The sequence below is a fragment of the Nelumbo nucifera genome, chromosome 6 (genome assembly GCF_055504915.1).
Source record: "Nelumbo nucifera cultivar China Antique chromosome 6, China Antique-T2T, whole genome shotgun sequence".
NCBI classification, from domain to species: Eukaryota; Viridiplantae; Streptophyta; class Magnoliopsida; order Proteales; family Nelumbonaceae; genus Nelumbo; species Nelumbo nucifera.
In genome coordinates, this window is record NC_142654.1 from 20,450,700 (window position 1) to 20,573,486 (window position 122,787).

General features: G+C 38.3%; 6 protein-coding genes across 26 annotated transcripts; 3 read left to right on the forward strand and 3 right to left on the reverse strand.

The window, feature by feature from the left end:
- Nucleotides 1-8,255: 8,255 nt before the first annotated feature.
- Nucleotides 8,256-11,148, forward strand: LOC104608420 (inositol polyphosphate multikinase alpha-like). Of its 9 annotated transcripts, none has more exons than XM_088889380.1 (4): nucleotides 8,256-8,772; nucleotides 8,874-8,926; nucleotides 9,147-9,219; nucleotides 10,103-11,148. In XM_088889380.1, exon 4 carries the CDS (start codon nucleotides 10,135-10,137, stop codon nucleotides 11,032-11,034), a length of 900 nt encoding a protein of 299 aa, XP_088745506.1. In that variant the 5' UTR covers nucleotides 8,256-8,772; nucleotides 8,874-8,926; nucleotides 9,147-9,219; nucleotides 10,103-10,134; the 3' UTR covers nucleotides 11,035-11,148. The 9 variants fall into 9 exon arrangements, with proteins under 9 accessions (XP_088745506.1, XP_010272715.1, XP_019055142.1 ...); XM_010274412.3 differs by having other exon boundaries at nucleotides 8,258-8,772; nucleotides 10,056-11,148; XM_010274413.3 differs by having other exon boundaries at nucleotides 8,256-8,926.
- Nucleotides 11,149-17,929: 6,781 nt separating this feature from the next.
- On the forward strand, nucleotides 17,930-19,351 carry LOC104608419 (oil body-associated protein 2B-like). Its single transcript, XM_010274409.3, has 4 exons — nucleotides 17,930-18,476; nucleotides 18,567-18,649; nucleotides 18,746-18,860; nucleotides 18,958-19,351. Exons 1-4 carry the CDS (start codon nucleotides 17,945-17,947, stop codon nucleotides 19,212-19,214), a joined length of 987 nt encoding a protein of 328 aa, XP_010272711.1. The 5' UTR covers nucleotides 17,930-17,944; the 3' UTR covers nucleotides 19,215-19,351.
- Nucleotides 19,352-26,902: 7,551 nt separating this feature from the next.
- On the reverse strand, nucleotides 26,903-31,989 carry LZF1 (light-regulated zinc finger protein 1). 2 transcript variants are annotated; one of them, XM_088889318.1, is made up of 4 exons: nucleotides 31,518-31,989; nucleotides 28,697-29,254; nucleotides 27,247-27,464; nucleotides 26,903-27,159 (listed from the first exon to the last, which is right to left on the reverse strand). In XM_088889318.1, the coding sequence occupies exons 1-4, from the start codon at nucleotides 31,698-31,700 to the stop codon at nucleotides 27,120-27,122; spliced, it is 999 nt and encodes a 332-aa protein (XP_088745444.1). In that variant the 5' UTR covers nucleotides 31,701-31,989; the 3' UTR covers nucleotides 26,903-27,119. The 2 variants fall into 2 exon arrangements, with proteins under 2 accessions (XP_088745444.1, XP_010272710.1); XM_010274408.3 differs by having other exon boundaries at nucleotides 26,903-27,464.
- Nucleotides 31,990-61,088: 29,099 nt separating this feature from the next.
- Nucleotides 61,089-63,884, reverse strand: LOC104608417 (uncharacterized). Its single transcript, XM_010274407.2, has 2 exons — nucleotides 63,510-63,884; nucleotides 61,089-61,497 (listed from the first exon to the last, which is right to left on the reverse strand). The coding sequence occupies exons 1-2, from the start codon at nucleotides 63,850-63,852 to the stop codon at nucleotides 61,268-61,270; spliced, it is 573 nt and encodes a 190-aa protein (XP_010272709.1). The 5' UTR covers nucleotides 63,853-63,884; the 3' UTR covers nucleotides 61,089-61,267.
- Nucleotides 63,885-84,255: 20,371 nt separating this feature from the next.
- On the forward strand, nucleotides 84,256-88,488 carry HEI10 (RING/U-box superfamily protein). 9 transcript variants are annotated; one of them, XM_088889397.1, is made up of 10 exons: nucleotides 84,256-84,507; nucleotides 84,811-84,969; nucleotides 85,465-85,574; nucleotides 85,694-85,766; nucleotides 86,271-86,316; nucleotides 86,410-86,440; nucleotides 86,664-86,919; nucleotides 87,042-87,205; nucleotides 87,419-87,707; nucleotides 87,840-88,488. In XM_088889397.1, the coding sequence occupies exons 3-10, from the start codon at nucleotides 85,505-85,507 to the stop codon at nucleotides 87,844-87,846; spliced, it is 936 nt and encodes a 311-aa protein (XP_088745523.1). In that variant the 5' UTR covers nucleotides 84,256-84,507; nucleotides 84,811-84,969; nucleotides 85,465-85,504; the 3' UTR covers nucleotides 87,847-88,488. The 9 variants fall into 9 exon arrangements, with proteins under 9 accessions (XP_088745523.1, XP_088745524.1, XP_088745525.1 ...); XM_088889398.1 differs by having other exon boundaries at nucleotides 84,820-84,969; XM_088889399.1 differs by lacking the exon at nucleotides 84,811-84,969 and having other exon boundaries at nucleotides 87,419-87,712.
- Nucleotides 88,489-90,931: 2,443 nt separating this feature from the next.
- NADK3 (NAD(H) kinase 3) lies at nucleotides 90,932-112,537 on the reverse strand. 4 transcript variants are annotated; one of them, XR_016077860.1, is made up of 7 exons: nucleotides 112,309-112,537; nucleotides 109,672-109,917; nucleotides 109,449-109,529; nucleotides 109,039-109,190; nucleotides 108,792-108,939; nucleotides 91,357-91,608; nucleotides 90,932-91,245 (listed from the first exon to the last, which is right to left on the reverse strand). XR_016077860.1 is itself a non-coding variant. In XM_088890730.1 (6 exons), the coding sequence occupies exons 1-6, from the start codon at nucleotides 112,399-112,401 to the stop codon at nucleotides 91,553-91,555; spliced, it is 774 nt and encodes a 257-aa protein (XP_088746856.1). In that variant the 5' UTR covers nucleotides 112,402-112,536; the 3' UTR covers nucleotides 91,479-91,552. The 4 variants fall into 4 exon arrangements, 2 of the variants coding, with proteins under 2 accessions (XP_088746856.1, XP_010272705.1); XR_737093.3 differs by having other exon boundaries at nucleotides 91,357-91,521; nucleotides 112,309-112,536; XM_088890730.1 differs by lacking the exon at nucleotides 90,932-91,245 and having other exon boundaries at nucleotides 91,479-91,606; nucleotides 112,309-112,536.
- Nucleotides 112,538-122,787: the final 10,250 nt, after the last annotated feature.

A 122,787-nucleotide genomic window follows, 5' to 3' on the forward strand; every position in this document is an offset into this window, starting at 1 on the left:
CTTACTGAATACTCTCACTTGACTGGAAACCAACTTATCCCAAATATAACAAGAAGGCAGGTGTGAGAAGAGTAGTTCTTATTGTTATTCAGTCTTTTCAGTGACTTGTGGCATGTATAAGTACATTAAACATCATGAACAGTTAATGTAAATAACAGTGGGCAAAGAAATCATATATTCACACTTCCAGAAAAACAGAAATTGGTGAATTATATATCAATTATTCTAGCAACTTTGTTGACTCAAGATTGCCAATTCTGGAGTATGATTCATTTTGGTCAAGATTTCCAAAATGCTGCTCAGTGATGTGTTAATGACACCAACAGTGACACCATCATTGTTGAACTGCAAAAAGTGGGGGAGAAGTGACAGGTAAAAGACCTTGGTGGTGTCTATGAACAAGGTTCTTCATAGGATGCCTAAACAAATGATTGTCAATTTTCAAATAAAATGGGAAGGTGAAAGGGAGAATAAGTAAGGAAAAGGAAAACAAGGGAAAGAGAGCAGTTTTGCAATGGAACAATTTCTCACCCATTGAAATCACTTGTCTTGGAGCAAAGCACCTTGCAATCTGAGAAGCCACCATCCATATTACATTTTGGGATGCATCTATCTGTGTCATCATGAAAACTTGGTTTGCTTTGTAAAGAAAGCATTTTAATCTTCATAAAATATACTACCACAACTGTCTATGAGATGACATCATTCATGGTATCTAGATGCCATTTTTCTAATGTTATCAGAGTTAGCATTCCAGGTGCATCCATGCTCTCTCTCTGTCTCTGTCTCTCTCTCTCTCTGTCATACATAGATACACATAAACAAATACTATTTGGATGTCCTAATTAGCAACTTTCATTGTTTGAAAATTTTGTTGTGACCTCATAGGCAAATGTTTGTCAAATTAGAGTACAAGAACAAGAGAAGAAAACGTAAGTATAGCAGTAACTATACTGATAAGTCATATAACCAATAAAATCTGAAAGATACACTTATGGGCATAAAGACAATAATAGCTTTTCATGTATAAATAATAGTACTTAAATACTACCTCTCAAACTAAGCAAATACTTTTCAGTTCAGCTTGACTCAAGTATTCATAAGTTTTGGTTTGACTACACCTTTTGTGGACACATCAACTGGTTGGTATCTTATAATCCTAATCTAACAAAAGGAAGGCAAATTTTCCTAGAACTGACCTCTCTAATGTAGCATTGATACATTTCAATGTATTTTGTAATATCATGATGAATAGGGTTATGTAAAATGTTGATTGCATCTTCATTGTCATCATAATGCTTTATTGACCCACAAACGTTCACTCTGGATCCTCCTAAAAGAATCGTCAACCACAATTCCTCTAAGGCCCTGTTCACTTTTCGGGTAGTTACTTACCCAGGTAAATGTATTTACCTAGGTAAGTGTTTTCTAGGAATTACTTGCTCGAGTAAATGCACTTACCCATTTTCTTTTATTTCCCAGGTGAACAAGACAATGACATTTTTAGCCATAAAAGGCTATTATTGAAAGGAGCAATTTTGTCACATCCAAGTGTTGGCAACTTTCCCCCCATGTGAAAAAGTTACTTACCCACTTATAGGGATGACAATTTTTCTCATTTCCTCAATCCCCATAGGGATAGGGATGGGGAGAACACTCCCCGCCCCATAGGGCCCCCGATCCCTACCCCATGGGGATCCCCACTAATATATATGTAACTATGTATGCATGCATCTATATATGTATGCATATTTGTATATTAATATTTTCAAAAATGGTTAACTATGTTTAAATATATTTTTATCTTTTTTTAATAGGACTGTAAGTTTTTTTAACTATTTTGTTTTTAATTTTTTAAATGAAATGAAAAACAAAAATAAAACAACTGACATTATAAAAAAATCACGGGGAGTGGGGATCCTTGAAAGGATGGGGATGGAGAAAATAAATTTTTCATGAACCCTACATAAATCTGAAAAAAGAACATGGATATCTTAGTCAATGGGAACCAATATCCCATTTACCCACCTTTCCCCCTCTTAAAATCCAAATAATGAACGGGCCATAAAATTCTTGTTCCATATCCTTGATTTTTCTACCACATATTATTACCATGTTTTTACTACACTTCTCTATTACCAGCCTTTTATTACTAGGAAATTAATGTTGCAAACCTCCAATGCCAATTGATATTTTCTCGTTTGGTCTTTTGATTATCGAAACATGTTTCTTGTGTTTCATATAAGTAAATTCCTTATTCAATAACCATTTTGTATTTTGTAAAAATAGCTGTTAATATGGATCCTAATAAGTATGAATGAAAATATGCAATTAGAACTTTTAACAAGAAAAACATTGCTTTCATTACTATGAAGCTCATTATGAATGATAAAGATTCTTCATAAGAAATTAATTCTTTTATCAAATATAAGACGGATATTTCAACCAATGTACTTTACTTTATTAAATATTCTTGATGAGAATAGCCACATGATTGTTGTTGTAATTTGGGGTGAGCATTATTTGGTTAAAATTGAACCGATAATTTTGTTTTTTTTTTCAGTTTGGTTATTTCGTTCTTTGACATGTTTTGGTTTCATTTCATTTTTCATATTTAAAACTTTGGTTAACCAAAAAAGTTGAATTAACCAAGTTTCATGTATATATAAAAATAAAACTTGGTTTTACCTTAAATTTGTTTCAATTCAATTTTTCTAATTATACGTATGGTTTCCAAATTTTTAATTTATTTAGCTAGGTTTTAATTAACCAAATAAACCGAATGTTCACCCTTAATTGTAATTGTCAAAGATGAATCACTACAAATGCTTGTACAAGCTCATTTGAAAATTTTCCTAAGGCCATTTCCATCATACACCGAAAGCTTTTGGATTTTTTTTTTAACTTATTAACTTCCTCACAAAGATGAACATCTTGAACTGGAGCCTTCGAGTCTTACAGTAATTTTGAGTTTGGCCATTTAACAATTTACTTTAAAGGCTGTGTTTGGTTTGAAGGAAAAAGTAGGGAGAGAAAGGAAAAGGTAGGGAAAGTTTTACAAATCTTATATAACTTTTGCTACCTTTTCATTCACAACTACTCATAGGGAATCTAACCCAAAACTTCGATGTTGTATCCATGGAAAAAGTGACTAAAAAATACCAAAAGTAATTAAGCTGTTCAAGTTTCACATTACAGAGATTCCCTTGTTTCTTTTCTTTCCCATTTACCAACAAACTACAAAGGGGGAAGATTTCCTTGTTTCTTTTCTTCCCCACCTTTTCCATTTCAGGGATTCTCTTGTTCCTTTTCTTCCCCACGTACCAACAAACTACAAATGGACAAGATTTCGCCATATGGCCCATATCTTAACCTTTTCTCAAAGCCTGAATATAGACAAGGGAAGGGAGGTTCTAGGGATGGCGATGGCCCCATCTATATCAAAATTAATAGACCAACAAATGGGACCGGATTTTGAAAGAATTAATGAGAGAAAATGCAGGCACTATGGATTATGAAATACTGATTCCTCCTGAACATCCCATAGAAAGTGTTTGTTATCTTCTCCTCTATAATTATCAATCAGACAATTTGGAACTTCATTTTTGATAATTTAACCAAAATAACAATTCCAGTAAATTGTTGGTATGTTGAGCAAGTGTTTTTGTTTTAAGTAAAATTATCTTATATATTGCATGAAAGTTGAGCAGTTAGACATAAATATAACAAAAATCACCAAGAAAACTATGAGACATTCAGATAGGGTAATAGGGTTGTACTCGGGGGCGGTAACACTTAGCCCTCTGAGCTAGGGATGACAAATTTTCTCCTTGATTTTAAATGGGGATAGGGAAAATATTTAGGAAAATGACCAATTAGCTCAAGGTCAGAATTTGTAAGTTCAAAGTACTGTTGGGGTAGGTGCCAGCTCGGAATTAATGTCAATTCACGGGCAGGCATTGATGTATAGAGTGTGTGTTGTGATCCTTTTGAATGTTTATAATTCTGCAGCGTAAATCAGAAATCTGCATTGGGAAATCCATACTTCTCCGAAAATACTTTTGCCCCAAAGCAACCACAGGTTTTGCATATAATTCTTTGAACCCACTCTAAACCTAGTGGGAAATTATTAAAATACCCTTAATTTTAATATTGATTTCAAAAATACCCTTGAATTTACTCCCAATTCCTAAAATCCCAGGATCTCATAATCTCATTTCTAAAATATTCCTAAATTTTTATAATCCTATTTCTAAAATATTCCTAAATTTTCATAATCCTATTTCTAAAATACTCCCGAGATGTATTTTTAGGTGATTGCCTAGTTGTCTTAGGATAAAAAAAAATTTAGAGATTCTTGTGCCCAACGGAAAAGGGTGGCCCACTCCGCCACTGGGGATGGGGTAGGAATAGGGTAGTGCATTTTGGCTACGGTACGGGGTGGGGATGGGGAGGGAGTGCCCTGCCCCGGACGTATCCCATTGCCATTCCTACTTTCAACTATGTTTTTTTGACAATGACCACTCCCCCATACATTATCTTCTAGGTTCTAACACTTTGCCCCCCAACATATTAATAGCATTGAGAGTGAAAGTAAATTGCCTATTTTGCCTATTCAGGATTATATGGGCTAACAAGTAACAACAACAAATATCAAATTAATGAAAATATCCATTCTAAATCACAAAGTCACAAACAATTCTCAAGGCATTGAGGTTCCTATCATTCCCAAAGAATTCTTGAAAATTATTGAAAAGAGAGTTCAAATAAACATGTGAGAGTTAAGGTTCAGAGAGAAAAAAAAAGAAGCTAGGGTTAACTACTTAAAATACTCCTGAACCAACAATTAGTTAAACTACCTCTTAAGTTTTAAAACCTTGGAGTATGACATGACACACACACACTACCCTGTCGTTAGTTGGCCATCTTATTCTGCTTACATCCACATCACGTGGCGATTTTAAATTTTCAAAAACCCAACTTTGCCCTCACTTATTACCTGAGAACTTACCGTTTATTGAGAAGAGACCAAACTACCCCTAAGCTTTAGGAATGGACTAAAACTTACCCTATTGTTTGAAAATCCCCTTAAAGTAATTTTTATTTTTTATTTTTACAATTGTCGTCATATTATATATTAACAGAATGTTGAAATGTCAAATTTACCCTTCTGTTAAGTGAATAATAAAGCAAATACCTCTAATTTATCTTCTTCCGCTACTTTGATCCTCCATTTACCACAGAACATAAGCTCTTCTCCTCTCCCTCCGCTTCTTCTCTTCTCTTCCTCCCCACTTTTCATCAAGGTTTTTAAAAACGAACCAGAAATAAAACCGGTCAGGGGATTGATTTCCAGTTAAATGGTTTAGCCGTCTAAGTCGAACGGTTCGACTCGTGACATCATAAATAGATTAAAAATAAAAAATATTTATAAATAATAAAAAATAGTATAAATTAAATAAAATAAGAAAAAAATACAGAAAATAAAATTATCTAAATGAAAAAATAATATAGTACAAAACACATAGAAAATATAAAAATAAAATACAGAAAAATTCTAAAAATACAGAAAAAACACAAAAAAAAAATAAAAAACATAGAAAAAGCAGAAAAATAAAACAGGAAATTACAAATAAATACAGAAAATACTGAAAATTACAGAAAAAATAGAAAAATGCAAATAAATAGAGGCAAATACAGAAAAATAAAATAGAAAAGTGCAAATAAATAGAGAAAAATATAGAAAAAAAAAACAGAAAACTGCAAATAAATACAGAAACAAAAACAGAAAAAATAAAACAAAAAAGTGCAAATAAATACAGAAAAAAAGAAAAATAAAACAGAAAAGTGAAAATAAATATAGAAAAAATAAAACAGAAAAGTGCAAATAAAAATAGAAAAAATAAAAGAGAAAATTGCAAATAAATACAAAAAAATAGAAAAATAAAACAAAAAATTGCAAATAAATACAGAAAAAATCAGGCTCGCCGTCGGTGGGCTTGGGCTTGGTCACAGGTGATTGCCGTTGCAGGTGTTGCTGCAAGCTTGCAATTGTTATTGCCGCTAGAAACATGGTTTTCAAAACCAGACTGAACCAGACGGTCGGACCGAAAAACTGAGAACCGATCACCTAACTGGTTCCGTTTTTCCCCAAAACCGTTGATTTTGGTCAGCAAACCACTGATCCGGCTGATTAACTGTTCGAACTGGTAACTGGACCCCTGACTGGTTTGGTCGCTGGTTTGGTTTTAAAAACCATGGCTAGAAACCCCCGCCCGCCACTGCAAGTCGATCACCGGACCTGTTATTGCCACAACTATTACTGTTGGACGACTAGACCTGTTGCAAAATCAACGCTAGCCATTGTAGATGAAGCTCACCATCGTCCCTAGTCACCGTAAATTGCCATTAGTCGTTGTGTGTTTCCATTGGATGCCATAGGTAGTGGCCATCACAAGTGGTTGGTTGGGTGTGAAGACTGAGAGGAGGGAAGGGTTAGAATGAAAATGGGGGTCATTCTAACCCTAACCATTAGTAAGATTTGGGGTGGGGATATGATTGGGTGTAAAGACTAAGATGAGGGAAGAGTTAGAACGAAAATGGGGGTCATTCTAATCCTAACCATTAGTAAGATTTGGGGCGGGGATATGAAAGTCATTTCATTTTTTGTTTTCTCTATTTTATTTAAATTTATAAAAATAAAAAATATAACTTATGAACCATTGCCTGGGTCAAACGGTTTAGCGGTTCGACCGCCTGAATTAACGGTTTTTTGACTTTTTCAACGCTTTTAAGGAATTTCCGATTTATAGTATAACCGAACCCGAGGGGGCTGATCGGTTACCGGTTTTTCCAATCTGGCCGTCTGGTCCGGTCCAGTTTTGAAAACCATGCTTTTCATCATCACCATCTTATGTGCTCCGGACCCCCAATCATGAGAGATCTCTTACAATTTTATCCAATTTTACAATAAGGTTTCATTGTCTCAATCTTCAGTTTGTTTTTGGTTTGGGTAGTCGTGACAATATACATATATACATGATGGAATTTGGGTCCAATCCAACTGAGAAGAATATACTTCTCTCAACTCGGTTCCTCCGTAAGGAGCTTCTATAAGAATTCCCTGGAGAGCAATTGAGCTTGAAAACTTGCCTAGTTGCCTTATGAGCGATTTAATAAACCAAGGAAACTACTGTCTAATGATGCCAAATACCATTGCCCTTAACCATTCTTCAAAATTTCAAAATATTATTTCATTAAACAAGGACATGGTGGTTAGATTGTACTTTTTTTGGTAAAGAAAATGCCATTTAAAGGAGAGGAAGAATAAGAGGAAAGAATAAGAAGGGAGGAGGAAGAGAATAATTAAGGGTAAAAAAGTCTTTCGGTCAAATTTAATGATAATACAAAAGGGAAATCGAATTTCGAAACTTCAGGATACCTTAAGTAGGTCTTTAAGTAATTGTAAGAGAGTTCAAGGACGCTGTAATTAATCCAAAAAAGCCTAACCCAAAAGGACAGAAGGGTCACATAGAATAATATAAGGATAACTTTGTGTTTTAGAAATAGCTAGGGTACTCTTTCAATAATGGTGGAGACAAATTGATAGAATCAACAGTCCAAGAACAAACTTTTTTGTTCTTTTTTTTGAACGAGACCGGATCACCCCCCACAGCACATTTTCGCCGTGTATTAAGAACATCTCTCGTGTATTGGGAACATCTCTCGGGAGATATTTCCAATACACGGCGAAGGTGTGCTGTAAGACGTTGTGGGGACAGTCTTGTGGGGGCTGATTTGAACTCTTACGGAATAAACTTGGGGATCCGGATTTCCTCCCAGGAAATTAGTCCTCACACTTGCAATTATGCATCCGAAAACGTTTCCATCAAACATAAGTACGGAGATGTTCTCAATCCACGGATGTCAGTGTGAAAATCAATTTTGTGAACTAGAAAATCCAAACTACAGTGAAAGGGGCTAGGTGTCACTGTCCGGGTTGTTGTCTATACTCTATAATTAGCGTTTGACCATGATATCAGAAAATAATCGATTCGGAATATCATGAGTCGGTGCCAACCGAATATTATATCATCGGGATTCGGGAATCGGAGAAACAAAACTCAGAACCAGAACCGGTATAATCGGTTCGGTTCGGGTACACCCGACCAATTGAGAGATGCAAGCCTGCAACTGTAAACTCACTCCATTTCTTCTGCTCCTCTAGCCCTACACTCCATACGGCCATACCCACTTACCTCTTCCTTCTGTTGGCCATCTGCACTCTGCAAAGGCTAGTGTATATAGTCTCCCATCAGCCTACAAGCTACAACCTTCAATACAACGAGACATTTGGCGTTTCTGGTTAATTTACCAGCGACTGCGAGAGACCCATTTTGGTACAAATCATGGCACATGCCGTGTTCCGCAGGATCAGCCACTCTGCAAATGCCATAACCGACTTCTTTCTGTCCCCGCTATTCTTCACCATTATTAGGATTCTCAGTGACCCACTTCGCCAATCTCATCAGACAATGATAATGATTCACCCCCTTCTTCAATATCCCTTTGCTGCAATCAGATCACCCACCCAGACCCAGCCACCTTTCTCCTCTGTAGCTGAATCGCTCAAAGAAGGCATGCCCACTTCAGCTCGTTCACTTTTAAATTTTCAACATTCAAATCGGCAAGTTTGTAGGGTCGATCGTTCTTTTTCCTTTTCTGGGTTGCAGTCAAACTTGGATTATAGATCGTTGACGTAGTCAATTCGCGGTGGGTGTTGACACTTGTCAGTATTTATGGGCGCCTTAACTGTTACATTTGTGAGTAACCAGGTGAGTTATATTCCCAATTAAATCTGTTGTTTATTCCAGCTTCCAGGTTCGACAAGGTTGGAATTTGGGCCCGATTCAATGACATTTTGAAGGTACTGGATCAGAGCCATTACTTATTATCTTTTTCTAACTCTGAGGAAACAAATTCTTCTCTATTAAATAATGGGGATATGATTCTTCTCTATTAAATAATTATTCTTTTAATCTTTATTTTAATCGAAAAGATTCTTTCTCGGATCACTACTATCCGTTTTCATATCCTTCTCTTTCGATCTGAGTTTTCTTCGTATTCCTTTTTCTCCTTTCTTCCAGGGATTCGATTGTGTTGCTTTTCTTTTCCCAGAAAATTTGAGAAGCTTTGGAGGATTTAATTGGATAAACTAAGGTTTGGTTTCTCCAAGTTTCTCTCTCTCTCTCTCTCTCTCTCTCGGTGGGAACAATTGGTGGCTTATACTTCTGTTTCGTGATTTAGAATCATTCGTTGCTGCTAATTTTGGAGAAAATGGTTTAACTGAGCCTAACTATCTAAGCTCTTGTACTACATTGGAATCTCTGAAATCTTGTAGCAGCTGTGAGGTTTTATTGATCTGAAGCTATCTGAATTTCTCTTTTATGAGTTCCTTTTGGGCATTTAAGATGGTTTCGTATGAGGTTCTGCTGCTTGTAAATAACTTTCTATGAATGTCTTCATGATATGGCAAATTGCATTTCTCTGTTCTTTCAAGCAGATTAGGATTTTCTGGCGTTTTAGTTGTTTGATCTCACAAAGTATGCGAGTTACCAAAAAATAAAAACTCACTATGTAAATGGAATGTGAGGAAATTCTCACTACTTTTCAAATTCTTGGGTGCAGAATGTTGATTTACAGCTTGCAAGTGAGAAACATGCATGGGTCATTTTAGTTCATTTGATTTCAATTTTTTTTGCTTAAAACAGCCGTTCCTTTGATTTTACTGTTGCATGGTGTTCTGGAATCCTTCCAATTTGGACTTTGTTTTTCCGTAATTCTTCTTTTGACTGAATTCAGAAGTTGGATTAGCAATGTACCTTATTTGTGAAGAATTATAGTTAATATATCTCAGTTTCTCTTTAAAATTTGAAAAGAAAAAAAGAAAGAGAAATCCCATGGCTTACCATTTCAATGGAGTGCAGTTTATTCAAAATTTTTCTCTTTCTTAACTTATGCAAATTCTAAAATCAAAATGGAATCTTTGACTCCAGGTTATTGCACTCTTCTCCAATTCTCAAGTTTGAGGTTTGAACCACAGGTGCGAATTTCACATCCTCAAGAGTAAAGACTATGTTCAAGGCCCCAGAGCATCAAGTTGCTGGCCACCAGGCTCGTGATGGAAAGCTTGGCCCACTCATTGATGGTTCAGGTCGCTTCTACAAGCCTCTTCAGAATGATGAACGTGGGTCCAAGGAAGTAGCCTTCTATACCTCTTTCTCTTCCAACACCAGAATACCAGACCACATTCGCAGATTCTTCCCTGTTTTCCATGGAACCCAGCTTTTAGAAGGTGCAGATGGGTGTCTGCACCCCCACATGGTTTTAGAGGATCTTGTCTCAAATCGCCTCCATCCTTCTATTATTGACATCAAGATTGGATCCAGGACCTGGTATCCCCAAGCATCTGAGGATTATTTCCAGAAATGTATTAAGAAAGACAGAGAAACCACAAGCTTGTCATTGGGTTTTAGGATATCTGGTCTGCAGGTCTATGAGAGTGAGAAATCAGGGTTCTGGAAGCCTGATAAAAAGTGTACCCAGAGTTTTACTCTGAAGGATGTTAGGTCAGTTCTGAGGAAGTTTGTTTCTTCTAATCCATCTTCAGACGCAATCCCTGATTGTTCATTTGCGTCAGTTGTATATGGTGGTTCCACTGGGATTCTGGCACAACTACTGGAGCTGAAAGCATGGTTTGAGGATCAAACTATTTTTCATTTCTACTCTTGTTCAGTTCTTATGGTTTATGAGAAGGAGGAAGCAATGAAAGGGAAGCCAGGTGCAGAAGTCAAGCTTGTTGATTTTGCTCATGTATTGGAGGGTAAAGGTATTATTGATCACAACTTCTTGGGGGGCCTCTGCTCTTTGATAAAGCTTGTTTCTGAGATTCTCACCTGCCCAGATGAGCAGACAAGCAATGGTTGTTTGCATGAACTTGAGAAGAGTAGATTCTGTTTGGAAAATGGTGTCTAGGAATAGCCAGAGTACTATTATTTGGTTATGTTGTGTTTTACTTGCACATTTATGTTGCTTGTTCCTTTTGGTATGGAGTTCTTCGTGTCAGATTTATATATTAATGAGCAAAAATTTTGATTATAAACTGAGATTAATGAGATGGATTCAATGGGTTCAGATAAGTGACAGAAGAATTTTAAACAATGGATTCAATCTTACCAAAACCTCTAGTTAATTGAAGTGATTGTAAGCAGTGGGTTTCAGGTAACTGTCGGATTTATATATTGAGGAGCAAAAATTTTGATAATACTGACATTAATGAGATGGATTCAATGGGTTTCAGATAAGTGACAGAAGAAACCTTAAACTATGGACTCTATCTTACCAAAACCTGATCATTATTAATTCCAGTGATTGTAAACCATGGCAGCTATGCTAGTAATCCTTCTAGAACTTGATAAGCAGCATAGTTTAATGTATTTGCGATCTTTGTGAAATTTCCTTTGACTGTTAGCTGCTTTATTAAATTTATTAACTTCTAAAAGACTATTCCTTTGGCACATTCAGTTTAAGTTTAGCTGTTGATAATACAGGGTTATCTAGTAGTTGAATTCTAGCAGACACTAATGAGAAGGAGCAGCATATATCAAATGGGCTAATCAAGGTTAGGAACTCCACAGTTTATTGAACATTTCTTTGATCCCATGATTTTGGCAAAAGATAAATCTTTGGTTATTTAGATGTTCAAAGCTTAGAATTTCTTTATGAACACCCATTCTTTCCCTCTTTTTTCTCTTTCTTGATGGGCCTGTTTGAATGTGCTTGTGTGTTCGGTTCTCTCGTCAAAGAAATCAAAACATGTTAGCAAGAAAATGAAGAGGAAAAAAGAAAAAGATTGACTTGGGGACTCCAGATTCTGGCATCCAAATGCAGCATGGTAGGCCTAGTACATGACAAATCCATTAATCAAATTGAAATCTGTAACTACAAAAACAGATTAGCAGATAAGTTAGATAATTTCTTATTGGAACCTTAGTTGGTAAGATGATCTCATTTGAATTGAATGATCCAACTAATAAAAACCCCAAATTCCATTTTATAGATTTATTTATTTTTTTCTGTTACACCATTTTTTTTGGCACTTTTACAATCATTTATTTAGTCCACTGGAGCTTCTTGATGTACACAACATGGTGATCCTTTTTACTGCATCCTATAAAACTATAAAAGCTGAGGGAAGGGTGAGGTTGCTTTGACATGGTTAACTCTGACTGGTAGATTAATTAAAATATGGACACGTTGCCCAGCCCAGGGATCAAGTAGCTTTGATTAAGCAATTAAGCAGGATGGACAAATGTAAGATCAAAGATACAAACTTGCCAAAAAGAAAAAACTTGATTCTTGTTCCTCCACCAAGATTTTCTAAAAAAATATATATTAGAGTATCCCACCCGTCTCTTCACCTGAATCATTCTTTCCTGAACAAAACAAGGAACAAGAAAGAAAAGAAGTAATAAAGAAGCATTTGCAGATTCTGAGTTGACATCACTCTCAAACATGGGTAGCTGGGTCACAGTGGTGACTAGTGACCCCTGCAAATCAAGTGACAAACGAGTGATTCCTTTTTTGATTCGGATCAGATCCAATTCAAATCCGAATATGGTCCGATAAGATTTTGATCGAATACCTTTTTTGATTGGATCAAATTGAACAAAAAAATTGATGCTAAATGGATCGAGTTCAAATATACTCCAATACAATCCACCATGACCTGATCCGTTCTGTTAATTATATATATATTATATCATCAACTTTTTTATTACAATCGAATTGGATATCTGATAAAATATTCGAATTCAGATTTCTTATCAGGTTTGATCAGATATATCCTTTACCGATTTTAATCCAATCCGATCCATTTGCAGCTCTGGAGGACTAGCCCATCCTACAATGAATCAGAAATCTTACAATTGAGCATGCATTTGATTCTTATGACTTAGTGTGCTTACATACACTTCCATGGCCAAACTTGCCGTGCTGAGTAACAAACCAGCTAACTGATTGGACGTGTTACAGGCTTATGGCAAAATTCCAATTTTCCCTTGGTCTCCATTTGGAAGGAGTACAAATATAAATGTGCAAAGCGAAAAATCTTGTATTTTGTATGCATTTGTACTGTATTATTTTGTATGTACTTGTACTGTATGTATTTTTATTTATATTCCTTCCAAACTGAGCCTTGGCAATTAATGTTGAGTAAAAAACCACGGCATAACAACAACAAACAAGCTCGTTGTCATTACAACCACACCTGTAACCACCAACTACTGCATTTAGGGCTGTAATCTTTAGGATTGAAAAATATGAACCTGATGATGCGTAATCCGGTCGGTCTTAACTGTCAATGACCTTGTCTTTGAATCGAGTAGCGGGGACCTGAAACGGAGGAGATGAAGAAGCTCTGGGGAGAACCCGGTATAAAGGCTCCGAAGCTTAAGTTAGAATCTTTCAAAGGCAAGAGAAACCAGATAGCGCAAGGTTTGCATACCTCCTCTTTGGGGGTGGAGCGCCTTTTATAACCACCTCGCGCACTCACTCCTAGACTCCTATCAAGTCGGGAATGAGTATTTCCGTGCTTCTGCCAGTCCGGGTGTCATCGCCCCTGCTGGGGCAGAACCGTCGCTGCTCCTTTTGTCGAAGCCGTCTCTGTAACTGGAGGCAGTGGTGACAGGTGACGGTGGTGGGTGGCCGTTGGAAATGTGGCCGTCAAGCGTCAGATCCCAAGTCAGTCAGGTGCGCCGCCCCTGGATACGGACTCCTTCGGTGTTAGGTACGGCGTGGTTCGTCCAGTTCAATGCTCCGGAAGCGAAGTAACTGGAGTGGTGCGTAAGGCAAAGTCTCGAGTTTGGAGAAGGGGAGGCCCCGAATTGTCATAAGACGGGCCCGTTCGGGTCTCTGCTTTGTGTGGCGGGGTCAAAAGGGAGAGTTCGAGGCTCCTCGCAGGGAGTCCGATCACTAAGTAGGGAGCTCGGGCCTCTTGCCAGGGGGTTCGAGCTCTAAGTAGGGAGCTTGGGCCACTTGGTAGGGAGTTCGAGCTCTAAGTAGGGAGCTCAGGCTTCTTGCTAGGGAGTCTGAGCTCTAAGTAGGGAGCATGGGCCTCTTGCTAGGGAGTTCGAGCTCTAAGTAGGGAGCTTGGGCCTGCTGGTCCCTTCCCTTTGGCGTTTGTACCCTCGGTATGCTGTCTTGAGTTCCGAGTTGCTTGCCTTTTTTGCCACGTGCCGTGATTTGCGAGGTCGAGCCAAATCTTCCTTCATCAATCGATTCAGGTTGGGTTAAAGTCAAGGCTTGGAAAACCAATTCAACCTTATAAATAAATATTATATAATTTTATATATAGATATATGCGTGTATACATGCATGCAATTATGCATTCATAATTACATGACTTTATATAGACTAGCACATACAAGAGCACGTGTATATAGGTGCCTAATTAAATATTAATCATATATAATATTGTAGGGATGAGATATCCATCATATGGATGGACATGTATATAGGTGTATAATTAAATATTAATCATATATAATATTGTAGGGACGAGATATCCATCATATGGATGAGCAAACCCTACAGGAAAGTCGGGCGAAATTTCAAAAATTTATCTCTCTCCCATCTGGGAATCGCATTCCATATTTTAAAAAACTACATTTTCAATGATCAATATTGAACTAAAATCGGACTAAATCTGAAACCAAAAGAGAGGAAAATGATACACCAGATATGAAGTAGCAGTAACTCCCAAGGAGAAAACCAAAACCCGCTTCCGCTGAAGATGACACAGTGTGTACTGAAGTAAGAACAGTAGGACGGCTCTTCAGCAAAAATGGAGTAAAGGGCTAGTGAGCATGACATCAGATTGTTTCTTCAACCAAAAAGCTATCAAGAACCTTTCTTGATCAATTCTTCAAGAGGAGATTGAATTGGGTAGGGATGGCAAGAATATGAGAGAATTCTACAAGTTGCTGTGTTATCTAACTGAGGAATTCACCCCTTATTTATAGTCTTCTCAGGATCAACCTCGTAATCTAATTAGGAGAGAGAGTTCCTTAATCCAAATCTGATATTTGGATCTGAACTCTCGAATGGATAAGACTTATCTTATCCTTTAGCTAATCCTAATCAGATTATAAATCCTATCTTGCCTCCTTTTAATTAACTAACTTAAGCCCAGTTCGAATTAGTCTTTAGGCCCATTAAGCTTATGTGCTCAGTTACCCCTTAACCTACTACCCAGTTGGCTCTCTTTGTATGGTGTGGGACCTTTACATCGATCTACACATTAGCCACATGGGTTCAGCCCAACCTTTGTTACAAGGCTTGGCCGAATTCACTATAAGAGATAATAAACCCTTGAGTACATCACCATGGGCTCTTAATTGGCCCAACATTTACACTAAATGGTCATTGCATCCAGCCACCTTATGAAAACCCAAGGACTATGGGCAGATGCAAGATTAGCCCATCAGGTATTACCCTCAATGGTCGTACACTTGACCTCTCAGCCCATAATGATCACACATTGCCCGACAAGAGAAGACATCTCCCTCGGCTGCAAGGAACAGTGTTGCATTCTCTACTCACATGAATCCCAGGAATTAAAACCTTTTGCAAACATTTTGAAACAATAATATATATATGTATGTATATAATATATATATATATATATATATATATTGCAAAATATATCTCAATGTTTGAAATCAACTGCCGGCAGTTTAGGTTTTCATCAGAGAGAGTGCATTCCTCAATCATTCACTTTATTCGACAAAGGGGTTGATCCTGTCACTATGATCATTCACTTAGATGAATTCTCGGACTGTCCCAACATACATAGGTTTTGACCCCCTCTAAGGATCTCACTGATTGGCATATCAAAGACAGTCCAATCCGATACCTAGTGCAGTACCATAATTGAGTCTAGGGGTCAGGTGTAACATTCTAGTTTTATCCATCTATCTCCAAGGTCCAGGGCAATACTGGAATTTGGTCCGGTTCAGGTTTCAAGAGAACCCACACTGCATGTACCTCATGTCTCACCCTGGCCACTGAGACAAGCCACCCCAACCAACTTGTCGGCACATCAGTGTCAGCCTTGGTAGGATAAATCTCCCCAGATCTATTTGACGGCTGTGAAAATTCTAAACTAACACGAGTCTCATAAGTATCTAGTTTAAGAGTATTACATAGAAACACACCAGGACACATGAATCAATTATGCACTTGTATTCATTTACAATAAATGTTATCAAGTACATTAATATGATTGGAGCTAAGGGCATACACTATCTAACAAATATATGATATTTGAATTTAGGCAGGAGTGGCAGAGAGGAGCCATCCTCCCCTTGCCTTCAAAATTCCCATAAAATCTATTTAAGTTCCATTTATATTTTAGCCCCCTTATCCAAGTTTCCTATCTTTTGGCCCCCATATCCATGTTTTTTAGGTTTTGGCTCCCCTCAATAAAAAACCCTAGCTCCGCCCCTAAATTTAGGCTAAGTTTAAGAGTGCTTAAAAATAAGTATTTACTCCAAAGCACTTATTTTGGGTCAAAACCACACCAATATGCACTTATTTGCATTTGTAAAATAAACCCAAAATAAAGGATTATTTAGAGAAACCCACTTATTTGAGAAGCCCAAATTTTGGTTTCACTTTTAAGTGTTTATTCCATAAGTACTTTTTTCCTTTTTGGCTAATTTTGGTTTGCCATGTCAAAAATACCTATACTACCCGTGTTTATACCAAGTGCTTATTTATTTTCTGGCTTATCTTTGTCTGCCATGTCATTTTGAAAATTTCTATGCTATCCTTGTTTAAAATAAATGTTTTTTCACCAATATTTTTAAACACTCCCAAATTTAACATTAATTTAATTGACCTCCGTATGGAACCCAAGAAAAGTATCTGCTTTGTACAGATGTATCAACTATTACAAGTTTGAACATTGAAGGCAAGATTCTCTAGTGTTATGAAAGTATGACACTCTCATAGCACCATAACTTTGTGCGTGTACATAGAATAACGTCTTGTTTGTTTTGGGGTAAATAAGGGTAGGTAAGTTGATCAACGGGAGAGTGGATCGATTTAATTGTGTTCGTTTTTTGTGCTATTGATGGCTCATGTAAATAATTTACTTGAGAGTATCAATTTTCCGAGAAACTAATACCCTTGAGCGACTTGCATTCGTAGTAAGTAATTTGATTGTTTAGGCACGAAGCATACTTACCTAGTGCGGATCATATGTTAATACGAGGAATGCAGTTATTCGAGCAAATTTTACTTATAAAATATTTACTTAGATAAATGCAATTATTCAGGTATTAACGATGCCTAAATGCTAAAATCAGTTACTACTAATATATTTAAGTTCCAACTTGAATCCAATCAGAAAAAGGTCATGTATACGCTAGGATTAGGGTGGAGGGTTAAAGTGTTAAACAACTCGGGTTGAATTAGGAGTTAGAATTGATTTTAACCCATCCAAACCCGGCCCAACTTGCACCCCAACCGCAATCAGCCAAAACTGACACTATGTCGTAGTTATTTGCGCTGAAAGAATATCGTCCTTAGTTAATCATGAAGGCTCTTATATGATTCTTCTCGTTTTCTCAACGAAATTACATTTGATTCATATAGGAATCTAGATCGGAATTAGTTCAGACGGAAATCAGGTGGAATGGAAATAGGATTCGTCCAACCAAACGGTTGGTTGGAATCGGAATGTCCAATTCCAAACATTTATTCTCACCAAGGCAAACGGGCCCTTAGTAAGAATTAGAATAGAGAAAAGAGGTTCAATTCAAATTTATTCTCACGAGCCTCCACAGTTGCTTGTGCTCAGGAAGCCCAAACTTCTTGAAATATGACGACCGAGTCCTCAGTCCTCACTCTCCAAGTGTCCCCAAGCTTCACCACGTTGCAGCAAGAGTTAGCCGCGCCAAGAACACGAAGTTTTCCGTGTCGCAGCTTGGCAGCGCCACCGCCACCACCACGCCACCTCTTTCAAATTTTTATCTCCTTCTTTCATCTGCCTGTATATAATCTCCGCCCTCTCTTTTTCCCTTTTACAACAGACGAGAAAGAAAAGAGGAAGAAGGGTTCAAGGCTTCAAGCTATCATGGCATCGAGTGATCAACCTTCTGGTACTATCGCCTGCGACGCTCCGACGCCGGGGCAGCCGCTGACGATGGGGACGCAGGTGCTGGACGCGTGGGCCAAGATGATGCAAGGGATGAAGCCCATAAAGCACATACAGCAGCACGTTTGCACCTTCGCTATGTACAGCCACGACATGACTCGACAGATCGAGACTCACCACTTCGTCACTCGCCTCAACCAGGACTTCCTCCAGTGCGCCGTTTACAACTCCGATTGCTCCAGCGCTCGCCTCATCGGTAATCGATCCCTTTCTTCTCTTTTCTCCAGTTCTCTTCTCTTCTCTTCTCTTTATATTCTTTTCTTCATCTGGGAAAAATGTCGAGCAGGTGTGGAGTATATCGTATCGGATCGGATTTTCGAGGCTCTGCCACCGGAAGAGCAGCAGCTGTGGCACTCTCACGCTTATGAGGTCGATCGAACTTTTCAGTTTTCAGTTTTCCGTTTTTTGATCTGGTGTATACAAGTTCATGATTCATTGATACTGATTAGCTGTTGGACGGCCCAGATCAAGGCGGGTCTGTGGGTGAATCCCCGGGTCCCAGAGATGATGCAGAAGGTGGAGCTCCAGAACCTGGCCAAAACCTACGGCAAGTTTTGGTGCACGTGGCAAGTTGACAGGGGTAAGTACTAAGTAGTAACTGAGAACAATCAATAAAGTACTGATTACGAGACACGTTGCAAATATCTGGTGGTGGGGTTTTTGATTGGGTGAAACAGGAGACAGGCTTCCATTGGGTGCACCATCGCTGATGATGTCACCGCAGGCGGTGAAGCTGGCGATGGTGAAGCCGGAGCTGGTGCAGAAGAGAGATGAGAAATACAGTGTTTCGAGCGAAGGTCTGAAGAAGTCGAGGGTGGAGATCGAAGAGCCGGAGTGGATAAATCCGAATGCGGATTACTGGAGGAAGGTCCACAAGGGTTTCGCAATCGACATCGAAGAGACGGAGATGAAAAGAATGGCTCCATTTCCATGAAAAGGGAGAAAGGATCAATGAACAGAAAGCTCTGGAAGGAAACTCTGTTTTCTCCTGGTTGTTGTGTTGTTATTGTCTTTATCGTTCACCAGCTTTCATTTTAATAAAACTTTCCCAAGGATTAGATTTGCTGAGGATTTCCCTGCGTTTGCATGAGGATTTCTCTCTGCGTACTGCGTGGGTTAAATTTGGGGTGTCAATGGACCGGTCTTGTAGATTTGTTGGACCAGTCTAGACATTTGGATTAGATTTGGACCTGGTCCCTCCATGGATATCAGGACGGTTTGGGTTCGTCCTATCTGTAATATATCTGTAATGGACTCATATTAGAACCCCAGTTGACACCCCAAGGTAAGGTTAAATGAGTTTATTCTCTTTAATGTCAAACCCTAATTAATGCTCTTTCTCAAAGCTCTATGGCCTCTATCGAAAGAGCTTCTTCCACAAGGGAAAATCTCGAATCCCCATTATCAAAGAGATTTGTATTGAAATACATCAAAAAGCTACAAATACCTATATCACCCACCCAGAAATACCCAGAATTCGGGTTGGCAGATTTCTAATTCATATGCCAATTTCCAATTCATACAGGAAGGGGGTGTTTGGTACAGGCATCATTCTGGGCCGATCAATATAGAAATATGTATTTCTATTCTGGGCCGATCAATACAGAAATATATGTATTGATACATCGATGTTTTAAATAGAAATAGCGATCTGTATTGTCAATACGAATTTCACAATTTGTATTGATCAACACGCAGGACGCAGGACGCAGCACTATTGTAACAAACACCCCCGAATTTTCCCCCCCACATACACACCTTTGCCGAATCTAGAATGCTTGTGCAGTTGCACTAAGTGGGTGTTTGGTACAGCAGAGAAATGTGTTTCCAAAAATGGATCAATTTAATTCAAAAAAAATGTTTTCAGAACATTTTAAATAGAAAAATCTCTCATAAATTTCTATTCATCAACAACCCAGATGGCTACATGCCACTGTATCAAACACCTAGATATTCAGGGTTCATAACTTTCCATGCATCATATCGATCCGTAAGACTTGATTTGATTTTCTACTGCACAGAGCATATGGATATTATGTTGTTTGATTAAAAATTTTGTTTCTGGACAAGATTTGATCAACTGATTTCATGGAATCAGGATGAGAACATTCAAGTAAATTTTCTAATTTCTTCAAAGTTTTATGTTTTAAATTTGTTTTAATTTTCTGAAATCAAAGATCAAATATATGGTACAAGGAGGTTGACAGGACCCATGAAAGGAACTTCTTTCTTTCTTTGTTTCTTAAGAAACCCATGAAATGAATTGGGAACTTCAAACTTGAGTTGACAGATAACACAAAATCCGGGAGGTTGCTGTTTCCATAGCTTCAAACCTACCTTGCAATGCGAAAAGCCCAAGCCAATTTCACCAAACATAACTTTTAAGCTGTCTATGGATCCCATCTCATAAAGCCAGAAGCCGCTGTGTGGAATCACTCCCAAACAGGCAAAAAAAAAAAAAAAATCCACATTTGCAATTGATATTAATGAAAATCTTGCGAAAAGAGGGGGTGGTGAGGGGTGATGGTTGGGTGGCAATTTTCAATCCAACCCACACATTTATTAGTGGGTTGGAAGTCAAATTCCAAGTGGTTAGTGGATTGGTTAACCCAAAGAGTGATCATTAATTTAATAGATCATGATTAACCACTGGATATCCATTAGCAAGCTAGAGTAATGTTGTTAGTGTATAATGTACATTAGCAACTGCTAGCTAGCTAGTGTTCAACAAAGATAACGTATGCAGAATACAATTCGGAGGTTCCTACAACCTGCAGGTTTGTTTTGATTTTTGAGGCAGATCTAGAATCTACCTTGGAGAGAGTATGAACAGTCGAATTTAGACCTCTTTGATGAAAATATTACTGTAGATAAAACAAAGGAAGTTCCAACCATCCATGAGGAGTGTATTGATGAAAGTTAAGGATGGTCTCTGTGTTACTTACTACCTCTGCATTGCCACATCCATGAGATGATGAGAAGCGCTGCCATCAAAATTCATTGAGGTATGGCCCATTGCATTAGGCAAGGTTCAAAGTATGGATACGTACGTATTGGTCTGTATTATGTCAATGACTTATCTATATTTATCGGCCCATATCAGCCAGTATCGGTCAATACGTATTGTGCTGATGGCTTACCGCTTTCGAAAAATAATAAAACTTAAAAAAAGTACAGGCCGATATGCCCTTATTGATATTTAGAACCTTGGCATTAGGAGGTAAAGTTAAAGTAAATACTTTATATTGGACTGGGCCCATCTATAATGGATTTATATTGGACTGACTTATCAATATCTAGTCTATTAACAGGAGAGAAGAGTATGGTGTCAATGGACCAAGTTTAGGTTGGATTTGATCTAAATTAAAACTAATTTGAACAGATTGGACAGTCCAATAAGACGTATTGAATTGGACTGGACCTGTCTAGACTTAATGGTCTAAAGCATTTATCAGATTGGATGACCCAATCCATCTATAATTGACCCATATTGGACCAAGTCAGGTTGGACCAATATCCAGTCCATTGACAGCCCTACAGGTAAGCATAGGCTCTACAGATAGTAACAACATAGTCAAAAGCTTTGTTCTCAAAAATTAGGTCATTCCTAGACTTCCAGGTGTGCCATACGACACATGCAATTTTAGCAAAACATGAGTGATTACCAATGCTTAGAGCTGCTCATTTTTAGCCAATTGATAATCTAGTCCTTCAAGCTTATAAGTGAATCAGAGATTTTAGAGAGAACTTCGAGTCCAGTGCATGAGGCTCTCACCAATGCAAGGTCTGGGGTTCGAGTGAAGTACACATCTTTACCCCTACACATATGGAGAGGCTATTTTCAAGATTTAAACTTTGATCACCCAGGTTACAATGGAGTAATTGAACTGTTGTACTTGCTCCTCACAAACACACCTCACATTGACCTTACAGCACATTCCACTATGTATTGGGAACATCTTCCTATGAATAACAAGATACAAGTTCATATTCTGAAACACCTACAAATTAAAATTTATATTCTGGGTGGGATGGATTTAACATTCCATACATTTCCAAAATCCACATTCTACTCCATTACAGGGGGCCCATGCATGGGAACTAGCTTATGGTAGGCTGATTTTGAGAACATCCCATTGGGTTTCAGTACCAAGCATAATTTGTCAGCAACTAGCGGCAGATGTCGTTGAGTGGGAATATGGTTGATTGATTATGTCAACCATAGCATCACCAAAATACCGGAATAGGAGAGGAGAATTCCATTGCAAACGTGCAGTGCCATTTTGGTAGCGCTTTCAATGGGTTGGGTCTAGGTAAAATCAATATTAAACCGATTATTAATTAAGACAAAATCATAAATCTAAAACCATCCTACTTAATAGTTGGGTGTATTGGGTCCACCTGATTATACTGAAAACTATATTTATTTATTTAAATAATAACAACTTAAAATTTAAATTTTGAAAACATAACCTCAATAAAAATGATAGAAAATACTAAGGCCATATTCAAGAGTGTTTGTGTCAAAAATAAGTGCTTATTTGCATTTAGCACCGAGCACTTGAAAAAATGAACACTTATTTCATACTGGGCATTTGGTGGTCTTTTCTCCAATAAACACTTAAATGAGCACTTGTGACTCTTGTGTCTTTCATTTTCTTTCAAATTTCAAAATATCGAATTCAAAGTGAATGAAAAAAAGTATTTTTATAAAAGTTCTTTCGTGAAAGTGCTTTCATAAAAATGCTTTCGTAAAAGTAGTTTTTATAAAATTACTTTTATAAAAGTGCTTTGTAAATTGCTTTCATAAAAGGGTATAATTGGTATTCTAAAAATTTATAGGAGACAATTCTGAAAGAAAATTTTGAATAAGTGCTTATTGTATGAGCACTTAAAAAATACTAGAAATTTGGGCTTAAAAAATAAGCACGTGTTTCGGGCTTATTTATTGTCTAACAAATTTACTATTTCAAACATAAAACATGATAAACATTATAAGAAAATTGAGAAAATATTATATATATTTAATAAAGTAATTGGTTCCAAGTCTGAATTAGCTTGGAATAGACAAGAAATGGACCCAATTATTAATCGAGACAAATCATGGAACCAGAACCATTATAGTCGGTTTGGTCGATTCGGGTCCACCCAAGCCATGACAGCTCTAGATTTTCATTCAAGATCTACTCTTGACACTCTGGTTTGGACCTAGCACCAATGGAATCCAAGGGTCTTTGAAGGGGCTTGAATTGAATCACCATCTTCTAAGAGACAAGGGGTTCCTCCCTTCAGCAATTCTATGCTTTCAAGAATTGCCCTCCAACATTTAGAAGAGACGTAACATAACTATTTGCAGAGAGTTGAGACCAAAGAGAAGTAACATTCATAGCAGCCTCCAACTTATTTTGGCCAGGAAAGCTTTATTAACAAAATGGAAGTTTTTAATGCTAGGCTTTGAGTACCTTGGGTTTTTGAAATTCCAACCATGCTCGTAGAAAGATTTGGGAGCCAAAGTTATCAACTCCGCACCAGAAACTCCAAATAAGTGAATGGACCTCTTGGCAAGATAGATGAAAGGATATAACCATGGTTCACATGTAATAAGTAGGGATCGAAGAAAGAGTGGCTTTGATTATCATGATTCACCCAACGGGTGATAGACATTATCTTTCCATCTCTAGTTTATATTTTGACCTTTAGGCTCAGTTTGGAGGGAGTATAAATACAAATATATACAGTGCAAATATATTCAAAATACAAGGTTTTATACTCTACAAATTTGCATTTATTATACTCCTTTCAAACTGAGCCTTATGTTATCAAATTTGGCAATGAGGGTAAATCGGAAACATTGGAACTGTACAAAAAGATGTCAAAGGCCTTGGGGTGTGATTCTTGTTAAGTTAGGTGAGATGAAAGCAAATAGCAAGAGTAATAGAGTGTGTAAGAGAGATACCTACTATTTCCTACCTTATTTATAATTGATACGCCATTAAAGGGCTTTGAAACAGGTCCTCACATCAGCTCGCAATGACTAATGGCTCCATTTAGAATAGGGACCATATGGCTGAGCATTACTTTGATATTTAATGACCCAATAGGCCCAGATTGGAATGGTCAGAGGGAGGTTGTCATAAAGCCTAAGGGTGACATCTCGCAATTGCCCTCTAAGGCCTGTGAAAGGACGAGGCCACCCTCCAATGTTGCCACATGTCACAAGGCAATTGGGTCAAAGTGTTTGGCTATATCAGACCGTATTGCCAATAAAGGAGCAAACGCTAGATGATCTTCTAGAGGAGAACAAAGGATTTCCCCTTCATTGTGTGCAACAACTCCAGGAAATCGAGTAGTTATCTACTATTTGTCCAGCAATGAAAAGCGGTTTGATTTTGTGAGATGATCTTGTGCATTAGTGGCCGCAACTGATTTTCTGATGAATTTGTAGTTGACTTACAAAAGCCAATGGGACGCAATAAGTCAGTAGGCAACTCTAGAGGTGTGTTCTTTAGTATCAGAGCTAGGAATCTATGGTTCAAAGAGTGGTGAAACTGTTTCTCTTGAATCACCTCCCACCCAGATTGAAAGAAAATTGTTGGGAGTCCATTAGGCCTCTTGAATCTCCTCAAGTTATCTTTTAAGTCTTAAGAGTTGGCTAGACAATAGCAAAGAGAAAAGTGAAGAAAATGATCACCCTTTAGTCTTTGGGTTGAGATCTCTCTTCTGTATTTTAAGTATAGTAGTATATGTACCATGGTTTTCAAAACCGGCCTGGACAGTTGGACTGGAAAACCAGGAATCGGTCAGGTGATGGGTTCCGTTTCCCCCCCAAAACCGGATTTTTTCAAAAAACACGTTGATTTTGGTCAGTAAATTGTTGAACCGGGCAATTAACCGTTCAAACGATTTTGACCATTTTTTATTTTTTTTTGTCAGAACGGGCTGTTCGTTCGATTCGAACGATCGGACCGTTCGACCCGATAACCAGACCCCTGACCAGTTCGGTCTCCAGATCAGTTTTAAAAACCATGATGTTTACAATTGTAGGATAAAAGATATACAATGTCATGGTCATCTCTAACTCCAAAAGAAACCTGAAGTAGTAGGATGAAAACAATATGCATGGGTCGGTTCATGGGCTCTCTGACGCTAATGCTATCAGCACCCCTCGATCGAGCTGAACGGGGTGCAAACCTTTAGTGAATAGGTTCTCAAGTTCTGTACTGGAAATAAATCGAACAACTTCAATATATTTGGTTCTTGCATGAAAAAAACTGGGCAAACGACAGAAATATTATCACACCAAATGACCAGATTAGATAATATAGGAATATTTAATCCCACATAACAAAATGGTTTCATGTCTATACTAGCAGAACAATGGTTAGATGAGCAGACTAGGACTGGTTGTTTTTTAGCAGACCAAGAGATTGAATTAGAGCCGAATAACACACATGCACAACAAAAAAAGGCATTGATGGAGAACTGATCAAGTGGACAACCGGCCCAATCAACATCATAACAAGCAGTGAGGTGAAGTGACCCGGATGAAGGTCAACCCCAAAAGAGATGGCATTAGCGTTAGAGAGCCCATGATGACCCGGATAAAGGTCAGCGTTCTGATACGGTGGGCAGGTGGGAAGATTATGATTTTGCTGATGCCCATGATTCGGCTTACTACCAAGTGTTGATTGATGATGGATCAACAAAGAGGTCCTCTGATAAGGAAATTTCTTCACAAATCAACAAAGTCATGCAGTTCTTCACAAATCTGCATCTGCTGATTACCATTTTAGCAGGATCCAACCCAATAGGAATGCACCGTTGAGCATGTAAATACAGACCATCTGTACTGTATTTATGCGGCAATTTATACTTGCATGCTTGGAGGTGAATTCCTATTGGGGATAGATCTGTTAATAGGTGACCAGCAGATCCATGTAAAGACTGAAAATAACAGATCAAATCAGATATGCCTAGATCGAAATTTGATTAATTAGTATTTAGATTTTTATCAAATATTATCCCCCAATTAGATCACATTCAATAGTGAAAACCATCAATAAATTAAGTTAAAAAAAAAAGTAAAAAATGATTCTAACCCAGTTCTTGTTTTTTTGGTTCATTGGGCTATACAACGGGGTATCCCAACCTCCATATCCATAAACCCCCCAAACCCTAACGGCAGCAGGATTCTATCCAGTCTCTGTTAAAACAAACCAGCAATCCTACCAACTGACCCACCCATCAGTTGGTTAAAAAATGCCCAAAGGTCCAGTTGTCAGGTCCATATCCAGGCTACTCCTTAGCAGGGAGTGATATTGGGTAATGGCTTTTTTTTTCATATATATAATGGAACATTTACAAGATTAAAACCTATAGTTTCAACAAAAAGAAAGGCACCTATGACTCTTTTCAAACGAGATTGTTCATAGAAAAATAATTTTATACTTGAATTTTATGGGAGCAGATTGAAATGGAACCATTCAATCCAAATAGAAACTGATCCAATTTGGATCACCTTTATCAGATCAAATTCGAATTTTGGACAAATGAATACCATTTTTAGCCCCAAACTGTAGGCAAATCAATTGGTCAGTAAAAAAGTTCAGAATAAGAAGTAAATAATGAAAAAAAAAACATTCAATTATTAGAAACCAAATATAACCAGATAACTTGTGGTCAGATACGTATAATAATTACACAAAAAGAACCATAATAACCTAGGAAAGATTTAAAAAAAAAAAAGTACCTACTGATCTAGAAACATAGCCTTGATAAGGTGATCCTAATGCCCTAAAAAGTAAAAACATCAGGAAGAAGTAAAAAATAGATACAAAATTTATACAGCACTTGACTTTCCAAGTACCTCTCCAGCTCTCCTGCAAGAACAGTTCTGCAATTAGTACAGCCTTCTACGTTTCAAGATGGCAGCATTTGGTTGATATTGATACAAGTTTTGAACAGACAAGGAGCATATATCTGGAACAGAAGCTGCACAATCAGATGGTGGATTCCGCAAGTTCTTTGGCCAGTTAAGCCCTGAGGCTGTGGGTGGTGATGGCATCTGTGGCACCATCCATGACATCTCTGGCACCTGACCCAAGCACTCGTCAACATCCAACTCTTCATCTGCCGCTCGTAAAATTGGGGACCAATCAGAATCTTCCTGCCTTCCGCTATCAGCCTAGAAATAATTGTCATAGGACAAAAAAATAAGAACAGAGATGGAAATAGATGAATTACCAGCCAGATGACTAGGTGAAGACTATTATAGGATAAAAGGAATTTCTATCATCCACCTGGAAGACTATTGAACCAGGATACATAATACCATAGAAGTAAATATAAACCTAGGTTATACAAATTTACCAGATCCATAGCTAGAAAACAAAAGAAAGATAAGATGCCACAATAGGACTACAATTTTCCCAAGAAATACATTTCTTAATGTTTTGTCAGCAAATACAAGGGAGGGGTGCTCATAAAAAACTGAGCTGAACCAAATAATCCAGTTAACTGAACCAATTGGTTGGGCTTTTGTTCGGTATTTTTGAAAAATTGAAGGACCAGTTCAGTTTTCTGTTAACCAAACCTAAAATACTACTGAAAGTGCACCACTTTTAAGAAGGAAAGGGTACATGCAGCTCTCATACTCTTTAACGGTCTTTAATACTTGGCTTAGAATAGATCCTTGAAATGAGGCTTCTTGGTGGAGATCCTCAAAAATGACAACAATATGATATGCTAAAGAGTATTGAAAACTACAAATTTCAAAAAACATAGACAGAAGCAGGGCAGCCAACCATGATTGCAGAGGTGAATATCCTTCTATCCAGGGCGGTTCCTTTGGTCATTCACCTCTAAGCTTCTACTCCGAATTAACATAGTGAAGCAGCTAAAGAAATTGGCAAGGTCAAAAGAATCACCAACTTTCTTCAACTATAAAGTATATGTTTAGGAAAGGTAGTCATTTAAAGGAATAATCCCATGTTGAACTGTGTTTTTTATTACCAACCACCAGATAACAACAGCCAAAAGAAACAGTGAAGATAGTATAGGAATTACAGGCAACATAGTTTCAAAAAGAGTGGGATTCTCCTAGTTCAGATTTTTTGGATGATTATTCTCCTACTTTTTGTTTACGTCATGTCCACAAATGAATGCACAATAATAGAATATAGGAGCATGCAATGGCGTTCTACCACAAAAGTCTTATTTATTTCAAATTGTTGGTTTATATGTTTGCATTGCAATAGAAGAAAAAGAGAGATTGTCGGAAGACATTGCCAAAAAAAACAAATCATGTTTGTATGTGTAGGCTAAGGTGCAAAGCACACATTAAAAAATAACGTTTTTTTTTTTTTCATCACATCAATGTGAAAGGAGAAAAGTTCATTTTGGTGGAGTACAAAATACCTTGGAAGATGTGTGGTCCATGAACCCATAATTTTGACTTAGTTCTGTGAACCCAAAAAACTCATCCAAAGGCCATTGTGGGGAACTTCCACTCATAGGTCCCCCAGAAAATGACATTGTACTTGTTGGTAGACTCCCAACTCCACAAACCAGGCTTGACAATGATCCACTATTTTCACCAGCCATTTGTGGTGAGATATGCCTTCTAGGCTCTGGTCTAGATATTGTTCCTATATTTCTAGACACCATTCCAGCACTTGAAGGCTCAAGTCTAGATATTATTCTTTCATTTCTAGGCACCACTCCAGCACTCATAGGCTCAGGTCTACATTCTGTTCCTGGATTTCTAGATACCACCCCAACATCTCTACCAGCAGGGTTCAATTTCTCTTTGGTAGAAGATGCAACTGGTTCTTCAGATTCAAGCCCTACTTTTACTCCTGTCAAGAGGAACCTCTGATGCCCTGACACATAGTTGTTTGCAGTGTGTATGGCAACATCACATTTCCTACAGAGTAAAGCTCGATCTTCTAGACAAAAGAAATAGCCAACAGTTTCCTGCAAAAGTGGATAAATTTTGGGTTAGCTATTTGATAGTAAAAACACAGACAAGTATATAAAAACTTACGAAATGGTGGACATACATCATGAGTCTCAAAAAAAAAAAAAAATGTAGATTGAGATGAGCTAACCAAACCATTACCTAATGTTGGTCATGGCTATCAGACATCAGTGTCAAGGGAGGGGTAGAGTAGACTAGATATGGGCATAATTTTTGGATTTTTTTTGGCACAAAATGGCTGCTCTCAGACTTGAATCTGCAATGACTCCTAGTTAAGCAAAGCATAACTATGGTCAGCTAAGTAATTGTCCTTTAAACATAAAATGGGTGGCAGGTGTTCCAAAGAATCATTAACCAACATCTTGCCCTTGGTCAGATGGACAATGGCCAGGCTTGATTTAGGCCTAGGGAAAGGTTCCTCTTTTTGCCCTTGTCAATTTGGTATCACCTCAGTGAAATGCGGTCAATAGAAAGGTGCTTCTTTTTCCTCTAGAATTTCCTGTAGTAGAGTAAGATTAGCCAGATAAAGCTTCAAATCATTACATATAGTTCTCAGGTTCTCATAAGTGGGTATATGCTAATTCTCCAAGAAACTGGAAATTTTGGCATATCTCCTCATTGACTGATGGTAAACGGCAAGATTATTATCAGTATTGGAATTTGACATTGCAATGGAAAAAAAAATTGGTAAAAACAGAAAGTGTTGTAAAAATTGCACTTGGAAAAGCATATTTTATGCAGAACCAAAGAAAATGGCAGTTTAAAGGGCGGATTCCACTTCCTATTTTTTCATCCATGGGTAAATTCTGCCACCTAATTGGATCCAAAGTCCAAATCCTGATTTTTGGGGGGTTCTCATCCTAGAACGAGGGATTTCAAGGTCCATTTACAGACTTCATTAAAAACACATCCTAAGGATGTAAAGACTTGTTAGAAACTAAATGTAAAGCAAAAATGCTGATTTTACCATCTTCTCAGGTTATATTGAGATATATTCTACATCTTATCTCCTACTGCAATTTCAGTACGAATATCATAATTTACACAAGAAAAAAAAATCACAACAAAATATATCCTATCTTGTGACGATGTCAACTTCCCAGGCTATTAAGGTCATACTAAACTGTTCCACTTCCTCTATACTTCTAAAAGGGCAGCCAAGTGCACAAGGCACCCGCCAATGCAGGGCGCCAGGGCCTGGGGAGGGACAGATGTACACAGCCTTACCCCTGCGCATACAGAGAGGCTGTTTCCAAGATTTGAACCCTGGCCACCCAGGTCACAATGGAGCAACCAACCATTGTTCCAGGGATCACCCTCTGCTTCCTCTATAACTTCTGCTATCTAATAATCAAGTGTGAAGATCACATAGGGTTTCCAATTTATCAGAGATCCCCAACTACCTTCTGAAATTCAACCTAGCAAAGTACAACATGTGTTATATAGATTCTCAGTTTAGTAGCAGCCACTAGTAACCTTGAAGAAATGAAAAATACACAGGTTATAAAACACTGGAAAAATGCTGGAAAGTCCCCTTCAATTCTTTTGGTGAACATCCTTTTCTGACTGGTAAAGAAAAAGAGAATAAGCTATTTAGTAAAGTGTGAAGTGTGTCCATATGTGTGGGGTGGGGGTGGGGGGACTTCTACCCCCCGTCATTGGATCAAATCTCATCTCCAATTCTTCACCTTGTGAAAATTTGATATTGCAAGAGCTCCTGTCCTCTTGTTTAGAGGTTTATTAGCATTTGAATTTATTTTATCAAGCATAAAAAATATCATATTTAATATTAAAAAACAATAAGTACTCAAATCTAAGTAGTTATTCCACAACTCACTAATACAAAACTCACAATAAAACCTGAAAATCCTAACGAAACCAAAGAAAAAAGAGAAACCTAAACAGAAATCATAATAACAACATCCAAATAGATTATTTTGAGCAAATCCCCTCCCAACATAAAGTCTGAAACTGAGAGTTAAACAAAACCAAAATTACATCTCATCCAATAAACCTCACCATAGCAAGTCTCCTTTTTTTTTGGAAAAGAAAAAACGGAGAGATCACCAAATCAATCTGCTACAAGAACGCTTCAGATGTAATCATACAAATCAAAATTAAAGAAGAAAGAAAAAAAAAAACAGAATTAAAATCAATTCAAGCACCCAGAAAACACTGAGAACCAACCATAGAAAAAAGGTTCCAATCAAAACCCATTTCACAAACCAATAAACTGATGCCTTAGACCACCCATCTCACCTGGCATATATCGCATTTCGGCATTTGCGACGACGAATTCGACAGAGGAACCCTCTGATGCTTGCTAGCAAGCTTGTTCGCCGCATGAACCTTCTCGTCACACGCCCAACACAAAGCAGCGTCGTCTGCGCAGCAGAGCACACTGGCCTCCGCCGCCTCACAAGCATTACACTGGATCTTCATCCTTCCTCTCCTCCCCAACAAACCCAAGTCAATTCGAAAGCCGATTGTTCTTCCTCCGGTCAGAAGACTTTTAGATTAGAACCCAACAACCCCTCTCAAATCCCTCACCGCTGCTCCAGCAATCAGTACTACACCTTCTCCTCTAACCTTCTGTGCAAGAAGCAGGAGCTCGAGCTCGTGCTCGTCCCATGAGGCGTTCCCAACTCCGCAGAAACGTGACAGCCTTCTTTATTTGTAAGCGTTGGCAGTTCGCAGTTCGTACAGCACGGGAACCACTTCGGCACTTCTGTCGCCGCTGGTACGACGGTCCAAACAACACCTAAAACAAACCACGACAGCCGAAGTCGCGAGTCGCCCTCACTCGCGCTAAACGACGCCATCTTCCGGTGGGCCCCACCAAGCTCCCCTCCTACAACCGCGCGTGGCGCGTGCCAGTCAATTAAAGTACTCTCTCTCCGGAAGGAAGCGGTTTTATTGTTTTTCGGGAATATTTTAATGGACGATATTTTTCATTTCTTGTCCTGGACCTGGAGTTGATTGCAGAGGTGGGCCACCGACCCATCACCGTCCGATCGGGTGAGAGCCCATGGGAACCACAACTTTGGGCCGGCTGAGCTGGGCCGGTACGGGCAAATATTATTTTATCCGCTTTTCCTGCGGAAAATATCTTCTTCGTAGAAGAGGGCGGAGATGTCAGCATTCCACCACGTGACCGCTTTATCGGCCATACGTTTTATCCGATGATCACGCCCATCCGTGTGGGTCCCGCCACCACAGATTATCATCCGGAGATTCTCGTTTTGATTATTATTTTAATCCTTTTCCTTGGTAGTGGTGGGTCCCGCAAGTGCGGACGGAGCATCCGAGCGTGTTAGGATCATTACCGGATTATGTGAGAAATCGCGAAACGAAGGAGATTCCAATTTCCGGACCGCCCGAGAAGAGGAAACTGCTGACGGCCGGGTGAGATTCGTCGGTTTCGGGCAATATCACTTCCACGTTCTTTCTCTTTCTGTGTTGCCTCGGAATTCTGCTCGAGCGAGGATTTGGATTTCCTTAAAGAGGGGAAAAACACGTGTGATAATGTTACAGGTGGACCGGGGTTGGCCGTGTATTGAGCCCTTAGATGCAGGCCGGGCCCAAGTTATAGCTTTTATTTTCCCTAAATAACTCCCTCTTCTAACAGAACGGGATTTTTGGATTGCTTCGGCCCTCGGAATTTGAGTCTGGATCTCCGGCCGGCGAAAATCCTGCTCACGTTTATCACAACCACATATGGAGAACATCTCATTCTCTGTATGCAGGGGGAGATGTTTCCAATTTACAGAGATAGTGTGTTGTGGGTAGACGTGGGCAGGAGATTCAGTCGGAATTCTGCTATAGCGAGGATTTGCTTAAAGGAGGGAAAACACGTGTAATAATTTTATGAGTGGACCGGAGTTGATTGTGTATTAAGCCCATAGATGCAGATCGGGCACAATATCTCGCTTTTATTTTGTGTAAATTAGGATTGTTCATCAAATCGATGAAACCGATTAACCATTAATTAAAGTTGATCGATTTTCAAGTATTTTCAGTTGGGTTCAGTTTAGTCGTTATACTAAATCAGTTGGGTCGGCTTCAATTTGGTTGTGTATAAATTGACCAAAACTGACCCAATTATATATGAAAGAGTGAACATTTTTCCATATTTTATATTATAAATTTAATGTTTTAATAATATTACTATAATTTTTAAAATTTAAATTTATTGTTTGAACCAATCGATAAAATTAAAACTGACCCAAAGTGATACAACCTAAGTTGGTCAGTTTTCACAAGTGGTCAGACTGATGATGCACGATCTGGCAGCTGTTGGAAGACAGCTCGGACGCCGAGCATGAGTTCCCTGTTGGGGGTGGCTCGGATGTCGAACTGACAAATCAAACCGACCCATGAACACCCTTATCATAAATAACTCCAACTTCTTACGAATGATGAGATCTATTACAAGTAGAAACTCTACACAACTCTAAAAGCAAGCGCATCCAGCAACACATTGGGAATATCAGCCCATAATTCCCAATATGCGGTTGGATTTCAATGCTTTGAGAATGTTTATAGAGTTCTTGCTTACGGAGAATTTTGTCATGAATTTAACACATATACGCAAGAGATATTCTTAATATATGGTTAGATTCTACGTGAATAGAGTTTTTACTTGCACAAGATATGGGTTCTTATAACCGGTTACAGGGGCCTTGACTGTTTTTCTACGTTCAATACGAATGCAAACACTCACTGAAATTTACACTCAAATTCAATTTTATAGGGATTTAGAAAAGGATAAATTTCTTAAATTACCCTTGTAAATTGATCAAATATATCCCTATTATTTGACTATTGTCTAATACTATTCCTATTATTTCTAACAATTGACTAACTCTACCCATATCGTTAGCATACATTAATATTTTGTCAAAACCCGAAAACACATAACACAACATGACGTTTAAATTGTTTTAAAACCCAATATTACTCTCGTCTCATTCCTCTTGACCCGGCACCCCCTTCTTCCTTCAACCTCTCTCTCTTCCCTCTATCTTCCTCCAACCATCACTGTCAGCACCATATCAGCAGTAGCAACTGCATCTCTGCCAACGTAGATGTGATCTGCAACATTGGAGCATTGTTGTCAAAACCCGCCTTTGGGATTGGGGGGTGAGGGCCGTGAAGCCACTCTCCGACATCATCAAAATCTGCCTTTGGCCACTTATCCAAGCTGCAACGACCAATCGGCAATGGCTGCAAGGGGAACAAACAAGCCCGAGCCTTACTATCCTGTTGAAGTGTTGAACTCGCGGAATAAGAGGAACAGGAAATTGCCGCACCTGTCCATTGTTGTCAATGTGGTGTGGTTCTACACAATCTTTTCCACCATCTAAATGTCCAACCACCTGCCAAGAAGACTAGGACGCACACGTCCACAATGTTTTGTGGCCACCAAAAAATCCGGTACTGCCCCCAATAACTGGCAGCATCTTCCTCCCCTACCATGCCCATTGCAAATTATCAATTTAGAAGCCCCACCAAATTCGAACCTAAAATCCTAATTTTGTCTATCATGAACCATTTCCCGACATTGCAATTTGAACCTGATGGTGTACGATTTGGATGCTCCTAGTTATAAGGTAGTTTGGACACAAGTTGCCAAGTAGATCGCTCGAACTGCAAAAAAGGAGGACCAAAGAACTCGGGGTGGCTAACCCAGCGAAATCACTCCGATACTTAAGTTAGTAACTGTAATATGCGAGCTGAGAGCTTAAGAAATAGGAGAGCTAGAATGCACTTAATCGCACATACCCCTTGTGCCATTGGGGTTGGTGCTTTATATAGGCATTGTTTGGTGCAGGCCTCACGCACCGCATCCGAGATTTCTGGGAAGTTGTGCCTAACCGGTCTGAGATCCCTAGAGGTAACCATCACACACGTTGACCACCCTCTGGAACACTCGATACATGGGCCAACTTCCGAGGAACTTGGGAGTGTTTGGATATGCATACCGAATTTGTCGGCAAGCACAACTCGCAGGTCACCTTCTGGACCTCAGCCAGGTCAGCAAGCCCTTGAGGGAGGTTGCTCCTCGCGCCGAGGTCACATCAACCAGTAACGAGGTGCTAAAGGTCAGCCCTATACGAGGTGCACCTAGCCGGCCTAAGCATCTTAGGTGGTGTCCATGTGTCATCTAGCTATTCCAAGATGCCATGTGTCACGATGTGACTGGAGGGCCAAATCCACTCTCATCAATTGCCCCCCACTCCCGAGCTGAGAGCAACTCAGCGAAGGGAGTAGATCGTTCCTTTTGGCCCAGAATGACTGTTTGATGAGCTCGTAGTCGTAAGCGTTGGTCCAATTCGCTTCTCAAGTCGGAAGAGTTCAAGTGTTTGCAAGCTTACACAAGACCTGGCCGTCTTGATTTTTGGGGCATGAGAGTGAATTCATCTGCTCGAGGAGAGGTGGAGCAGGTACCCAAGGGACATCTACCTTATTAGGGATGTGACCATCAAGGGGTTCTGCAATCCGGCTAAGTACCTCAAAGGCGAAGCTCATCATGCCATCCTTAAGAAGGGGTTCTAACTGCGTGATTGTTTTATTACGTCGCTCCACCTAGGTAGACTTTGACGCAGTGTCACTCGAACTAGTTCTCAAAAGAGTAGCCAATGAGTTCGATGTGGAGTCTGAAACCGAAGTGAAGAGATCGGCCAAGTTTGCATCTGTTATGGTGCTGAGAGCGAACTAGTCTTTCCTTTGTTCTCTTAATCGTGCTGAATGCAAACTGTTTTTTACTTTGCCCATTCAAAAGAGGCGGCTGGGTCTTATGTGGTGCCGAGGTCTTTTATTAGCTCGGCACCCTAGCCCTTAGGCTCTGGGAGTGACTCGCGATCTACTCTCTTTATCCTCGATTTTTCCCATGCCGAAGAGGCGACTGGGTCTCATGTGGTGCCGAGGTCTTTTATTAGCACGACACCTTAGAACTTAGGCTTTGGGAGCGTCTCGCGATCCACTCTCATTATCCTTGATTTTGCCCATGCCGAAGAGGCGATTGGGTCTTAAGTTGTCCATGTCGAAGAGGCGATTGGGTCTTAAGTTGTCCATGTCGAAGAGGCGATTGGGTCTTAAGTTGTCCATGCCAAAGAGGCGATTAGGTCTTACTCATGTTTAGCATCGATGTCACTATTTGTTCGGCGCCGTGGCCCTTGGGCTCTGGGCGCGACTCATAGTCCACTCCCCATAATACTATTTAGCTGACATGCGGCCTGACCTCTCCGCCTAAGCGGGTGGTCATTCTGTAGTAACTTCTCATATAGCTGCTTCTACATCATCCCGTGGGATTATCTTCTTGGGTGAGTGCTTGCAAGACCACAACGTACATGTTCTGCCCCCCCCCCCCCCCTGTGAGGGTTGTTGATACATAAAGTAGTTATTGGCATGAGTCGACAGTTCAAGGCCACGGTTGCACTACACAACCTCGTAGTGATGCCAGTCATCCACTCCTACAAGAAGTCACTGGGAGGTCGTCCAGAGAGGGCAGCACTACTGACTTTAGGTCGCCAGCTCGCATGGAAGCCTTGGAAGGCTCAACCTGCAAGGGTGTCCCTGCAGTCCATTGGCTACCGACCCCTACAGGAGCCACGAAGAGCTCGACTTGTAGAGGCGACCTCAAGAAACGGGGCGGATGAGGCCTTATCCTAGCTGACTGATGTTGAGGATGAGTTGAGGTCATTCTGTTGCTGCCTACATCGGGCTTCTCCCATGCTTAGATCTGGAAACTCATGCTTCATCTCATAGAACTGCCACGCTTCAATCCCGGCGGGAACCACTGATGGCTCTCCCGTGGGGAGAGGGGTGTTCATGCACGGTAGCGGTGTATTTATCTGGGGCACTAGAAATGCTGGGTTTGGCATGAACTTGTTTGATTGTCATAGGGGAGTTCTCAAGGTTCATCACAGATGTTCTTGCCCCCTAGTAATTGATATTCATTCTGGATGTTGGTGCTGCTCAAAAATGCTTTTTAGTTAATAAAAAAAAAGAAATTAAAGAGTGAGAACTTAAATTTTTAAAAGGTGAGATCTTAGCTTTTTGGAAGATGAGGACTTAGGTTTTTAGAATGTGAGAACTTAGCTTCTTGTAGCGTTTTCCACATACAACGCCAATTGATGGTGCACGATCTGGATGCTCCTACCTGTAAGGCAACTCGGACGCCTGTTGCCAAGTAGATCGCTCGAACTACAAAAAAAGGAGGATAAGAGAACCCGGGGTGACTAACCCGACGAGGTCGCTTTAATGCTTAAGTCAGTAACTGTAATATGTGAGCTGAGAGCTTAAGAAATAGGAGAGCTAGATTGCACTTAATCGTACATACCCCCTGTGTCATTAGGGTCGGTGCCTTTATATAGGCATTGTTTGGTGTGGACCTCACGCACCGCATCCAAGATTTTCAGGAGGTCGTGCCTAACCGGTCCGAGATCCCCGGAGGTAACCATCATGCACCTTGACCATCCTCCGGAACACTCGGTACGTGGGCCAACTTCCGAGGAACTTGGGACTGTTTGGATATGCATACCGAATTTGTCGGCAAGCACAACTTGCAGATCGCCTCCTGGACTTCAACCAGGTCAGCAAGCCCTTAAGGGAGGTTGCTCCTCGCGTCGAGGTCACATCGACTAGTGACGAGGTGCTAAAGGTCAACCCAAGACGAGGTGCTCCTATCTAACCTAAGTTGTGGTTAAAGTCGGTACGTCGGAGTGAAGATGAACCGCGATCTGGGACTCCAAATCATTGCTTAGGTGGTGTCCATGTTTCATGCAACTGTTCCAAGATGCCATGTGTCACGATGTGACTAGAGGACCAAATCCGCCATTTCTGAAACATAAGGGTAGTTTAAGAAATTTACCCTTTAGTAAAAATACATTTTTTATAGATAATGATAACAATATACATACATACATACATACATATATATATATATATATATATATATATATATATATATATATATATATATATTTAAAAAAGTAAGTCTAGGAATTTTCTCTTTTTTTTTTGAAATTTATTTATTCCATGTCGTTTCAGAAACAACCAATCAGATGCTCTCCTTCCCCATAGAAAAATTACCTAAAATCTCTCTCTCTCTCTCTCTCTCTCTCTCTCTCTCGTTCCCAAAAACCTAAATAATCTCCTCTCTTAAACTACCTCCCCCACTTTTTCCTAAATTATCTATAATTCCTACTCATGTCCTAAATTTTATCGAATTCATATTTATCTCCCAAATTATCTGTAATTTAGTAGAGAGTTTATCTACTAAATTATCCCTAATTCCTATTTATCCTCATTCTACTTTTTATCTATATCTATCTAAAGAAATTTTGAATTAAAAAATTTAAGATCGATTTAAATATTCTAACAAAATTGTATAACTTTAAAATATTTATTAAAAACACAAAATATATTTATTGTAGATTTAATACTATTCATATTATAAGCAATTTTATATTTTTTACAAAATTCATCACGAAATTATAAATAAAATTCAAATAACAAAAAACATAAATATTTCAAATATTATTTAAATATTTAACATAACTAGATTTTAAATAGTTAAAATAACAAAATTATGTAATAAATTTAATTTTTTAAAAGTAGAACATAATTATAATATAACATATTAATTATTAAATAATTAATATTTTAAAATTAAATAAATATTTTCTTTAAATAACTAAATAACATTGTAAATAACTAATTTCACTTATGTCAATTAATAATTCTAGAAAATAACTTTCAAAATATTAATATTTATTAGTAATAATTTTAAAATATTAATCTATATTTATTATATATTTATATACTAAATTAATATTTGTTGTATTTTTAGTAATTATTTATTATTTTTGTGATAAATATATTTTAAATAATTATTGGAGATTAGACAATTGTTATTTAGAAGAGATTAGAATATTAATTTAGGTGAAATTAGGAGTGTTCACAGGTTGTTCAGTTCGGATGTAGGTTGTTTGGCCAACCAAATCTACTTAGTATGGTTGAGGAGTTGACCACTTAAAACTGACTGACCATTAGGGAAAACTAGCCAACTCAGGTTGTGTCAGTTTGGTTCAATTTTTAGTTTGGTCAGTCAGTTCAAAAGATATTTAAACTTGAAAAACTAAATTTAAATTTAAAAAAATTATTGTGGCATTAGTAAAAATAAATTTAAAAATTAAATTTATGATATAAAAGATTTTAGACTAAGAAATATGGGAATTTTCCTACTTTCGCATATTAAAAAATTATATTTAAAATATAAAATATTAATATATATCTATAATCGAGTCATCCAATTTTGGTTAATTTACAAATGGCCAAAGTGAAACTGATCCAGCGTGGTCGAGTTAGGAAATTGTTGAACCAAAGCCAATCAGAAATACTAGAAAACTAACCAACTTAGGTCGGGTTGGTCAGGTTGGTCGACTTCATCAGTTTGATAAGCAATCCTGGCTGAAATTAATATACTCTTATGTGTTTCTATTGTTGACAAATCCCATGCATTATATGGGTCCCCGCTAGTATTTTCATTTAAAATGAAGCAAAATTTGTTTCTAAATAAAAAAAAATCTGAATGTATATATACTCATCACAACTATATACATTTACTAGGAAGAGAAATTAGCAATGCAAAACCAAACTAAAGCATGTCCCAACACATGATTAGTTTTGTTTCTGAATTTTTGCTGATGATGTGATATGTCCATTTGTTTTCAAAAACAAAACCAACTATCTTGTCCAACACCCCCCAAGTTTACGTTACTTATATGCATTCCCACTCTTATTAATGCAGATCATTCCTACAAACAAAAGGAAGTTATCACATTATCGATACATACATAGAAATACATGACTATCGGTAAAAGAAAGCGGAAATATATAAATGGAAGAGAATGGGTTGATCGTGTACGCATGGACGGGTCTGACCGGTTAATCATAGCTTAAGGGCATTGAGCCACTCCCATACCAATAGCTAATCCAAATCCAAAAATCACTTCAGTTCTGCCACCAGCAAATTGTTCCCACATTTTTATTCACGGAACACCACCGCCCTACATTGAAAATATCTCCCCATGAATGATAAGGGAGATATTCTCAATGCGCAGCTATAATGTTCCATGGGTGGGGATGTGGGAAGAACTTGTGGGCATCTATTTGATCCAATTCCTCCAAAAACCGAGTGGGGATCACCCACCAATAAAGCAAGTTTCAATACCCTACCAAGTTGATCTAACATTATAAATCATGGTTTTCGAATCGTTGTTGATTCAGATAGTTAGACCATTCTGCCTGGGAATCATCTAAGCAATTGGTTCTGCTTTACCCCAAACCTGATTCCTGGCAAAAAATTGTTGAATCGATCAACGACTGATTGACCCGAATGATCGAACTGTCAACCCATTCAACCCGTTCAATGGTTTTTTGTCATTTTTAAATTTTAATTATTTTTTAATTTATTTTGTCAAAATGAGCTATCCATTCAACCGAATGATCGAACAGTCCACCCAGAAACAGGTGACCAGAACAATTCTGATTCTGAATCATTTTTTAAAACATTGTTGCATATCCTACTAAAAATCTGGGGTCCACACCATAAAAATGAGACTTGTCATGTATGATATGTGCAGTATGTGGTACCAAACTCCCAAAAACCGCCCTCATAGGCAAGTGTTGTTAATTTGTGAGCTGCGAGCCTTTTATTATTTTTTTTTCTAAAGACAAAATATTGCTTGTTCATGAATGGGATTTGAGAGCAACAGCCTCGAATGCTGACGCACACGCTTACGCTGGTGAAGTATATATAATAAAAAAGTGGTATAACTAGAAGTCAAAGTCGGTAGAAAAACCCTTATGATTTTCACTTAAGTAATGATATGGGAAAAGCCTAATTCTCTTCCTAGGTTAACTATTTGCTTTCTAAGGTTGTGCGGTAAACCAATGTAGGTTTGAGATAAGTCCTTATGATTTTCACTTAAGTTATGATATGGGAAAAGCTTAATTCTCTTCCTAGGTTAACCATTTGGTTTCTAAGATTGTGTGGTATATACCAATGTAGGTTTGAGATAAGCCCTTATGATTTTTACTTAAAGTTATAATATGGGAAAAACCTAATTCTCTTCCTAGGTTAACTATTTGGTTTCTAAGGTTGTGTGGTAAACCTAAGGTTCAAAGTATCGATACGTATCGACTCATATAAGTCGATACGTATTGTGTCGATGGCTTCCCGATGTGCCTTCCAGGGGTTGTATCGGGTCAGCCACTGGTTCAGATGGTAGTCGGTCCTTAAATCAATCCCTTTGAACCAGTTTTTGAAAAAGTAAGTAAACTTAAAAGAAGTATCGATACAGGCCGATACGCCCTACTATATTGGCCTGTGTTGATACTTTGAACCTTGGGTAAACCAATGTATGGCATATCGTAAAGGTAACCTATAAATATTTTGCACTACTTCAAGCTTGGACATTAGGTCAAGTCCATTCAAATTTTAGCAAAAGCTCAAGCTAAGCCTGACCAATGAATAGGTAACCTATCAAGTGGTATTCATCAAAACTTATGGGAGGTTTTGATTGGTCACAGCTCTTTTAGGCATCATAGATTTACCATTATTGCATGTTTAAAAGAATAAAGTTATAAAATAGACTTCTAAAAGGTCATAGTATCCGGTTTACTAAGGAGGCATTTGTTAAGTCTTTTTGTGTGGTCTTTTGGGCTTTTGAAAGCTTGGAAGACTAAAATTTGTTTTTTTTTTTTATGTTTGTTAATGAAAGATAAGAATCCAAAAAGATTTATGCTCTAAAAAGCTCATTGAAGCCTAAAATGACCAAAAATCTAGAAGCTTCATGTTTTTTTGCATCTAAAATCTTTCATTTAACAGATCTATAGATCATGATAGGGGTGAGCAAAAAAAACTGAAAAAGTGAATCGACCGAAACCGAACCTAAAAAATCAGTTAATTGAACCGGTAGGTTCAGCGTTTTTAAAAACCTAAGGTACCGGTTCGATTTCAATTACCCAATACAGAAACTAGTGGTTAACCGAACCGACCGGTATACATATATTTCTCTCTCTATATATTATATATATATATGTTATATATACTATATTTTTTATATATTATAAATTAATAAATATACATTATATATAAATATATATATATATATTTATAATATGTGATATATTATTTATTATTTAAAATACAATATTTTATATATATTTATAATTTTTTATTATATATATTTTTATAATATATATTGTAAAATTTGAAAAACCGACGAATCAAATCGATGATTAATCGAACTAGTCAACTGGTTAACTAATTGGCTTCGATTCTATTTCAGTTACCGGTTTTCCAAAAACTGATAGAACCGGTTTGGTTACAAAAAAGGCATAACCGAACCGTGAACACCCCTAGATCATGATAAATTAGGATACTTACCAAAGAGTCTAGACCTTTAAAGACAGTAGCCGAAAAGCTCATTACATATTTTGGCCATCTAGATTGTCAAAAGATCTTCCTAAAAACATTAGCCAAACAACACCTAAAAATAAACTATTCCAAGTCAAGTATATTCTTCAGCCGCAATGTCCCTAGACATCACTGAAGGATCCTCTGTCACATGCTCCACATCTCCCGCTCCATGATTGGTACTAAGTATCTTGGTACCCAAATTGATTTCAATAACTGCACATCCCATAAAGATGTCATCAAGAAGGTCTCATCAAGAGCCACCTCTTAGAGCTCAAAACTCCTTTCTCAAGCGGGAAGAACCACCCTAGTATAGTCAGTATTGCAAGCCATACCAGTTTACACTATGGCCATAGAAATTATCCCTCAAACATCATCTGCTAAGATAGAGAAAATCATAAGAACATTTTGGTGGGGGAACTCAACCAAAGTCACCAGACATTCAATCTCTTGAGACAAAATTTGTCGGCCAAAGAATCAAGGGGGATTGGGTTTCAGAACAATAAACACCATGAATAAAGCAATGTTCAATAAACAAATATGGAGACTGCTAACAGCCACCTCAAGTATTTGGAGTTGTCAAGACGGTAATTTTATAAGGGCAGTCTCCGATCCCTGGATCCCCACACTTTCAGGACACTTACCCCAGTTGAAAGAATCAGTGACTCAGTCAGATATCAATAACCTATTGGTAGCCGACCTCCTCAGTTCTGATGGTTCTTGGGACATTCCCAAGTTACAGCACCTTTTCCAAGAATCAACCACAACTCACATTCTAAATATTACAATAGAGCCAAATGCGATGCATGACACTCTGATATGGAAAGGCAATTCCTCGGGATCCTACTCCGTTAAATCAGGCCACGGACTCCTTGTCTCTCATGGGTGCTCCTCATCTGCCACATTTTTTAAATGGAAACTCAAGGATTCCAATATAGGTTCCAACTATTTCTCTAGAAGTTAGTATGGGAAGGAATATTAAGTAAGAGTAAATGCATTGCTTGGCTAAGTGAATTGGATAGACTCTATCTCCTTTGCAAAGCTCAGGAAGAGTTCGTCCATCACTTCTTCTTTCAGTGCTCCTTTGCTAGAGCAGTTTGGTGTGAAGTTCAAATTGGGCTAAACCCATCTACCATGCCTATACAGCCCATGCATAAGAATTTAACAGAGTGGTTCCTCATCTTAACTACTCACCACGTCAAGCAGCAAGCTTTGAATAGCTTAAGCCGCTTCAGCATTTTGAGTTATCATATCTGGAAAGCCAGAAATAAAAAGATATTTAAAAATGTGGAGACGGACCCAAGACAGGTGGCAAACTCAGTCTCTCATTTCCAATATGGGGAATCTCCAACACAGCTACATTCTAGTTCAAGCCGAACTCCTCTCTCACCTGACATGCACACTCTTTTTATAGATGGCTCTTACAATCCACTTCATGATAATGCAGGACGAGGGATCTTCATCAGCCACCCCAATCATCAGCTCGCCATCGCGGAAGGATCGCCTTGCTTGGCCATCAACAGTTATGATGCCAAAATCCAAGCACTTCTAAGAGGACTGCAAGAGGCCCTAGCCCACAACATCTCTCATCTTTTGGTTTACTCTGATAATAAAGTTTTGGTAAATTTGGCGAAGACTGGCAAAACTATTCAATGGATCGATCAGCTGCATAAGAACAATCTCAAAAGACTAATATCCTCCTTTTGTTTTATATCTTTTGAGCATATACATACACAATATAACCGAATGGCCCATACTTTTGCTTATTTATCATGTAAGGGCCAATTTAATTTACACTATAACTCACTCATATCTCCTCGTGTAACTTTAGTATATAATATAAGCTCCTTTAAAAAAAAAAATCAGAGATCTGAAAAAATAGAAAACAAAATTCCATAGCTAATGGACCTACAGTCCGGGCATATGGAAAGGAAAAGGCAAACATTTCATTGCTGACGTGACTAAATCCTGTGGTTGAGAAATAAAGAGACGTTCGTTAGGTAAGGATGTCAGTTCATGAACCTGCTGCTAGAATAAAAAATAATAATAATATATATGAGACGAAACTTTGTTCACGTGACTTCACGTGCACGGACCCACTGACCCAAAGAATCAAGAACAAAATGATTGGGTTGAAGATGGTGTACCGAAGACGAAACAAATAAACAAATAAATATTTTCTTCAATCTCTTATTCTATGTTGCTTTTTGTCAATTTCCCACCAGCAACAACGGTGCTAATGGGCCAAGGTGGGTCACATTGGAACAAATTGTTTAGTCCGAATATAAACTATCGTTTTTTTAATGGGCCATGGCCTTAAAAAATGAGATAACAGCTCAAAGCAATGTGGGCCCATGCGTACGTGGTACAATCTCCTCTTTGGAAATGATACGCCAGAATCTAAAGTGGGCCGAGCTGTCTGCACTCTATAGTGGGCCTGCAATTAGCGACAGCAGTTTTGCTTCTCTATCCATTCCATTCTATATCAGCCCATTGTTTTGGTTATCCGCGTGTTGGTCCGGTTTGGTGAGTCAAATGGACATTCAAATGATGACTTGACTGTACATCTTAACTAATCTTAACTAATATGACTAGGCACGAGGAGTTTCGGTGCGGTTTCCATTTAGCCAACTCAGCAGCCAGTACCACTGTGCCCAGTTGGAATCCTCTACGGAAACTGGAGCCTGGAGGGAAAATTGGGCCAATCATATTACATAACGTAATGTCAAATGGCGATTGGCTCCGTATTACGATTAGAACTGTAGTGGATTCAAATTCCTGTACACCTCACTTGTAAAAAATCGTTGACTTGACCAGCGTTTTTAACCATGCCGTTTTCTTAAAAAACGGCACTACATCAGGCGGCTGTTTGGCACCGTTGCCGTTTCCTGGAGCAACGGCGCTACATCAGCACCACATCGGAAAAAATGGTGCTCCAAGAAACAGGCATTTAATTAGAACCATTTTCATAAAAAACGGTGCTCCAAGCCATGTTTCAGAAATCAGTAAGCCATAGCTTGGAGCAATGTCAAATTTGGCGGTTCTTGGAGATGCAGTTCATTACTTCCAACAGGGTAACGATGTGGCACTAGATAATGGGTATCAGTGCTGAAAACGTTTACTGGAGCAATGGTACCAAAAAGAAAAAGTTGATGTTGCTCTAGGAAACGTCGTACCTGGCAGCAACGATTCCAAACAAAAATAAAGGCATCGTTTCCAACCACACATTAGTAGCCCTCCATCTGCAACATCGATGCCAAACATATACTAGATGTTTGGTTATACGTTTTCTTAAAAAATATTTTCAGACCATGTTTTGAAAATCGAGAAATATATGATCTGAAAAGAAATGATTTTTTTTTATGTTTTCAGCAATTGTCTTAATAAAAATATTTTATAAAAAAATGGCATATCAAATTATTAATGTAACACCGTTTTCTCAAAAAACATCTCTAGAAAAACAACTTTGGTTCCATACATGGCCTGGTTGACTATCCATAGATTCCTGTTAGTAGGTCACATGTGAGATATTTATTTTGTGCAAGGTTTTTAAAATTGACCCGCACAACAAACCGGTCAGGGGTCTGGTACCCAGGTTGAAAGGTCCGATCATTCGAATCGAATGGATGACCCATTCTGACAAAAAAAATAAAAAACGGTCAAAACCATTGAACAGTAAGGTTCAAACAGTTCAACTGCCCGGGTCAGCTGTTTACTGACCAAGTTAATGTTTTTTGGAAAAAATACGGTTTTGGGGAAAACCGAAACCAGTCATCTGATCGGTTCCTAGTTTTTCCGGTCCGACCATCTGGTCTGGTCCAGTTTTGAAAACCATGATTCTGTGTGTGTGTGTGTATGTAATTTTAGCTATTTGCAGAACTATTAATAATAGTTCTCATTTATAATAGGGAAAATCCCCAATCAGTACCTTGTACTTTGGCTCGAGTGGCAATTTGGTCCTTGAACTTTAAAATGCGACAATTCAATACCCGGACTTTCAAAACGTGACAATCTAGTACCTACCGTTAACCTACCATTAAGTAGCATGTCAAAAGACATAAATACCCTTTAAATATCATCTAATTTTCTTTATCAACCATCTACTAAAATGAAAACCAACTGTCAATTTTTTCATCCCTACGACAACACTTCAAATGCACATATATATAATTTTTATTTTTCTCTATTGTATTTTTTGTTTTTATTTTAATTTATGATGTCATGATTGATCGTTTGGTTGAACCATTGACCTCCTGTTACGTTAGATGAAAAAGCGATTTCATTTTTAGATTGATTGATTTTAAAAGGATAGCTGATGATCGTCCACGTTCACCTTATCAGAATTATGGTAATAGCCCCATCAGTCAATTATCACTACTCACAATGTCATTTAAATTTCTTACGAGTTACGACTTACGAGGACGACGGCAATCCACAGAATTGCCATGCCCACGTGATAGAGATGACATAGCAAATTGTGATTTGTCCCGGTTTAATGAGTATTGAGTAGAACTGTAGATGACCGGTACTTAATTACTCGCATGTAAATTCCCACGTGGATTAACATTGACAGGTCTCACAGTCCTCCCACTATTAAGGTCTAGATCTATATCAATAGGGTCCAATAAAAACGATATTAAATTATATGATTGTCAACGCACGATTATGGTTGTGGGCTGATTTATAAGTCTAAACAATCAAAGAAATCTTCTACATGTTAGTTTGATTTATGTCCACTCTTTAGTAATGGTATAAATTTTAGATAAAATTCTTGCCACGTGTTCTCTTTTGATAGGCAAATGTGTTACATGTATGGATAAAATAGCCCTTCACCAAACCCCTAAACCCTCGAAGCTAGGGTGAAGGTTGGAATTGATCCCAAATCTCCATTATAACCAGTCAGAAGCCTTATCAGATTGCAGAATTAGAGGGCTTTCTTATCTGATTGTCTATATTATCCATGGGATTCCTCGGTAACACTATTGGTTATGGCACATGGGTTAAGTCTTTAAATCCTATTTTCCTATTTATTGTGATTTATGCATGGTTTTCAAACCACTATTGGCCCGGATGGTCGGATCGTTCGGCCCAGGAATCATCTAAGCAATCGATTCTATTTTACTCCAAACGTAATCCTTAGCCAAAAACCATTAAATCAGTTAACTATTCATTGACCTAGACGGTCAAACCATCGATCAATTTATCGGTTTTTTACTATTTTTTAATTTTTGTTATCAAAACGAACCGTCCATTCAAACCGAATGATCAAACGAACAACCCGAAAATTGGTAACCAGAACGGTTCCATTTCCAGGTCATTTTTTAAAACCATAGATTTATGCATATTTGGATTTACACTCCTTTAAATGATATGTAAATCAGTGGGAATAAATGTAAGTAGACATAATAAAATATGATCAAATAATCAAAACATGAAGAGAGTAATAATAGGAATACCAAGATTTAGATGGAAAATCTCTTGTAAAATGAGAGTTAGCATTGTTACATAGATACACATTTGATAACCCTAAATAATGAGGAAAGGCGCTTAACAAATGAAATATAGTTTCATAAACATTGTGACATGCTTTTAAAAACTAAAGTAAATGGTTGAATTTCTATCATGAATTTCAGTTCTGTTGCATGGTACAAATCCATCACACATTAGCTTGATTTGAAATAAAATCTCATTTACTATGTAAAATCCAATGATGACATAAGTCTTTTGATTTATAAATAGGCCTAGCAAAAAAGAAAGAAAAACGTGCTTCATTTAAGAGTTGAAGAGGTGTTATTCCATATGCATTTGTGGAATAAGAAGATTTGGATTTAAGAGGTGTAGGTTTTTTGGTGTGTCATCACCTCAATCTAATGTCAACAGATGGGCCCTTAACTGATCATAACTATACAACTTCCCATTTCCATGGGAAAAATTGATGTTAAAATAAGTAAAATAATGCAATGGAAACATAGAACAATTTAACCTTTTTTGAAAGATTTTGGGTAGGTTGATACTTGATAGACATGACACGGCGTTCTAATGATTCAAAGGCATTGTGAGAGGAACACGAACTCATGATCCATCATGCACTTTTATGAATTATTTAAATTTCTTGAATGAGAGAGATATAAATAAGAGTCTGTTTGATTCGTGGGAATAGGCGCTTAAAATAAATGGCTCATTCTGATTCTAACCGTTTGGTTGTTGGGAATGAGATTCCTCTTTCCATTCTAGGTAAAATGGCATTCCCCCATATGGGAGAATGGCCATTCCTCCCCACTTAGGATTGCAATTCCCATTCCACCTCCCTACTTTTTTATTTTTTTTTTGTCAAAAACCCCATTTCAACCCACATCATCGTCTCACAGCCTTACACGGCGGAGATGTGCTGTGAGGGGAAATTTTGTGGGGGGCTGATTTGATCTCTCCTAACATTCAGATACAAAGCGCACAACTTCACCAACTCAAACCCACCTAAAGCAAAATTCATAAGATAATACATAAAAAACAAGCATACAAAAGGATTATTTACCCGGCACGAAAAACAGGTCCCAAAGCATGGCACACCATGCTTTATAAGAATGTTTAGTTGGTGCATTCAAGAATCAATTGAAAAATGAGAAAACACAGTAATTTATACCACCTAGGTCCATAGATTTTTCAAATTTCATATACCTAATTTTTGACATTTTCTTATATGATATGGCCGCACATAACCCCACATTCCCATACTTGTCAACCCAAGATTTTACCATTACACCAAACAATGGCCACTGAGTATAAATGCTGCAATGTACTAGCCATGTGTCTGCAATGCTGATGGTATAACGCTGTACCCAAGTCGGGGTGCAAAACTATGACACTTTTGTAGCCACCATGAATGCCTTCAAACATTGTTAAAATTTTCTGTAATTTTTCTCTCTATTTTGTACATTATTTTCATACACCCCGGGCTCAGGAGGTCACCAGACCATGTTCTTCTGTTCTCTATTAATTGGCCAATGTTATCTGTAGGCATGCTATAATTTAATGGTTATAGTTGCTTTTCGGGTTTCAACTTAGTCAGTTGCATGAAGCTGAACCACATTGAAGCAGTGCATGAATCTAGGCCCCACTATTAAGCTTAGTAGTCTTTTGGCTGAGTCAAAATCAAGGGGGTTGCCTGGTTAACAGGCTATAAGAAAGTCATGTCGAATGACCTACTGTATTAACAAGTCCTTCATTAAATGAATTTCCTTGTTAGGGTTCCTAATAATAGTGAAGCCATCAATCAAAAATGTAGAAACTTTTGAATCCTACCACCACTCTACATCTTATGCACATGGTCCAATGTTTCAAGTATCAACGTGCGTAATACACAAAAACTGCCGTTCCTGTGATTCGAAGGGGAAAGGGAAAATTCGTAAATAGTATGGGTTGTGTTAACTCAGTCCTCAAACTTTAAAATGTATCTTTGCAATATCTTGAATTTTTAAATTGCATTTAATAGGTCCTTACTATTAGTTGACCATCAATTAACGCCATCGCATAACATCAGATACGCATTAAATAATTTCAAAATGACAAAATTACTTTTTACGAAAATTTTCTGATCATTTTACTCAGAAGAAGTGCTACGAAACCGGACAGATGATTTTCTGGTTACAGTTCATCGTTAAACGGTGGAGCGGGAGTTTCAACAGTTAATCGGTGTCTAGTTTCATAACCTTTTTTCTCCTTTTCTTCTAACACTCAAACGAAATAGGTAAAATGGTCAGAAAAAATATCATAAAGGGTAATTTTGCCATTTTAAAATTATTTAATACATACCTGATGTCACATGATGGTGTTGACTAATGGTCAACTAAGGAAAGAGATCTATTGGACATAATTTGGAAGTTTAAGGTACTGAGTAGACATGTTTTGAAGCTTGGGAACTGATTTGATACAACCCCCAAAGTTCATAATACGTTCAGGAATTCCCCTTCCCCCTGCCCCCCACCCCCCAAAAAAATAAAATAAAATAAATAAATAAAAAGGTTTCAAAAATTGATGCAAAACATCTCTCAGGAGGGTATCAAGCTTTAAAAGTAGCTTGGTGTCCCAACTCTTAGTTTTTAGTGTGTCTATGGGTTCGAAAAACTTATAAGTATTTATATGATATGCACTAATATGTGTTGATACTTTGAATATCTGACTTATAAAGTTCAAACTGAAACGAGGGGCGGGGACAAGTATATTGGTGGCGGGTCCTAAAGTGATCCTCCAACTCCTCAAATTAAAAACTTTTGTTTATTTTTTCTTTAAAAAAATCTATAATAAACCCAAACCTTTCCAGCCGATTTCATTATACAGCCTACCTCTTTCACTCCCACTCATTTTCTTATTTAACTTGACACCCAAAGAGAAAATTCCTAGCTCTACCACTGACTGAAACTATTCGAGGTCAGCTTGACACAAAAAATCTAAGGCTTGCACTCAGGCTTAAGCTCAAATCTAGCTTGATTCAAAAGTTTATGTGTTCAAGTTTAACATTGAGTCAAGTTTCATATAAAAAATCAAAAATTATATATATAAAAATTATTTCTTATTATACATCTAAAAAATTAAAAATATTATATACATATTCAATTAGGCTTATGAATTTCAGGAGCTAGCCAAGCTTCATATTATTTGAACTCAATTCCATTAAGTGTTAAGTCTTATTGTGCATTAAGGAAAATCACCAAATTTAAGGAACTCATACACACATATACAATTTATCCACAAGAATTGAAAACAAAAATAATTATAATTTTTTAAAACAAAAATAACTGTCACATCATACAATAAAAAACAAAACCACCCATTTTGTTAAACACCCCCTACACATTCCGGTTCAATGGTTAGGTCTAGGCTATACAAACAAAATTTCTGAGGTGGCTAAAGCAAAATGATGAGACCGAAGGCCGTTAATCAGATAAGTGTGTCAGTTCATGAATGTAGATGAGATGGCAGAGGATGGTTCAGGTGACTTCACGTGGCCTTCACGTGAAGTTTTCATGCAATGATCCATGCGGTACTTAAAGGGAACAAATAATTTGAGTGAAGAGACTGTCTACCATCCTCTCTATCCGATATATACCATCCAAATTGACAACATACTGAGTGGTTCTTTTCGCAACCAAGTTGTGTAGAGGCAGCCAAACTGTACTTCCCAACCCCTCAAATCTTTATTAATTTTTGAATGGGCCATAGCTTTGAAGGTGACAACATAAGAATCATAAGATTTTATGTGGAGGAAACAATGTGTAATGCCCACACATGCTACTTCAATCTCATTCTTCATAAGTCAATGATATGTGATTTACCAAATAGAAATATGAATCAGGTCATTAGGACCATGGCCTGATGATCAGGTCTAAAATATCGGTACATGTGATACGATACATATTGATATTTGAATTCTAAGTCTTATCATACCTGAAGCTCCAATATGCAACATTTGTGTGTCATATGTCTCGATACTTTGAATCTTGATATATAGTACATCTCATCTGCCCATACCTGCTTGGCCCATTGTTTTGGATACATATATTTTATATTCTTATGGTTGCATGAGCCAATTGGATATGTTTCCATCTGTCAATTAATGAACATGGCTGTGATGACAATTCTAAGATATGCATGTATGGCTTATATTTACTTTTCTAGGTGATTTGGTTGAGTCCAAGAATGAATATTACCTCATTCGTTGCATGAGTTATGTCATATATATATATATATATTTTTTTTTTCTTTTCCTTTTTTAAGGGTGCAAATGGATCGGATTATGATTCAATCCTATTTTGTCAAAACTCTCTAGTTCAGATCTTTGGATTGGATTTGGATCACCTCTATATGATCTGAGATATATAATATTTATTTATTTATTTATTTATTTATTTATTTATTTATTTATATATATATATGTGAGTGTGTGTGTGTGATTCAAAATATAAGTATCAGTTTTCAAAATAAGAAAAATTCTAATGGAGTTATTTGTGAATTATCAAACCAAAAAAATAATAATGTCACTTGTTGAAAACTCTGAATACATGATTTTTGCATATCTAGAATACCAATACTTGGAACCATTCTTTATCTATTTACACATATACACACATGCACCCTGTTCTGTCACACCCCCCCCCTCCCCCCCAAGTCCCATCTAATGTAGATAATACCTAGGAAAAGGCTGTTTGGTTTGATAGAAAACAACAGAGAAACGGAAAGTTGAGTCAAAAAAAACATAGGCTCAGTTTGAGAAGAGTGAAAGTACAAATATTTTAATTGACTACAAACATTTACAGGGGAGGGGATGATCATTTTCAATCTGGCCCGGCCTGCAAAATTTTGCGCTTGGGCTGCATCCAAAAATTTAGCCCAGCCCACACATGTATATACATAAAACTTATAATGTATTAAGTATATATATATATAAGTAATAAGCCATGAAAGGCCCAGAATCAAGCCTTGCTTGGCCCAGGCCTGGGCCCAAACTATATCCCCTATAACATGTGCAAAGCTGGCCCCCCAGTCCATGATCACCCCTATCAGCATCCAGATCATAAGTAGCCGATGGCCCAGTCATTGAGTAGGTACCTTATCATCACCCCAAAAGTGGAAGCATGGGATCAAAGTTATCAAACCCTTTTGCACTGCAAGCTCTCCGTGGTATGACTAATAGGCCCCTTCAGGTGCATCCTCCTCTATCCCCACACCTCAGGTCCCCACGAATATTGGTGTGTCTGCCGCTTTGAGCAACGAGCACACTGTATACTTTATCAATATTTTAAAATCTGACCCGGATTGGAATTACTTTGGCCATCAGTTTTTGGGTCAGCAGTTCAACCATTTGATTCAAATGGATAGCTTGTTTTAATTTTAAAAAATAAAATAAGGTAAAGAATTATTTTCCGGATTGACAGTTCGACCACTCAGATCAACGAATCGCTGATCAAGTCAATAATTTTTTGCCAAAAAACAAGTTAAGGGTGAAACAGAACCGATTGCCTGAACATTTTTCGGACCAAATGATCTGACCATCTGAATCAACGAAGGCTCAAAAACCATGTTCTTTAAGGTGTATTTGGTTGCAATGAAAATAAATTTGCACTGATATAAAATCATAGCAGTGCAAATGATTTGAGTGTAAATTCTGATTTATTTTTATTACAAATTTTAGCTAATTTTATTTAATTACAGTACAAATGAAATAAATTAAGACATAAAAGCAGAATAAAGTAAAATCCAAAACAAAATTAAAGAAGAATTTGCATATTTTACATTTGCACACTCATAAACCAAAGACAGCCTTAGTATATTTTTTAATAGTGCTAGCTCTGTGATCACCACGCTGCTAGGCCAATTCCCACATCCCACTAACGTGTGCTATGTAATACGACTAGTGGGAAATCTTTGCTACCCCCTTTTATGTCTTTTGTTTCTCTCTTGCCAAATGATAACTACAGTGGGCGACATGGTCATGTCTCCTTCAGTCCAAATTACATATCGGCCACATTGCTCCAAGAATGACTTAACAAGCCAAAAGGGCCAGTGTCAATATGGTGCTCTCTTTCTCTTTGGAAATGATTCCAGATGGATTCTTGTGTGATACAGCAAATACATTCTATTTTTCTTCTTTTTCCCTTCTTTCTTACTCTTCTCCACTCAAACCAAATTCAATTGAATGCTAGGCATTTTGACCCAAATCATCCCTGAAGTGCCCTATGTTTTGTCACTCTAGTGAGATACCAATGCATTGGATTGCCCTTTATTCACATTCAATGATAACGGTATCATTGTCATTTTCTTACATAACAGCCACGCCTTGAAATTCGATAAAGTAACTTTTGAGTTTTGTTCATATTTTCTATTGTTATTCAATACCAACTATATGCAAAAAAGCAAAAAAGCTGTTTGATTGTTTCCATAGTAAGAAACATCAAAATTATGTTTTCTTCAAAAATGACTCTCGCAGGAATGTATTCAATGTTGATTGAAACAACTTAAAAGTACTTAACCAAATAATAAAAAGTGAGGAAGAGAACAAAATGCATCCGGTGCCAAACACCATTATAGTTGTTTTGAAATGGGCCTGGATCTGTTGGTCAATTGTATTCATATTGCAGGTGACCATTAAATGATGTGGGCTCTCATTGAGGCATGAGTTCCTACCCAAATACAATAGCGAGAACCATCCTCATCCTCACAAAGTGGAACAATGTTTTAAAAAAAGCAATCCACAAATAGCATCACTTTTTCTTTCAGGTAGTGAGTTAATGATTCAATCGTTGATGTCAAATGGGTTAACGTATGATGTTATAAATCAAATAATATAAATATAAAAAAAAATAGATAGAAATAAGTGTGAAATGATAAATTTTACTAGCCATGAAGCCCCGGCCAATTTGGGCTGCAAATTTCTGGGCTTTGATCTAGATATTTTGGCCAGATGAGGCCCAGCCTAGCAAGCCCACATATAAGGCAAGAGGGATCTGTAGAGCTAGGACTGCAACTTGAGCTGGGTTTTACCAAACACAATCTGAAAAAGAAGGGTTGGGTTGAAGTTCAGGTTACGGTAGGGTTAAAATGTATGAACCGGACTTAACTTTGGGTTAAGTTAGGGTTGAAACCTTCACTAACCTGAACCCAATCTAACTTCATATTTTCATGTATAAATGTTATATAAATATATATTTATGTATGCAAGTGCTTATGTATATGTTTTCACAACAATGCAGCCTCAAATGTATTTATATATTTTTTCATTATAAGTATTTATATATTCGGAGAAGTACAGATACACCCGATGCAGAACTCTGAATTCCAGCCCCCTACTACTAGCCCTCCCCCCCTCCCCTATAAATCACATCCTGCCCGTGAATTTGGCATCAATTCACGGTCAGGATGCATTCCCCCTGTACTATGGGACTATAAAATTCTGATCTAGGCTGATTGGTCATTCTCCTTTATATATTTATGTATGTATATATTTATCTATTTATACATGTATGCATGTATATTGTATGTCAAAAAAATTAAGTTTAAATACAATTTTTTTCTAAAACATTAAAACCATATTCTTTCACACATAATGTTAATATATACTGAGTTAACATGAACCCTTAGGCTATGTTTGTTTTAAAGGAAAAAATAGGGAAAGATTCAACCAAATACACCCTTAGAGTCTAAGTAATAAGTTCATTTGGCAAAAGGATGTGGAGAAGTTGGGCCAACCCAAACCTAAAGGGTTAGGGTTGGGGGTTCAACAACTCAAGTTTGGATAGGATTGTCCTCAACCCAACCTAACCTGGCCAGACTTGCACCCCTATCTAGAGCTGTCAATGATCTGGTCTGGTTCGAGACAGGATGCGAAGGATCTGAAACTGAACCAATTCTTAATCAAGACGATCAGGTCTGACCCATTAGACCTGATTTGAAACCTAAAATTATCAATGATAATAACAATTTAGAACTTCATTTTTATAATATAGTCTTCATAAAACTGAAACTAAAACACTACATTGTTGATAAAATGTATTTTTAACCATAATTATCTATGTATGAAATTTTCTCTTTTAGTCATAAAATAGAACAAAAATGATAAAAGAAAAGAAATCTTTATATATTATTAACTATATAATCAATTCAGAACAGTAAGAACCAATTGACTCAATTATTAATCAGAAACAAAAACCACAGAACCAGAATTGACATAATAACCAGTTCAGTCAGTTTGGGTCTATCGGGTAGACGACCCATGACAGACCCGGACTGGACTTGCACTATAATGTGGATGCAATTTACTCATTCCATCTTTTTCAGGTTGCTAATCTTTATTTTAACCCCCAAACTTTATTCCAGGTGGAGGGGTGGCGACCTAAATTTTGATTAAAACACCGCTAAGATCAAAGAAAACAAAGGGGAGGACATAGCCCACCTTTCCCCAAACCCAAGGATACAAAATTTCATGTTAAAACCATTCATCCCGCCCAAATATATAACAAAATTAACAAAACCTTAGAACAGGAAGATCAGGCCTATCATTGTTAACAATCACTTTTATGTGGTTAGGCAAATGTGAGAAAGCTAAAAGAATCTCACTTGTACCTAAATCAATGCCCGATTGGCAAAGGGAATCAGCTTATTTGTTCGCTTCCCTAAAACTTAGTTGAAAAAAAAAATTCCCTCAATTGAATCTTTAGTAGAATCACCTCATGAAAATTATAATAAATATTCCCCAAACTCATCTGAGAATGAATTGGGCCCCTGAGTTGATGATGTGATTCACCCCATTTAACTAGTGCCGAAATCGGTAACGGGGAGGACCATCACTATTTAAGAGGTGAATCAGAAATTAATTTTCACATTCCAACATTATGTCATGGTAATTCATAGAGAAGCACAGTTGCCAATAGACCTGTTCATGGGCTGGGTAGCCCAATGGCCCGTCCCGCATTCCGATCGGGTTTGGTCATGTAATTAGGCCTGCGGGCCTGACCTCGGGCCTAAATTTCTCTCTCTATTCAGCCGCTTCAGCAGTAGTAACAGCATGAGCTAAATTTTGGGCTCGGGCCTAAATCCGGGCTTCAGACTTTTTATGAAAATCAGGATTGGGCTCGGGCCTTAGAAAAATCTGTTAATACAGAGTGAAAGTCCAGCCCAGCCCATGAACAGGTCTAACTGCCAACCATCTCTTAATGCATTTACCTCAGCTTAATTGCAAACAAGTGTTGTGAATGTAGGAAGCAAAGAAACTAACACCCTACCCTCATAGTTTCTAATGATTCCTCCACCTCCACCTAAAACATGGTTATCTCAACTAGCACATTCATTATTCCGTTTGACTTCTCCTTGAAGAGGGAGAATCCATTTAACCCATATTACCTATTTAGGAGGAATTGGTTTAAATGTAACTTGACGGGAAAGAGCCCACTCATAAAACTTGATTAGTAGTAATAGACTTATCACCTTAAAGTCTATTTGATTCGCAGTTGGAATCGGAATGGAAATCGGAATAGTCTATTCTCATAATTTATTTGGTTTTGATAAAAATGAGAATGAAAATTGAAATCAGTACCTATTTCATTCCCAGGGGAGAGGCAGGGAATGACCATTCGCTTAGATGGGTCATTCCAGTTCCGATTCCAAACCCCTATTCCAGTGAGTGAACTAAACGAGGCCTTGGCTTCTTTAACCATTTTGATCACATAAAGCCCACCAACTCTTAACCCTGTCACAAGCATGCTATGATCTATGAATGTGAATGTTAAAAATATTAACTGGAAAATAAATGATCAATAGATTCTTGGTCAGTCTTGCCATAACATTTGCATTTGGAAGCAAGCATAACACCTTTCTTTTTAAGGCTGCATTTGGAAACAATGCAAATGGAGTGTAAATCCTGGTTTAGGGTAAATTTGCACTCTGGTTCACTTTTGCCTGTATTTGACAACATTACATTTATGCATTGACAAATGACAAGACCAATGCATATTTACATTGAAAATAAGATGTAAAAGTACATCAATAAAAAAGAAGTAAATTTGCATTCAAGTGGGCTTTTGATTAAAAAAAAAAAGCATATGCTTTATTGGAATTCATGTTTGCATCCATTACAGTTAAAAGTCTGTTTGGTAAGAAGATAAATTTATCAGTGCAAAACTAACCCAATTTTACAATTTATATGAACCGTTTTACACTCTACACATTTGCATTCACACTTATTTACATATTTTTCCAAATACAGCCTAATATTCTCATCGATGCAATCAAGCCATTCATGAAATCTCCCCATAAAGACAGCAATTTCTGTGGGTAAATTAACCTGCCTTTCAAATGTGTTTCGCTCAAATGATTTCATCGTTAGGATTATGCATCATATAGTGCGACCAAAAGAGAGGTATTCTCAATCAATTCAAAACTAGATTTAATTCTAAAAGCTTTGACAACATCAACAAGGAAACATGTTCCCAAGCCTCCTCCCAAGCACGCCTCAAAGAGAATTAGCAAAGAAATAGTAAATTTGATTGATAACAACCTTGGGAACTTCCACAAAACTTAATATAGATAATAGATGTGCATACTTTGAAAAACATGTAGAATCAGAATCAGTTTCCCACAGCTGACAAAAAAATTTGCCTTCCACGCCTCAATTTTCTTGCATATTTTGCTAACAAGATCATCAAAATATTTAATTCTTAGACTTTTCCTTTCAATAGGGCCACTTAAGTAAAAGGGAGCCATTTATTTGCAAAACCAGTGAAAGAAAGGGAGCCATTTCTTTTTTTTCTTTTAAACACCGAAGCAAGATTTTTGTTTATTGATTAAGAAAATCCATCAAATCCTATAAATCCCTTTTTAAACTTTTTGCAAAAATAATGATATTATCCACAAAGAGTTTCTGTGACACACATAGAACTATAGGGGTGCAAGTCGAGTGGGTTGGGCCAAGTTTATGGTAAACTCAGGCCCGGTCCTAAAATTTGGGCTTAAGGCCCGAGCCCGAGGTCAAGCCCGATTTCCCAACCCGCCCTGTAATTTGATGCATTCGGGTTGGGTTCGGGTTGGTCAATAAACCCACTAAAATTATACATATACAAATATATTTATGCAAATATATATATATATATATATATATATATATATATACATATATTTATGTATATATATAAATATGTATGCAAAATATCTATACAAATGTTATATATACAAATATGTATGTAAATATATATAAATATGTATGCAACATTTACATTATACTCATATATATGTATACATGTATATAATTGGGCCGGGTTCGGGCTACCTAAGGGCTAGGCCCGAGCCCAGCCCGAAAAATAAAAAAAAAACGACTTTTTGGGCCCAAACCCAGCCTGAGGACCGAAAATCCAAGCCCAATCCAAGTAAAATTCCAAGTTGGGCCGGTTCGGGCTCAGGCTGGGCTCACCCAAGTTGCACCCCTATAGAACCATCAGGCATGCAAAAGTAATCAATATGACAATTAGACAAAAAGACTAACATGCCTCTACAAAGTACCAAGGTTCAAAGTATCATTACACCTCGGTGTATCTGTACTAAAAATCATGAGCTTTTATATCTTTTTAGTTTTTTATGTTGATTTATATTTATATATATATATATATATATAAAATTCAGAACACAAAAAATACGATATAATACACTCAATACGATGTGTATCGTATCAAAATTTTGATCCTTGCTAAGTATTTCAACAATAATAAAGAAATTGGGAAACAAAAAGTCTACTTGAGGATTTAAGAGAGCCTCAAGGTGAACCATTAATGAGAACTAAAAACCAACAGTTGCATATACCAAACTTAAGTTAATCCAATTTTCATTGAAACCAAACTTCCTCAAAACTTTAGAAATGAAAGTCGCAGCTCAACGTATCAGAGGTTTCGGTTATATATCTCTACCCCTATTCTTCCTATTAATTTTCACAACCATCGATCTCTTGAACCATAAAAATGTTATCACCAATGAAGCGACCTTTGATAAAAGCACCTTGTTTCAGAGATATAATATGAGAGAATAGGTTTGGGTGTCTCTATAAGCAATTTTGCAAAAATTTATAGCAAAAACCATAAAAATTAGGGGTGAGCATGGCTGGTCCAGTTCGGTTTCATGGCAAAACCAAGAACCTACTCTATGAAAGTTGATTCTAGGGTCTACCCATATGACGTATACTTTCTTTACTCTCCCCCTTCACAAATAAAAAGCATGTTCTTTAAAAACTTAATTTTTAATAAATATAATATAGTTTAAAATTTATATTATCTTTATTGATTAAATTGGATAAATTTATATATAGATTATCACTATATGGTTAAAAACTTTTAAATTAAATTTAAATTTTATAAACATTACCTTTTACACTACTTATCGTATATATTCAAATATTAAAATGAAAATAAATGATCAAATCATTTAAGTAACTCAATGGTCAAGTGAGACCATGGCATTTGTAACCCTAAATGTTTGGGTTCAAATCTTTACATCCCCAAAAGTATGATAGGGTTTATTTCAAGGCAAGTTCAGTTCTAAGCCAAGTTCCAACAAGGTCTATTCTACCAAGACCAATCAAGACGGGTTCATCAGGTCGGTTCGGGCAGGGATAAACCCTAGACCTTGAAACCGACATGAATGAGGTCAGTTCCAAGAACTTAGAACCAAACCCTATCCAACAAGGTACAATCGATTCAAGACCAATTCGAAATAAATTCTATTCGATTTCAGGTAGAACCTACCCATTTTCTCACCTCCCAAAAAAAACTACTATACTAACTTGCTAAGTTGATATCAATATAAGCATTACGTACACAACATCATCATCACCACCATTTAAATTAAAACTGTAGATGTTTTGTGACCCCACATCGAATTATTTATTTATTTACATGGAGTTAATAAAGCAAAAGCACCCTAGCGTGCTCGTATATTATGTCCAACGCCATACAATCTTTATTGCTGTGGTGAGTTGTTAATCTGGTAGCATTTAAAGCATTTTTCTATGAGAATGCCTAGGAACAGTAATGGTGAGGATACCATCAGATATATCTGAGTGAAAGTCGTCTCCTTTAGCATCTTCTGCGAGTGGGATTTGCTTCCAAAACTGTCCATACGACCAGTGGAGCTCACCCTTTTCCTTCTCGTATTTCTTCTCCTCACATTTGATTATCAGAAACCCTTCCCCAACCTCGACTTTCACATCCTCTTTCTTTACACCTACCACCATGATGATAATTACAAAATTAGAACAGAAAACAATAATTGAATTGAAGAAATAAAATGGCTATTAAGGATAACATGTAGTGCCTTAAATACATCCTATCAATTCCATAGAAAATGATGCAAGGAGTAATTAAGAGCCCGTTTGATTTGCAATTGGAATTGAGATGGAATCATTCGGAATTTGAATCAGAAAAGTCTGTTTTCATAGTCTGTTTGATTCAGAAATTAAAATAAAAATTAGAATCAGTTGGAATGAGATTTCATTTTTAAGGAATAGGGAGAGAATAACCTTTCCTTAAATGGGGGAATGTTATTCCACCAAGAATGGGAATAGAATTCTAATTGGCCCATTCTGATTTTGACTTAGACCCCTATTCCCACAAATCAAACGGGACCTCAATTAAATCAGAGCTGCTTACCACTTTTCAAACTATGTCAGAGTTGTGTATAGATTTTCAAAGCTCTGGGGTAAATTTTAGTCAAATACTTCTCCTAATGGTCCGTTTGTTTTCTAAAAAAATTGGTTTGAGAAAGGAAAAGATGGGAAGGGATGGGATGAGAAACAGAAAATTTTATTTTCTCACTGGGGTGTCCTATGTTTGGTTTGTTAGGTACGCCTAGAAGGTTCTGATGATGTTCTTCAAAAACTCTTTCTAAGGCTTGAAAGGCATGAAAGCTCAACATTAGCGATAAAGAAAACTACAAGAAATCAAATATATTAGTAGATCTTAAAGGAATCTCATCTACATGCACTAGACACCGCCGGAATCAATGGCGTCCAAAACAGGGGCAACCTGATATTGTCAGCGCCCTAAAACGGCAACAAAAATGAAAGAAAAAAAAGAGAGATTGAGAGAGAGAACACCAAGGCCACCTTCACCGATACAGATGAAAACCCATTAAAAGGGAGAGGTCGTCGAAGCCTAAAAACACCAATGCCACCGTTTGCCCGTTTCTTCTTGGCGGCATGAGGAGATCGATGACACCCAAAAACGGAATAAAAATAATCGCCAAACGTTAGTGGTCATGGGTCTTACCTTGGTCGGATATCGTCGGGAACGTCACCAGAGACTTGACCGTTGTAGATGCAGGGAGACAACGAGAATCGACAATGGTGCTTCAGTCAAAAGGCTCGATATTTTTTTTCTTTGACTTTTTCTTTTTCATTGGGGTCGCATATGTGCGACCCGGCGTCCCTGATTTTGAGAATTGGCATCACACGATTTCTCATCCCATCTCGACAAACAATTACATGAAAATGGAAATCTAATGGGAATATCTCACTTTTCCATCCTAATCGTAGAAACCAAACGTACCAAAAGCGTGCCAAAATGTTAAGAAAAAAGTTAAAAATGTCTCGATTGAAAAGATTGAACCGAAATTCAATGTAACTGGGTCTGGATCTTCAAAAATCAGATCCATTTATAATTGCATCGAATCCTTATCCACCCTAATTCTATTCCATCCAGAGTCGAGGCCCCAAGTACCCTAGTAGTGCAATGGATATAAATTGATTCAAATTCGAATAATAGTTGGATTGGAATCAAATCTAGGTAGATTTGATCCAGGTCCATATCTCTTCTCGGTTTGATCTGATCCGATCCGATCCGATTATATATAGCATAGAGAGCTGGATCCTGTGCTCTAATTCAAACAGGTCAGCTCATGAATCAAATGACATCCATTTAACCAGACAGGATATGGATCGAATCCTGACCCTCGACCACCCGGATGGCCGGATGGATAAGAACTGCACCCAACAATGGGCCAGGCCTGAAGCATGAAATCCGATTCAATGTTCTAAATATCGATACGGGTGTGTTGGTACATTTTTTTTAAGTTTTATTTTATTTTTTTTTTGAAATCGATTTAGAGGAATCGATTTAAGGTCCGGCTACCCTCTGAGAGAGGTATCGGTAAGCCATCGATACGATACCTATTGGCCCATCTCCACTCATTTGTGCCTTCAAAGTAAAACAAGAACAAGAGGAGAGAGAAGTTCATACCAGAAATTTGTAAGGTGTAGATGTAAGCTTTGGGAGTCTCTCTGCAGTGATGCGGCATCTCAGACTGCGTAGCCTGATTCCGATACATGTGCCCCATCCCTCCGTTGCCGTAGCCAGGCCGATACGGATACATGAACGCCTCCCACGGATTCCCGCCGGCCGGAAACAAGGCCGCCGCCGGGAGAGCAAGCCCGACCACTACCACACACATCCATAACGCTAGCTTCGCCATCCTCGTCGTCATCGAGATTCCAGTAGCAGAAAAGAAAGACAAAGAATTGAGAGAAAGAAAGGACTCAAATGACTTCTTTTCTTTTTGGCTGTTGGCATGATGCTTGTACATAACGCGATGGAAGGTGTATGTGAAAACCGGAAAAACCGAGGGCGCGCACTAGGTTCATAGCTTTAGCTTGAATGGATTTCTTTTACTTTCATTAATTAGACACGTGGCGCTGTTGAATTGGTGTGGCCACTGTAGTTGCATTAGTTTTTTTCTTTAATGCCGTTGATTTTGACTGTAATGCACGAGACAAATTCGAGATTCGAGGTGCCACGTTTACTTTTTTGCCCAAAGCGAGTAAGAGGTGACGTAAAAAGTTTTATCCGCCAATAATTAATTACAGGTATGTGTTTTGTGAGAAATGTATTGGTTATACAGATTATACAATTGTTTTATATAATAATTAATAATTATTTATATTTAATATATTATTTTTAATATTTTTATAATATAAAAAATAACAATAATTAATTTTAGATAGGGTTGTTCTCATCAAATTTAGGGATGGCAATTTTTTTCATTTCCCTGATTCCTATGGAGATCTACCCCGAATGGGGAAGGGATGGGGATGACTTTTTTCTGTAGGGATAAAGATGGGGAATTTTTCATCCCTGATGACGGGGATGATGTGGGGACGGGGAGAGCACTCCTTGCCCCGTAGGGACCCCCAATCCCCGTCCCATGGGATCCCTACTAATATATATGTATAAATATACATACGTTTATATATATGTACACATGCGTCTATATGTTAATATTTTTAAAAATATGGTTGATTATGTTTGAATCTTTTCTAATAGGATTATAAATTTTAATTATTTTATTTTTATTTTTTAAATAAAAATAAAAAATATATAATGGTTGATATTATAAAGAATGACAGGGAGTGGGGATCCTCGTGGAGACGGGGATGAGGATTTTTGTAGGGATAGGGATGGGGAAAGGTTCCTCGTCTCCACCCTGCCCCGTTTCCATTCCTAATCAAACTAATGAAACTAACTAACCCGATTTCTATATTTCCAATCGGCTTTGGTTCAACACTTTCCCAACATGATTGGGTTGGATCGGTTTCGCTTTGGCCATTTGTAAACTGACTAAAATTGAGCAATCTGACCATAGACATATGTTGATGCAGCATGATCTGACTACTCTCTACTGGAGGATGATATGGCTTCCAATTGAGCAACGAGCTAGTTGAATTTGCAAGACAATGGATTAGAGAACCTGGGGTGGCTAACTCGGCGAGGTCGCTCCGATGCTTAAGTTAGTATGTTGTGGTGCGAATTGAATGCTTTGAGAATTTGAGGGGTAGAGAGCTAGAGAGTAGAAAAATCACGTGTACATTGTGTCATTGGGGTTGGTGCCTTTATATAGTTGAGCTCTCGTAGGTTTCGCGGATCGGTTTCAGGATCTTCGTCCTGAGGGGATCCGTTTCCGCTTTAATTGGGGAGTAACATATCAATTAATAAAGATTATCAATTCTGCTCGATCTGGGTAGGGGGAATATAAGACATGTCGTTACGTGATGTGATCCTGTGAGGTTCGGAGTCTACTGGAGAAACTTCTAGAGTTGTTACGTGGCGGTTCGGGTCGGTAGCCCCGAGTTGATACTTCGGTTCTTTCGTTCCAAACTGGATTGAATGCCGAGGTGCCCCGATGTCGAGGTGATTCTATGCCAAGGTGACTCTGTGCCAAGGTGGTTGAATACCCGAGCTCAATCGTTGTGAACAAGGCTTGCCAGGCTGAGCTGTCATCCCTTAGTCAGGTCGTGTCCACGTGTCCCCTTTTCGCTAGGTCAGGCCAAATCACCCTTCATCAATTGCCCCCCACTCCCCGAGCCAGGGGTCTCAACCCGGTGTGGAGAGTTCATGACGAGTCCAGGTGAATTTGGCACGAGGTCTAAACGGCTTGACGAGCGAATCACTGGTCGAACCTGTTCAGCTGCCTGGCTCAACCAGGAATAACGCAAGTCGCGTCTTATAAACTCCGTGAAGGCTGTTTATAAACTCCGTGAATGTCAAAACACGTGCTACACCGATTTCAAGCTCGGGGGTCGTGCAATCAGTTTTCCTAGGAGCCATTGGATCATGATGATCTCAACCATTGATCCTCGAACACATCGGCTATAAATAGGGGGCAAGGGGCTCATTTTCTTCGCCACAAGTCCGCTAATCTGCCATCTGAGGTCATGCTCAAGTCCATCAGTTCGGTGTCTTTTCGAGGTCGCCTTCCTTTTTTCGGTCTTTCTTTTGGTGAGTTTCCCTTAGCTCTCTTTTTCGATTCTACGTCTTTCCATCATGTCTAGCTTTAGTTTCGATAGCCTCTTAGACGGGAGTGGTGATTCCACTAGAGTCAAGGTGGGTACCTCAGCTCAGGCCATAGATCCTCGTCCCACCGAGGAGGTTACTTCGGGTCAGGAAGCGGTCCTCGGTCCTCCTGAAGTGGACTCACCCCGGGGGGAGAGAGAGGCCTCTGGTAACCTAGCTTCCACCTCACATCGAGGTCGGCTGCCAGATAACTTTGGCCCGTCAACAATGACGGCGGACAGGCTCTTATCCCTAGTAGCCCGGTACAGACTTCCTAATGACCGTCTACAACATCCCTTTAGGTAACTACCCTTGGGAACATGGTCACGATGATATCGTGAAGTTCGAGGAACAGCTCGTAGTTGGTCTTCGTCTTCCACTTCACCCTCTAATAGTAGAAATCATAAAGTTGTTCAACATTACCATAGACCAGTTGCACCCGAACTCCATCCACAACGTCGTAGGGACTATCTCTCTTTTCCATGACTACAGTCTTTCACTTGACCTCGACATCTTTTCTTCTATTCTTTCCATCAAAAGGAACTCATCTTGTGTTCTGCCCGAGCACAGACAAACTTATTACTTGTCACCTCATCCCGGCTTCAAACTCTAGCACGAGCTCCCGAACAAGGTCACGACCTGGAAGAGGCGCTATTTCGTGGTTTGCAACACTGAGGGGTGGCCTTTCCCGACTCATTGGAGGGCAGCCATCCAGGACCCCGATGTTAGGCTAGAACTGAAGACAAGAGAGGGGCTCCAATCTTGGGCGGAGCTCGCCCTGATGTTCGAAGATATCGTGACCGAGAAGAAGCTTGTGCATGCGGGTCTATGCCCTGGTAGGTCGCAGTTCGCTGTATTTTCTCTCTGCTTTACTTTGGTATGATATCTGACAGCTCGCTTCTTGTTGTAGCTATCATGGACATCCCCGCCAACGAACTCTTCAAGAGTATGAAGAAGGGGAAAAAGAAGAGAGCTTCAAAAAGAGCTTGCATTGAGTCCCCGCCAGGAGTCGTTCCAGAGCCCAACCAGCCATCAACCGCCGAACAACCTCCAGTAAACGATCTGATCGAGGAGGACTCGGGCAAGCTCTCCCCGCCCCGCGCGCCCGAGAAGGCTACGTCTTCGAAGCCCGCCCCGGGAGCTGTTGCTTCTTCAAGCAGCGACGACGCAACTCGAAGCATTTTGACTCTGAAATTCGGCCTCCTCATGAGCAAGGGCATGATATATGCTGAGGAGGTTGCTAGTTGGGCTGAGCTGTCGGTTTCTCAGCTCGGAGCCCGAGCGGCTACACATTGCATGGTGGTAAGTTTTTGGACTCGTCTTCTTCGAACTATCTTGTACTTGGCCTTTTATATGCTGACACTCGTTTTCTTCTCTTGGCAAGTGAATTCCACCATCCACGCCTTGCCTTATCAGTCCGAAGTGAACTTGAAGCGGGCCCTCGCAGCCAAGGAGTCTTCCCGTGAAGCCCACACCAAGCTGAACTTAGCTCGCAATGAAAATAATCAGCTGAAGAAGGATGTGCGGGCTAAGAAGGAGCTGCTCACGTTGCTAATGTCAAAGAAGAAGGAGCTCGAGGAGCGTGATGCGGCCTTGAAGAGGGAGCTCGCAGAGTGGGAGGCAGCACTGAAGAGGGAGGTGGAGAACCTCGAGGCTCACATGAAGGAGCGAACTGAGATACTTCTTCAGGCAATGGAGGAGGCCAAGGTTAAGGCCATAGAGGAGTACAAGTTTTTAGCAGAGTACCAGAAAGAGATGGTCGAGATGGGGACGGCGAGCTACCACAAAGGTTTTAAACTTAGCAGGTGGCTGACCCGACGTGAGTTCCCCCAACTCGACCTCAGTGTCATAACCACTTCGAGGATCACAAAGGAGATGGTCGTCAAAGCTGCCCAAGATTTGGACTCCAGAGCAGAAAATGACGATGACTTATTCGATGAGGAGGAGGAGACTGGTGTTGGCGAGAGCCGCATGGAGACGGATCCTCTTGCTGAAGCCTCCAACAAAGGTGACTAGATGCATCTTTTCTTGGACCCCCTTCTATAATATAGCGAGCTTGGTGTACTATAAATTTTTTTCCTTTTTTTCCTTTTTTTTTTGTACTCGGCATGCCATATCAATGAAATACAAATATTTTTTGCAATCCTTGTGCAAGAATCTCTTTTTTCATCTAAGTGTAGATAACTCCCGAACTGGAAAACTGAATCGAATAGGAGAAGATTTCTAAGTGTCGGTTACCCCGAATTGTCGAGCTAACGAGCTGGACTACGAGTAGGGATAACTTTGCATCATTGTACGCTGAGGTGGGCGGATACTGTAGGGTATATACCCGACCTGTCTGCACACGGGCTACTCGCTTAGGTGTCGGATATCCCTTTGTGTCAAGCCATCGGGCCTGACTTCAAATGGGATCAACCTTTTGTGTCGAGCTAACGAGCTAGACATAGTAGGGTTTGTACCCGAACTGTCTATGCCTCAGCCGTGAAAACTGGTCTGCCTATGCTGAAGAGGCAACTAGGAGTTGTCTGCATATGCTGAAGAGGCGACCAAGACATGTCAGCCCATGCCGAAGAGGCGGTTGGGACTTATCTGCCTATGCCGAGGATGCGACTAGGACTTATCGTAGTGTTGAGATCTTATGTCAGCTCGGCATCATGGCCCTTGGGCTTCTTGGAGTGACTCGCAGTCCTCTCTCCAGTTCGGTGATCCTTCTTGACCAGTTCGGTGGTCACGAGTAGTACCTTCTTAGGTTGCCGATGTTCCACACTCGAGGTACTAGCTTCTCTTCCAAAGTCTCGAGCTCGTACGTACCTTCCCCAAACACCCATCTTACTCGGTATGGACCTTCTCAATTCGGTCTGAGCTTACCAACGCCGGGCTCAGGTACCATAACCTTCCAAAGAACTAGGTCGTCGACGCGGAAGTGTTGGTTTCTGACCCGGGCATTATACTATAGAGCTACTCTCTGTTGGTAAGCTGTAGTCCGAATATAAGCCAGGTCTAGATTGGTACAGAGCTCGTCATAGGCCTCCAAGTGTAGTGTGGGCACCTCGATTTCTGTTAGGGTCACCGATTCTGTGCCGTAAGTGAGGTTGAAAAGAGTCTCACCTGTGGTAGTCTTAATGGTAGTCTGGTAGGCCCAGAGGACACTAGATAGTTCGTCTACCCACAACCCCTTGGCTCGAGCTAAGCAAGCATTCAATCCGCGAAGTATGGCTCTGTTAGTGACTTTCGCTTGCCGGTTCGCCTGGGGGTATGCCACCGAGGTGAAATTTTGTTGAATTCCCATTTCGGCACACCAATTCTAAAAATTAATAGCCTCGAACTGCTTCCCATTATCGGAGATGAGTACCTGAGGTAGCCCAAAGTGACATACTATGTTCTTCCAAAAGAAATTCTGTATGTTGTGGACTGTGATTGTTGCCAAAGGTTCAGCTTCCACCCACTTCGTAAAATAGTCTACAGCTAGGACCAGAAACTTACTCTGTCCAGTCGTTGGCGGGAATGGGCCAAGGATATCGATTCCCCACTACGCGAAGGGCCATGGGCTAGTGATGTATTTTAGATCGGCAACAGGTCAGTGGTGGATGTTGGCGTACCTCTGACACTTGTCGCACTTCTTGACAAGATCAAATGCGTCTGCTTTCATCATGGCTAGTAGTAGCCTTGCCGCAACACCTTTTGTGCGAGAGCCCTGCCCCCCAAGTGTCCATCGCACAAGCCTTAATGGGTGTCGCAGAGTACGTACTCGGCCTCTGAGGGTCACAAGCAGCGCAAGTTGGGGAGCATGAAGAACCTTCTGTAAAGTTGTTTGTTTATAAGGACGTACTTAGCTGACTGACGCTCTACCCTTTGGGCAGCATTGCGTTCTGCAGGTAGGGTCCCGTGAAACAGGTAACTCACGAGTGGGTCGATCTTGCTCGGTTCCGCTTGTGCTACGGGAGCGACCTCTCCTGCCCCCCCTCGATAATGCTAGGCCGAGGTAAGTCCTCTATATACACGGTCCGCATGGTGTTGCTGCTTATGCTAGCTAATTGAGACAAGGCGTCGGCCTCAGCGTTCCCGGACCTCTGAATTTGTCTAATGAAGTAGGAAACGAAGCCACGCAGGATCTCTCTCACTTTGGCCAAGTAAGCAGCCATAGTGGGGTCGTGGGCTTCATACTCACCGGTGACTTGGTTGACCACGAGCTATGAGCCGCTACATATGATGAGGTGTTTTGCCTTCATTTCCCTTGCTAGGGTTAGCCCGACGACCAATGTTTCATACTCTGCTTCGTTGTTTGATGTCGCGAACCCAAACTTGATTGCGTATTCCAGCTTCACCTCGCTTGGGTCGTATACAATCATTCCTGCACCGCTTCCTTGCTGGTTAGATGAGTCGTCAATGTGGAGAATTCAGGGCTCCTCATTCCAGGTTGGACCTGCTCTAACCGGGACCGACATTGCACTGATTGAAGCTTCCATCATGTGTTCGAGCTCAATCAGCTCAGGAGTTGTGGTACTGAGTGTGCATTCCGCCACAAAATCGGCAAAGGCTTGGGCTTTGATTGTCGTCCGAGTATCATATCGGATGTCGTACTCACTTAGTTTGATATCCCACTTCGTCAATATGCCAAACACCTTGGGCTTGAGCAGAATCTGTCTCAGAGGCTTGTTGGTGAGGACAATGATAGTGTGGGCTTGGAAGTATAGACAAAACTTGCAAGTTGCTATGATTAGCGCGTACGTTAATTTCTCGATCTCGGGGTACCTGGTCTCCGCATCCTGCAAAACTTTGCTAAAACAGTAGATGGATTGTTGGACCTAATCTACTTCTTTGATTAGTAGCGAGCTGACCACCTCATCACTCGCGGAGAGGTACAACTTTAATACATCCCCTTCCTCGGGTCGGGTCAAAACTAGGGTGCTAGCTAAGTACCTTTTCAGCTCATTGAAGGTGAGCTGACATTCTGCATTCCATTCGAAGTCCTTACTCTTTTTTATGGCTTTAAAAAAGGGTAGACAGCTATCTGTCGACTTGGACATAAAGCGACTCAGGATGGCTATCCGGCCATTCAACCTTTGAACCTCTTTTATCTTGCGAGGTGGTCTCATACCTAGGATGGCCTTTATTTTTTTTGGGTTGGCTTCGATGCCACGTCGGTTGACTATATAGCCTAGAAATTTACCCGAGGTGACCCCGAAGACACACTTGTTGGGATTTAATTTCATATTATATTTTCGCAAAATTTGAAAAACACTTTGTAAATCATCTAACAAAAAATTTGAAAACTAGGTCTTCACGACCATGTCATCAACATAACATTCGATTTTATTTCCGATTAACGGCTCAAAAATTTTATTTACAAAGCGTTAAAAGGTTGCCCTGACATTTTTTAGTCTGAAGGGCATGACCTTGTAGCAATACAACCTGAGCTCAGTTATAAAGGCAATTTTTTCTTCATAGGCGAGGTCCATCCTAATCTGGTTGTAACCGGAATAGGCATCCAAGAAGCTCAGCAACTCATGCCCTGAGGTCGCGTCCACTAGGCGGTCAATCTTGGGCAGCGGGAAGCAGTATTTCGGGCAAGCTCTATTCAGGTCGATGTAATCGATGCACATGTGCCATTTGCCATTAGCCTTTTTTACCAGAACTGTGTTAGCTACCCAGCTCGGATAATGGACTTCCCTGATGAAGTCTGCCGCTAGGAGCTTTCCTACCTCTTCATCAACTACCCTCCAGTGTTCTAGCGCGAGTTTGCGCTTCTTCTGTCTAACCGTCCTGACTAAGGGGTCGATATTTAATTTATGAGTTAGAATTTTGGAGTCTATTTCGGGCATCTCTGTCACGGACCAAACAAATATACCTAAGTTTTTGAGTAATAAGCTTACTAGTTGGGAGTGAAGTGGCTCGTCGAAAGCACCGATCTGGAGAGTCTTGGTCGGGTCATCGATTGAGACCGAGATGTGGACCGTCTCCTCTGTTGGGGCAGCTCGCTCGTCAACATACTCCGTTGGTCACTCGAGCTCGACATCTTCCGCTAGCTTTGCCTTCTCCTTGAGGGCAGCTACGTACCACTTGCAAGATTCGAGCTACTCACCTTGCACGACTCCTACTCCGTAGTCCGTTGGTAACTTCATCGCCAGATAGTAGGTGGATACTACCGCACGTAAGATGTGCGTAATGGGTCAACCTACTATGGAATTATAGGGAGAGGGAGTCACGACCACCAGAAATGTGTGCTCAAACCTCCCGCTATTTGGCCACATGCCGACCTCTACGGGTACTGTCACTCGTCCGAGAGGTCTGACCTCCTCGCCGTTGAAGCCTACCAGGGGAGTGCCTGTTGGCTTTAGGTTGCTTTGATGTAACTGTAGCTTGTGGAAAGTGTCCTTGAACAATATATCTGTCGAGCTGCCTGAGTCCACCAAGATACACGTGACTTCGAAGTCATTGAGCCTCAGATTTATCACTAGAACGTCGTCGTGAGGATACTGGATCTCGTGCGCATCGTCCTCCGTGAAGTAGATTAGTTCTTCAAGCCAAGGTCGCTTTGGTGGGTCCGACTGTCGATGTACACCCTACGATGATGGACCCACCAATAATCATATTGATTACCCCGCGGATCAGCCTCTCCTCGGGAAACTGCCGAGGTGGCTTCTCGTTCTGCCTGCTGGTCTTGGGGGCATTCCTTCTCTGGTCCCCCTGTCGATATGCTTGCTGATCTGCCTAGCCTCTCTCTTCTCGTTGTATAAAGTTTTTTAAGTATCCGCGGCGGATGAGCTCCTCGATCTCATCGTGAAGGTTCTTGCAGTTCTATGTTTTGTGCCCATGGTCTCTGTGGAAATGACAATAGACATTCTGGTTCTTGTTGCAGGATCTCCACTCAACCTTGGAGGCCATTTGACGAAGGAGAAGTCCTTGATGGCCATTAGGATTTCTCCTCGCTTAAAGTTGAGCAGTGTGTAGTTTGTCCTTTCAACAGGTAGGGTCCTGGAGGGTCGACCTAATTTGTGAGTTCGCGAGGGAGATCGACTTCCAGATTTGTTTCTTCCCCTTCTCGGGGACTTGCTCTTTCTTCTTTTGTGTTTGCCATTACCTGTGTCGTCATTGTCTCTTTTTCTTTTTTTTTGTCGGGTTGTCAGTCTTCTGGTTAATTTCCTTTTCGGTGCCAATGAACTGATCGGCTAGCTTGAGGAATTCGGTGATGCCTTTGGGTTTATTGGCCCCCACATGCCATTTAAACTCCCTGTGAGTTATTCCCTTCTTAGCTGTTGTGAGTCTTACTGTTGGGTCTAAGTCTGGGATCTGCAGGCAGGTGTCGTTGAAGCGCTTAATGTATCTTATAATCGACTCTCCTTCTCTCTGAACCACATTGAGAAGGCTTTCTTGTGACCTCGGGCACTTCTTGCTGGTGATGAAGTATGAGGTAAATAGATCTATGAACTGCAACCAACTCTTGATCGATCCTGTGTGAGATTCCGATACCAGGTCCGAACTACCCCTTTAAAAGTAGTGGAGAAGGCCAAACACATAGAAGACTCATCAGCCCCAGCCAGGTGCATCTGGGACTTGAAAGAGTTCACATGATCATTAGGATCGAAGGACCCGTCATACTTGTCCAAGGAAGGCATCTTGAAATCTTTGGGCATCAGGGCCGCCAAGAGCTCGGGAGACAGGGGAGACAACTTGGAAAGTAGGGGAGGAGTGGCCTTTGTAGCTACTGAGCTCGCTTCTTCTTGCTGGCTGGTTGTTCTGAGCCGAAGTACGGCATGCCTTGCGACGCCTCCGTTGTTGCCTCTTTACCGGCTCGACATTGGTGTTGTTGATTTCTGTGTGCTCCGGCACTGTTTTGCTGCGACGTAGCTCCAAGTTCCTTGTGGGATTATGGGGCTGGCTATCACGGATGGAGAGGCCCTGTCTCGAGTTCACACCTTGAACCCCGAACTGGATACCTGGTAGCGAACCTTCGTTTTCCTGTTGTGATCACCGAGGAAGATTGGCCCTGTTAGGCTAGGTATCCCCGGACCCGTTTCCGAGATTCCCTTGTGAGGCAGGTGGAGTAATCTAATTGTCTCTCCTTCCACGGGGTGAGACCTGACTCCTGGGAGGAACTAGGACTTGGGAAGTCTCTTCGCCTCGGTGGGGAGATCGGATGACATCCTAGTTGATGCGAGGTCGGTTCTGATTCTACTGGGCTCCTGGGTGCCGAGGTGGAACCGGTTGTTGGTTCTGCGGTAGTGGAGGGAACTGCTGCTGGTACTGCTAGTAGAAGAGGTACTGTTGGAACTGTTGAACCTACTACATCTGGATCTGGATAGCTGGGACGCACTACACTAGGTCGTTGTGCCTACCACTGGGGGAAGTGGGGCGTTCATTTGTGTGGTGCTCAGCGGTATGGTTAGCGTTGGAACCCCAGTCGCAGTAAGCGGGATGCTGAATTGGCCAATGCACACCGAAGGGAGTTGGGGTTGTCCTTCCGAGATGTTCATCTCGCTGCATTGTCCGGCATGACTAGAAGATGCCATTGACGTAAGAGTAAGGTTGATGACTGTAAAGAGTGAGATGACTTTTTAGTGGATTCCCACAGACGGCGCCAATTGATGCAACGCGATCTGACTACTCTATGTTGGATGATGATCTGGCTTCCAATCAAGTAGTGAGCTAGGTGAATCTGCAAGACAGTGGATCAAAGAACCCGGGGTGGCTAACCCGACGAGGTCGCTCCGATGCTTAAGTGAGTATGATGTGGTGCGAGCTGAATGGTTTGAAAATTTGAGAGGTAGAGAGCTAAAGAGTAGAAAAATCACGCGTACCTTGTGTCATTGGGGTTGGTGCCTTTATATAGTTGAGCTCTCACGGGTTTTGCGGATCGGTTCCGGGATCTTCATCCTAAGGGGATCTGTTTCCACTTTAATTGGGGAGTAACGTATCAATTAATAAAGATTATCAATTCTGCCCGATCCGAGCGGGGAGAAGATTAGGCCTGTCGTTACACGGCGTGATCCCGTGAGGCTCAGAGTTTGCTGGAGAAACTTCTGGGGTCGTTACGTGGCAGTTCGGGTCGATAGCCCCGAGTTGATACTTCGGTTCTTTAGTTTCAAACTGGATTGAATGCCAAGGAGCCCTAACGCCGAGGTGATTCTATGCCGAGGTGGTTGAATACCCGAGCTCAATCATTGCGAACTAGGCTTGCCAGGCTGAGCTGTCATCCCTTAGTCAGGGTCGTGTCCACGTGTCCCCTTTTCGCTAGGTCGGGCCAAATCACCCTTCATCATATATATTAATATTTATATTTTAAATATACTTTTTAATAGGGAAAGTGGAAAAATTCCAATATTTCTTAGGCTAAAATATTTTATATCATAAATTTAATTTTTAATTTTTTTTAATAACGTTATTGTAATTTTTTAATTTGACATAACCTGAGTGACCAACTCCCCAACCTGACCAGGTTGATTAGGTTGGCCAAACAACCTACAACTAAACCTAACCAACCCGTGAACAATAGTTTAATCTCCAATAACTATTAAAAGTTTATAGCAAAAATACACAATAAATTAAATTAAAAAAGCTAAATAATAGCTTAAACTCCAATAATTATTGAATATTTTCTATTAAATAAAAAACAAAAATAAATTTATACATAATTATTAACAATATATTTATCACAAAAAACAATAAATAATTACTAAAATACAATAAATATTAATTTTAGTATATATAAATATATAATAAATACAGATTAAGTTTTTAAAATTATTATTAATTAACATTAGTTTTTTTGAAAGTTATTTTAATTGGTATAAATGAAATCAGTTATTTACAATATTATTTATTTATTGAAATAATATCATTATTTAAATTTTAAGATATTAATTACTTGTTGAATTTTATAATCCATAAAATTATAGTACTATTAATACATAATTTTTTTATTTTAACTATTGAAAATCTAGTTATGTTAAATATTTATTTATTTAAAAGATTTAGTTATTTAAATAAATATTTAAAATCTTAATCTATTTATAATAATTGAAAGTTATTCAGTAACTATTGAATATTTTGTTATTTAAGATATTTAGTAATTGAGATATTTAAATAGTATTTCATTTTTTAATGTTAGATTTTTATTATTTGAATAATATTTAGATTGAATAATCTAGAAAATCATAATTTATATGTTTTGTACATAATTTCGTGATGAATTTTGTAAAAATATATAATTATTAATAATACAAATATTATTGAATCGATTATAATTATTTTTTGTCTTTTTAATAACCATTTTAAAGTTATTATATAATTTTGTTAGAATATTTAAATAATTCTTAATTTTTTAATTCAAAATTTCTTTAGATAGATGTAGATAAAAAGTGGGGGAGAAGATAAATAAGAATTAGAGATAATTTAGGAGAGAAGCTCTTAGAGATTACTTAGGAGAAAGTTGGGGATAGTGGGGGAGGTTGTTTAAGAGAAATTTTAGGATATTAGATTATTTAAGGGGATGTTTGGAATCGTGGCCATTTTTCAAAAAAAACGGTGCCACGTCGAATCCATATAGGTGTTTCAACAAATGCCCATGTATCTCATTGTTTGGTTCAGCCGATTATTAAAAAGCATGCCTCAAAAATCGGGACCCCACCAATGCATGAAACGCCAAATCGGTGAACCGTTTCCCCCAACGGTTGACTGATGTGTATCCTATGTGGTGCTTACCTGTTAGCACATAGATAAAAAATGATGATGAAAATCACCTTACCAAACAACATAGTGTTGTTCACTACCTACGAGGTAGAAGCGTTTTTTTGTGAAAAACGGGTCTTGATAGCATGGGCGTTTTTTCTTGAAAATTGGTCCCAAAAAGCACCCACGCTTCCAAACACCATGTAGGTTATTGGAATGTGTGGGGGAGAGAGATTTTAGGAATATTTTTTGGGGAAAGTAGAGTTTCTAATTGATCGTTTAAAAAATGGCATGGATTAAAAAATAAAAATTTTCAATACTTTCTTGCATGGTTTTCAAAACCGGACCAGACCAGACAGTCGGACTGAAAAACCGAGAACTGGTTTTGTTTTTCACCAAACCGGATTTTTACTAAAAATGTTGATTTGGTCAACAAACCTCTGATGCAGGTGGTTGAATCGTTCGAACCATTCAATAGTTTTGACTGATTTTTAATTTTTGTCAGATTGGGCCGACTGTTCAACCCAAGAACTGGACCCCTGACTCGTTCATTATCTATATCGGTTTTAAAAACCTTGCATATATATATATATATATAAAGAGAGAGAATTTCAAATAGAAAAATGCATGTATGTGAGGGATGCAAATCAAATACCCGATTTGAAGAATTTACACTGATTTCTTTTTGGTATTTGGTGTAAATGTGTCATGATAACTTCTTCACCCCCCTTTTTTTTCTCCAAAATACTGGTTGTGGGATTTGGTACCGCGACAACAGAACAAATCATCTAACACACTAACGAAACAGCCCTCAATTGGTGAATTTACACTGAATTAAGTTTACGTTTTCAGGCCAAAATTTATTGAAAACTTAACAATTTTCTCAATCCAAGTTGCCTAAATTTCACCCTTATTTTAGTTGAAAATAGCAATTTGTATTAATGAATTGAAACTGTTTCAGGTAAAAATTGTTTTCAAAACATTAAGTAAAAATTTTCAACCTCAAAACAGAACAATGCAAAGCCACTGTAATAAACACCACCTAAGCTATGTCAGAGTTACGTCGAAGTGCCACGTTGAACCTTATTGCCCAATGCAAATAAGCACTAATGGGGTTAACTCTTTCCTCTTGAAAGAGTTTCTGGGTTGGGCATGTTGACAGCAGTTCACTAATTTACAGGCATACTTTTGTTTTTACTCAAAATAATTAAAAGACAATTATTAATTTGCCCACTGTCATGGTAGCGTACCCAATCCAGAAACTCTCTCAACAGCTAAAGTTTTTCCCCACTACTGTAAACACTAAACCGATTCATATGCCGAGTAAGTTAGACACGTGGATGTGAATTATTGATACAGGATTGATGATTGACACGCGTTTGCAAGAATCATGATTCATGAATCCATGGCTTTTTGCTTTTGATCCTTTTTTTTTCGCCTAAAAAAACATAGTAATATCATTCAGAAAATTTATAAAGACCCCCATAGACTTTTTAACAATTCTATAAACCTCTCTTACGTTTTGACCCTAACAAAAATCCTCCCCAATATTTTAAAAAATGGTGCAAATACCTCTCTTTTGTCAATTTTTCTAACAAAAAATACAAATATAATGTTCAATTTTTCAAAATTTCAAATTGACCCTTTGACCACCTACATACAAGTTAAAAGATGTTGGAAAAGCTTTGCTGCGGTTGCAGCTGATGTATGGCTTGGATTACCGTTTTCTCCTTTTTTTGTTTGGAATTGTTGCTGCAAATAGGACGTTTCCTGGAGCAATAACAACTTTTTCTGTTTGGTACTAATGCTCTAAGAAATGTTTTCTGCACTTCTACCCATTATTCACTGCCACATCATTGCCCCGTTGGCAGCAACGAGCTGCAGCTCCAAGAAACGCCAAATTTGGCTTTGCTCCAAGCCATGCTTTCTCGATTTCCAAGGCATGGCTTGGAGCACCATTTTCTATGGAAAAATGATTCCAAAGAGATGATTATTTTCTGTAGCAACGTTTTTTCCTACATGGCACTGATGTGGTGCCGTTTTCTGGAGTGCAATGGTTACAAATAGACGCTTGGTCTCCTCGCGAATTATTCAAATCATCTCCTCACTTCAGTCTTATTGCTCATCGAATCTATGGAAGGCTTTATATGATATGGAGTTCAACGACTCATTCTTAGCTAGTGAATTCATCCCCTTCCTTACCAGTAGTAGGCAAATTACACCCAACTCGACTTTCTTTTTTTCATTTTTCATTTAGGCCCCGTTCGATTTTCGGTAAGTTGTTTACCCGGGTAAATGCAATTACCTGGGTAAGTTTTTCCTGGGAAATACTTATCCAGGTAAGTGCATTTACCCATGTTCTTTTATTTCTCAGGTAAATATGGAAATGACCATTTTAGCCATAGAAATCCATTTCTAAAAGGGGCATTTTTGTCCCATTCAAGTGTTTGCAACTTTCCCCCTATATGGGAAAGTTATTTACCCACCTAGGAGATGGGTATCACTTTCCTTGTGTAAATTATACTCAAGAAAATAAACTTTCCCTGATCCCCGCATAAAGCTGAAAAGAGATTATGAAATTCTTGATCAATAATGGGAACCAAAATCCCATTGACCAACTTTCCCCCTCTCTCCAAATTCGAAAAAAGAACATCCCCTTAGGCTATATTTGGTTTGAAGGAAAAGATAGAAAAAGAAAGAAAAACATAAAGAAATCTATACAAGATTTGTAAAAGTATCCCTACATTTCCCCTCCTTTTCCTATTTTTTCCTTCAAACTCAACTCTGAGTCTTGACTTGGGCAAATTGAATAAGGGATTATGAAACCACACTGCATGATAGGACGGTCTCACTCATTAGAAAAAATGGTGGAAGAATGTATATAGCAAGAAAATAGAAACTTAGGAGGTGACAATGTGACATTTCATAGAAGTTAAGAGCGCATAATAGTAAATGACCCACATCTTCTTGTATTGCTCATCATCGCGACACCACTAGGTGAGATTTTCACGACCATTTGAGAATCCATTCTAATGCTTCCTTTATTCTATCCATTTTATTATACCATTAGGCTGTGCCTGATTGCAATGCAAATAAATTTGTGCTGATGCAAAATTATAACAGCGCAAATGATTTGAGTGTAAATTCTTACCTATTTTTGTTTTAAATTTTAGCTTATTTTGTTTGATTGCAATATAAATGGAGTAAATTAAAACATGAAGCAAAATAAAGTAAAACCCAAAATAAAATTAGACGAAAATTTGCATTTTTTCATTTGCACTTCCATGCATTTATACTACTGCAAATAAAATTGCACTGCAACCAAACACAGCCTTAGCATCATCCATACTTTTTTTTTTTGCAATAGTTTGGAGCCCTACAATTATCACCGCTAGTAGGAACATGTAAGTTTCAATATTCTTCATCTTTCTTTTTCCTATTCTCTGTTGCTTCATCTTCATTATCTTTCCCATTACTTTCTATGTTTTTTAAGATATTTCGATCCCTAAGGCTGTGTTTTGTTTGAAGGAAAAAGTAGGGAAATGAAAGAAAATGTAGGAAACATTTACAAACCTTGTATAGGTTTCCCTATGCCCTTCATTTCCCTACCTTTTCCTTCAAACCAAACAGAGCCTAAAAGATAGATCCGCCCCTTGGAATAGGTGCATCCTCTCTCCCCATTTTACCACCGTTGTTATTTTTTTATATTACCAAAATATTATGTGTATGTACTCAGTTGAACATATATCTTGCCATTAGATCTCCATTGTTCCCATTGATAATTTTTTTATGTGACTAAAATAGTATTTCTATGCTCCTTTATTTGAACATGTATCTTGCCATTGGATCTCTATTGCTCCTACTTAATTTATTTATGTGACCAATATAGTATATGTAGACCTGTTGATGGGCCAGCCCAGCCAGGCTCGTTCTTAGTTGAACTGTTTATGGGCCAGCCCGGCTAGGCTCGTTCTTAGTTGAACTTTGACATAATTTTAGAATCACAAGCTCGGGCTCGGGCTTTCTCTAAAAATCCCTGCCCAAGCCCGAGCCCGACTTGATAATATATTAAATAATAAAAAAACATATTTTATTTAATCATATATATACAATATTTTTCTTTGTTACTCTTCTCTTTTTTCAGGTAATAGTGAGATTTTTTATTATTTTTGAGTTTTGAGGATTTTAAATATAAATAACACTTTTTTATTAAACAAAAAAATCATTTTCAAATTTTTGGTTGAGCTCAGGCTCATGACCTAGGCCTGATGGAAACAAAGTCCGACCCTAATCCAACCCGTGAGCAGGTCTAAGTATATCTATACTCCTCTTTTTTGAGCATGTATCTTGCTACAGGTTCACCATTGTTCCCACTTCCCATTGTTGAATTTTTTATGTGGCCGAACGAGTATATCTTTAGTGCTATTTTAACATGTATATTGTCATTGGATCTCCATTCTTCACATCGTTGAATTTTTTTAATGTGACTGAAATATTATATCTTTGTTGCTAATTTGAACATGCAATTTCCCATTAGAGCTTCATTATTCCCATTAGTTGCTCATTTGAGCATGTTACTTACCATTGGATCTCCCTTGTAGTTGTGATTTAAATTATCTAATTCCCATTTGAACATATTGACCATATGTGTTTTGATGATAACAAACTTATTGAGAATATTAATATTCTATAAGACTAATATGCAACTATATATGAAAACAATGATGAACTGAGACAAACAAGCAACTATATCAAATGATGAACCAAACTCTCTCCAAGCATGAAACTATGGTACCATGAATAAGAAGACATAAAGTTCTAGAATCCTACAATTGTTTTATCTTTTAGTACTTGATGTAATCAATTGCAATATGCACTAGTATAGACTTAACTAAGACCTACCTCGGTTTTACCAAAACCTTAGAGATCAATGACCCACTTTTGTTTTCTAAAGTTAGACATAATCAACAATTGATTGTCCATAAGGCAGTAGTTGACTGCTTTTGACAAGTCTGATGTCACATTGGCTCCAACTAGTAGTCAATTAATGAAATGGCAATATTCAAGTAAGTCTAACAGTCCAGAAAGAACATGATGCATTAACTAGTCGACTACCGGAGAGAAAATACTCTTTCCTACGAGTAGTAGGCAGTATTTGAGCACGATAGTGGACTACTTACTTCTAACAGGATTGAAGCAATCAACTACTTTATGGTGATAGTTGACTATTTCATAAAGAAAAAGGAAATTTATGCTCATTTGAAGGCTTAATGACTCTTTCCTCTTCTGGTAAGATTTTAACATTTTTAGAAATATGTTCTATACATTTCTATGAATACTTTAAACCCCTCCCACTGGCTCTATAATCGTCACAAGATCTCTAAGTTCGATTCATGTGATATATGCATGAATTTGAGATGAAAATTTTTAAGTGCATTGAGCTAGAAAGTATAAAGTTAAAAGAGAAAAAAAGAAAGAAAGAGAGAAAGTAGTGTAAAGAGATTCTAAGCTAAAAAGAATTTATCCTTAGGCTCAGTTTGGAAAGAGTACAAATACAAATATGTACAGTACAAATATATACAAAATAATATAAAATACATGAGTTTGCACTCTACATATTTGTTTTTGTATTTGTACTCCTTCCAAATTGAGCCTTACGTTGTGTTTGATTGTAATGCAAATAAATTTGCACTAATGCAAAACTATAGCAGTACAAACGATTTGAGTGTAAATTCTGACCTATTTTTGTTTCAAATTTTAGCTTATTTTGTTTGATTGTTGTACAAATGAAGTAAATTAAGACATGAAGCAAAATAAAGTAAAACTCAAAACAAAATTAAATGAGAATTTGCATTTTTTTTTTCATTTGTACTCCCATGCATCCAATGTTGTCGAATTTTCACTGACCCAAATGGTCGGACCGTTCAGCCCGGAAACCGTCCAAGCAATCAGTTCCATTTCACCCTTAACCCGTTCCTGGACCAAAAACCACTGACTTGGTCAAAGAACCACTAACCTAGGCAGTCGAACCGTCGACCAAACAACGGTTCACGGTTTAATAAAGTTGCAAGGAGATCAAAGAGGGGAGAAACTGACAAGAACAATCTGAGATCTAAGATCACTAGATCCCAAAACCCAAATTCAATAAAGAAGAAGAGGATGGTTGATGGTACATGTTGAAGAGAAATTAGATCTCAGATCTGATCTATGTTTCTATTGTTGTCGCCATCATCGTCACCGGTGAACGTCGAATCCTCCTCCTCTTCCTTCTTCTTCCCTCCTTCTTTCTTCCCTTCCTTTCCTTTTTTTTTTTTTTTTTGCTTTCTCTTCTTCTTTTCTTTCTTTTTGCTCAGCCAACAACCAGCCCCTCTTTTCTCATATAAGACTAAAAGCCTAAGAATAGGTAATAATATTTTCCCTAATAATCAAACCGTCTTAACTATTTGACCCAAACGATCAAACCATTGACCCAGAAACCAGTGGCCACAACAATTCTATTTTTGGATCGGTTTTCAAAACCTTGCATGCATTTGTACTAGTACAAATAAAATTGCACTACAACCAAACGCAACTTTAGGAGAAAAACCTTGAAAAGCCATTTGTTCTTTTTTTATTCTCTCCATGAATCATTAATTTGTTCTAACATTTTTTCATTATTTATATATTTTATAATATATGTTATTTATATTGCACTTTTGTAATTTTTATATTATTTATTCTTTTATAAAAATATGTATATATATTGATGAAAATAATTGAAAAAAATACTTATATTTTTTTCTTTATTTAAATAGTTATATTTTTTTCCTTTTAATAATTTATTAATTTTTAAAATATTAAATTGGATCAGATTAGTTCAGATATCCGCCCTCTTAATCAAATTTGAATTCAAATTAGTATTTATGAGATCCCAGATACAATATTTTGGATCGGATTCGAATATCATCCTATCCATTTACAATAGCATAGCCCAAAATGCTCATTTGATCCGCAAACTAACCACACCATCAATAGTAATTCTACCGGCCAGACCAGTATTACCCATATAAAAACGGAGTTTTCATCAACCGCACATTAGGAACATCAAGATGGCCAACAATGTGTTGTGGTCAACAGATCTGAAGTCAGAAACGTAGAGGATTGGAAAGGATTAGGCCATACCTGTGGGGTCAGCTTACGCATAGGACGCTGGACACGGTGGAATACTTGTGGGGTAGGTTAGGCAATGGACACCTGGAATCCAGAAGATTGGTGGTTATTTCCTGTTGAGGGATACATGGGATCTAGTGCCAACGAACAACTATCTTGGCTACATACCAAACACGTCTGTGTTCCGTACACATGAGCGAACATCATTTATACAGGTACATGCACGAGAATACTGATGTGTCAAATTTTTATTGGTCAAGCACCCAGATTCGCACACATGTGCTCGCACTAGATCCTAACTCGCCTCGCGAGGAGCACTATATAATTGTTTGGCGCCCATTCTCATTTTGATTCCCCACCGGTCGGTGGAAAGAAGAGAGGGACAGAGGGTGAAGGAAGAGTGGAAGAGACTAGAGAGGGTGGAGAAAGCGACACTGAGTAGCAGAGAGACAACATTTCAATAGATTTCAACCGTTTGCTTTTCTAGGGTTTCCGTCGACTTCTTTCAGCTCTATCCGAGGGTACTGATCTGAAATCTGCGACAGAGAAGGGTCGAAATTTGAATCTTCTCCTGGACTTTTAACCATCTTCGAAGGTGAGATCCTCGTAATTGCTAGAACCTCTCCTACTGTTTCTAGTATTTCAAGGGTTCCTCGTAAATTTTGTTCGATTTCTTGATGGAAACTCTGCTATGAGAGTATTTTTCCTCTCTTTCTACGATTTGTGAACCACTCGCAGCTGCTAACTGTAATCTCTTGAAAATTTTCAAATTAGGGATTGCATTCATATTCCCGGAGAGGAATTTATTCGGAATGCTTTAGTGTGTTCTTTTCTAATTTTCCTTGATCTCCTCGTAGAATTTAGACTGTTTCTGAAAATTTAGAGCTTTTTCTGAAAGTTTGGACAGGACATGACAAAAAGGATATTCTGCGAGAATTTGTACGGATTTTGTCGCAGTTATCCTAATTTCTGGCATTTTATTGAGCTTTTCTTAATGTTTTCTGTGGCGCCTATCTGAAGATCTTGGTTTTTGTGGCTGTTCTTCGAAATGCAAAAGGTATTGTTGACCTGTAAGCCTCTCTTCTCAAACAGAGTTTCCAAATCTTCATCATAATTTTATTCTCTTATGATTTTTATACCTTTTCTAACCCTCACCCCTTCCTTAATGTGCTTTTACTAAGACAACGCAGTGCTGGATAATCTAGCTCCGAGAACATTTCTTATTTATTTGACTCCACACTTTTGCAGTGAATATATGCTAACCTCTTATCTTCTTCCGTGATTGAATCAATCAAAAGTTTTCTCTCCCGAAGACGATATTGCCTGTAATTTTTAATCCAAGCAAGGGAACAATTTCAAAAGCTTTTATTTTATTTTATTTTATTTTTCTTTCTTGAGGAGTTCCTTCCTTGTCAGTCCTCAGACCTACTACACAAAAGTGGAAGTGGAAACACCAGGGATATCTTCACGGAAAATTTCTTCTTGAACGAAATTGCTCCGTGTTTGGATTTCGGAATTCTAATTCTTCATTTTGTGACGTGTTCTCTCTTAGATCTTTCTAAAGCCCCAATTCCGTGGAATAGAGGATTAAAATGAGGTGCAACGCATGCTGGAGAGAATTGGAAGGGCGCGCCATTACGACCACTTGTGGCCATCTCTTATGTATCCATTCTGATATAATTAAATTGGATGCTGATTTTAGTTATGCACTGCATTTCTTCTTTCCCTGTTTGGAGGAGTTTTTATAGATTTCAGATTGTTTTCTTTAACAAGAGCAAAAGGTACGGAAGATGCTAGCAAGATCCTAAGTAGTGATGGAGCATGCCCCATTTGTGATCAAGTGCTGTCTAAAAGGTATTTTGTTTCTAACCTTGATGTTTGCATGGTTTCGACTTCAGACATGGTATGTTTGAATTTCGTAATCCTTGCCTAATCAAAACATGACATGGTATAATTTCAATTTACATGTTTTCTAGGATAGTTGCTAAAACAGTGGTTCTCTGACTTTAAATAGTACAAAGATCTCAAAACTAGAGTCCATTCTTCCAGAAACCACTTTGTGCAGTTCTATCATCTATGATGAATAAAAAGACATAACAGAAACGCATATGTAAGATGCATATGAAGCATAATCGTTCAAGTTAAATATTACTGAAAATTGGCATTCATTAACTAGGGGATTCTTGAGAATATAAGGTTGATTGGCCAAAGGCCAACTGCTCACAAGATCATATGATTCTTTTACTGTTAGCGCTTCAGCTTACATGAACTACAATAAACTTTTAATTACTTTTTCTCATATACAACCTAAGATTTGATTGCCACTTAACTTATCCGTTCTGGTATTCTAATCATCAGCCTTATGAAACCTGTGGATATCAATCCCAATGATGAATGGATAAATGTAAGAAAGCAATCTTCCAACTACACTGAACTTTGTGCTTTTACTATTATTTTGTATCTGATTTTCACTACATTTTGTCATTTTCTGATGCAGATGGCTATGGCTGGAATATCTCCACAAATATGTATCCTTTTTTTACTTGTCTGAATCATCTCCCCTATTTGGAAAGTTTAGGATCTTGGAATTCTTTTCCCGTTGTTGTGGGGAGGAGGGAGGGAGACCATACTTAAATATCTGAAAAAAAAAATTAAACTGTAGTAGAACATTCAGATAAGTAGGAGGTTGTCTGAGTCGGTCAAAGAACATATTGGATTGTTGGGCCATGCATCTTCCTTAACACAAACCAGTGATGAGAAGTGCATACCGAAGTGTTACGTTCTTTATGGGACAAAAGGAGCTGGAGATGCAATACAAGATGAGCAAAATAGTAGCTCAGTGCCGGCAAAAATGTGAGGCAATGCAAGAAAAGTTCACTGAAAAACTGGAGCAAGTGCACACTGCATATCAGAAAATGGCTAAAAGATGCCAGATGATGGAACAAGAGATTGAAAGCTTAACCAAGGATAAGCAAGAACTCCAAGAGAAATTTTCAGAGAAATCTAGGTAAATCTCTGCATGGCTTTTTGATCTTGTAAAGTCCACCAGTCGACCCTTTTCTCCCCCCCTGAATTTATTGGTTCGGTTCGCCATTTGGGCTAAACAGCGCAAACATTATCCAATACCAGGCAGAAGAGAAAACTTGATGAAATGTATGACCAATTGAGAAATGAGTATGAATCAGTGAAGCGATCGGCAATCCAACCGACTAGCAATTTCTATCCTAGAGCTGAGCCTGATTTGTTTGCAAGCCCAGCTAATATGATGGATAACAGAGATCACCTCAGACAAGGTAATTCTGTTTTTCTTGTAATCCTTAATAGACAATTCAAAACTTAACTCAGTGTCACAGAAAAAATGTCATTTTTTGTGGAAAGTTTTCTTAAATATTTGGGAGTGATTAGTCGTGCTTATCAATGTTAAGTATCTTTTGGCTATTTAATTAACTTTGTGACACTGAGCTGAGTTCGTTACCCATTTTGTTAAGCTCTTCCACAAATACCAGTTGATTTATTTGTTGCAGATCGGTCGATTTTCATTCCTGACACTCCAGGACCAAGAGAAGATATGTGGCCTGCGCCGAGGCAGAAAAATTCCAACTCTGGCCCCTTTGATGTCTCCGGCGAATCACCAGTAAAGCAAGCTCCAGTTCCTGCTGATGCTGGCAACAGAAGGGCTGGTGTTCGTCCCCAGTTCGGAGCTGGAATTAGTAATCCCTCCATGACTTTACGAAATCTCATACTGTCACCAATGAAACGACCCCAGCTATCCCGTAGCCGACAACAAATATTCACGTAAGGCATGCTACACTCCCATCCTATCTATCATATTTTTCATGACATCCTTATATCTCTGCTTTGTACACATATTAGAGACAACATTAGAAGGGAAGAGTATCTAATTGAGTCTTCTTTCTTCGTTTTCAGGTTATAGGCTGGAATATAGAAGACTAGTGCATGCTGGTTCTAGTTTCCACAACCGAAAGCTTTCTCCGTTGATATAATTGGAAAAAGGATAGGTCAAAGAAATTACTTTGACAATCAGAATTCCTTTTACTGGCTTTTAATTTCTCCTTGCGCCTTACGAGGAGATAACGTTAGAAACATCTCCGATCATACCTTCAAAATACAAGCTTCATATACTTTTCATGACGGTTAAGGTAACTTTGCATAGATGTAAAGCTGATCATTTTTGTGTAAACTGTAAAGAGAAACGAGGATCGAGCTTCACATGAGTCGTCAGTCGTGTGTTCAAGTCATTCATGCTACTTGGATGAATTTCTGTGTTTGAAACAGTGAAGAATCTAAGTCTGGCTACAGATGATTCTCACATTCCCAAATCCTCCACAACGAACCTTAAGATGCATTAGGCAATAACATAGTGGTCGTTGGTCAATCGCGCATGCTCTCGTTTTTCTTTTCCTTTTTTTTTTCTTTTGCCTTTTCCATTATCATCAAATCTGTTGAGATGGGTGAAGCTTCATTTTGAGATTTTCATTCATTGTTTCAACTTTCATGTTTGAACTGACATGTACTGGGATTATGGCAATGCACATGCAAAGTAAATTACTTGGCCTACGGTTGTTTGTTTAAGGTGTAAGTACATATTTACAACATTGATTAAGAGGCTTCTAGTTCGCGGAACGATGTAAAAGGGAACTGTTTTGTGAGATTTACATTATTGTTGTTTGGTAGTCATCATAGACTCATAGTGTAAAAGTGTAAATACAAGTTTCTAATTTCCATCAAATTTTGAGAAGAGGGGGTTTTACATCGGTGTTAAATTTTCACCTAATCTCAATGTAAAATTTTCCCACAGTGGAATTTTACGTTAATTTACTATGTAAAACAATACCACATCCAAACACTAACAAAATTGGACCAGAATGTAAAATTTACCTAAATTCTTTATTTATAATTCAAATAAACAAACACGACCTAAAGATTAAAGTACCCTTAAAGTTTCATAACCCACTTAAAATACCCCAAAACTTTTCGTTGTGTTTGGAAATGATGCAAATATATAGTGTAAAACGATTCATATAAATTGTAAAGTTGGGTTAGTTTTGTACTGACAAATTTATCTTCTTATCAAACAGACTTTTAGCTGTAATTGATGTAAACACAAATTCCAATAAAGCATATGGTTTTTTTATCAAAAACCCACTTGAATGCAAATTTAATTCTTTTTTATTAATGTACTTTTATATCTTATTATCAATGTAAATATGCATTGATCTGTCTTTTTTCTTTTATTATCAATAACCAACATTGGTCTGTCATTTGGCAATGCATAAATGTAATGTTACTAAACACAAAAGTGAACCAGAGTGCAAATTAACCCTGAACCAGGATTTACACTCTATTTGCATCATTTCCAAACGCAGCCTTCAGGAATATGACACATACCAATCTTAGTTATCCACCATATTCTAATTGTGACATCACAGGTCACTTTTGATTTTTCAAAAACCCAGTTTCGCCCTCACCACCAGTTTTACTCATTTCATAGGCTTGTACGTGAAATTTCTCAAGAGAAGCAGAAAGAAAAAAAAAAGACGGCACTCTTTCTTCGCCTTACAATAGTTTAGTTTCAACCTCAAATTGGAATTCACCTCTTTGGATCGGCCTGTACAGATCAAATACTGAGGACTAGGTTTGTCCTTTGGTTGGTGTTTAAACTTTGCTTTAACCTTTGAATTTAATCAAGAAATGACGAATATTTGTGGTGAGCCAAGCGTGGATTCAAGAATATTTGTAGAGAAGCGAACAAAGTGGGTCACTCTCTTGGAAAACATGGCATGTCTTGTTCTTGGAATTCACATCGTCTATCCCTTGTACAGAAAATTTGTCTCAGACCAATAGCAATCTGCCACGCCAGTTTATTTTCCCATTTCAAAATTAAAGTGATTGTGGCATTGCTATTGATCTGGGACAGAAAATGGTTATTCCATAAAATCACTTGCCACATCAGCAATAATAATCATTTCTTGCTGTTTGGCTGTTTGATGGGACGTGTCAAGAAAGAATAGTATGCATGATTCAGTTGTGACTTTTTTTTTTGATAAATTTCAGTGTGACATTGTTCTTTTTTATTCCGGCAACAACACCATGATTTCCGGTGACAAGAACAAGGTTCAAAGTATCAAAAAAGGCCCATACAGTAGGGCGTATTGGCCTGTATCAGTACTTTTTTATGTTTTATTTTTTTTTTTAAACCAATTCAGAGGGGTCGATTTAAGCCCCAACTACCCTCTATATCGTGGTCTGACCCGATACAAGCCCTCTAGGAGCATATCAGGAAGCTATCAGCACAATACGTATTGGCCGATACGTATCGATACTTTGAACCATGGACAAGAACAATGCGGCAAACAATGAAAATGGTTATTCCATTATTAGGGTTCGATGATAGAATACGAACAACCTCTTCTCCATTATACAAGACTATATACTAGCCACTAGCCACCAAATTTTTCTTTCTGCTATTTTGAGAAAAATGGACAATGAAGACTATAGAGAACATCAAGAAAGTATGAGTGGGTGGTATTTCTAAAGCATCAGCTAGTGGTGAAGAATATGAGTGGCCACAAGCCGAGCTCTTCACGAGCTACTCAAGCTTGTCTCATAAAAAGCTCAGCTCGAGCCCAATTTACAAACTCGTTTAATAATCGAGCCAAGCTCAAGCCTAATATAGCTCGGCTCGTGAGGCTCGCGAGCCGAGCTCGAATATATATAATATTTTTATTTTTATATATAATAATAACTAATTATTATAATTCTTAATTTTTTTAAATATCAAATAAAAAATAATTTTTATATATAATTTTTTTTATTTTTATAAAACATTTTTTCTCAAATCAAGCTCAAGCTTACAAGTTTTTGACTCAAGCCAAGCTCGAGCTTGATCCTTGTACTACCTTGGCGAGCTAAGCTCGAGCCTCATACTATTCGACTCGACTCAGCTCGAATCCACCCTTAGTGAAGAATAAAAGATGTGCAAAGCTCAAAGGATAAAATTTACGGAGTACTAACAGGCCCATTGCAGATTTCAGAATCCCACTATAAAACTATAAGCATTCAAAATGTCAAACCCCACTCTATACATTAATACCCGCCCATGAATTGGCATCATTTTCGAGCTGGAACCTACCCGAATTGTACTTTGGGCCTAAAAATTCTAACCCTAGGCTGAACAGTCATTCTCCCTAAAATTTATCATCTTTTCTTTAGGCTTCAACCCAAAAGCTAAAAGAGACCTCCCCATCACCACTGCAGCCAATAACCATCTTCATTGTTTGCCGCACTGTCCTTGTCACTGGAAATCATGTCACTGTTGCCATAATAGAAAAGAAAATTAAAATACCAGTTTCGTCAAGTGAAAACGATGATGAACAACCTTGCCGGTGTCAAACAGCAAGATTAGTACGATCGACGGACTTACCAGCGTTTACAACAGTGTGTGAATAAGGAGTCTGTGCAAGTAGATGATGGCGACTGTATTCTCCTCTCATAAGCACTTAGACTGCTTAGGGTTATTGGGTGGACGGTTTTTGTCTTTTGGATAGTCCGGGGTGCATTGGATCAGAACTACAGTTTGCCACATCAGCTGCCACATCGATGCCCGGTAAGCTTCATGTTTAGTGAAACACCCAACTATTGGGGAAGCAATAATTTGAAGCTTCCTCAAACAGCTCTATGCACATAAATCAAGACATTTCAGTTTCTCAGCGTTTTTTTAATAAACAGTTAAACCAAACAGTGATTCAACTGCAAATAAACGGCAACACCTAGCTAGCACAACTCGAGACCGAACTATTAGAATAGAGCACAATTCGATTGCACCCCGAGTTTTTGTTTTCAAAAAAACAAGACCAACTATGTTGTCAAACAGCCCCTAAACTTTTGAGACAGACAATAGATGTCTCAATCTTCTATGCCACAAGGGTAATTAGTTCTCGTTAAGAAACTTCTTTTAATACCAAACGTATATGAAACTAATTTCCCACTATACAATGAACAATCAAGTCCATAGAAATTGTCAATGTAACTACCAAAACCGACTAAATTAGAAAATTTAAATATTTCTGACTTTATATCAATAAATGTTATTCTACTTACAATACACCCTAAAAGTGATAAAAGCATGGTGAGGTAGGTTAAAGCAACCTTTTCTAGGGTGAGAAGGTCGACTAATAGTTTTGGCAGATTTCATTGTCAGGCAAAGGGTATCAAGGGACCATTTGTTTTGGGCCGTATTGTAATATTATGGAGGTACCGAGTTAATATGCCTGGATTGTATACCTATTTTACTCTGTAAAATCAATAAATGTAATTCTAAAACCAAGTACTGCAATTTAGGAACGGAAATTAAATTCCTCAAAAACTAGAAAAATAAATAGTATGGTTTTTAAAAACGAACCGGTGATCAAACCAATCAGGGGTCCGGTTACCGGTTTGAATGGTCCGACTATTCGACCCGAATGGCCGGCCCATTCTGACAAAAAAATTAAAAAATTGGAAAACGGTCAAAACTGTTCAAACGGTTTGAACGGTCAACTGGCCGGTTCAGCGGTTTACTGACCAAAATCAAAGATTTTGAGGGAAAAAGCAGTTTTGGAGGAAAACAGAACCGGTCAGGTGACCGCTTCCCGGTTTTTCCGGTCCGACTGTCTGGTCCAGTCCAGTTTTGAAAACAGTGATAAATAGCATAGTCCAAAATGAATTCAAAACTTATAGTTTTATCATAAAACTCATTTAAAAGATCACACAACCACGCGATTTTCGTTTCCAAGGAACGTATACTGATCACTTTCAGATTTGGCTTCCAGGTCTTTTGGAAACCCTATAAGGTATTAACAGTGTGAGTGGAAGCACCAAAACCTTTTAATTAAGAATCATAATGAAAATAAATTCACACATGAAGAATAGGCCCAACACCAATAGCTTGTTATTTCCAGTATTTTTTTATCCATGCAGCTTTAAATCCAAGTATAGCCACTCCTGAAATGACCCCTCTTGCTGCAAAAGAAGAAAGAGGGCACTACCGTCCCTCTCCTCGTGGTTTTGCAACCCTTGCCCTTTATTGCATGACATTTCCTTTTCTTGCCACCTTTAATTGTAAAGTGGTCATCTCAAGCTGTTCCTGCTTCAGTCTCTCTTCTTTCTATACACATATGGACCTGTTCATAGGCCAGGTAGCCCAATGAGCCGGCCCGCCCAGCCCATTCTTTGTCAGGCTTTGACAATATGTCAAGCCCACAGGCTCAGGCTTGGGCTTTCTCAAAAAAGCCTGGCACAAGCCCAATAATATTTCATATAATAAAAACATATGATATATTTTTTCTTTGTTTTTCTCTTTTCTCAAGCCATAGTGAGATCTTTCAACATTTTTGGGTTCTAAGGTCATTTATTATAAATAAATCAGTTTTTATCGAGTAAAAAACAAAAAAAAAATCTTTGAAGACACAATTGTTTAATAAAACCAAATTCCAGAAGAGACCATCTACTTAATGCCCTATAGACAAGAATCTAGCCACTACTCCCCAATTCCTCATCACATCAACTATAGAGTGAAAATGCCTCCATAGATTTTACCAAATGTGCAACCCTCACCATTATATTATCAATGATCGCTTCCTTACTCTTCCTATCCTTGAAAAGAGGCAAGAAAGTGGTGGAGTAGAGGGAGAAAGAATTGAAAGGAGGGAGGAAGTAGTATTCAATCAAATCCTGCATCAGTCAAGCCACCGGGAACAAGATCAATACCCACAAAGGTAGCGGGAAAAAACAAAGGAACAGGAAGAAAAACAGGGGGAGAGGGGGTAGAAACTTAGTGGTCAACACTTTCACAAGCCTGCTCCTTGGAAACCCCCTGATCAGACTCCAAAAAAAAAGAACCATTATTGCACTTAAGCTCGATTCATGATTCAACCCATCTCCCCAAGAACAAATATCCTGCCTTTGCTCTTGATTTGGTCGTCCACTCAACCCATCCTTGTTTTTTATTATGAATTGCCCAACCTTGTCCACGGGAGTACTAAGGTTTGTCACTAGTTAAAGCTGTAATCTGAAGAGCTATACTCGAAGTAGCAACGAAGAAAAGAGAACCACAGAACTGAAGAGAATGTCGAACTATACTAACCAGTCGACCAGTCCTTTATTTATAGATGAATATAGTAGAAAGTACAAGAAATTACTGGGATGCCCCTGATTAGTGATGGGACACCCAGATGACTTAAATCATTAAACGGGATTAGGCCCATTAACACAAGCCCAGTTACAAGATAAGTTAAACATAAGAATGGGCTAATAAGAACTCTTATCAGCCGAACATCACTCTAACATTCTAACACTCCCCCTCAAGCTAAGCATAGATATCAATCATGTTTACCTTGCCAAGTATGTCCCTGAACTTCGTTGATGCCAGCCCTTTAGTTAATACATCTGCAATCTACATCTCTGATGGAGTATAAGGCACACAGAGTTCTCCTGAAATAATTCTCTCTCTGACAAAGTGTCGATCAAGTTCAATATGTTTTGTCCTGTCATGCTGCACAGGATTGTTGGCAATGTTGATAGCAGCTTTATTATCACAATACAGCTTGAGAGGACCCTCAGTCTTGATACCAAGCTCATTAAGGAGAGAGTCCTGAGCCATAAGAGTTCAGCAACCCCGTGTGCCATAGCCCGGTATTCTGTTTCTGCACTTGATCTAGCCACAACATTTTGCTTCTTACTACACCATGTGACTAGGTTTCCTCCTAAGAATGTACAGTAATCTGAGGTTGATTTTCTGTCTCCAACAGACCCAACCCAATCAGCATCAGTGTAGGCTTCAATTTCAAGTCTGCTGTTTTTTCTAAATAAAATTCCTTTCCCTGGGCAAGTCTTCAAGTATCTGAGGATTCTTTCCACTGCTCTCATATGAGGGGTCTTTGGTGAGTGCATGAATTGACTGACAACATGCACTGCATAGGCAGTGTCTGGCCGAGTAAGGGATAAGTATATCAGTTTTCCTACCAACTTTTGGTACCTTTCCTTATCACAGTATTCCTCACCCATTGATTCTTGTAATCTATGGCTTGGTTTTATTGGAGTGTCTGCTGGCCTGCACCCCATCATGCCTGTTTCCTCTAGGAGATCTAACACATACTTTCTTTGACATATGTAGATTCCTTCTCTTGATCTAGCAACTTCAATTCCAAGAAAGTATCTCAGATTTCCCAGGTCTTTGATCTCAAATTCTGAAGCTAAGAACATCTTCAGCCTCTTCATCTCTCTCACATCATTTCCAGTAATCACCATATCATCCACATACACAATGAGTGCTGTAAGTTTGTCATCTTGTCTCCTTGTAAACAATGTATGATCTGCACTGCTCTGAGTGTACCCTACTTTCTTCATGGCCAAACAAAGTCTCTCAAACCATGCCCGGGGAGATTGCTTCAAACCATATAATGCTTTCCTTAGTTTACATACCTTCTTTCCAACATCATATCCAGGTGGGGGTTCCATGAATACCTCTTCATGAAGATTACCATTTAGGAAGGCATTCTTCACATCCAATTGATGAAGTTCCCAAGAGAATTTTGCTGCTAGTGACAGTACAACCCTGATTGTGTTGAGCTTTGCTACTGGGGCAAAGGTTTCCTTATAGTCAATTCTTTCCTTTTGTGTAAATCCCTTTGCCACGAGTCTGACCTTGTACCTCTCAATTGACCAATCTTCCCTGTGCTTTACTGTGAATACCCACTTGCACCCAACAGTGCCTTTCCCTTCTGGCAGGTTCACCAATTCCCATGTCCTTGCTTTCATTAGGGCTTTCATCTCCTCATTCATGGCTTCTTTCCACCTTGGATCAGATGCCGCCTCTGAATACCTGGAAGGGACACATATAGAGGAAAGAGCAGACACAAAGGATTGATAGGCAGGGGATAAGTGTGAGTAAGAAACATAATCGGCTATGGGATGCCGAGTGGTACAAGAACGAACAGGCTTACGGAGAGCAATAGGAAGATCCAAATCTGAATTGAGTGAATCAGAATTACCTTGGATTGCAGAGACAGATTGATCTGAGTTCAACTGGTTGCAATCATGAGGTTGAGGGGCCTTCTTCCTTCTACTGTATGTAAGTATCTCTTTCTCTTGTTTACTGGAACCTTTAGAAGCATCAGCCGAATCTGGAGAAGCAACTGACACAGTGAAAGTCTCACTAGGTTGACCCGGAATGTTACAGCTAGTAGTAGTGGAAGGTGATGAAATGGGAACAAAAAAGAAGGGAGAATGAGAATCCTCTTCCAACCCACTACTCTCCCCCTGAAGAGGATTCTGAGAAGACTGGAAATAGGGTTGAGACTCAAAAAAGACTACATCCCTGGTGACATTTTTTCTTGGAGACAGGATCATAACACTTATACCCCTTTTGCGTAGGAGAGTACCCCAAAAATATTCCCTTTGTAGCCTTAGGATCCAGTTTGGTCTTCTTTGGATCTTTCACATGTATGAAGCATGTACAACCAAAAACCCGCGGGGGAAGAGGAAATTCTGGAAGAGTGGGACACAAAACAGAGAAAGGGGTCTTCATACCCAGTACCTTAGATGGCATCCGATTTATCAGGTATGATGCAGTGAGAACAGCTTGAGACCAATATTGCTTGGGCACATTGTGCTGGAAAAGAAGGGCTCGAGCTGTCTCCAATTGATGCCTGTTCTTGCGCTCAGCGACCCCATTTTGCTGAGGGGTGTAAGCACATGATGATTGATGTAACATGCCTGCATCTTCCATGAATGAGTTCAGGGATCTTTCAAAGTATTCAGCTGCATTGTCTGAACGGAATTGCTTGATCTTTTTATCAAATTGTGTTTCAACCATCTTGCAAAACATCATAGTTATCCGGGGAACTTCTTCACGTCCTTTCAACAGATAAATCCAAGTGCACTGAGAATAATGGTCAATAAAGCTGATGAAGTAACGGAAGCCATCAATGGAAACAATGGGTGAAGGACCCCAAACATCAGAATGAACCAAGTCAAAAGGGGCTTGAATTTCATTACTAGAAATTGGATACATTGATCTACATTGTTTTGACATTTGACACACATCACAAATTAAACTCTGACTCGGAATGCCTTACATAATTCGGGAAACAACATTGCTAAGGAAGAAAAGGACAAATGACCTAGCCTAGCATGCCACAAGTGCAGCGTAGCTGTTAAATCCACACTTTCCGGACTAGTAATAGAAGCTTGCATGGCTGAGCTGACATCTTCATCAAAATAGTAGAGGCCCCCATACTCATGACCACTCCCAATCGTTCTCCTCGTCAATCTGTCTTGGAAGACACAATGAGAAGGAAAGAAAGTTATACTACAGTTCAAGTTTTTTGTAAGCTTTGAAACAGACAACAGATCTGAGGTAAGACTAGGAACATGTAGGACTGATTTAAGAGAGAGATCCTTGCTTAGGTCAACCACCCCCTTTCCAGAGATGGTGGAGAGGGACCCATCAGCTACTCTCATCTTATCCTGGCCAGACAACAAATGATATGTGGAGAATAAGGAGGACATATGTGTCATATGGTCAGTGGCTCCGGAATCAATCACCCAAGAGGTAGAATTAATGGAACTAGATGCACTAAATGCAGAGGCTGTACCTGATTTGGCAAGAGAGGTGGAAGCTAAAGAATTGTTCGTCAGACGGGCTAATGCCCGACTGAGAACCTCTACCTCACTAGCTGTGAAGCCCAAAGTACTTGGTCCAGAGGAGTCGGCAGCCTGCCTTGCGGTGGAAGATGACACTGTCTGAATACTCTGTGAGTTGTCACTATTGTTGTTGGTGGCAAGATTCCCACTTGCTGTGTGGCCTTTATGTTGCCTTTTGCCCTTTCTCAGAGCAGCTGACTTCAGATGAGGGTACAGGACCCAACATTTCTCCTTTGTGTGTTTCTCACCACCACAATGTGTACACTTGAGGGACTTTTTGTCTGAAAATCTATTCCCCTTAGTGAAGACTAAGGCTGAATGTTCTCCAGGTAGTTCTGTTGACTGTGTCTGCGAGTCAATTTGCATCTCCTTTCTCCTTACTTCTTCATTCCTCACCAGGTAATAGACATGGTGAAGCTCAGGTAATTCATCTCTCCCTAGAATCTGTGACCTTATACCTTCATATACAGGGTCAAAACCCGCCAGAAACTTGAAGGCTCTGCCCTCCTCAATCTACTTATCATGCCTCCCCTTATCATTAGCATTTTCCCAATCCAAAATCAAATGGTGGTCAAGCTCTTCCAAGAAGCCTTCCAATGTTGCAAAGTAGGTTGCCACGGACATGTCTCCTTGCCTTAGGGCTGCAATGTCTTGGTTCAGCCTGTAGATTCTAGCATTGTTCTTTTTTTGGCCATATGTCTTAGATACTTTCTCCCAAATTTTAGCAGCTGTAGGGAAGTGATGAACAGTTTTGGCCACCCTAGGAGTCATAGAGGCCAGCAACCAAGACATGACTGTGGCATTTTCCTTGCGCCACACAGTGTATTCAGGACTGCCAATTTCTGGTTGTTTCTTGTCTCCATCCAAATAGCCTGTGAGGTCACGAGAGGTAATGAACAGCATTGCTGAGACAGACCACTCTCTGAAGTTATACTCATCTGGCAGCACACTTGTAATCTGCAAGCTGTGCAAATTAGGGTTTTCCAGGTTTGAGGACCTTGTAACAGGTCTGTTATCTCTAGAGGAAACTTCACCGGATAGTGAGGACATCCTGACTTCAGTCCAAGAGTTGTTCACAATGCTGTAGGTGGTTCTGTTTAGGACTGGCCGAAGTGGTCACAGTGTTCACAGTGCTGGTAGAAGTGTTCACAGTTCGGGTACTGTGCAGTGCTGTTTAGGACTGGCCGAAGTAGCAAGTACAGGGCTGTAACTGAACCAGTTCACAGTCCTAGTAACTGAAGTTACTTCAGTTAGGGCTTGTTCTGCAACCTGAAGTAACTGTGCAGTGCAGTAACTGAAGTTCACAAAGTAGGACTGATAACCGACCTGAAGAAAATCTGTAACTGAAGTTACCACAGTTCTGCCCAAGTCTTGCTGGGGCACGAAGATGCAACTGTAGAGAAGGCTAAGTCTTTACCACTTGTTCTGCGCAAGTCTTGCTGGAGCACGAAGCTGCAACTGTAGAGGAAGCTCTCCCCCTTTCGGCTAGTGCTAGGACTGCTGAAATCAGTCCTCAACTAGGTCTGTCCTATACAGACCTCTCTTAGTAGCCCAATAACTACTATTTGCTGGAGAGAATCTAGTAGGACATCTACTTCTGGGTCTTAATTCCCTTGAGTCCTACAACCAAGAGAAACCCTAGGTTCGAACTTGCTTTACTCTCTTACACTCCTAGGTCTTCACTGCAGCAACCCAGAAAAGGAAGAGAGAAGATGAAAAGACAGCAAGAGAAGAGAGTGCGCCTGCTGAAACCAGGAAGGAGCTAATGCTCTGATACCATGTAATCTGAAGAGTTATACTCGAAGTAGCAAGGAAGAGAAGAGAACCACAGAGCTGAAGAGAATGTCGAACTATACTAGCCAGTCGACCAGTCCTTTATTTATAGATGAATATAGTACAAGGTACAAGAAATTACTGGGATGCCCCTGATTAGTGATGGGACACCCAGATGACTTAAATCATTAAACAGGATTAGGCCCATTAACACAAGCCCAGTTACAAGATAAGTTAAATATAAGAATGGGCTAATAAGAACTCTTATCAGCCGAACATCACTCTAACATTCTAACAAAAGCGTCTTATTCTTATGATACATAACTTGTAAACCCGCAAACAAATCCTTTTTGAATAGCAATTCCATTCCCAAATGTTCATCACCCCATCTTTTGTCAACTTTGGAATTGTCGACACTTCCTAAGCTAGAAGGGGTTTCATCACTTTCAAAATGTGAGAAGTTCCAATCACTATAATCTTCATCCTCTTCCTCTTTCTTTCTATTGTACATTGGGTTAGGTTTCTTTGGGGTTGTAGTCAGCACCTCTTGCCTTGGTCTCCATTCCAGGTGAAAAGATTTTTGAGATGAGATTAAAGAATTTGACGATTCTTGCTTTTTTTTCTCCAACCTTTCTATGTTTCCCATCGGATCAAGTTCCCCTGTCACAAGGATAGAAGACAAAGGTAGACCAATGCTATGGTTTACCACCCTATTGGTCGAACTAGTGACCAAGTTAAAACGTTGGCCTAGTTCGCTCTAAGTTCTCCAATCCAGGCCACTAGACATGTGAAATTGTGAACAATAAGGTGTCACATGGTTGGGCAACCAAGCCACCAGTCCAAGCCCCCAGGCCATTTGTCCCTTCTGACACAGCTTTTGCATACAATTCCCAACCACTGAATTCTCCTCCACCTAGCTCGGATTTTCTTTATGAGCTTGGAATTGTTGCTCACCCCTATTAATTTAAAACATTTCTTTTTTCTTTTCATAAAACCCTACCTTCCTTTTTCTCCAAGACTTTTCAACTACTTATACTTTTTTCTTCTTGCTACTATGTCATTTCTACCCTGCACCTCTTCCCCTCTACATGGTATCCACCCGGCATAGTTGTCAAGGCAACGCCTAGGCGACAAGGCGCCCTTGGAGGCTCGCCTCACCCAATCACCAAGCAATTTTGTATACTGTCATAAAATACTTTTATATTGCTCCTTTTTTGAGATTATAATTACAAAATAGACATTATGAAACAAAAACATTCATTTGTTGTGTTTATAAACTAATTTCTTTTTATTACTTTCTAATTTGTCAGGGTTTAATCAACACAAACGTCGCTAACTGCTGTATTGAACCCTCAAAGACTTCAGAATCTAAACCAATAAGGAAAAACGTAAAATTTTGTCTAATCAACATATTTTTTTAATAGGGATTCAGCCCCCATATTTTTTTTAATTTTCTTTTCTTTATTCTTTTTCTTCTCATAAATATGTTGATTTTCTAGACTTAAACATGAAGAAAATTATGGATAGTTATTAAGGAAAGATGGTTATGGAAGCTAGGGAACTACGCTAGGATATGTATTTTTACTTAAAAAAATCCATCGCCTAGGCGACACCTAGGCGACAAGGTGCCCCCCTGTCGCCTAGCCACCTAGCCTCGCCTTGGCGCCTTGAAAACTATGCCACCACGCCAGGCTAACATCGTCTTCTACCTTCTTCCCACTAGTGTTTTAAAAGCGTAAGGCACAAAAAAAAGCGCAAGGGCCAATTTGCGTTTGAGGTGCAAGGCGAGGCGCGCGCCTTTTTAAGCAAAGCGCAAAATTACAAAAAAAAAAGTCAGAAAATTCAAAAAAATGCCAAAAAGTTTAAAAAATATCAAAAAATATTAAACATAATGTTAATAAAAAATATAAACTTAAAATTTAAAATAAATGTTTTAAAAAACCTATTATCTAAAATTTAAATACATAAACATAACATGTAAAGTGTATTTAAATGAAATTTTAAAAATAAAAGCGAACATATAAAGCATTTTCAAGCATGTAAAACCCACAATCTCGTTTTCTCCTTAATTGCATTGCTTCAAGTAGCTAATGTGATGTAAAATATTGCATTCTTGATTCTATGAGTCGCCTCTATACCACGCCCCTCGAGGCAAGCCCGAAAAAACCTATGTTAGGGTCTGAAATTCTTATTTCTCACATAAAAAATAATGATTTTATAACTCTCATTGCCTTTTAAGAAGATGCAATGAATGAATGAACAACATTAGAAAATAGGGGCACCAGGTGTGCGCTTGGGCTGAGACGCACGCCTAGGACCTGGGCGAGGTGCATATCCCAAAATGTGCCTCCCCTGTGCGCCTAGGCACGCCTTTTAAATCACTGCTTCCCACAACTCCAAAGTAGTGCCTTAGATTCCATTTCCACCTAGATTTTGTGCCAAACACCATCAACCAATAAATCAATTGATTGAGGGATGGCTTCTGGCTTTGCACCTACAACTTTAATTCTTGCAACATGAAGGTCAACCATATTCATGGCTTCCAAGACTCCACCAGGACCTCCACAAGCTATTGTGACTTTATCCAAATTGGATTCTGACCACAAGTTGAAAGTGAGGCCCAAAATCTTCAGGATGATGCTTCACTCCTTAGCATTCTTCTCATTGCAAGCAGGGCACCAGTTTTCAACCAGAACCAGGCCTTCAATAGTCTCCATTGTACAAAAACTAAGTTTTGCACTTCTAGCTTCCAGAATGGCTTTGTTGGGCTCGAAAGGCTTGAGCATGATCATGTCTTTTAGCTCTAGTTTGCTTGCAATAGCATTTTTTTATCAGTGGTTTGCTGGCAATAGCATTCAAAATCTCCTTCCAATCTTTCACTTTATTCTTCAACAAAAGTACGAACCTACCATTTTTTTCTCCCAGTTTTCATCCACCACTAGCCATCCTTGGGGCCATCGTAAAGCAAACCAAGGTAGCTTTGGGTCTAACCTCTCTGTTCTGGTTTATTCCACTTTCTGCATACTTACCTCCTGGCTTTCATATTGTCTTTCTCCTTCTGCTATCTTCTGTTCAAGCCTTTTAGTTTCAACCATCCTACTTAAATAATCTTGTAGCAAGCCTGCAAAAGCTCTCCAACACAAACTATTTCTACCTTCTGGAAGACAGAAACTTGACTTTGTCCTCAACCAAATTGTTCCGTTAGCATCAGGAACCACCCCTTTAAGTTTCTTCTTTGTTCCACCTAGTAGAACCTTTCTTCCAACTTTTTTTTTTATCAGCAACACAGGAATGATTTCATTATAAAAAAATAGGCATGAGTACAACAAGAGGTTGTGAAAAAAGAAGAAAAGCACAGCTATGGAAAAGTTGACCCTTCCCAGATATTACAATTGAGTCTTGTGTACCCCTTGCTTAGCTAGACCATCTGCCAAGCTGTTGGCAGTTCTTCTTACCCACTTAACTCTGATAGTCAAGTCCTTTGCTAACTATTTAAAACGCCTGAAGTCATTCCTGAGGTGCCATGTTACCCCCACTCCTTCCTTCAGCCATTTCACAACAGTTCTCGAATCTCCCTCAATGACTAGGTTATCAATGCCCAACTCCTTTGACTTCTCGACCCCATATACTGCAGCTAACAGTTCTGCTCTTTCCACATCACCCTGTTCAGCAAGCCCTGAGTATAAAGCTATGATGTTTCCTTCCTCATCCCTAATTACTCCCCCCCAATGCTTGAGGGGCCCGGGTTACCCAAACAACTCCCATCAAAATTCAGTTTCTTCCAGCCGCACAATGGGTGTGACCACACCTCAACAGGTTTCTGTCTTCTAGAAGATGAACCAAAAATAACAGCCCAGGCCCTAAAAAAGTCTTCAACTTAAAGTTTTAAAATAGTTTCAAACTTTTTGCCCATTGTGCCACTCTTAAGGTTATGGTTTCCACCAAGGCTTCCTTACTCCTTTCCTTTCTCTTTCTTCAAATATTCTTGAAATTCATTCCTCCCAAACTGTCCATACTATCACTGCTCTCGTACATCCTCCCCAGGATCCTGTCCCTCCTTTTAGTACAGCTAAAAACAGGAGGGCTAAACAATCCTTCCGACCTGTCAGGAGGAGACCAAAAGCATCCAAAGAGGGAGGAAAACCAATTCCAAATAAAGCTAACAAGACTGCAAGAGATAAGGAGATGAAAAACAGTTCACCACTTGCACATAATGCACCAGCTGGGGGACAAACACCAAGTTGGTCTTTTTCTTTGAAGCATGTCACAGGTATTAATATAGCAACAAAACACTTATCAACAGAAAGCACTGATTTTGGGGGGAATGGGAAAGCACCAAATTTTCTTAACTGGGAAAGAAGGAGAGGACGAAGTTGCAACCAAAGAATTGAAGAAAGATTTACAAGAGAACAGACCATCAGAGTTTAGGTCCCAAACCCTGGAATCCATACCCCCTTCACCCAAACACACTGAATTGAACAAGCCAAGCAACTCAGACACACTAGGAATTTCAGCTTCTCTAAGGTTCATTATCTATCAAAAAAAAGGTTCATGTTAAAGCCAAAGTTCCAATTCAACCTAGAAGGACGAAGCTGTTGGGTCAAGAAATCAGATATAGGTCTACCCTTAAAATTAGACAGGTCACAAAGAGCAGGAAATCTCTCACCCAAAGGGACATTCCCAATCGAATCATCCTCCCAACTTCAGAGTGTTCATCCACCCTTGTTGTTTCACCAACTGAACCGCTCCATCTACAAAACCTTTGAACCAGCTTGCTGCAACATTTTCCAGGAAAACATTTGCTCTTCTTCCTTCTCTAATCTTCAAAGAATCTTGCCCTTTGCTACTGGTTTCCTTGAGCAAAAAGATTTTGGCCTCAATCTTTGCTTCCTTCCTCAATTTGACCGCAGACTCGAACTCTCCCATGGTTGTCTTTTTTTATGGATTGCACTGTTTCCTCAACTTCAGAAGAGTCTAAGGGTCATAGATCAGTTAATTTATTTTCAAACCATTAGCCATAAATATTGCACCAATTTATCATAGAATCGAATGCAATTTAACTTAGTTACACACTAGTTTGGATTTTTTTAGATTCTTACCTGAAACCATGGTTGACTTTCTTTGGTATAGAGCAGGTCCTCTTGACTATTGCTACATGACTACTGTAGGACAGTTGCTTTTTATAGCTCTTAGAATCACTATTTTTGTTCATTAACATTTCCTTATATGGTCTTAGGGATTATTGTTTATTATGTACAGATTGGGTCCTATTTAATGGATTTTAGTAATATACAAATCCTACAACATGGCTTGATTTATTTGTTGTACTATACTCCACCATCATACTAATTCAAGATGTAGTTTTTCAAGTTTTAATGTCAAGGTTCTAAAGGCATTACTTATGTAATAATGCATGTTGATGGGATGATAAATCCCACCATTAACATAATTACATTTTTTCTATTATGCTGCTATTAATAGATTACATGATAGATCTGTTTTATTTAGTTTAATTGATATTTTTTGTAATTACTTATCCCAAAAATATTATTGTTTTATAATTAACAGAAATTTCAATAGAACACGATATATAAAGTACAAAACAAGCTCCAGAATTTGGAGACACCCAATACAAAACAAAATAAAAACAGAAAAACAACTATTAGCTTCAAAATTTACACATTAAACCCTGCCCCTGGGCATCCCCATTCCAAATGATCCCTAGATGTCCCGGCCCTTGCTAAAGAATCTACAAGAGCATTGGCAAACCTAGGCACCCAGTTGAACAAGCTATTCAAAGCGGCAGCAAGGGAATGTGTCTATCTCATCAAAGATCAAGGAAAGCAAACAAATAAAAGAGGGAAAAGGGCCACAAGGAATGATGAAGATTGGGTCCAATTCAAATAGACATATTTTAACCTCTGCTAACTCACTACTTGAGTGGTCAAGAGTATTTTTATAACTTTTGCAGATGATCACTGAAAATACATGTATTTATATCTAGAGCATGAATGAAGCCCTAGAGGCATTTAAGGTCTTCAAGGCCAAAGAAGATAAACAAATTGGAAAATTAATTAGTGATTTGGCTAAATAAAGGGTGAGAATATTATGCGAGGTACACAAAGGTCAAAATCCTAGACTTTTTGCCTTGTTTCTAGGAGAACAAGAAACTGACACTCAATGCACCCTGCTAGGCTCTCATGATCAAAATGGTCTAGCAGAAAGGAGAAATAGGATAGTAACAAACATGATAAAGAGTATGATGAATAACTCCACCCTACCCATGAATTTGTGGGAAGAAGCCCTAAAAACCACCATGTAGGTTCTTAATAGGGTTCCAACAAAAGCAGCCCCTAAAACTCCATTTCTTGGGGAGACGGTTCTTTGCGAGGGGATGTTTAGTGGTTGGGTTCATGGCAAGGTTATTATTGTTATTAAATGTACATAGAAAAAATAATGTGCTCACAATCTATACCCAGTATAGCTAGGTTTGTTGCCACTATTATAGCTCCATCCACCCTTTGATGATTTGCAACAATATCCTCTATTTAAGACAAAATGGAAGGCCCTTTCCTCCACATAAAACCTACTATGTCCACCCCCCCCACCGGAATACCAGTATCTTTCGCCCATCTTCTAACATTGCAATCAAAACTTAGACTCATACACAGCATTCTCTCTTGTTGAAATATATAAATGTTATTATTATGGTACAAGATCAAAGGTAGTTTAGTCAACTTGTAGAAAATTACAAAATTATAAATAGAGACAGGACTTCCTAAAAGTATGGCACCCAGCTGCACATCAGGAACAACTCCCCATGAATTTAACATACAAGTGTGGGAGCTATTCCCGATGTGCAGCTGGATGTCATGCTATCAGGGCATGATTTTTGCTTTCAGGAGATCCAGGCTCATAAATAAAAGGGGCTTCATACCCCTTCAAATTTCCTATCCAAACCACTAAAAATGTAAAAGAAACACCAGATTCTCCCCACCAACAGCCACCATTGTCATCACCTACCTCACAAAGCTCTTCCCTCTATCTTCAACAATAATCTCAATTTAATTCTTCAAAGGGAAAACCTACAACACAGTGCAACAATCTGATATTAAAGGCTCCTCAAACTGCAATCTGAAGTCCTCCTTTTCCTTCAAATCTGGATGTGGTAAATCTCCAATAACCACTCTATCTACCATTGGCGATTGGACCACCATTCAAGCCCTCTGAAGAATGAAGAGGATGAAAAAATGACCAAGATGGAACAATCTTTGATCTTGTATCTGAAAACTACTTCTCCATAACCAATTTCAGATCTCAACCTTGGTGAATTTTCTTTTTGGGAGGATGCATACCAAGTTGTTACCCAAATATATTCATCAAGATTTGAACTACTGCTATTTTCAATAGGCATCTTAAGTTTCCGATTAGAGAAGCAAAAAACTTGGCAGTGTGCCTGATTTGTTTGTTCAGATGAGTGCCAAGAAATGCCAGTGAGAGGACTTGTTCTCTAGCTTGGAAGGAGTCAACAGGGATGTGCTGGTTTGGGGGCGAGGAATAAATATTGTAAATCACTAAGGTGATATAAACTCTGTGGGTCAACCTTTGGATGCTTTTGTTGTCCCCTCTCCAATCATCAAGGGAAGTCCAGTACTCCAGTACTCCAGTAATCCAGTTTGTCATTACCTATTCTTAATAAATTGCCACTGTTGCTCATAAAGAAGACTAGTCATCTTTAGACTCTCTGGGGAATACACCAACAAGTTAATACCTAGACACTGACTAGTTGACCATAAAAAGAAGATTTTTTAAAACTAAGATAATGACACAATAGCATATATAAGTTAATAAAGACTGCACATATGCAATAAAAGATATGATAGCATACACGGTCTCTATATTGCAAACATGGAAGGGAATATTGCCAGTCATCCATTGCATCATTTGATCATTCCCAACTCACTATGTGTATACCTTGTTTCTTGATTGCTCAATCATTCCATTCATCCACATAGCTGTTACTTTAATACAATATCCTGTCCCATACTGCTAGATGATTAAGAATGTCTGCATCCATGACCCATCCAGTTACAGCAAACAAAATGGAAATTTTCTCCAAAAGAATTTCTATAGATGTCCAACAGAACCTCTAGGTAGCAATCAACCAATCCAAAAGTTCAAACCACCTCCACCAGTTTCATAAGCATTCTACATCACAAATATGTTTAGCTATATTCATTCTCCTGTATATGAGAACTTAACCCAGATATCCACTGAGCAAAAACTCAAGATCTCGTTGTTGAATTTGGTAGCTTTTGAAATTGATGAAAATTAAGAAGCGGAGCAATGAAAAGATCACATGTCAACTTATGGCCTAGGACCCAGAAAAGGGGAAAATGGAATAAGGAAATCTCAGTGGATCAATATTATACCCTCTGCTAGAGCTAGAATGATGGAATTAGGAAGATGGAATAAGGAAATCTCACTGAAGAAACACTGTGCTACACCTACATTTACAGAACGCCTATCCCATATATTCACAGCTTATCATTAATTTCTAATAAACTAAATTAGGAACAAAAATCCAAACTTGTATGCATGAAACTATAACACACATTTTTTATCAACAAACAAATAATTGTATTAATTCAAAAACTTAGTGTATCCAAAAGGATACAAGGAACCTTTACAAGCAGCATAAGCTGTCAAAAAAAAAACACTATAAATTTACAACATTTTCAGTAGACATTAAACATATTTATCAAAAAAACATTTCCCTTAGACATCAATATTTTATCCATTACACAGGTTTGCCATTTCACCATTTCTTTTTTCTATGATATACATCGGTTTATCTATGTATAAATTATACTACGATGACAAGTGGAAGGCAAGAAAGCTTTCAAGACTGGAGCCTTATAACACACATTTTTTATCAACAAACAAATAATTGCATTAATTCAAAAACTTAGTGTATCCAAAAGGATATAAGGAACCTTTACAAGCAGCATAAGCTGTCAAATAAAAAACACTATAAATTTACAACATTTCCAGTAGACACTAAACATATTTATCAAAAAAAGATTTCCCTTAGACATCAATATTTTATCCATTACACAGGTTTGCCATTTCACCATTTCTTTTTTCTATGATATACATCGGTTTATCTATGTATAAATTATACTACGATGACAAGTGGGGAGGCAAGAAAGCTTTCAAGACTGGAGCCTTAGAAGATATTTCAATATTATCCCCATGTCGAATTGAGTGGAAGATATGAGAACCATCAATATATATTACACCTTCTTTATTGTACCAAACAGTATGCATGGATTGTTCAGAGCCAATTAACCCATGCATTAAGTTAGATGTAATTGCCTTAGGTAAGATGGGTTCTCGTACCATATATTGGAGTTTCTGTGATGCAACAGGCATTGGAAATCCTCCTGCAGAGAGCATGGCAGCAGTTGATCCAGCAGCAGAGGAGACTCTCAAACCACTTGATCGGCAGTTCACCAAAGGGGTACATTCTTGGTCATCCCTTTTGATTCTGTTAATAGACAAAAACTTTGAGCTTGTATCAAATAATCTCAAAACATTATCTGGATAAAAAATTATAAATGTCACTGCTCCACAAGGAATACTATACCTAAATGAGAACCGAGAAACTGCTGCTGGACATGGGTGTGCAATTAGAATGTCATTCAGGGCATAAGTTGGTAGAAGATGACTGTTTACACAAACTGATATCCTTGATAATTTAGCAGGAGTCTTGTGACCACCCAGGATCTCATCTAAAACCTGAAATGATTGTCCACATTCAAATAACTAAGCCAAAACTGTCCACTGTAAAGTGGATCTGCATGAGAGAGAGAGAGAGATTAACATATAGCTAAATCAACCACCAGAACAGGAATGCAGATAAAAAATCCTTGCTCATTAACTAGTATTGCAATCAATCACTGAAATATATGTTTCTGACAAGAATGAAGCAGTTATTTAACTGAAGTGTTAGGTCCCCATTCACTCATTTGCTACCCTAACAAGGTGCAGCCTTACTTGTTCAAAGTTTTTGACAGTTGCTGCACAAAGATAGCCAGTGCTCCTTCTAGCATCAAACTCGTCACTGAACTCTTCCACCTACACCAAACATAATAAAGAAAATGAAATTACAATACACTATGTGTGTTTACCTAAAAGAAGTAAAGGATAGAAACTAACACAGTGTCTAGATTGATATCAAGGGAAGATGCTAAAAGTTTAACCAGGTTAATATTATAACCTCTTCGACTTGTGTGGGATCAGAGTTCACCCCTAGAACAGGAATTGAGTCATCCATGAAATGACTGGCCTGCAAAAGTGTGCCATCACCACCAACAGTAACAACCAGATCAACATTGTGGATTGGTTGCACAAGATCATTACGTAAAATGGGCTTCCAATCAACTGACTTGCGCTGCAGAATATCTTGACAAATGTTTATGGCATCCTTATGAACCTTACACCTATTCTCCAGATAACCTAAAATCTACAATGCTTTCAGAAGAAATTGAGTTAGAGGGTTATATTGAAGAAACAATACTAAAATAACAATTCATTTTGTAGAAGATAACAATGAAATGCTATATGATCATGTAACAGTACCTGTCATCACTATTTTTCCAACTTAGGCAACAAATAATAAAATAAGAATGCCTGCCTTCAAATTTGAGAATCATTCCTCTTTCAGCAGAAGAGATAATAAATGAAGTGAATCATAGTATGTTATTTTTATGGGTAATAATGTGTCAGCTAATTAATCCAGATGGATATGGCTGAATAGAGAAAACTCTAAATTTAGCATCCAATTGCCTGCATTCAGAGTTCATCACCGCTACTATAATATCTGGTGTAAATCTTTCCAGCTTGAGGTAAATAAACTCTAGAGGAAAGGAATACTTTTCTGGAACTTGAAGAAAAAAAAAAAACTTAATAAAAACATGGTTAATACTCAAAACTAAGGGGGTGTTCTACAACATGAATGTTTTTGTTTTCATTTGTTTTTGGAATCGCCACATCAGCAGAAAAACAAAAACATGTTCTTGAACTTTATTTTTGCTTTCAAAAGGAAAAATGAGTTGATTTTGTTTCAGGAAACAAAACATGTTTTTGGAACCAACAAAATATTGGTTTTTAAAACAAAAACAAGTTTTCTAGTATAGAAATTACATGATTTATGGAACATGATGTTGAGTAATCAAATGAAAACATGTTTTTAAAACTAGATTCAAGAACATGTTTTTGGTTAAAGTTTTGAAAACAAAAAACACATACACAATCAACATGTTTCTTATGTTTTTGTTTTAAGAAACAAGTTGTTTTCAAACAAGATGGTTTTGATTTGTTTCTGGAACCAGCAACAAGAAAACAATTCATGTTGTAGAACACCCCCTAAAATAGTACAGAAATGAAAATACATAACAAGCACAACAAGTTCAAAGCAAAATAATACTCACTAATGGACATAAAGCATGCATTAATATCCAAGATAAGTCCCATATAAAATATTTCAGGTGAAATATCTCTCATTTATGTCAAAATTTGATAACTTTATAATGCAAACATGGGTTCTTTTGTGGTACATCAAGAATGTTTGACACATGGAATATTTTCTCAGAATATCACCATTGTTGCATTGAAACTACATACGAATTACCCTGATAATTTTTTTCAGGGCCAGAAATTTCATGAGAAGCATCAGCAAATTTTGGATAAATTGCAAATCATGTATTTTAGCAAACAAAGTTGGCAATTACAACAAACATTTTGATTGGATCATTTCAAAGGTTTTTGTGCAATAAATCCTAGATAGCATACAGAAAACATGTAACAGTTTTCCATTTGTGCAATAAAACCCAGAAATGAGACATGCAAAGAAACAAGCTTTTGTTTTTAATGTTATTTATTGCATAATATACATTTGCACATACACTTCATCCCATCATAGACCAGTTTGAATTTTCCCATTTTTTAAGAAGGATTTTCTATGGGAATTTCATCATTTGTAACAGGGCGACATTAACAAGATAAATACTGCTCATTTTTTCCTTACTCAAACACAATGCAAATGCAATACAGTGAATGGAAGTTAAGATGTACGGTGAATTATTACAATATTTCTTTTGACAAAAGGGCACAAGGGCACGTTGATTAATTATAATTTACCTAAACCACTGCTTAACTCTCCTTTATCTTTCTTTGTTTTTGTATTCCCCTATTTTGAAAAATGAAATGCTCTAAATAGTTGTTTTCCATGTTTCTTAGTCTTACATATTGGTGAAAATCTTAAAATCCTTCCATTTATAAACTGTCTGTTGGTTCTTTAGTTTTAAACTTTTAACTTCAACAACACTTTTACATTTTGTCCCTAGAGGACCCACAATGGTTCCCACTCTTATTGGGGAAAAAACTCATTTACTGAATTCCCAAAAAACAATGGATTTATGCATTCCAGTGTAAACATCTAAAAAAATAAAGACATGAAGTTGGAAACCATATTGAATGCAATATGAATTCTGTATCATATGCATTATGCAATATTTGCCCATTCCCCTTGCAGACAACCCTTCCAAAAAATATATGAAAACTTCCTATTGAGTGAGGAATTCACATTAAATCCCATCTGCACTCTGTCTCATTCAAAAGAGTAAAATGTAAGGCATTCTTTTTCCAAGCCTACTTTTGTCCGCAAGTTTCAACGCTCTATTGACATCTTGACTAACCCACAAAGATTTAATCGCTTCATGATTTCAAGTTTTTATCTTACTTGACGTCCTAATGTTCTGAAGTCTGAACTTCATACAACTTCTACCGATGAACCAAAAAAAAACAACAGTTATAAACTGAAATTGAAACGCATAGAAGTCGGACGGAGGAGTACCTGAGGGTTTATGGGGCGAGATAGTTCATCCTTGTATCTGGATGGGTAGACATTGAATGGCTTCAACAACAGAAGCAGCCGCCGACGTGACATCTCTCTCTGTGTTCTCCCCCTCCCTGTCCCTGGACCTGGAGTCCTTATTCGTGGGAACCGCCGAACCGGGAAGGGGGGAAGTTGTTCAAAATTTAAGGGCGTTAGTTTCTCTTCCCTCTCTGTTGAGCTACTCCTGACCCAGTATTTTAGGCAGTGTCGTTGACCCGTCCGGTCGGTCCCGTGACCCGGTCACGGTCCCAGTATCCGGCATAATACATCAATTAAAGGCTTGGTCTTCTTTTTTATAAGTAATTAAAGGCTTAGTCTACAAGTGCTTTTTTGAATAATAAGTGCTTTATTGAATAAGTGTTCATGGACATGAGGGGAAAAAAAACTTACTTCAAACAGGGGGTAGTATAGGTATTTCCAAAATGACATGGGAGAGCAAGACAGACCAAGAAGAAATTATTTATGTTTTATTTCCTAAATGCAAATAAGCTGTTATTGGTATTGTCCCAATCCAAAATAAATGCTTATTGGTATTGGTATTTTCCCAACCCAAAATAAGTGCTTATTGGTATTGGTATTCATGGGCCAGGTAGCCCGATAGTCCGGCCCACACCCCAATTGTGTTTCAGGCTGGACTTAGGGTTTGTCAAAAAAGCCCGGGCTGGCCCGACTAATTTATATAATATAAAATATATAATATCTATTATAATATATTTTTTTCTTTATAATCTCTCTCGAGCAATAGCAGCAGCAACAAATTGAGCTTTAGACTTCAAGCTCAAACCTTTGGCTTTTTATGAGGACCAGGCTCAAACCTTAAAAAAATCTGTTAATGAAGAATGAAAGTCTGGCCCAGCCCATGAACAAGTCCGGTCTCAATCCAAACTTAGCCATGGAGTGTTTATTTAAAAATAAGTGCTTGTTATCCAAACTTGGCCATAGAGTGTTAATTTGAAAATAAGTGTTTATTCTAATACGCACTTTAGAGTATGTGGTGAAAAAAAAAATCACTTATTTTAAACATTAGTATAGGTATTTTCAAAATAACGTATGGGATAAAACATGACAAAAGGGAAATAAGCGCTTTTGGTTTACAGGAACAGGGGTTTGAAATCGGAATATAACCATTTAATCAAATTCTTGTTTCCATTCTTAGTGGAATGACATTCTCCCATTTATTTGAGAGAATTGCCATCCCCCTCCCTCCTTTGGTAATGAGAGTTCCTTTCAAACAATTCCAATTTTGATTCCCATATGAACCAAACAGGTAAGGGAAATGGATTATTTTGATCAAAAGATATAGCAATACAAGTCACCCAACATAAAGCCCATCAGAATTGAGAATGCAGGACAATATATTACAAAGCAGCCCAAAACAAATGTTCTATACTAACCCCTTATTTTGCAAGAGAGTCGGCCAAAGAATTTATCGAACTTCATACTCAGTGGAATTTAACAGTCATACTCCTTGTTAGCCAAAACACTATTGAGGATGTCCTTGAAGCACCAAACTATTGATTATGGGTTCCTTAGCCACCTCACAACTACATGAGAATCACCTTCAATTTATACTCTTAATTCCAAATTGTTGTCATTTACTTTCAACACCCCGCCTATACCTATGGGGTCAGGATTACTTTAGCTACTTCCATCAAAGTTTAATCTAATAAAGCGTTTGGGAGGGAAAACCCAATTTGTAAATAAACATTACTTGTAGGAAAAACTCTTAGCCATTGCAACCCAATTTCTCCGAAAGTATAAAGGAGAATGAATGAAACAAAGTTGTCGTTATCAACCAATGTATCACCTTTGTTAGAATGTAGTCTTTGACTTTTGAGAGGCTTCTTTCCTTCCCTTGAAAGACTGTTGTTCCCTTCCTCCCCAAGAGTCCAAAGTGAAGCTGTTAGGATGCACTTGCAGATCAATTTTCCTCTTGTTGCAGGTCAAGAAAAAGCTGAAAGCTCGAACAGTAGAGCTACTTCAGTTGGCGAAGTCCACATGCAAAATCCAATTCCAAATAGTTGTAACAAAAGGGCAAGATAAAAATAAGTGAAAACAATTCCTTCCATTAGATTTGCAAAGAAAACACTAGAAAGGGGAAATGCACAAGTAAGGCCTTTTCTTTTGCAATAGGTCCAAAGTGTTGATTTTTCCAACAAAACACTAAAGCCTTAGACTGCGTTTGGTAGAGGTGTAAAATCGAATTGGGGTTAACTTTACACCCCAGTTCGATTTTGCAGTATTTGGTAAACATGTAATTTTAAATCAGTCTAAAATTACACTTTACCAACTAATTACATCGATAATTATCGGTGTATTAATTACATCACTCGCTCTCTCTCTCTTCTCCTTCTCGCTCGCTATCTCTTCTTCTTCTCTCTCTCTCTCACCACTGCTAACTAACGCTCCTCTGTCCGATTACGTAAACCCTAACGGTTTCCAGAGTGGGTGCAGCTCTGTGTGTGGCAGTATCGCCAATGTAATGAACGGATCTTGTTCCAGCATCGGATGTTGCTAGACGTCCAATCCTCGGGGTCTTGATACGTTTCAAGTAAAACTCCAAAGCAACAGCTTTGATGACTCCAATTGCTGCTACGCCTTCCTAGTTGAGGATGAATGGTTCGGTTTCATGGAATCAGATATATGGAATTTTCTAGGGAGAATGCCATATAAGTTTGGGAACCAGACGGGAACTCCTGTGGTGCTGGAGTGGGCGATTGGGAACCAAACTTGCGGAGATCCAAGGCTGCAGGTGAACTATGCCTGTAGAAACAACACGGAATGCATTAACTCCACTGGCACCAGCGGATATCTGTGACACTGAGGAGGAGAAGGAGAACGATAGGAACCAGAAAACAGCTCCCTCCATCGATGGGTTTCTGCGGATGTGGTGGTTACAAGGTAACCGATGGAGGAGAAGAAATCTCCAATAGTTGTTGGGTTTCGTCTCCCTCTCTCATAAATCTCCCCAGAAAAGAAGGTAACCTCTAACCAAATAGACGAGTGTAAATGGACATAATGGCCGGTCCGTATTTTACACTCTCACCAAATTATCGTTTCTCAACTCAATCGGTGTAAATATGCATTTAGGGAAATAGCCCTGATCCAGACTTCCTGAACTGAGAAAGTCAAAGGGGCTAAGAAAAGACGACAATGTGAATTAGAAAAAGAAGTGACAGAGAAGGAACCTTTTGGGGAATGGAGACCAAATTCTTTTATGAGGTGAGTTTAGGCAAATATGCAACAGTGGGTAATTCAAAATTCCTTAGACCTTTACGGAAGCCAATCCCAATTAGGAGATAAAGGGGTTAAAAGCGAGGAAAGACAACCCGGTTATTATTATTATTATTATTTGTAAGAAGATAAAATAAAAAGAAGAAAATAAATCCTTGAAAGTTGAACTGCCCATACATCTTCCTAAAACTTTACTAGAATCCCATAGCAAACACCATACTAATAAACCATTTTGGATAGTTAAGCCACCGACCTGGGTTGAAAGGAAAAGCAATTCAACTTCTCGGTTAGGGGTGGATTCGAGTTTAACCGAGCCGAATAATATAAGACTCGAGTTCTATTCACCTAGGAAGTAGAAGGTTCGAGCTCGATTTAAGAAAAAAATGTTATAAAAATACAAAATTATATATATAAAAATATTTTTTATTTAATATTTAAAAAATTAATAATTATAATATTTTTATTATATATATATATATATATATATATTTGAGCTCGGCTCGAAGCTCAATTGAAACCGAGCCGAATCGAGCTTTTCACGAGCCAAGCTCGAATAGCTCATGAAGAGCTCAGCTCATGGCCACCCCCTATTCCGAGTCAAGTTTTAAAAAATACTATTTTTTACTACTATTTTAAAATACCAAATTTAGGTGGCATGGTTTAAAAAACATTATTGACCTAACAATTGAACTGATCAACTATCTGATTCCCATTTTGCATCTAGCCTAAAGTTTCTCAATAAACCATTGAACCGGTCAATGAACGGCTGGTTGGGATGATCGAACCACTAGATTATTTGACCATAACAATAGTTTTCCTAGCTTTTTTTTATTTTGTATTTTAAAAATGTCACGGGCTCACCATTTGGATTGAAGGGTCAAACTACTTGAACCAAAAATGGATAAAGCAATTATAATTTCAGGTCGTTTTTTTTAACCTTGTTAGGTGGTATCTAGTTTATGGTTATCAAAAAGGGGTTAGGATCGCAAAATCCGAATTCGAATTTGAATTCAATCAATTTATAATTAGATCAAAATTCAAACATAGATCCACCCCTATAATTGGATAAAAACGTCATTCAATCTTGAACTTTGTTGAGTTGTGCCTTAAATTCTTGTTTGCGGTCAATGACCAAGATTTTGCAATGTATCAATATATATCGAATTATTAGGTTGGTGGTGGGTGATATATGGGTAGGGCGTATTAGCCTGTATTGATACTGTTCTTATTCTGTTTATTTTTTTCCAATATGGTTCAGAGGGGTCAGTCTATCCCCTGAACCACTTGCTGACTTGAAACACCCCCTTTAAGAGTATATTAGGAAGACTCCAATACAATATGTATCAACCAATATGAGCCAACTATATTTTGAACCTTGCCTGAAATATGGGTGTTTTGGGGTTTAAACACATTTTAAGGGGTGGGCAAGCCTAAGACCAACCCGCTAACATGTTTTTGAAAAAAAAAAAAAAAACGTGCACAAGGTTCGAAGTATAGGGCACATGGCCTACTCGATGACTCAACCTAACTTTGGTGGATAATAACTCAAAAGGGAAATTTCATTAAGGTTAGTGGTGGGCTTTGGGATTTTCCCTTAACACAACCTCAACTCAGTTTCTATTTATGGATACAACCCAAATATGTTATGTTGTTGTGTTTTTTCACATACATGTTCCAATATTCTATTTGGGAGAAAACCGGAATGTGAGAGTACATCCTTCAAGTGTATTGGGATTGAAGGGTGTGTGTGAAAGAGATTTTTCAACTTGGTATTCTCCATAATAATTTTATTCAGGGGCTGTTTGGCATCGTTGTCGTTTCTTGGAGCAATGATGCTACATCAGCTCCACATCAGAAAAAACGGTGCTCTAGGAAATGGGCATTTGTTTGAAACTGTTTTTTCATAAAAAAAAAATAGTGATCTAGGCCATGCATTGAAAATCGGGAAGCCATGGTTTGGAGTAGTGCTAAATTTGGCGTTTCCTGGAACTGCAGCACGTTGCTGCCAACAGGGCATTGATGTGGCATTGGATAATGGGTACCAATGCTGAAAACGTTTCCTAAAACAATTGTACCAAACAGAAAAAGTTGTTGTTGCTATAGGAAACGTCTTACCAAGCAACAACGATTCCAAACAAAAATAAAGACACCATTTTCTGAGAAAATGGTACTCCAAACCACACATCATCTCAGTGGGGGCCAAAGGTCGAACCGCATAAACCTCTATGTGTGCCGTGTTTTTCTCTTTTTCTTTCTTCTTAAAATAGAGAATGACCCTCGTACTAAGTACGGGGCTAGTATTTTGATATTTTTTATTCATATATTTTGATAAAGTTTATTTGACGCACTATATTAACTATAGGGTGTAATTTTGTTTAAAATTTACTATTTATTTGAAATATCTAATTTAAGTTTGTTTTTTAATGTTTAATTTGTAATTGACAATCTATTTCAGACCCAGAAAATGGAGCCTATAACCTTGAAAGTTTTTTTATTCAAATTAAAAATAATAATAAATTAGAAAGATTATGGGCGGCTACATATTTTGTGGTGAATACTTTTTCTTTATAAGTAGTCGTGTTTAGGGCCATTAATTTTATCTATTTTGTTTGACAACCGTACTTAGTATGAGTCAAGTTTTTTTATTGATTTAAAAGACTAAATCAGGTTTTATTTGTAATTAATAGTCCATTTTATCTAAAAGAATGGGTCCCAAACCATTTTATCTGACAAGCAATTTGATTGGTTTGAGATTCACATTCTTATGTGGAAATTTTATTTACGTTTGTTATTTAATTAATTTGATAAGTTAAATTGGGTTTACTTTTTAATTGATGTTTTATGTTCTTAATTAATTAATTAATTTGTATGACCTATTTCTAAATTTTCATTTCTGCTATCAAAACGTAAAGGCATAAAATTTCAGAAAGTCATTATCAGGTATGATTTGAATTCCGGTAACTCCATAAAATTCTGGGAACAAATTTGGGTGGGGAGTGCCCCTCTAAAGGATCAGTTTCCTTTTTTGTTTGCTTTTTATGATCTGAAAAATGAGCCAATCTTGTCTTTTACCACCCCGTCCTCTTCCACTTCTGGGTTTGGTGGAACTTGAGTCTAAGAAGGGACTTGAAGGATTCAGACTTTGATAATATTTTGAGCCTTATTGCAATCATTGATAACGTTGTCTTACACCCCACTAGGGCGGATTCTAGAATTTGGACACCTTCCCTCATTTTCCTGTTGATGAGGTTTGGTGCAGATCAATACCTCCTAGGGTTGGTAGTTTTTGTTGGGAAGCCTATCTGGAAATAATCAACACTGGTGATCTACTCCAAAATAAGATACCCCATATTTGTTTGTCACCTCAGTGGTGTGTTCTTTGTAAAGAGAATGGGGATACTGGTTTTCACCTACTGGTGTCTTGCCATTTTGCGATGTCAATTTGGGGATGGGCTTTGTCCTTATTTGGATGTAGTTGGAATACCCCATTAGACTTGCAAGGCCTTTTTTCCCCTTCTCTTTTCAGGTGGCGGATAAAAAGGGGAAAGACAATGTGAAGATGACTAAGGACTGCAATATGTTGGACACTTTGGGAATAAATAAACTCTAGGATATTCTCAAAAGCTCAGAGATGAGCAACAGATCTGAGGGATATCATTCATATTAGGGCGATACAGTGGCTGAAATCTTTGGAGCTTTTCACAAATTACACTATAGATGACATGTTGAGGAAGTGGAGTCAAATTGCAAATTGCACACAGACTAAGTCAGTAATGAGTGTAGCTTTGACCCCTCCACTTAGTGGATTCGTGAAACTAAACTTTGATGGGTGTAGCAGGGAAAATCCGGGACAATCGGGGATTGAGGGTGTTTTTAGGGATGAAAATGGGGTTATTTCTGCTATGTTCTCTGGCCCAATTGGAGTGGGTGACTCCCTTATAGCAGAGATCTTTGCAGTTATGGAAGGAGTACTGAAAGCTAAGGAGTTGAACATCAAGAAACTCTTAATTGAAGGGGATTCAGAGGTGGTGATAGGGTGGCTGATTAAAGATCACAATGGCTTATGGAAGTACAATAATGAGAGGAGGAAATTCAAGTGGCTGGTGCAGGAGATGGAAGTTAAGATACTTTGGGTTAAAAGATCGACTAATTTCCTAACTGACGATTTAGCTAAACAAGGGGCAGAAATGGATTCACTTTTTTGGGCTAAGCTGTAACTATAGTGTGTTTTCTTTCTTTTTTTCTTTTGTTGAGGTTCTTTGTTGCTCTTGGAAGATAAGCGTGTTTGTCTTCCTATTGTAAATCTTCTTTTGATGAGTTAATGAAAGTGTTATTGATAAAAAAAAAAGTATAAGACATGTCTTCTGCAATTGTGAAATTTATAATTGCTTATTCTGCAATAAAACATAATTGTTTAAAAAATGCCCCTTCTATAGAGAGTGGAGTTAACCACTTCCACCTTTTTTAGAATATATATATATATATATATATATATATATATATATATATATATATATATGTGGTTTTTTATCTAAAATTGGGGCCCACATTATATAAAACCTTGATAGTGACTCTTTTATTTGAATTAGAAAGATTAATATGGCCCAAAATGGGTTGGGCATTAAGTCCAATGGAAGCACTGATTTTGGGTCATATTAATAACTTATTTTTGGAAATAAAAGTTATTATTTATTATTTTTATTAAAAATTAATGTTAAAACTAATATCTTTTATGATTTTTTAACTTTTTTATTAAATTTGCATTAATTAGTATTAATTTTATTAAGTTATTAACATAATTAATTAACTTATTACAATGGATTGTTATACCGGTGGTTAGTATTTTAATGGGCCGTCATAGTCATTTTTTCTTTTAATCTTCAATATTTAAACATCATGTAATAAGGATACATGCATTATGATTGGACTTGTAGTCTTGTACGGGAGGGAGAAGCCAAGTAGTGAACAATGAGCAACACAGCATTGGGTAAGCTAGTTATTTAATTATGAACAATGGATGTTATCATGACAACGACCACGTAGTTAAACATACCATCCTAAATTGGATTAAATGAAACACATAAAGAAAATATGGTTGTCTGCCTATAGTGTCAATTAAGGTACGAAGCAATTCTTAGGGGGCATTTTTTTTTTTTTGGATTTTGAGAGGGGGGAAAGTTGACCAATGGGATTTTGGTTCAAATTGACCAAGAATCTCATGTTTTTTTTTTTAAAATTAACGTGAGGACCAGGGAAAGTTTATTTTTCTGGGTATCATTTACCCGGGATCCTAGGTGGGTAAATAACTTTTCTGCCTGGGGGAAGATTCCAATACTTGAATGGGACAAAAATTCCCCATTTAATAATAGATTTTTTTGGCTAAAATGGTTATTTCCTTTTTTACTTGAGAAATAAAAGAACATGGGTAAATACACTTACCCAGGTAACTGCATTTACCTAGGTATGTAACTTATCGAAAAGCGAACGGGGCCTTAGAGACACAGAAAACAACTTAAAATACAACTATTAAGTAATAACAGTTAAACAACATAGTGGAATCTACTCGTGCAAGTAGATTCTCACGTGAGAGCAACCCATTTCCTATTATATCTAATTATATAAATATATAATAGTTATTATAAATATTTTTAATAACTAGATATTGAACCATTAGAATGGTTTTGACCATTTTTTTGTCAGACGGGTCGATCGTTCGATTCAAACAGTCGAACCATTTGACCCGATAATCGGACCCCTGACTAGTTTGGTCTCCGGGTTGGTTTTAAAAACCATGATGTTATGTCATTCGAGCGTGTGACTCATATGACCCGAAAATGGAACCATTTTGGCCACAAGTTTGACCACCTGATTCGAACAGATGACCCATTTTGACAAAAAAAAAGCCAAAACCCATTGAACGGGTCAACGGGTTGACAGTTCGACCACTCGGGTCAATGGGCCATTGACCGATTCAATGGTTTTTGGCCAAGGACCGGGATTGGGGTAGAACGGAACTGGTTGCCTGGATGGTTCCCAATTAAAAAAAAAAATAGACAACCCATTTTGACAACAAAAATTACAGGCAAAAAATTGAATGTGTGAAGTCCATTAAGAAGTACCATATGTGTTATGTCATTCGAGCGTGTAACTCATACGACATGAAAATGAAACTGTTATGGCCACTGGTTTTTGGGTCGACGGTTCAATTTGAATGGCTGGCCCATTTTGACAAAAAAATTAACAAAATAAAAAAATCTAAAAACCATTGAACGGGTCAATGGTTTGTTGACGGATTCAATGATTTTTGGCCAGGGACCGAGATTAGGATAAAACAGAACCGTTTGCCTGAATGGTTTCCAATTAAAAAATAAATAAAAAACGACCAAAAACCATTGGATGAGTCAACGGGTCGATGGTTTGAATGCTTGGATCAATGGGTTGTTGACTAATTCAACGATTTTTGACCAAAGACCAGGTCAATAAGTCAACGATTCCATTCCAACCCCTGCGAAACAGGGCCTCTCCGCTAGTTTTGTATTATTTTGTATGTCTGCCAAACTGAGCCTTATAAAAAATTTTACTATGGGCTTGATGGAGGATTGAAAAATGCCACTTAAGTCAACATATGGGGTAAGGCTGGTGGAAAATTTGTCATCTTCCATGCCAATAAATTAATCAAGATAGATGCGTTTAGAAATGAGGTCTAGGACCGGGTTTAGAATTTTATTTTTTAAATTCAATATATTTTTCATACACGTAAGTCAAGTGTTTGTTAGTTGTTTTTTTTTTTTTTTAATTCAATATATTTTTCATACACGTAAGTTAAGTGTTTGTTAGTTGTGAGGTAAATGCAAGTAAGGGTGTCAATGGACCGTTTTGGGCCAGACCCCATCCACTCCAAAATCAATTTAGATGGATTGGATGGACTAATAATACATATTGGGTTGGACCAATTCGATAAAAATTATTTATTAGATTAGACCGGACCTGGTCTATTCATAATAAATTTATATTGGATTCAATTGGATTAAGTTAATATCTGGCTCACTGATATAAAATGAGAATATAGGTGTCAATGGACCGGGTTTAGGTTGAAGCCTATCTAATTTAAAATGAATTTGAACAGATTGGATGGTCCAAATATTGAATTAGACTGATCCAAAATGGTTCAAAATATTCATTGGATTGGATTGGACCTGATCC

Excerpts from the sequence above, each read along its gene's own strand:
- LOC104608420 (XM_010274413.3), top strand. The coding sequence starts at position 10,135 with ATGTTCAAGGCCCCAGAGCATCAAGTTGCTGGCCACCAGGCTCGTGAT.
- LOC104608419 (XM_010274409.3), top strand. The coding sequence starts at position 17,945 with ATGACGACCGAGTCCTCAGTCCTCACTCTCCAAGTGTCCCCAAGCTTC. Across the intron at positions 18,650-18,745 it reads GGCACTCTCACGCTTATGAG|ATCAAGGCGGGTCTGTGGGT; the intron begins GTCGATCGAACT and ends TGGACGGCCCAG. Across the intron at positions 18,861-18,957 it reads CACGTGGCAAGTTGACAGGG|GAGACAGGCTTCCATTGGGT; the intron begins GTAAGTACTAAG and ends TGGGTGAAACAG.
- LZF1 (XM_010274408.3), bottom strand. The coding sequence starts at position 31,700 with ATGAAGATCCAGTGTAATGCTTGTGAGGCGGCGGAGGCCAGTGTGCTC. Across the intron at positions 29,255-31,517 it reads CGAAATGCGATATATGCCAG|GAAACTGTTGGCTATTTCTT; the intron begins GTGAGATGGGTG and ends CCACTTTTGCAG. Across the intron at positions 27,465-28,696 it reads TGGACCACACATCTTCCAAG|GCTGATAGCGGAAGGCAGGA; the intron begins GTATTTTGTACT and ends AATTATTTCTAG.
- LOC104608417 (XM_010274407.2), bottom strand. The coding sequence starts at position 63,852 with ATGTACAAGCATCATGCCAACAGCCAAAAAGAAAAGAAGTCATTTGAG. Across the intron at positions 61,498-63,509 it reads CTACACCTTACAAATTTCTG|GTGTAAAGAAAGAGGATGTG; the intron begins GTATGAACTTCT and ends TCATGGTGGTAG.
- HEI10 (XM_088889397.1), top strand. The coding sequence starts at position 85,505 with ATGAGGTGCAACGCATGCTGGAGAGAATTGGAAGGGCGCGCCATTACG. Across the intron at positions 86,441-86,663 it reads TGGAATATCTCCACAAATAT|TGATGAGAAGTGCATACCGA; the intron begins GTATCCTTTTTT and ends AACACAAACCAG. Across the intron at positions 86,920-87,041 it reads AAATTTTCAGAGAAATCTAG|GCAGAAGAGAAAACTTGATG; the intron begins GTAAATCTCTGC and ends ATCCAATACCAG.
- NADK3 (XM_010274403.3), bottom strand. The coding sequence starts at position 112,401 with ATGTCACGTCGGCGGCTGCTTCTGTTGTTGAAGCCATTCAATGTCTAC. Across the intron at positions 109,191-109,448 it reads CTGTCAAAAACTTTGAACAA|GTTTTAGATGAGATCCTGGG; the intron begins GTAAGGCTGCAC and ends CAATCATTTCAG. Across the intron at positions 108,940-109,038 it reads GTTTCTCGGTTCTCATTTAG|AATCAAAAGGGATGACCAAG; the intron begins GTATAGTATTCC and ends GTCTATTAACAG.